Here is a 109,490-nt window from a genome sequence, read left to right as displayed (position 1 = left end):
TGCAGCCAGGGCGTTCCTGCCAGCCTTCCTAAATTGTAATTTTTTTTCAAAAATGGTGAGTTGCAGCTGCAAACCACAGTCCTGAGCTCAAGGCTGAGCTGACTCAAATAGAGCCCACCTCCTGCTCCCAGCCCTTCCTTTGTGAGAACTGCCACAGACGTGAGCGTTCATTCGGTGGAGCTGCAAGTTGAAGCTGGCCCCCAGAGCCCAGCCAGTGCGGTTCTGGGGGTGTGGGAGCTAAAGCTACAGAAAAGCAACGATGAGAACAGGGGTCGAGGGGCCGATGAGCCAAGACTCAACAGCTATTAGGCCTTTTCCACACAAGCAACAAACCCCGTAAGGTGTGAGGTGGTCGTGCTGTAAAAAAGTCATTGCTCAGTAGAAGTACACAACAGAGCAATGGAGCAGAGCAAGGTTCAAAACAAAAACCCCGCCAAACAAACCCCAATCTACCACACATTTTAGATAATCGATTGTACTCGCTACTACTGAACGCTGAATCCTGAACGCAGACGTTGCGAAGGGATGCAGGCAGACCCACGGGTAACAGACACAGACCTGGCTGTAACCAGGAACACCAGGTAACACTTTGCCACAGGCACGGGGGAAATTACAGCGTCAGTAGGACACACACACACTATACTTTAACAATTATTACTGATCACTGTCAAACAGGCAAGAAAGACCTCAGGCCGAGCCTGCTAGGGTGGTTCAAGATTTAAATGTTACACAACAAACTGAAGAAAATAAAACACAGCCCAAGAGGAAAGGCTGTACCATTGTAATTAAAATCACCTCAGTTGTTCCTTTTCTGACTTCGATAACTGCAATTTGGTTTTGTTCCACCCCAATTAACATTATAAGAAAACTAGTTACGGGTCGTGCCGTTTAATTCCCATCACTGTCTCTTCCATAGCTATTTTGTTGAACCACTTAGCACTTATTTTTGAGGCCTGCTGTGAACAGCTACAGGGAGATTAATTCCTCTGTGAGGAATTAATTCCTCATTCCCTTTCACAGCCTTCACGCTTCTCCCCTTTTCCCCTTTGCTTGTCGTGAGTTTTGTGGGAACACACTGGAGCACAATCCAATTCCGCTTTTACTTACAAGCTCAAAGATGCTGACAAGGCTTAGCTGGCTGATGTATTCCGAGTCAGCAGCCAGATGAACCATAATCCCAGCCTCCCTCTCTCACCCACCCTTATTCTGGAAGTCTGTTTTATATTAATACTTGTATTAATACTTTAATCCCCAGAAAGCAAAACACAGTATTTTAGTTCCTATCTGTGCAGCACTACAGGGTTCATTTGTCTAGTCCACTTACAAGCACTTTTACTCTTCCTTTTTTCCCTGGTTTTTTAAACTTACCGTTCTTTTTCACCCTGTATTTGCCGAACAGTGAGAAGACGCATCCTAGTCAACTGCAAGGCACCCACCTTTTGGCCCCCCCGAGGGCTGGGGTCTGTTCCTTTGAAATGAGAACATGAGAGGCGGCAAAGGAAACTGTAAAACAAGTAGCTGTGGATTAGACTGGTTTTGATTGCACTGATGAAAGAGTTCAAAAACTTTATTGACCTATAACCTGATTAGAATATGCCAGATGAGAACCAAATATTGTACAGAAAGTTGTACAGAATTTTTTTTACATAGAAAACTTTACATATCTGTACCATATACATTTTGCCCATCTGAAAAAAATTTCTACATCCATTGTAATACAGAATGCTTGACAATCTTGTCTTTTAACCATCAGAGCACAATTCACAGTATGAATAAGTTTCCAATAAATTTAACCATCCCCAAACCATGCCAGATTTGTTACTTGAATATATTCCACATTAAATTCTGTACATAAGAGTGAAATCTACATCAAACAAAAAACATCTGACAGCAGACACAACCTAGACTTGTTTGCAGTGATTCAAGTTCCAGTCCTTGAAGGATCATCATTTCAATGGCTCATTATATTTAAAAGCCCTAAAACAAGTATATTACAGGTAGTTATGTCAGTTGTGATATTTCTACCTCTGTTCTTGACAAAAGTCAGCAACACTAACTTCTGGGCTACAACAAAACCAAAAAAAAAAAAAAAAAGGAAAAAAAAAAAAGGAAAAAAATCACAACCCCGAAAAATAAAACCCAAACTTCTAGTGCATTTGGTAAACAATGAAGTTGTTACGGGTTTTCAGCAAATCAATAATACAGAAATAAAACAAATCAGGAAGAACTGTATAGTGTTAAAGAGTTTATATTACAGACCTGCATCTCTGTACATTTTTCACAGAAGGATGATTACCAATGTCTCAGACAGCCTGAGTGTGCAAAAATCTTAGAATAAGAATATCAGACATAGTTGCTAAATATCTTTTACCATGAACAATAATCTCCATTTTCTTTTCACTATAAACATTTTATCCTTCAAAATACAGCTCTCCTGAGTTGTACTTCTTGCAGAAGCTCAAACCTTTACATATATAGTTCTTTGGGTACTTTTTACTTTCACACCCGCCATAAACATCTGTTGCTATACTGCTGTCTAGGACAGTAAAGGATATTGCAGCCCATGCTGACCAGAGGACTGTGCTAAAAACTGGCTCTGTGCTCAGCATGAGCCAGGTAGAGAAACCGATAGAGATAATCCATCAGGAAATAAAGGGACTGGAGTGTTGCAAGCCTTAATTACAGTTGTAAGCATCTGTACCGTTAACCCTTGGATACACATTGCCATACAAAGAAATCATTTTTATGGATATCCAGACAGAATGGCTCAGCTACCTGGTCCTTTGATTTAGCTGAGGAATATAAACTTTTAAACGGAGCAATACTCAGTCACTATCTGCTACTGCTTGCTTATTCCAGACTCTTGCTCTGGTGGTTGGGATATTTGAAAAACAACACCAATCCGCAGGAAAAACCTTCGTAGAACAGCTCGAAGTTCAGGAATAAGGTCAAACTGCATAATTTCACACAACAGCGGATAGTAGAACGAGGCGTGAGCCTTGAACTGAGGAGAAAACAGAAGAAATTGTTCTATTATGCATCAATACAGCTCAGAAAGGGTGTTCCAAGTGAAGAATTATAAATACTCTCCCAAGTCAAGGTGAGAAACCAACCCATGAAGTGACAAGTAGAAACATCTTTATAACTGAAGCTAGCCAGTGCTAGAACAAGGCTCAGACAGCTTGTACTCTGACAGATGCTCACTGGCTACACACAGCTCCTTGCTAATGCTTATTCTGCAAGAGGAAGAGGTTTTCTTATCAGTCAAGTTTTTTTGTTGTACTTGGCCTCTTTCACTTGGTATTTCAGCCAAGTTTTGTTACAGGGAGATCTAAATATGGATTTATTTACTGCAGAATTGCTTTGGAGAAGGTCAAGGTGCTATACACGCAGGACTGGAAACAGAAACAGGAGTTGTTTCTTTGAATAAAATATCAGCCACTAATCCCCTACCTCAGCAGGAGAGGGGTAAGAGCAACTTAACACATACTTGTAAAGGATTTCAGTATCTTTTACATTTTCTCAGACACGTTTTATTTTATCACTCACTGCACCCTCACTGTGCATTACTACTGTCGGTATTTCGATGCACATTCCCTCAACAAAGCGTGTCTACAGAGCAGCAGGAGCTTTTAAAGTCAAATGTGTAACTGTGACGAACCGGTCTGGAACTACTTCTTACCTGTAAACGTCATCTTAAATAACATTCCAAACAGTTACTTACCCTTTCATCACTTATCTTCAGGACTTTAGTCAAAAATAAGAGTAACAGATTAGTCCAGGCTTCCCGATGACTTTCTGATGTAAGAGTGAGGAAATAACTCAGAGCCTCACTGCAGACACTGAAGAGGAAAGACACAAAAACTAGTAACTAACTAGTAACTAACATTTTATTTTGAGCTCTGCTGCAGAGAAAGACCTTCGGCTTTGCAACTATACCACTGCAGAGTCCTGGTGTAGAACAGCATCGCCTTATGAAAGCTACTGCAAGCCTCATTAGCAGTAGAAAGCAGTAATCTTGTTCAACTCAAAACCAGTGTCCCAGGACTTCACTATTCAATATATTGACAAAACATGATCGTGCTGTTCGTACACATATTTAAAATGTATCAAGTGCTCTTTGAGAGGTACTAAAACGCATACGACAAAATGATATGTAGACTATAAAAAGTAATCTCATGCTGATGCAACCAGGTAGTTTGCAGTTCTGCTCCCTGGTCTGTAAACCTTAAAACACTGTTAAACACTGTTAAAAAACTGTTACTGCCCTGGTTTTAAGCCCTCTATTATTCCAACACTTGCTTAAACAACTTTGTAACCTAAAAACTTTCAGGTGAACCTTGGTATTCACAGTAATGAATAACCAAAAAGCCAAAAGCTTCTGTATGCCCACAGGCTTCTTAAGCCCAGCGCTCATTTCTGCAGATGAGAACAAGCACCAGCTCCCTAAAATATCTGCAAGAAAAAAGCAGGGTTGCTAGTTGCTTTTCTTTTTAAGAAGGAGCTGGAACAAGCCCCCACCTACCCACATGCTACCAAAAAAGGTGACAAAAACCTTTGTTCTCTTCTGCAAAACGTGTAATGAGTACAAAAAGCAGACGCAGTATTAGTAGCTGGAGGCAGAGTGCTCTACACACAACATAAAACCTCTTAATGGGAGCTGTGACTACCACCATACTGTGTTGGCTCTAGAAGTTTACTGCAAACAGAGGTGGTCTATCCTTTTAAATAAAAACAAACATTCTTTCACGTCAGAAATAACATCAACGGGTTCAGCCACATGGACCTTACTTTAGTAGCCTCTGCTGGACTTCCTCCCATGCACTGGTACGGCTTTCATCCATGTACATACGGAACAGAATGCGCAATCCACAGGCAAGACTACTAGTCTCCTGTTTCAGAAGATTAGGCTTTGATTTGCCTTTGAAACCTAGAGAAATTCCAAGCATCCATTCAGATTTGTGTTTCATCTGACATTTTTCCTTACAGTTCCCCACTTCTCCTTCCAAACATCTTCTGCATATAGACAGAAGAACCACCTTATGTAATTAACTTCTCACAGCATTTAGTACAATGGAGTCCTGCTAAAAATTAACCCACGTATATACGCCACAACTGTGTTTGGCACCTATTTTTATAGATGCTTCCAAGTAAAGTAGATGTGAAACCTGGGTGTATGATAAAAGTGCATTCTAACCACCCGAACAATGGACCATTTTGCCTCAGGTGTATATCTGTAGTGCTTTATTGTTTGTTTTTGATAAAAATGTCTACAATATTATTGTTTCCAAGGCTGTTACTGTATAATTAAACTCAGTTTTGCTAGTGACGAGCCATACTAGCCAAAAGCATACCCGTAAATACGAATACTACCTCAGCCAAGCTGAAGTGGTTCTGTGTATGCATACATCAATGCACCAACCAGCCTGCTGCATCTTCACAGTATGCAGTGACCGTTAAAAATATTAATACAGCCAACTTTGGTGCAAGGAACAGATTAAACACAACGCTATTGAGAGTCCGTTTTTCATCTGTTTTTTTTTCAGAAAATGACATATTTTTCACTTATACTCTGGTAGGTAAAACAAACCCCGCTAACAAGTCTTCAGGTTTTGTGCCTGCAGCCTCCAAGCACGGGACTTGCACCCACAGCCAGGGATCAGCTTGGCAGCTGTAACCCAGTGAAACCTTAAATGTGAGGACATGAAAAAGATATTTGCACCTGCACAGATGAGGTCTCCTCCCCTTAGGGATTCTAGGGTATAAAGTTAAAGCCTGACACTCAATTTTACATTCAACATCGAAGTACGTTTCACCTATTTTTGGGTTAATTCAAAGCACGCTGACACATTCTTGCAAAATATTTCTCCAAGGTGACTGACTCACCCGCTTTCCAGAGGGCAGTTCTTTGTTCATTGTTGGAATTAAATGCTTTAGCAAATCTGTGAGATTCCAGCAGACAATCCAGAAGTTTAAAAAGCTGCTGTGATGTTAGAAAACGATACATTCCTTGATCTTGTGTATCCACATGCACATCGAAGTCTACTGCATCTCTCTGTTTTAAAAAAAACAGGAAAAGATTGCAAGTAAAAATTCACAATTGTCTTCAGCAAGCTCCAGTCATAACTCAATCCTACCCTGTTTTCATCTTTACTCGTACCGAAACTTAAAAATGTATTAACAGTTGTGTTCACATCCCAGTTACATAAATCCCTTTGAACAACACATGTTTTAATCTCCACGGTGTGCTGCCCCAGCACAGCAAATGCAATTTAATGCAAGATATAAGCTGTTAAATCCAATAGGGCTGAAAAAAATCAGAAAAAAAGATACCTATCAGTTCTACTTACTTGTGCTGCTGCTAGATTCTCTGCATCCTCTTTTTTGCTAGTTGCTGGGAAGAACACAATATTGTCGATAGTCTGAATGAGTTCCAGTTGTACAACACATTTGATCAAAAGAGCAGCAAATAACTTCTGTTCTGGAAATTCTTTAAAGAGAAGAACAAGAAAATTGCTTGTTAATAAAGAACTGCAACACCTGTCTCTTTTTTGAGCTATTCTGGGGGTAAGCTGAAGAACAGCTTAACTTCAAGCACGTTCATAAATCAAGTCTGGAATCCACCCATCTGAATTACTCTTCTAAAACCAGGACTGATACCAGGTCTACTATTACCACCAGACATGAGCATTTTAAGCACCAACACATAACTTTCCCCAAGTACCTTAAGGATTTGATATGTTCTCTTCAAATCAGCCTAAATACACTTCCCCCCCCCGCCCCGCTATTGCTTCAGTTGCATTCTGCACAGAAAGAACCTTGCTCTTAAGAAAAAAAAAATATTACTTATTTACATAGCATTATAAGGTGAGTACTATTCTTAGTATTTTACTTTGGCTAAAAAGCCTGCAAGTTAGCAGCTGAATTCTAGATTTTTAAAGCACAGGTGAAAGATGTGGACCCACAAGAGACCAACAGAATTCTGTCATACTGCATGAAGACAAAACTTTAACCAGTATAGTTCTCCTCACATCACGTTTCTGAAGTTATAGCTGGGGCTATAACTAAAGGTATCAGACATCTGCTGAATACTACTCTTAATATATATCAAATGCCAAATCACTACTAAACACGTACTTGCTGTTGGCCTGGTTTTGCTTATTTCTTCACCTACTGTGGGCCCTATGCTGGGTTGATATGGACGTCCATCTGAAGATCTAGGCTGAACAGAATCATGAATATCCACTGACTTCTGTGATATTGTATCCTGAAAAAAAGGCAAAAAAAAAAATTACAGGTAATTTCTGCAAGCTAATTGTTGATAGTATTGTGCTCTTTATACCTTAAGACATTTACTGTTTCAACACTACACTTTTTCATTCATTTTGGTCATATTTGATACCAGCATTCACAAAAGATGTGCTAAGAAGATGCCCTACTAAGAAAGCACTGAAAAATCAACAAGCAACAAATACTTAATTACACAGCAAAGTCAACGACTAGTACTTTGCACACAGGTGTTTTTGTATGCCATCCAAGCATTTAGTATGTCAGCCAACAGTCAGTTTGACTTTTACCAGTTCAAGCGTATGAGGTTTGCTGCAAGGTTTCAGTACTGGGAAATGCAGTATCTACCCCTGATTTACAACAAAAACCTCTAACAGCTTCTGTAAGAACTTGCATTCTTTTTATAATGGGTGAAAATGCTAACACACAGTTCCTAAAAGACAAGTCCAAACAGTATGAGGTATCATCAAGCCTTAATCTTTACTTGCATTTACCCCCTTGAATGTTCTGAATTATAAGCTCCTACTAACATGTCTGTAGGTGCTATAGGAATTTATCAGAGTAAAACGAAGGAGAATATATGCATATCAAGGAAAATGCTTTCATTTTAAATCCTCTCGCCAGAGCTGCTTCAGCAGACTTCTGCAATGTGTTCTGATTCCCCATGTTACATTGTTTTATCTTGTGAGCTAGAACTCAATGACTTTGGAAGATGAATTGTTGGGTTTTTGTTTTATTTTTTAATAAATATCTTCCTTCTTGATCAGTTGAATGTAAAGTATTAAAATCAATGATAATACCTATTGTTTTCATTTCAGAAAGCACTCATTGAAAGAGGGCATATGTAGTGATTACTGTCCCTTTCAATAGCCCAGCACTTCTATTGGCATATATATTCCAGAAGTGCCACTGGAGACAACACATTAATTCCCTACATTGCGTGGCTAGCAAGATTTAAGTCTGCACATACACTTCCTATAAAGAACATATCAACTTCTCATACCAGTAAATAAACAACGTCTTCATCTCTAATAAATATATTTTTAATAGCTATTATGTCTATAGATAGTAGAATGCTTCATTATAATTTAACTACCTGAAGAAAAGTTAGATGGAAATACTTAAAGCCTGCAAAAATTTTATCCTACCAAAAGAAAGGATCCAAAATATATTTCCTTTAACATTTATTATACAAGTTCTGTTCATTTTGAAGTTGTAAAGTGTCTTTTTACACTGAAGTAAAAGAAGATTTTAAAAAACATTAATGTTGAACTATTTCAAAGAGAAAAGAGCTTTCAATTTATTAATGACTAAGACATTTAATATATCGGCCATTTGTGCATGTTATTATATTCAACATAAATGGATCAAAAACGTAGCCAACACTGTTAGATCAAACGCTTTATACACCAAACCACTACAAATGAGTCGATATAGAAAACACATTGTCACATGGATATAAAACACCTGTATAATGAGAACTGGCCACCGAAAACATCTACACTCTGTTGCAAGCAAATTATGTTTAACACCCCATAAAGCTAAATGGAGGGAGTCAGTCTCTCGTAGCAGAACTCATTTGAGACCATACCCATGAACAATTTTTATATGACAGTCCTTCCACCTCCAGCATTTTCTCATCATGTCAATGTATCAAAGACAATATTGAGCAAAATGAAACAAACCCCACAAAACCAGGAAACAACTCAAACGTTAAATACAGTATTACAGAGACATACTAGGCACAGGACATTACTTCTATCATACCATCATACGCAGAGAACGACCTACAGGCAACTCCCAGAAGCCAACTTCACTGCAAACAAATATATATTTCTCTTTCTCAATTAATTCCTTGCTATTTTTAAACATTAAATAGCACTTTAGCTGGAAAAAACTTTTTCAAGTAAATCAAAACTGAAAAATGGGTTTAAACAAAGTACACTTTTTACTTATTCTACATCACAACATATTTGTACCAAACTTTTGCAAGCTTTTAAAATAGTTTTTATTTCAGCAGCTTACCAGTTTTTCTTTTGTATCAGAGGGAGATCCAGAGCCAAACTCCCCACTGGTTGGTCGCCAAGTCAGCAGCCTTGAAAACACAAAACCAGTACCAAATTTAGGAAGTCTGAAATACAGATCAGAACCAATATCCTAAGAAGTCAACTTCAGTATGGTGGGGTGTTTGTTTTAATTTAATGGAAGCCAAACCCCAAAAAAGAGTTGGATATAGATACTTCCATAAATTAATAAACTCATTTCAATTTTAAGTATACATTTTCTTCTTTCACACATATTGAAAATTGTGGGTTTTGTACTTCCAACGTTTCTACCAATTGACTTGAATGGACGACTGGATTATGTGGAGGTGGCCTAATTTTTCTCAGAAATAACGGATTTTGCCTTGCTCTCTCGCACTGCCTTAAGCTTTACCTGGAGTCAGGAATGAATCTACCCCAGGACAAATCAGCATGAACGTCTGGAGATGTTTTGCATTCTCTGTTTGGGCTGTGCTTCAGCTTTGTGGTTCTACTTCCACTTAGGATTCATTGCTGTTATGAAGTAGTAAGTCACTGACAAGACTTCTGATCTCTTCCCTGCTGTTTTCCTATAGCATGTTGCTGTCCTGAGGATCTTTGCCTTGAGCACTAAAAAATTTCTACATTAGTTGTAACTTGTTGCGGCTGTCTGTGTCTGCCAAGATATGGGGAAAATGGGATTAAATAACCTAAGTGGCCCCATCATCTCTTGTTCTATCAACTCTATTGCTACAAAGTAAGATTAAAGTTTTTGTTGTTGCTAAGATCTCAAACTATGTATCCTCAATCTCTGTGAGGCAAGGCTTGATGGACATCTGTGCCTATGCTAAATGAGATCTTTCTCATTGTGTTAAGGATTCTAAATTAACATATCACTGCTCTTCATATAACTAAGATGACAAACTGTAGACAAGAAAATACAAAAATCTGGAGGCATGCAATGAGACAGCAAATAAAGTAAAGCAGAGAACTGAACTGATTCTTGAAAGCTACCAGAACACAAACTATGAATTATTTCTGCATTAGAGTTGTTAAATACAGTGTAATTGATTTTGGGCTACGAAGTCTTCCATCTGCCCAAGGATGTAATGGAAGAATGAGCCATTATGAGCCAAGAGAGGCCAGATTATTGTAATTTGTCTAAGGAACCAATTCTAACTCCTGAATTTCCTGAGGACAAGAGGCCATTCACCCTGGCTTCCTCAGTGCCAGCAAGCCAAACCTTGCTCTCATAAGGCTTTGGAAAATGTCTATTTAAAAAGATTTATAAACAGAATGGAAAAAAAATAATCAAACAAACTATTAAAATGAGCTAATGAAGTATGGGCTGGATGAGCAAACAGTGAGGTGGACTGAAAGCTGGCTGAACAACCAAGCCAGGAGGGTGGTGACCAGGGGCATAAAGTCTAGTTGGAGGCCAGTAACGAGCAGTGTACCCCAGGGATCAGTACTGGTCCATTTCTGTTCAACATCTTCATTAATGATCTGGATGACGGGACAGAGTGGACCCTCAGCAAGTTTGCAGATAACAAGAAAGTGGGAGGAGTGGCTGATACACCAGAGGGTCATGCTACCACCCAGAGGAACCTCAACAGACTGGAGAAATGGGCCGACAGGACCCCAAAGAGGTTCAACAAGTGGAAGTGCAAAGCCCTTCCCCCTGGGGAGGAACAACCCCAGGCACCAGTATGCTGTGGGCCACCCAGCTGGAAAGCTGCTTGGCAGAGAAGGCCCTGGGGGTGCTGGTGGACATCAGGTTGGACATGAGTCAGTAACGTGCCCTTGCTTGCAAAGAAAGCAAATGGTATCCTGGGCTGCATTAGGAGAACTGCCAGCAGGTAGAGGGAGGTGATCCTGCCCTCCCTGCTGAGCACTGCATCCAGTCCTGGGATCCCCAGTATGAGAGAGAGACATGGACATGTTGGAGAGAGTCCAGCAAAAGGCCACGAAGATGATGAAGGCACTGCACTGGAGCATCTCTCCTATGAGAAGAGGCCAAGAGAGCTGGGACTGTTCAGCCTGGAGAAGAGAAGGGTCAGGGGGATCTCATCAATGTATATAAATCCTGGATGGGAGGGTGCAAAGAGGAGAGAGCCAGGCTCTTTCCAGTGGTGCCCAGTGTTGCACCAGTGGCAACGCACAGAGAATGAAAGACAGAAAGTTCCCTCTGAACATCAGAAATCACTTTTTCACTGGGGGTGACCAAGCACTGGCACAGGTTGCCCAAGGAGGCTGTGGAGCTTCCCTCCTTGGAGATATTCAAAAGCCAAGACATGGTCCTGGGGAAACATGGCTCTGAGTGGCCACGCTTGAGCAGCGGGGTTGAAACAGACCACTTCCAGGGCCCCTTCCAACCTCGCCCATTCTGTGTGATCCTGTGTTAGTAACTTCAGCTATCAAAACCTCAATGATTTTGTGGAAGCTTGAGTACACAGTTTTGGTTTTTTTAGTAAGTAATCTCTGCTGAAGTTAGTAGCCGAGTAAATATTCTAGTACTAAGTTTTCCAAACAAGGAAATACTATGATCACCTCTTTTTGCAAAAAGGTAACTTGCCAAGAACCAGCAGAGGCTAGTACTGCAACTAAGAACTCCTGCAGCCAATGCTGCCAGTCTTAAATTGAAGAAGTTAGTTACACAATACCTGGAAGACATTTCGTATGAATGTTAAAAAAGGACAGATGCAATCCTATGTGATCAGATTAATCTCTGCCAGAAGACACTTTACACTCCAGAGATTCTATTTCGTCATTTAGCAATAAAGCACTTGCCCATAACACTTTCATCTATACCACTGTGTGATTGGTCTGCCTTCATTTCAACATTAACTTCCAATGTTACTTCCAGGCATGGGAAAACAAAGGTAAAAGGAGCATTTGCCGCCTTCTCCAGGTACTGGGGCACCCTCCACAACAAGCTGGGTATAAAAACAGTGTTGCCAAAAAAAAAAAAAAAAAAAAAAAAAAAAAAAAAAGGGCTGGGAGGGCAGGAAAAGCTCCACCACCAAAATAAGACAACTAGAGGGACTAAGAAATATAAATATGTAGTATATATAAATATATATATATAAATATATATATATAAATATGCCAGCCAAACCAGAAGTCACAGAAAAAGAACCAGATCCCATAAAAAGAGAGAAGTATCTTTCTAGGACTCAAAGAGAAGGAAAAAAACTCGGAGTACAAAATCTCCATTAAAAATACGAATGAATACCTGTATATTTTTATGATTTTTTCTTACCCATCTAAAAAGCTTCACCTTTAGTCAAATATGGTCAAAGTGAAAAGACTGTTTTCAGCAGTTTTGTGTCACCCAACAATTGTTTGGAAAAGAGCAGGCATACCTTCACCATGGGAAAGGAGACTGATTACCTATGCTCAAGGTACTCGTGTAAAATCCAAGTAACATTTACTTTACTCTGCAAAAGTTGGAAACCTCCAAGAAATGTAGAAAAGAATAATATAATTAAAGTTCTCAAAGAAGGCACAGAAAGGTAAAAAAACAGATGAGAAGGAACAGAAATCTATGGAGTCTGATACCCTCCTCAGAAAAACAACTCATTTGAAAAGCCAATGTGCCATAAACATCAAAGGGAATAATGCACATATTTGAAATCAGATATAGCTAAAGGCAACAAGAATAATCTGAATGTGTCTAAATATTAAGATATTCAAAATGTTGCTCTAGAAGGGTTGCTAAATATTCAACCTAAGTTTTGATCATAATGTGGAAACCAAAGCAAATGTTCTGCTAGTGAATATCACTTCAAAGTCTTTCCAAGTATAAGAGATAGTAAGTTAGGGCTAATTCAGTTGGACTTTTACATCCATAAATTTGGTTTATAATTTTATTTTTGGCAGTTACTGAAATGTGAAAAAAAAAAAAATCTTGCTAGCGCCCAGATGTTTCAGCTTTATTTTAGTATTATATTCTGGATGCAATTAATTCTTACCTACTCACATACAAAAGTAGGTGAGATAGTGACAGATGGATTAACTTATCTTTTAAGCATGAATGAAGCTCTCTTACAGTGCTACCTGATACATAACTAAAATTAAGGAAAGACTGATGTGCAGAAGGTTCCATTTTGCTTCGGTTTTCTTCAGGCCTGAACTAGGCGATACATAGAAGCAAAGAGTATGAACTAGTTGACAGACATAGGACAAGTAATAATACAACAGTTCAACATTAAGACTATTAGATTTGAAAACAAGCAGTGTTTCACCTCAGCGTTCATAGGGTATGGGATAAAAACTCATCTTTGGTATAATGTTGGATGTGATTTCTTGTTATTCTGCTCTATGACATGTACGTGTATCAAACTACTCGGGAACAGTACAGCCTTGTTGCAAGGAATTTCACATAGAGTTGTAACACAAAGGGAAAGACAGTTACCAAATATACACGATAATTTTCATAAAAAGATTAGGATCCATAAAAACATATGATGGAAGCTAAACATCAACCACAGAGACTTAAATCTGTAAGACTGTTACTCTGTTTTAGTATTATCTGGAAAAAGCTTCTTCACATGTAATTACAAGTTGCAAAGTCTGCCTATCAATAGCATTCTTCTATTACAAAAAGAAAATGACCAAAAAAATCAGATACTACTTCTCAGAAACCCCAACATTTTAAAGCTGAATCAGCTTACCGGTTTTGGATTGGTTTTTTTTGTTGTTGTTGTTGTTTTTTGGGTTTTTTCTTATCTCCCATATAGTATTTCTAGTTTGTAACAGCTTATCATTTACAACACAAAAGTAGTGTATCTATCACTTAATTTATCAGTATGCTCCAAGAAAGTCTGCTTCTATTTAGTCCACACAGCTTTTTGTTCACCCCACTTATTAGATATCGAACAGTTAGAAATCAGTAAGTCAACTTAACTACATTATTTTACAAAGTATAAATATTAACAGTCATCTTACGCATGAGGGATTGTAGTTTTGAAAATATCCAGCATGCAAGTACAAGTTTTATCCCAGATTTCTAGGGTAAACTTTTCACCATTTAGGATGACAACATTCTCCAAACAGTTTGTACCAGATCGTGCCAGTTGTTCATTGTCTGGAAAAGACAAACAGTGCATTTGTTTATTCACATTCAGCACAGTAAAATGTTAACATTGTTTAACATAACTTGGTACAGTCCTACCTTGCTGCACACACCAGTACAGCTGTGCAAATATATCATCCAAAAGAACATCACTAAGTACTTCTAAATACTGCGTAAATACATCACATATTGCATAAAGTGCATGGTTGCAAGTAGTTGTCATCCATTCAGCTTTCTAGGAGGAGAAAACAAAAAATGATAACTTTGAGGTAAAACTTTTAGGATACACATCTTTGCAAGCAGGCAGATATATGTATTTACTCAATTTGAAATGCTTTATAGTGACATACAATTCCTTTCTATATCTCAAAACCCCCACAACTTGGAGCCCCAACTTAAGCTTTGCTAACTGGCAGGTTTAAAAACCTACAGAAACAGACAAACAACTGTTCTCAGAGACAAGATTACAGGACTGACAAGCACTTACCATCATGAGATACTGAGTTTGACATTAAACATAGTGTCTAACCCTAGCTCAATAGTTTAACACCAAACTAAGTTTGCCGTGTTTCCTCTACATATTTTCCAAGGGATAAAAACTTAAGAGAGTAAGATGCCCTTCTACAAATACTCACACAGAGCCTCCCAAATAGCTGACAGTTGCAATCGAACTTCTAATATTAGTAATTTACACAGTTTACATTAGTAAGCTCACTTCTGTTTCACCTCCTTGTAAGGACAGTACCTGGTGCTGGTTTGGCAGGTCAAAACCTGTTTGGCTAGTCAAAAGGCTGCAGCGAAAGCACAGTGCTGTTCTGGGGATTTGTTTGTCTGTTTGTTGGTCATCAAAAAGTTTTGAACTAGTAGAACTTATTTCTTCTAACTGTGACTTCACTGCTGATCACAAGCCTCATTCCACTGAGCGTGCTGCCATGAAGTCATGTGTGTCTCAGATTCCAGACATCACATGTAAAAGCTGCAGTTCTTCTTACAAACTCTAGATAAGTTGCATTTTATGCTTTCTTCTGTTGTTCATAGTGTAAACTACTAGGCCTTTTACATACATGGTTTATGAAAAATGATAGAAGTGACAACACCTCCAACAGAATGCTAATAAAATGAGCAAAAAAGGTCAAAGTTTTGATGTTTGCCTTACATCACTTGATAAGCTATATTACTAATCAAGTTTTCCACTGCAAATATAGATCTCTGGTAAATTATCTTCCCCCACTTTTTTCACCTCAGTCTGCTGTTCTGGCAGTTTCATGTTGTCAAATATCCTGAAGACAATCCGAAACAAATCTTGCCACCAGTGTTTCTCGTAAGTATGGCCGTATGTCTTCATTATTTCAAACATTACTGTTAAGCCCCTGAAATGAAGAACGAACAACATATATTAAGAGTTACAAAAAGACATGTACTAGGTCAAACTGCAACAGCAGTAACAAACTCAAATATTGTCAAGAACATTATACATTGATCACTAGTACACAAAAATTAAGTAGAAAAACAGCTTATTTAAAAAGCACTTAGAAGCCACAGGGTATAGCCTGAAAATACTTTTGAGAACTGTGGTAATGTCAAATTAAAACAACTTCTTCACAAAGGACCACAGAAATAAAGGAACAAGTATTTCCAGGTATGAAGTAAAAAGATCTAGAAGCAAGTATTAATCTTTATTAGCTATAAAGGGAGTCCAGATGCACACTAAAATGGAATATGCAATGGGGGCATCTTTCATGAAATTAAACATCATACATTTATATTTACTAATGAATACAGAGGATCAATATTGCCACTGGAAGAATAAAGATTTGAATATTCATCCCATGTAATACTTTATTTAAAAAGAAAGGGAGGGATTTAATGCATATTGACCATTTAGAGTTGACCTTCCATGTTAAAATAATGCTTGCTTGCTATATGTTAGGAAGATCAGAAGTTAACTTCTGCATCTTACTGTGCTCTATACAGAAAATGCCTCCATTGCATCTGATTTTAAGTTCAGCTGAGCTGTTTTAAATAGTTTACAGGTTCTATAATAAATGTGAAACAGTCACTGTTAATTTTAATTTATTTAAGCCTTAACTTATTTTCAAATGAACTATTTAAATAGTTCTTGTCATTTCATGGCTGTAAATCCTAAACAGGCATTATTAGAATATTCAACTTTGAAGAAATGCAATACTTATCTATTTAATATAATGCAATTACAACCATGTAACTTCATTATTTATTGTAATGGAAGATATAAATTTCCTATGTAAAGAATGCAGATGTGATTTCTACATTCCAGCATCTATTAAAAAGGTGTTTTGAAAAGTCTGGTGTTCCCACAGTGGTATCACCCAAATTAAATATGTAAGTCATTTTATGACAGTTACATTTACTAAGAAGAGTCATTTCTATTTTAAAAGTATAAAGTAAGCCTTTTAAAATTTGAATTACAAATACTGATTGTTACCTGGTTCTTACATCTAATTTGCATCTATTGATGATACAGGACAACTCAAACAGAATAGGGAACCATCCTCGCACCCACACTCTGTCTTCGGGAGCTACATTCATATCATCACTCGTGTATTCCTTGAACGCCTTTAGAAGAAAACAGAAGGTTATACAGAGTCATTTGGACTGTACATAACAATCTCTGCTATGCTAGTATCACACCCTGATGCTTCAGGAGAGCTGGCAATCAAGATAATACTGAGCAGGTGAAGTGTTTTTCAAAGTAATTCTTAGTAGATCATGAAAAATAAACTAGAAAAACAAACTAAAAGAATAAATGAGATGATACATTCAAGCATCAGGTTTTGCTTGCAGTTCAGTGTGAGTCTTTTACTCTCTTTTTACAGAGACAGCACCGAAAGTGAGGATCTACCATAACATTTTGAGGATATCAAGCATTTTTGCTTACGCCGTTACCCTCAGTGGACAGCAGATCCTGAGATAGGCTGATGATTTCCAGCAGCTCTTAGGAAAGCTAGCCACCAGCTGAACTGCGTGGATGGGGATGGGTGGGTGGGGGAATAAAATTAAAAAGTAAAATAAAATAAACGAACTGCTGGCATTTTCAAAGCTCGTGGAATTTTATACTCCTATTGCTTCTGAATAAAGTACACGTCTCATTAATCTCTGAAACCTGAAGGGAAACAAATAAGGTTAGCACAATCTTGTTTTCCTTCTAAAAGCACTATTGATTAAAGCACTTATAATTTAGTTAATACAGACTATACCTGAGGTCTATCAGATACGTATTTTGCACAGTGGCGAATGAGGCGGATCGCTTCCATACTAGTATCTGGAAATGCTGCATTGCAGGCAAATTCAGACAAGCACTTTACTGCATCCTGGAAAGAATCTATAGTTGCTGGGAAGTGTTTTTCAAACACAATTGCTGGGAGAAAAGTGTGGACAAAAGAAAAGAAGTGTCATGCTTTAAAATCTATTAATTGTAATATAAACTGACTGTAATAGAATTCATGAGAGACTGGTTCATTGACTGGTGCTGTCAAATGCTTGAGTAGTAATAAAAAAACAAATGCTCAACAATAACAAAAAAATCACCTCACCTAAAGGGCATCTATTTCGACAGTAGTAAGTGTCTAAAACAAGCTGTGGTAGCATCTAGTCTGTAGGGGGGAAATGTTAACAGTTCGGCAAAAAGAGAGCAATACCCTTACTGCTTAGCATTAGTCTGTATGGTCAGAGCTTAAGAGGGCTACACAAAGCGTGGAGTTACATCTGCAAAAGGACTTCCCTCAGCAATAGGGTCTTATTGCCCCGATTTTAAACAGCCACACTTTCGAGGTGAAAAACATTCTTCATCAATGCTGAAACAGTTTTAGGAACTTGCAGAGGCTGAGACAGAATAAAGAGATCCCTTGTGGCGCTTAAAGCATGAGGATCTAGATTAGAATGGGAAGAGAAAAAAAATAAATGCTAGTGCCACCTAGCTCAGCACTTTCTCCTGAACAGGGCTGTAGACAAGCACAATCCAGAAACAAGGAAAAAGGCAGGCAAACAACAAAATGGTAAAATGGCTACACATTTTTTTTCTGGGGGAAAAAATATAAAATTATTAAATGAAAACGTACACATAAAAGTAAAATTAGCTAAGGCTTGACTTGTTTTACTATGGAAAGCTACAGATAAATTTTTTTAAAGGCACAAAGGAAGACAGATTAACTATCATCTTACTGAATTATTTTCCTAAGTATTTCCCCAGAGGATGGGTTGAAAAGTGTAAGATACTGGTTCTAAAGCATGAAGTGGGCTTTACTATGCAGGCTGTAAAGCCAACAGATAAATCAGTCTCTGAAGTCACATACACTTTCATGACACCTGAATGTCATCAGTACTCACTGACAATGTGTCCTGTAGTCTGGAATGCAAGTTCCACTATACTTTCATCCTGATCTGAGGCTGCCAGATGAAACACTGAAAAAATGTTTTTCCAGCCAGAACGAATGTTAGCAGCCTGGGAGTTTACCATCTGTGCGATACACCGTACAACCATGTCTCGAATAGTAGGAGACCTAAATTAAGATAACAAACAATAATTGTTCAAACTAAATTACATGATCAATTAGAATAGCGTAATTCTTCAGCAACTGGTTGTATAAAAGCGATTTGAAACATAAATTGCAAAAGTTGGTGCTTATGATCCCAGGCGATTAATTTCATTGTATGTTATTACCTGTTTCTCTTCATGATATGTTCAAATGGTCTTAGGAAGTCCTTCTGGAATCGGAAATTAGCAAGTTCTCCTTTTTCCAAGAACTTCATTGATAATTGCCTTAATGAGTCCACTGCAAAAATAGCTACATCTTCATTGGGATTGCAGCCAACCTGATAATGTAGAATAGGAATGCATAGTAAGCTTGCATCAGAATTCTTATGGATTCACACCAAGCTGCCTCTACATTTGGTAACTGAGAACTAAGCAGTACTAGGAAATTAACAAACTTAAGTAGTAGACGATTCCGCGAACCACATTGTTAATGCAATTCAATAATCCCTAACCAATTTCAGCTATATTCTACATTATATATCCTAGCATTTAAAACTTTCTAAAAATAAGTAAGCTGTCTAAAAAGACTTCAAGAAGCTGTATTAAAAACACATGTCAGACATTCACCTTATACATAGTCAATTTAGACTTGAACAGAAACCAACCTTCTAGCCCAAGCTTCATAACACACCCCCAAAAATTAGAACACATAACTAAAGGCTGCCAGTTCTAGACCCAGAGCACGATAAATAACTTAATATATACTTCTCCTTTTACATTGATTATATTGTGTACCTCTATCTTCTTACAGGCCTTTCCAGCTTTACAATTTTTGCTGTATTTTAAGCTACTTATACAGAAAGACAGAAAAAACAGCATAATTCAGACAAGCACATGCTTTTCTAACAAAGCTCTAAATAAAATTTATTTGTATTGGTAATTCAAGGAGTATGCAGTATAAACATTAATGGGGATACCTTATTAAAATGATCTCCAATAACTTCCCAGATTCTAGACCACTGTAGCCTTATCCGGCCCATGTTATAGTAAGAAATCTCTACTATCTTCTGCAGACTAAACATTCGAGGGTGGGTAGCAGACAGCAGTTCATCCATAGATACGGCACATAGCCAGCGAACGAAATCCACTATGAAATGCACACAGATTTTAATGCAATATTTTTCCAAGTTTTAAGGCAAAGCTTCTTTGTAGTTTACAGGGGGTGGGTGGGGTGGGGTGGACAAAACGTACCAATAGCGTTTCCATCCAACCTTGTAGATCCCGTAAATATTCTGTAAAGTGCAGTTTAAGACATTGTTACAATTTCTTAATTTACTAAATATGTATTCAAGTTTTTTTAAAAAAGTATATAGCCATCTCCTGACTACTTTGATTTATTTAAAAAAAATTAGTAACTGTGGAAAAATACTGAGCTTTGAAAATCAGAAATATTTCAATTATTTCTAATATTTTTAAATAACTCCCATAAGCATGCATGGAGACTGGGAGGTAAGCATTGTTTCTAATACTATCTGCTCTTGACAGTGACTGATAAATAACGTCACTAGTTTATAAACTATTCAGCCCTGCTCCAAACACAGAAGTCAAACTTCTCCGAAGTGCATAATTCCTATCTGCCATGACAAACAGATACTGGAAACACTCCATTATGAAGTGGAGAAAAATACTGCAAATCTAAAGAGCTATTTATTATGCATTTGACATTAAGCCTCTAGTTCACTTGATGTAATTTTACTGCAAGGCAACTTTCATGGAGCTGAGATCAATGTTGCTGCCTATACTCAGTCACAGAAATGCTTGTAAGCCTTCAGAATGATACCCCTTTGTGATTGTCAATTTTGACAAATCATGTTTTCTGATTTCTTATATGCTGAGAGAGCAAGATGCATTAACACTGCAGTCTGATCAGTACTTTATGGTCTAAACAGGGAATGTTTATGATATGCATCATGCCTGATCAAATCCAGTTATGATAAACATGATGCACAGAAAGGAAGACTGGAATAGCAATTTTGGTAACATAAGACAACATCTATATAACCTAGAGGAAAGCAGAGAGTCAGTAATTACATTTAGGAGAAAAAAGGGTCTGTCAATAACATTCCCTGTACTAAGGCAGAATGAGATTTGCTATATGTTAACATATTTAGCAAATCAAGATTCACCAGACAGTACAGCAGTCTTCATTCTGCAACCCTCCTGTAATAATTTTGCATCAATAAAAAGGCTTCTTGCTTAATCTTTGTTCTCTTCCTTCTTGCAAAAATACTTCTCCATAAGAAAGGAAAACACTCACAAAACGAAAAGGTCTTTAATATGGTACTATTTATGCAGGTTTTTTCAAATAGGGGTAAATTAATAATAATGTCCTGTTATTAGCAGAGAGTATTCAACTATCGCTCAAAAAGCTTGAGATGGCAACAGCAAATTTAATACAATACCTGTCTACAGCAACGACAACGCTTTGGGAGCTAGTTTCACCAATGGATTCCTGAATACTTGCTATCTGCTTCCAATCCACGTTTCCACCAACTATAGTGAACAAAATTTGAAAAACAGGTAAGAAAACACAGAAAGGGCTAGGAAGAAAGAGGAAGAGAAGTCATGCCACTACCAGTATAATGAAATACATTTTTTCACAAATATATTGATCCCCCAAAAAAGAGAAGTACATTATTAATTTCCCTTGCATGAGCTGGGCATCTCAGTGACCAACTGCATGTTGTTCTAAGTCCTAATTCTCTAGATTCTCTATCCACGTATAAACTATATCAGTCTCAAAAAATTGTCCACTATTCTTAACAACGCTACAAATAGACAGAAGTGCAAAAAATTCAAAAGCACAAGAACCACCTTTTCCTCTCCATCTTTCAATGGATCTTTGGTAATTCTGCTACTGAAAATACACAAGAGATGATGGAGAATACTGGACAGAGCAGAACCTTTCACACTTTGTTAGCAGCAAGTAAGTAAATCCAGCGTGATAGGTTTTCTTTGTAACCATTCACAGAGGAAAACTTCATCTTAAAGCTACATCTCAAGTACACCAAAATTATCACCTAAAAATAGTGAGAAAATTCTTTAAATAAACCCCCAGTATTTATTTTAGTGGACAGAAACCCACAACTGGGAAAGCTAATGTTAAGAAAATACTAACTTCACAGCAGGCAAATTTCTGAATTTTCTAGCAATCTCTAAGCTCCCGTCAACCCCCCATCAAAAAAACAGAGCAGGAATCTTGCAACCACTCTTGGTAATTCTACCTACCATGTATTTAGGTGTTTGGGTTTGTGGGGGGTTTTTTTGGTGTTTTTTTTTTTTTTTCTTTTTTTTTTTTTTCCTCCTTAGGCAGCCTATCAGAAAGATAGGGGAGAACAGAAGACTGAAAAAATGCTAGCGGTTCTGTCCTCAGAGCTCTGCCAAAATGAAAAGTTCTCATGTTTAAGACTGCCTCCCGAAAGTCTGCCTCTGAGTCTTGCAGTGTTCTACGCTTGGGGGCGGCTGGAGATGACTGTCTGTCAAATCTAGATAAACTGACCCATCTGAAGTATTTTTAAGGGCATTTATGTACAAACCTTCCTGTATATACATGCGTACATACGTAAATTTATACTAGTATTTCAGCAACTTATAATACTGTTAGGTTTGGTCAAGACTTCTCTTGTAAGCACACAAGCTGCCAGTATCAAATTAGCTTGAATCTTGGTAATGCTTCAGCTGAGAAAAATACCAGATGAGCAGCTGTGTGAAGTGAATTTGAAGGGCTATTTCCAAGAAGTCTGGTAACCCTAGCCAACTCTGCCACTTTACATAAGAAATCTTTATTATCATAGGATTTATAATTAATACCGGAAAACCTAAACAGACAGCAGATTTCTATTCTAACAGTTACAAGACCCTTTACAATGAAATGTTAAGAATTGCCTATGTTATTCTGCTTTATGAAAAACTGATTCCTCAGATTCCCATTGTCTAAAGAGAATTTCTGGTTACCTAAGAAGTACACTATGGCTATGCCACAGCAACAGGTTTTGTCTTCCAAGTTTGTGAATAGGAACTACAGCAGAAGAAAGCTGAACTTCACAGTTCAAATGTAGATACCTGAAGAGTACACAGTAAATGAGCAAAGGGGTTTGGGGGGTTGGGTTTGTTGATTATTTGTTTTGTTTTGTTTTTTTTTTTTAATAACCCACACTTTAACTTCAGTAAGAAAAGTGAATGCTGCAGCTTATGCATGTCTGATTTTGCAAGCAGATTTGAAAGATGGAGGTTCTGTGTCACCAGACTGCAACTTCACTTACTCTAATTAAGCAATTGTTTTCTTTCAAAATATGTGCCTGTATATATGGACATATGTGCTGTGGGTTCTTCACAGGAATTTAGGTTAATGGGAAGTATAAGGAAATTGAAGTATTTGCAACACAGGATTTGTGGAGAACAGTGAAAAACCTAAAACAATTGCAAAAAAGACTATGTTCTAACATCCCTTAAGTGTATGAAAACCAAATTCCTTTTAGTTAGGCATTTCCCTGTAAGACTGGAGGGGTATTATTTGAGGGGGGTGGGGGGGTTAATAAAAAAATAGGTTAAGTTTCCATATGTGCACTGTAACAAGCATTTCAGAAAACAACATGTTATGCATTTGGGCATACACTATTTTCCTTGGAAGTGTAGTTGACAGAGGGGAAAAAAGTCTTTACGAGTTGGATCTATACCAACAACTAGCAAGTATGATTTAGAGACACCTGACTACAGTTTACATTCTTGAGCTATTAGGACTTAAAATTTTTAAAGGCCAGTCACTTAAGCATAAAGAAACTGCCAGCACTTGGAGACAGCCCAGCTGGATAGGTCACTGGGGAACACTAAACTGGAGGATGCATATTAGAAGGGCAGGAAGAAGCTCAGTATACGAGATGTTGGCAGATGCATTAATTTCCAGGCATAAGCCTCACTGTAAGTAACATAAATCTTGCTTCAGCAGCTCTTGGCAAGGTGGGGGGAGTAGAGTACATAGAGGCAGGCCAGAGGAGAGCACTATGGAAAGAAAAGGACTGACCGCAGAGTAAGAAAAACCTGTCTGAGGAGAACACAAAGCCAGACAATTAGGACAAGCTGAAGGCTGAGATCAGGGAAACTAGTAAAATAATCATTACTCCTCAAAAAAAAAAAAAAAAAAAAAAAAAAAGGGGGGGAAGAAAGAAAATTTACATGAAAAATTGAGGGAAACCAGCTTTTGCTGGACTGTGGGTGTAATGGTTCAAAAGGCTGGAGACACTGAGCATTATACTAAAATTGAAACTTCCTAACAGTCAAATGGAGTTACATATCCTTCCTTGACACTTCCATAGTTCCCCAACACCCTAAACCAGTAAGTCTTTAGCTGCGTTGCTATTAAAAAAACCCAAATTAACCAGTACCTTTTTAAAGATGATTTAAGGAAAGACCAGTATACTTCTTTAGGAGGATAGGAAACATCATCTCATTTATGAAGTATTTTTTTTTAACTTGGCCTGAGAGCCAAAAGCTACTTATTCAGTATCAAAGTACCCAACGGAGGAGGAAACAATTTCACAATTTAAGTCAGACTAATCTCCCACTTGGTTTGAATACTGTGTGTTTCTCACAAAATTTCGTAACAGGGTGATTAACCTACACATGCTAACTTGCCAGTTTGGTAAAATACTTGGTGCACTAACGTCGCAATATTACTAAATCTGGTCATACCATCAGCAATCCATTCTTATTTGGTCAGCTGTATGTTAATAGAAATGAGTAATGCATCACTCACATTTCCCTCTCCCCTATCCTATCAATAATACTTAACAGAGCAAAACAAATATCCAGAAATAGGAATAGGTTTATCCAAGTTAGTTTTACAAGGACTACTTCATGGTCTCGTCTCTGAACCTCATAGTCAACCATAATGAAAACAAAGGACAAACTTTACTATCTGTCTGAACAAAGCCAGTTAAAGTAAATCCTTCATGTCTGCATTACTTACCCAGTCCCAGCCCCACAAATTCATCGGGTGCCTGATCTTTTGTTCCAGTAAGAGAACCTTCCCTGCCACGCACTGTCCCTGAGATGTAGCGAGGTTTTACTCCAGTTCCTATTAACTGTGCCAGTTCAAGTTGACTGATGCATTTCAGAATCTGTTTCAGAGCATAAAGACGTTGTTTATCAACAAAAAGCAGTTTAAAATACTAAAAAACAACTAAACAGAAACCTAAAGGCAGAGCTTTAGACACACCCCCTGCCCCGAACAACCAAGGTCAGGCAACTATTTCTGCTCTTCTGACTAAAATTAGTATTAATTTAAATACTATTGGATTAATATCTCACAATTTTATTTCTCACTTGGACATGTTTTGCTACTTTATTGGCTATACAATGTGTAATTCTACACAATGTATGTACAAACGTATATATGCAGCACTTATCTAAAAAGCACTGTATTTATGCATAAACAAGCACACTACTCTGTTTAAAATCAGTACACGCGCTTTCTTACAGTTCAAATACAAAAGACTCTTGTACCTCATGCCAGGAATTTCCTAAATAGTTTCCATCTGTATGAGCCACCGTGATGAGAGTTTTGATTGTGTCAATATTCTTCTGCTTCATTTCAGTAATCCCAGAACTCACTGTAAGTAATGTAAATCTTGCTAATGCTTGGACATAGGCATCTCTTTCAAGCTACAAATGGGAGAAAAAAACCAAACCAAACAAACCTCTTGTAAGCGTTTTCTCAGTTTCTTGCTTAGTACAATCTGTGTGGTTTCAGCAAATATACTGTTTACCTTTCTCTTCCTAGAACTTAATTTCCAAAGCATTCTACATAATGAAAATATCTCATGTTCTTCTGCAGTAAGCTGTGGAATAAAATCAGGCTCCCACTCTTCAGGAACGTGAAGCGTAATGTCTGACAGCATAGAACATATAGGTGGTTGTTAGGTTTTTGGGTTTGGTCTTTTTGGATTGGGGGAGGCTTTTTTTGGGAAACAGGATGCTGTTTAAGAAATAGGATTCTTTAACTAAGCTTTTAATATTCTTGTAACGGACCTACTCTGGAAATGCTGCCCTATTAGCAGACCCTCTCAAACTGCAGGGTTTTTTTTGGTCACAGAATCTAGATAATGTACTTAAACAGCATGGGTTTTTTAATTTCACAAACCAGCTCAAATTGTATTATCTAATCTACTCCATCTGAAGCACCTCAGAAGCTTGTGAGATGAGACTGTCATGGGTGGCTGAACAGCAAGTGATCTATAGTCTAGGCAGGTAAAATCTCACAAAAAAAATGTTCTGCAGGTATGTACCAGATTTTTATGTACAGTGCATCTATAAACACCAAAGGAAACTCCTCAGATCTTATGTAATTTGAGGTACTAATTACAACAGTAAAAAGAGGATTACAGCTGAGCTCACAAGTGCATTTTACTCTCCTGTTATATACGACATGAAGGCCATAAAGCCAAATGGTTGTATGTCAGAGAAACAAATGACAAGTATGAAATATATTTAACTGTTTGGATGTTTAAGACTGTTTTCAAATAAATAAAAAAACCCCACCAACTCTTTGAGCATTTAATAAAACCAAATACAAAATATTTCAGAAAAAAGTCCTGCGAAGAATGTCTGTTTCATTGAGAAAACATGAACCCCACAACAGCGGGCAATGACAGAAGGGATGGATTCTCACAGAGCCACATAGCATGGCTGCCATGTTCAAATCCAACTACTACTACAGGGTACACCAGCAAAGGCACAGCACATGATCGATAAGCACAGAAAAATGGAATTTTCATGGAAAGAATACTAAGCAAATAAGCTTTAGAGTCCACCAACTGTGTTATCTTCCGTAAAAGGAAAATGTTTTCAGTCCTACCTTCCATCTCTGTAACGTACAGATATTCCCTCTCTGCCCCTTTTTCTAAGCCATTGAAGTATGAGAAAAACAACTAAACAATGTGTCCATCAACTAGAAAGTAAAACCAGATGATATAACAAATCAAGTAAGTCCTTTTGATGGGTATCTTGTCCCAGATGCTTGAAGACAAAAGCCAGACTCTGTGACAGTCTAAGATTAAAAACATAATTAAAACCAGACTCTTTAATTGACATTTTAGAGGTGAACATGCATAGCTTAAACTATATGTGTGCTTTGGGAATTTTCTTTAAACTAAATGCCTTCAGCTCCCTCCATTATCTTTTAAGGTCTATAAACTAATGTTAGAGACCAATTTTAGCTTTGCATGTTTATTCAATGAAATAAGCACAAGAGGAAAAACCTGCTTCCAACAGAAAAGATCCGTAAGTCAGCCCAAGTACAGATTTACCAGTGTCCTTCAAACCACCTGAGCTATCTGTGTCTGAACACAGACAACACTGCCATCTAATCAGGACCCTGTGCAATGGAATCATCCTCCAACATACCGACATCACCAACAAACCAGTATTGTTTTTAATGATGACAACAAACAGAATTCCCAAGAAGGAATATTGCTTACGCTGAAAATACAAATTTTTAAATTTCAGCAAATAAGAAGTGTTGTTTGTCCCAAGTCAGTTGAAGGGTAGGACTGATTCTAGTACATTTTTGGAGCATGGGTATCTTAGAGCAAACACATCCTTACCCTCCCCACCCAAGGCAGGCCACTGCAGCACTGGGAGCTAACCTCTGCAGCTGCTGAAAGTGGTATTTGTACCAGCTCTGCTTTTGCAGCTTAGAAACAAAAATAACAGGAATGTGAATTTCATTGAACAGCTGCAGGCTCCAGGGAAGGTTTTGTTAATGAAATTTTAAAGTCTGTTTGGTTGGGGGCACAGGGAGAAAATGAAGTGGAAAGACAGAGAAAGGAAACCTTACATGATCTCAAACGCACTTTTTGAAGCAGCTGTATCAGAGATTCCAACGTGTCTTTCCACGTTAGTGATAAAAAGTTACCTAATTTTCTGAATACAAATGCAAGGAGAGAGGGAACCACAGCATTCACTGTCATATCATAGTTCAACAGTTTTTACTTAAAGTTAGTCTTACAAGGTTTTGGGGTTTTTTGAGTGGTTTTTTTTTTTTTTTGGGGGGGGGGGGGGCACGTGTGTTTGGTTTTTTTTTTTTAATTTTCAATGTACACATGAAGTAATGCAATGTCAAACAGGAATATTGCTTGTCCCTCTCTTCAGCTATCCCTACAATGGACTTATGGCAGATGATGTATTAACTAATAGTTTACAATAACATAATTGTACATTCACTACCAATGATTTTAAAATGGAAAAAAAGGGGCGGGGGGGGGGGGAGGTGCAGTGTGCAAAAATGTGCCCAAGTTTAATCAGAATTACCCTCTGGAGCCAGAGAGTCTGGAATTCTTGGCATTGTGCTTAATGCAAGATACATTCATGCATTACATCAGAAATTACTTCTCCAGTGCCCTAACTGTTAAAAAGGTATCCAATTATAGAAGTCTCAGATTATTTGAATTTTCTGAAGTTGAGAGCAGTATTTCAAACACAGTTCACAGAGATACTACTTCACTTATGAAATAGGATAGAAAGACTCATTTTATGAAACATCAAAACAAAGCCAAACAGCTTTGTAACAAAGCTACAGAGAAAGTACTTTGACATAAAAGTAGTCAGCCCATGGGGAAACAAAAATTCAGTACACAGGCATGGCAGCACTTATCCAAAACACCAGGAAAAATAAAGGTCACTAAAACACTTCCAATCAAATATCAGATGAAGTAGTAATCGCAGAAGGAGGCAGCCTCTAGGTATTGCAGTGCATAGCTTCAGCAACAAGGACTCCTAGCACCCCACTAACATTTTGCTGGTACATAAATCAAAGTATTGTCTCAATATTAGAATTTTTACCTGAATGTTGAAAATGCAAGCAATCCGGATTGCACATCGTATACCCTCCAAACAAAGAGAGGCAACTTCTGTGTCATCACAGTCCTGTAGACCCACACTGAATGCAGCTAGAAAAGGGGTCCATGCCAACTGCAATGTATGCAAAATAAGTTACATTAGCAACTCTTACTACTTGAAGGGAATGTTATAGCTTCAACACCTTGCTAAAGTGTGAATTCTGCCCTTAACTCACATCATTAACCTTGAAGTTGCCTTTTGCCAAAAAGGAAATGGAACAGCACAGACATCAGACACAGAACCCAAGAGAAGCATGGTTAGAAGAGACATGTGATCTAGAATAGGATAGAAGTAATACAGACTGACACTCCCCTTAGAAGCATTCCCCCTCACCCTCAGCAGCCAACACAGACAACAATCTTTAGATAGCTGGAAATAAAAAACAAACCCCAAAACTATGTCTTAGATGTCTACTGGAGTTCTGGTATTCTCGGGATAACCTGTATCTTCTCACAGTGAGAAATAAAGATATAGTCAATAGTTATTGCAAGAACTGACACAGTGTAGAATAGATTCCTTTTTAACGAGAAGTATGTACTTAAATAAGACAAGTTTGTCCTGGTAACACCAGAAGAAAAAAAAAAAGCCTAAAATAAATAGGGCAGCAAACTGTTCATTCCACTAAAATTACAGCAAGACAACCACAATAAGAGACAAAACATGACTCTTTCCTTGATATCTCTGCTTGTAATTTTGTTGCCCTCAGCCCTCCATCTTTTTGTATCTAAGCCCCTGTTGACATTTCTTATTCTTCTGCCTTTAGATGAGAATGAGAGTGTAATACAGTCAACTAAAAGTTACTGCAGGAGATTCCACATGGTCTTGTCCTTGCGGTCAAGGCTCCCTCTCCTACGGGCAGAAAAAAGCAAGCCAAAGATGCAGAGGAACCTCCCAAACTACAAGTGGTATGGAGAGAAAACATCAGGGTTCCCGGAATGCTTTTAGAAATAATTATACCTGAAGTCACCCCAGATGAAATACATAATCATGGGCACAGCAGGGAGCAACAGATTTCACATTTGATTTCATAATAAAATGATGCCCCACAGAGCTTTGGTGCAACACCAAAAAGCACTATCTCAGAAACACATTTAACATTTGGACACACCAAATGATTACTCTGGGACAGTATTAAAGACATCAGATGAATTCCTAGATTTAGGGCTTAATTTCCTCTTGCACGACATTTAAAGATCCCTTTCAACCCAAACTATTCTATGATTCCATGTTCCAGAAGTGTATTTGGAGGTTTTTCCCCCCCCTTTTTTAGTTTTTCACACCTATTAAAGTCAAAACTAATCTTAAAAATTCCAAAACTTAAATACTTTAAGAACGATCTCAAGATAACTCTTATCTAGGTTATAACTAGATTTACAGTTATTTGTAACAGACTCTTGTCATTAAAAGTGAAAATTAAGCCTCTGGAATAGACAATCAATTTTGCTGTGCCTAGGTGTGTCCATAAAGTGAATTTTTGTTCTGTTTTAATAATCTAGCAAATCTATCTGTAAATAAAGTTATAATCACCAATTTTATGCTGGCATCAATGGGTGAAAGAGATACCCAGAAATGTATAAAATGTTGCTGAAATAAAAATCGAGGTCTAAATAAGAAAAGGTGAAGTTAAATATTTAAATTCCACAGTTCTCACTGTTTTGAGAAGACAGCTCTCTGTTCAATGTATTACACTGTCCTCAGTACTTTCAATTAGTTTATGAACATCCTCAGGTAAGGAGACTTCTAATGCTTTGCACCTTCACAAAAGGCATTTAGGTTGTTAATTTAGCCTGATGCTTCATATTTTGCTCCTTTGAAAATGGATTTTGCAAATGTACTTTTCAGATACCAAAGCCTAGGAATGTTATAGAGTATAAGGCTGGTATCTTAAGGAAGGAGTCTCAGAATTTTACAGATGCCTGTATACAAATCATTTCAGCCTTAAAGAAGTCAAGAGAGAGATTATGTATAGTACAGCTCTGTCAAGTGATACCCTGAATCTTAAACAAGGGCTTCATTTAGTGTTATTCTGCACAAGCAGAGTACTATGCTGCTTTTATTAATATGGAAATAAAGAACTCGGAACTGCTTGCCTCATGGACAGCAATCATACAGCTAGATCCTCACTGTGCCCAGGTGGCCAGGAAGGCCAACAGCCCCCTGGCTTGTGTCAGAAACCGTGTGGCCAGCAGGACCAGGGCAGTGACCGTCCCCCTGCACTGGGCACTGGTGAGGCCGCCCCTCGAATGCCGTGTTCAGGTTTGGGCCCCTCACTGCAGGAGGGACACTGAGGGGCTGGAGCGTGTCCAGAGACGGGCAGCGAAGCTGGTGGAGGGGCTGGAGCACAAGGCTTATGAGGAGCAGCTGGGGGAACTGGGGCTGTTTAGCCTGGAGAAAAGGAGGCTCAGGGGAGACCTTAGCGCTCGTTACAACTACCCAAAAGGAGGTTGTAAGTGAGGTGGGTGTTGTTCTCTTCTCTCAAGTAACAAGAGACAGAACAAGAAGAAATGGCCTCAAGTTGCACCAGGGGAGGTTTAGACTGCATGTCAGGAAAAAGCACCAAAAAGGTGATTCACCAAAAGGGTTGTCAGGCATTGGAACAGGCTGCCCAGGGAAGTGGTTGAGTCACCTGGAGTCCCTGGAGGTATTTAAAAAACGTGTAGATGTGGTGCCTAGGGACATGGCTAATGGACTGGGTAGCATTACGTTAACAGCTGGACTTGATGATCTTACAGATCTTTTCCAACATAAAGTATTCTGATTCTATGAATCTATCTTCAGTTAGAAACCCACGTAAGATAGAAATATTCTAAATCCTGACCCTTCTTTCTTGTGACTGTTCTTATTCTCCTCTCAGTGGAGATAACCCCCTAGCTTTTAAAGTAATCAGCAAAGAGCTAAACATGTTCTTATGCTCTGTAGTCTTGTAACAAAATCTGCCCCCCAAATGCTTCCTCAAAGTTCAAAAATTCTTCGTAATTGATGTGGTATGGAAAAGGCATTTGCCATGCAGATAGCTTTGCACTTATGCAATAGTGTAGACAGGTGTTTAGAATAATGGTATAATACAGGCCCAGCTACCTCCCCCAAAGCTAGATGACTGCCGTAGCTTTTCTAAAATATTAATTTGTAGCCGCCAACATTAGACAGAAGTTTGTTCCGATAACTGCTTCCCCAAAATGGAATGAAGTAATCTCCCTCAGAAGCAGTAGGAGCAACTCAAAACAATAATCTGGGATTAGTCATTTCTCACTATAAATCTGGAATTTTTTACTACACCTCTATACCTGAAATAAAAATCCTGTAATTTAGAGTTTTTAACTACTCTCTATACTTTTGTCTCCTCAACATATTCCTTGTAACTCCTCCATTATATTCCTTGTAACTCCTCCATTATATCAAGATGCTGCTTCTATCAGCATAGAAACTTCTTGAATTCCAGGGTACATGAAAGTGCAGTGTAAGGCTCAAAACCCCTTATTTCCTGTAGCAAGTAAAATAACTTACTAAACAATCAAAACATAGCAGATGTAAAACTTCAGTATTTTCAAGAAATCCTGTCAGTCAGTATTTTGTATTAAGAAACTATGTGATATTCCAGGTAAGCATCTAAACATGTGTCTCACCTTAAACATGGGTCTCACATGCTCCAGGTGTGTTGCACTAGTAAAAGGTGCCTGAACATGGCTCACTGCCTCCATAAGAGCTTTAGCTGTTTTAGCCATTTGTTCCATTTCCAAATTATACAGAAGTCTTCTCTGCTTCTCACTGGCAACACCTGTAAACACATTTTTATTCCTCTCATTTGTGCATCTTTAGCAGTGGTGCTTTCAGGAACATAACATTTTAAAACTTTTCATTAAGTGCCATACTTGGATGCATTCTTTGCATTATCTTTACTTTCTGAAATTACTACATCAGCAAGATATTTCTTTTCAATATAGATAAAATTTAAGGCAAACTTATGTATAAAACGTAACCAAATTTTAAACCTTTACAACATTTTAAGATTTGCACAACAAACATTTCTCCTCCATCACCTCAACTGACAGCATATCACATCCACTAAGCAAAATTCAAAGCAAACAGAAGTTTTGTAGCAATCCATCAGCACACAAAATAACAATAAAAATAAGTGAACAACCTTTTTCTGTGGAACAACTACCTTAAACACCTTTTCATTTCAGTAATGTTACCTCCATCTCACGAAGAAAGTGATATCCAAGTAGACTGTAATAATCAGCTTCTTTGTAAAGTTCTAATACAACATTATACTAATTGAACAAATATCGAAAGTAAGAGGGATTCTTTTCTCCAGATGCTCCTGTAAGCAGTCTGTTCATAAGGCTAACCTAGGACTTAAAAGTATTCAAATTTGACTATATTGAGAAAAAGTCAAATCTCCCTATGTTCTCTGTAGAAAAGCTAGAATGAATAACATCTGAATCTTCACGTTACACAACACACAAAGAAGTTTTTCTGGTATTTGAGAGAGGAAAAGATAATTAAAAAGTGCATAAATTAGGGCCCTACAAACCAAATAATGCAAAATTTTTGCAGATGACAGACTGGGCAAGAAAACACAACGGTTACCTTAGAAGGCACAACTACTGTGTTTGTTCTACACTATGCCCATCAGCACTGCTGTCAGTTCATAAAGCCCTCAACCGCGTTTCCCTATGTTGCTGTGAACAGCAAAATCTGTCTTCTCCATGGTCAATGCACCGAGTACCAGCAATTCAGATGCAGAAGTGAAAATAAGCAGTTGCATTTAGCACAGATTTGAAGGTAGCATCGCACATTTATATAAAAAAGGATATTAAATTAGAAGTTAGGACTCATTTTGAGTGAAGTAAGCAGTGCTTGCTTCATTAATCTCATTTTAAAATAGCTTCGTGAAACCGAAGAGCCAATACTTGGAAGAAAGTTAACATTGCAATTACTTACTCTGTTTACTGGATTTTGTGGGTATTGTTAATTCTTTTGTTTCTTTCATTGAAATCTTCTTTCCAGCTATTTCATTATAGATAGCAGACAAATACTCCTCAGGGAGATCTTTACTGTCATTGATACCTCTATTCATTTTAATATACTGTTCTTTTGTCATTTTATTCTTAACCTGAAACCCAGAAAGCAGCTATTAATATCAATAAATGAGGCAAGTTCACAGAGTTACAATGCTGCCTATAAAGCAGACAGACAGATGAAGTTACCATCAAGGACAAACCTGCTTATTCAGAAGACATTTTTAAGTATCAAACACATGGAGGAGTACACTGTCAAAACTACAAAATAATGCAAGGCCATGTGGGCATTACAACACTCAAACATTCAGTAGGATCCGCAGATCAATTAGTCATACATTAAAAAAATAAAAATGTGGTTTATCTTGTCATACAGACCAAGCTATCTACTTTAAACACAATCCCATAATCTCATAAGAGTTCAACACTCTTTCCAGATTTTGCTTAAATACACGACGATGGCTAATAACTGCAACTTTGAATACTATACATTGCAGAATTGAGCTGTATTTATCAAAATAAAACTGCATTACTTTTACAAACGGACTGAAATCAGGAGCAGATTTGTGTTAAAATCAACGGTTAAGTAATTACACAAGTTCTGGCTTTGACTATAGGTTAGATCACTACTTTGAGTGCCATAATACGAAAGCAAATCGACACAATTCCTATTCAACACAGAGTAGCAAAGTTGACACCTTACAGAAAGGTCTAACGAAAACAACTTACAAATCTCACTACCCATGAAACACAACACTGTTACTTAAAAGATACACAAACTTAAGGTACCATATTTCTTGCACTCATACTGGTGTTAAATTGAACATCAAGCTTTTAAGACGAAATTGTCACAAAGCCTGCAAGTTAGATGTCTATGGATTAGGCAAGTATGTTTCTAGCAACATACCTGTGGACTGTGAAGATCTGTTGTCAACATGATAATTGAGTAAGCTAAAACATATGCAGTATCTGCACTTGCAAAAAGAGTTTGCCTGAAAGGGGAAAGTAGAAAAAGAACAGCAAATTTAACATATTAAGAGTTTTTACTTATTATTCAGCTTTCCAAAGTTCTGACGACAAAGTACGCCTTACCCTTGGTTACATTCTAAATATCTAGCAGCAAATTTCTCCATTAGGCGATCAATTTTTTGAGCCTCTCCTGGAAGACGAAATCCCTCTAGAAACATGCGCAGAGCTGAAACAAAATCCTTTCCTGAAAAGTCGTGTTGGTCTACATATGCATACATGACTTCTTTGTTAAATTTATCATTGTCTCCCAGGAACTCCCCAACCTGAGTCTAAAATAAGAAAAGACAAACTAGTGCATTTACACTGGCAAAAAAATAGTAACTAAGAACCACAGAGTCACACTGCCCATAGGTCTCACAAAAAGAGGCCTGTATTCAGTTAACTAAGACATATTCCTGCTTCTACTCTGCTATCTAAAGCAAAGTATTTTGGCCATATATTCCATCATAATAGTCTTACATGCTCATAAATATCTGCCTACTTTCCTCCTCTGGTTTTACTCATTGACCATTTTTTTTGTTATCAGAAGAATTCCACATGTGCACAAGACAAAGTTGATATTAGCAGTGATTGATTGTTCTCTGCTGTAATGATTTTTCTAGTTAGGAAACTTACTGCAGGAATGAAAAGCTTACTGAACTCAACTTTATTCCCACTAGAGTACAGGTCTCAGATACAAGCGATGCTCATATGTAACTAGCTGGTACTCAAAAACATCCAAGCTGATCACTGTCAATGCAATACAGTACAGTGAAAAATACTGTGCATTCAGATAAAGATGCCTGTATATGTGAACTCAAGTTAAGAATTTGTTTTGATGGCTGAGTCCAAGTTCTAATACTGAAATTTGTAACTTCAGTCACGGGTGCATGCACGGGCATATACAAGCCTTTCCTTCGAAAGTAAATGGGGTGGCTACTAAGCATAATGGTGCAGGCTGCTGTTTCAGAAAGTGAAGTTTTTCATGACAATACCAACATGAGATATTTCCACCCACCTCAGCCATATGTTACAGGACCCTTCCAAGTCCAGCAACAGCTGCTAGCAGTAAATAAGATCAGAGAACTAATCTAGATTAAATAACTTTCCTTTGAGAGGCAGCAAAAAAATGCTTTTCATGTTGTAGCACCAGGTTATTTTTTAGCAGTCTCTGAAGGACAGTTACTTCTGGGAGTCCTTTACTGGACTAAAGTACATACAGTTTGGTAAGATGCTTCTAGCTATACCAGCGATTAAGTACAAGCTCTGAGTCAGCTCAAGGAGGTCAGTCTTTTCCTTTACACTTTGCTGAACTGTAGGATGCATATAGTACTGGGTATAGCTCTAATGCATACTCCAAATTCCTTGAACTTATACATTTCAGAAGAGAAAGAAGTTTTCTTTTCTTCATTGTACAATAACGTTATACACTTTAAAACACTATCATGTGATTTACAATTACTACAAAAACATTAGCATGAGCAAATACAACCATCAGGAAAACAGTTTTCTTACTGAATCTAATCTTTCCTCTTGATGCAAGAACTGAGCAATATCTTCAGGGGTAGTGCCAAGCATTCCTTGTTCTTGAAGGTATTGAATCCCCCTCTTTGGTTTCTTATTGAATCTGTACAATTAAGATCAGGATAGAATGAGAGTTAACCCTTTTCCCCATGCATAAAGTCTTACCAGCTTAGGTACAAAGATTCAGTAATTTTGGATGAGGTACTGAAAATCTACATATTAGATGTTTTTCCTTTATCAAACTGTGCATTAGACAGGAATGAGCTGTTCCCTTCTATGATTATTCCCTTCATCATTGGATGATTTAATGTTTTTTTTTTCCTCTGTAAACAGCCACCTCTTCCTCTTTGCTACGTAACTGCCAGTGTGGCAGCTCCCAGTAAACAGAGTTAAACACTATCATTTACTCTGGCACTCATGAAGAAAAAAAAATATTCCACAGAAATAGCAAAGTCTTGGCTCAGAAAGGAACAATTATGCTCTATTGCATTTTGTTTTAATCTGTATGAAATAATCAAGAAATCCGTGAGTTGCCTGTAAGAATGGAAATGTGCAAGACAAGAAACCAGGTTACTGAAAGAAACTACAGGACTAAGGCATGTTTGTTCACAGTCTGAGAATTATACTACAGAAAACTTCCATTTTGCATAAAGTGACCTCACTGAGGAGGAGGTAAGGTGACAAAGCTGAAATCGCACAGAAGATTCATGTCAGACTGCACTGAGAAAATATACCATCCTTCAGTTATAATTATGACAAGTTAATCAGAAGGAAGCATCAGCTTAAGTATATAGGCACTTTCATTAGTAATGTACACACTAAAATGGGTCGTATTCAACTGATCACATGAATTCAATGTTCTTTTTACCCAAATATAAAAATCTTATTTTTAGACAAGCAGGTCTGGAGAAAAAAGAACAAACATTCAGAGTACTCATCTTCTAGCTGTGAGGAATTAGGTTAACACAAAACACTGTTGACAGGCTCCAAAGGGGACACCATTCAGCACTCTTTCATCAGAGGAAGTGCTGTTACATCCAGAGTTTTTTTCCTAACACAAGATGAGTATCTATGAGGAGAAGGAAGAAAAACCCAGGAATCTTCATAGCTCCAAAAGAATCCACCCTCCCATGGGTGATAAAAGGGCACTCACAAGTCAATTCCTTGTTCTATTATTTCCTTTTGTTGCTTTAGGACCTCAAACTGCTCTGGGTTGTCAGTGCCAGACATCTGTGTGCTGTAACTGCCAATTCCTGATGAAGCAGTAGAATCCAAGGAATTTAAGCTTCCATATCTGTTAATTGTCTCTGGGTGTTTGGTTTCATTGCTGTCCTGCTCTGTGGGTTTTTCTTGGCCTATAAATTGGAAAGGGTTACATATACATACAAAATACATACAGTGAAAAGAAACTATAATCACAGGTTATTCTCAAATTCTCTATGAAGACTTCTAAAATTTAGTAAGGTAATCATCAATGTCTATGAATTTTACATAAATATTTTGCTTTTGTTTTAGTTGGGAAAACAATAAAAAAAGAAATCACTACAACATATCAATTGGTGATTCTTTCAGTCCATCACATTTCTGAAATTTAAGTCTTCAATTACAACTATCACTTGTAAGCACTTGGAAAAAAATATATGACACCTTAGAAACCCAGTTACAGATCTTTCCTTTTATTTTCAAGTCCAATGTTGCTTTTGACCTGAAGCGACTCACACTATTCTAAGTTTTTTGAAACAGAGTGTCTAAAAGCTTTTATGATCAGACACGCCAAGGAAGTGGTACTCTAGGTGCACAGCCAGCCATGCTAACCACCTCTGAAAAGGTTACTTCTTCATCTGCAACTTGAAGCACTTAATTCTCAAAGTTCTGGTATAACCTTAATACTTTTCATCTCAGGTCAGACAGAAACAAGTAATGATTTAGTTACTTCACTGCTTACAACACTGAAAGTTCTACAGCTATGTATTAATGAATGAAAAAAATACTCTCCATCCAGCTTGCTTCAGCAATAATTTAATCAATATGAAGTTAGATTTAATTATGGCAGCTTCAAAGTAAGTTTTGTGATCCTTTTAAAACTAGAAATACACAAAATAACAGGATTTAGTAATTTTCAGTGTAGTAGCTTTCTAGGAGTTCATACAATTAAGGTAAGTTGTTCAAATGGCACCAATCCAGACTTAGGAATATTTTTACCAACGAAAACAAAAAAGTTTATTCTCTCTCCTTTTTTTAATGCAAGGGGTTTTACCAATCTGGACACGAACAGTATCAAAATACTAGAAAAATGCACAAAACTCCTGCAGTGGCTCTTTACTAAAGCCAGAAGAAACATGTCTCGTGTCTTACCAAGTGTTGTCTGTGAATTGGGATTTACATATTGATCTTTACTCCACTCCACCATGCACTTCAAGATCGATACTAAGCATTCCAATCCTTTTTTTCTCAAACTTAATTCCTAGAAAAGATTTCAAAAGCAATACATGAGTGGAATGGACAGGTTAAGACTAAACTATCATGCCAAGAAACACGAAGCTTCATGAAGTTTGGTGGAATTTTTACCTGAACATTGGACATGCCAAGTTCCTGGCTACCCCTTCCTTGAGCAATCTTTGATAGGTCATTAACCAGCCTTTCAAATATATTTGCTGCATTTAAATCACAATCGTAGTTCACATAGATGTCCACTACGCTCTGAGCATCTATAAACAAAGTGACGTTGTCAAATTTGGAACAAAAACTAGATCATTTGATGAAAGACAAGTACAGTTTTGTTCTTTAGCATAAAAATGTAAAAACTAGAAGCAAATGGTCCTTAATACCTGCACATATCCTTGTCAGCGTTTGTATAACCATCCATTTATGATCAAACGAGCTAGTAGAAGTTTCCAAGATATACAGGAAAATTTCTTTGAAGAAAACCTAACAAAATTCCAAGAAGAGGGAGAAAAAAAAATAAAAATCTAGTCACTCACTTTGACAGTCAATATTCTGACATAGTTCTGAAAGCAGCACTTTAGAGGTACAGGAGATTATAAAAAAAGGCGGGGAAGGGGGCGGGAAAGAAAGGAGGAAATACAACTTCTGCTTGATACATTCAAATTAGGATTTGAATAATTACTTCTGTCCAGCTGAAAAATTTGCTTTATATTCTGATCATTCAAAACCAGAAGAACCGGGAATGATGTGAAGTCCTTCAGGATAATTTAGCCTAACAAGAAGTCTAAGCTGCTCTTACAAGTTCACTTGGGATTTTGAAAGGGGAAATACTACCTCACTCACCACAAAAGATTTTCTCTGTGAGATGATGATATTATGGCGCAAACAAACAGCCACTTACACCAATTTAAAGTATCAGACCTTCATTTGAAGAAAAAAGTCTTGACATAAAAGAATAACTGCATGGTATGAGATTACTGAAATTAGTTACTGGTTAGGCACAGCACAAAAAAATGCAGCAGGTCCATTAATAGGAAAGTTACTCTTCCCTAAAAGAGGTACTAGTTTTCCCTGAAATCACTTCAGTACAGATGCTTTTGTTTGGAACATGGGCTATTTTATTCCCTCTGAATTAGTTTCTCGCCAGATCCATTAGTAGTATAGGCTTACTATTTCAGCTAAGCATGCTTAGGAGCTACAACAGGCTTTTTCTCACTTCTTTCCTAAGTAGCAGCAACTGCATATGAACTCAAAAATGTGAACTGCTACATGGCATTACATCACTGTTCTGCACTTCTGAGTGCTCACACCTTCATAGCCAGTAGTGTCTACCAAACCCACTTTTTTTTTTTTTCTAGAACACTGCCAATAGGCTCAAGCCATCAAGCTCCTCTTCTCTGACAGCAACATGCAAATATCCAAATATATAACTACCCTTGTTTTAAGTATTATACATTCCCTTATAACACTGATTTTTTTTTCAGAATTTTTTATGCTATTAGCCAGGCAGAGATAAGCACAAGGCTAATTTTGCTTTAAGTCACATGTTCAGGGAAAACCCATAACTTTGATGGTAAACTACTTCCTGAAGCAAAATGCGCAAACAAAATTTCCATTTTATTAGCCTCTTTTTCTCTAAAAATGCACACCAGCAAAATCCCAGTTACTAGTCTTAATAAGGAAAGGATCCCTATGAAACCTAAGGAGTTCAACACATAACAGATGAAAGACTTTCAAGCGCTTAAATATACTCAAGAGTACTAGAATGATTTTAGCCACAACTTTATGTAATCTGAACAGAGGAAGACATAAAATTTTAATAAAGATCATGCTATGAGCAATCCTTAGTCACATATTTACTGTTTTCTGATTTCTTACTGAAAGACAGTAATTTTATATATCCTCTGGAATCAGGAAAGTAATTTTTTTCTCGTAGGGAATTTTAAAAAGTCACTGATGGAGCAGAAAAAAAAGTTTCAAGTATAAAAATTAAACCCAAATCTAAGCTAAAAGAGAAATCAGCTGGAAGGTCTGCATACTACGAAGACACTTTAGATCTCTATGCTTCTGAGATAGAGCTGGCTTCTTGCTTCCAGTGTCAACCTTGGACAAGCATACCTTGGAATGAACAGCTTCTCAAAACCATACTGATCATGTAAATTTCAGATATTTAAAAGTGCTATCTATCACTGTTACTCAGTGCAATTCATATCAAAGTTGAGACTTCATTCCCAGCATAACAGAAAAGTAAACCAGAAAAGAGCTAATTGCTTAGCTTGGTCAACTGAAAACAAGAGGTTTAAGATAGCTTATTCAAAGTTATTAAAGGGTGGTTATATGTATAAATAAAGTATAGCTAAATGATACCTCAAATCTCCTGATATCTAGGACTTGCTGCAAATATATTCATTGACCCATTTAGAAATACAGTTACAATACAATTAAGGTATAATTCAAACTATTTTAATTATCAGACAGCAGTGTTAGCTGAATATTTAAGTCAAAGGACCAAGGCAGGCTTACTTTCAACAGAATTTGAAACTATTATTTTAAAATATGCCAAAAGTTTCTTTTACACAGATGAAGAATGCGCCTCAATCCCAAAATATATAGATTTTGCATATTATAAATCAGAGCATATGGCTCTCCTTACAGCTCTAAGACAGAAACTGAATGTGAAGTTATCTGCCTGTCTACCCACATCTTCTGAATAACCTTTAGGATCAGTAGCTGAATGAGGAGGAAATCTTAGCTCACAACCAGGAAAAAGAATAAGTTTCTAGAAATTGCTGACCCTGTACTTTTTAATAGATGGATAGTTTGGCAGCATCAAGCTTTTGGCTTTCACACTGGTTAGGAGGAAATGCAGCCCTGCTATGTTGTAATGGTCCTAATTTAGCATATTCTAGAAGCTGCTACAATAGTGTACAGTATCCTATATCCAATTTTCCTCAGATACGGCTTCATTTTCTGTTTGGACTTTAGGAAAAGATGGTAGTGATGGAAGCTCATCAAACTTCTGTCAGGGAAGTCGGATTGCAAAGCATTTACCACCTACACACTGACTTGTAAGCTCTGCAAACTCACAGCAAGTCAAACACTTTCTGGGAAGCAGGCTGTGTAACTGAAGAGCAGCTGAGCCCAGTCTGATGTGCTGAACACTGCACGTGCACTACAGCTTGTTGAGCGCAGTTTGCCTTGGAAGTCTTCAAAATGCATCATATTTTCAAGGCATGTTCAATCAGTCATCAAATCTGTATTTTTATCCAAGCTACGCTCAAGAAAATATTGGAAATCCTATTGCTTCTTCCCCAAAAAGCCTGCAAAATAACCTGGTAAGTGATCAGAACACAATATCCTTCTGACTTGGTACTGCCAAAATAAGGTTCCTCCTCCAAAGCTGCCAAACACTACCAACTTACACAACAGCCATAGATGAAGAAATCCCCAAATTCAAGGTCCTTATAACAGCAACACTATCAACATTTCTCAATGCCTTTTCACGTACTTAACCTCCACACTTACAGGACAATCTTTAGGCTTCAGTATTCACATCAACACCCAAAACATAAAATTACCAAAATGAACAGCAGGAATACACTGTGCACACTACTACTTTATTCACCGTGGAATTAAGATCTGTAACACATGGGACACACGAAGGTATCCATGTGGTTCAAATGGGCACAATTGTTCCAAGAAACTACTTGTACCCTATGGCACAAGAATAAGAAGTCAAGAACAAATCCTGTACATACATCTTGCTTTCCCCTGTAACAGAAAATACCAATCCAGTGAGAAAAATGTGCAATGTTTTTGCAGGACTCTGATAACTCAAAGAATTGCTAAAAATATGGACTTCTCCCTACTTACAGCCCAAGGAACTAAATCATGTGTACACCTTTTGAGACTAAGCAAATGAGATTATCTTGTTCGGGACATGTATTGATATAGGCCCTGATATACTAAGAGAAGTGGCTACAATAATCAAATGGTTGGGATTTCCCTAGAGAAAGAAATCTGTTCAAGTGACCTCAAAGAGAATCCACAGTGCATTTCAAGTCATTAATTTTTATTCTTAAGATCCTTTACAAATCATGTATTACATAGTCTTTTTCTAAGTGTACTCACTTTCTTAATTTGTACTACGCAGTGGAAAGCTAAAACTTCCTAATTACATTATTAAATACTGGCTGACTGAGCTTATCCACAAACCCACTCATTTCTGAGCTTCAGCATCATTCTGTGATAATACCATGCCACAGCCAACTGAAACCTCTTAAATAAAGGAAACTAACTCATATAGTAATAGTAGTGAGTGTGGGCATAGTAAGTTATGATAGTAAAAATTCACCTCAATCACAAAGTAATTCAAAGCATGTTTTGTGCTATAAAATGTCTTAGTAAGTAGGCCATTTCATCACTTAGTAATAGACATTAACATAAACTAGGTACTTCATTTCATGTTCTAGTTAAGATATGATGGATTTTTTTAAACATTCCTATAAAAGTTTTTGTGTCACTTTCCACTTCATCAAACTTAACGCTACCACCAAGTGTCACATTACTTCTGATATTACAGTGCAAATCTTATTTAATTTCCAAGTATTCCAAAGGAAATGCTGATACTTTATTTGAAGATGATTTCAAGGGAATTGTTGCAAGGAAGTCCATTGCCACTGGGTGAAAAAGAGTTTCTGTGCATGGGAAGATCTGGCAGGTCTCACACAAAAGCTGACATTCAGAAAGGAAAACAAATTTATCTAAACAAGACCAAGCTACACTTAAATATCAACAAATGTTGACACACCCCACCCCTTAAATTTGAAATTCATGTAACGTACCTCAATCTGCATCTTTAGATGGGTCTTAAAATTTGAGAGAAGGGTAAGAAATATGGAAAGTGAAAGTTCAAAAACTTCTGGAACTGATGAGACTCCATTTTTTGACAACGCAACACAAAGGTACTGCTTAATAGCATTAATAAACATCTCATTTGTCCTGAAGACAGGTCCTGCATTTTGCAGAATGGACAGAAGCAACTGCAAGGAAAGAATCTTTGATCGCAGTTCGTGAGATCTAGAATAAAACAACACAGTATATCAGCAGTGTAAATCATAAAAAAAATGAAACATTCTCTTGAAAAGTCAATACACACCACAATGATTTTATATGTGGAATGTTTGGGAAAAACTCAAATTTGACACAACCTGGTGTAGAACGAGTCATAAAAACACGTTGATCATCTTTGCTAAAGTGGTCACACTTCAGCCAAGAAAACGGGCAAGAATAAAGTTGTCCAGTTATGGTTTCTCTCCATTACTATTGAGCCACTCTTTTGCAGTACAGCATCACAGAACAGCAGCAACACTAGGCAATGCTGCTTACCTTAGCCAGATGATGAAGGGAGCATTCTTTCCTTTTGATGGATTTTTGGAAGATCCCACCTAACACATCCAGCCCATCTACAGAACCCTGACTACCAAAAGGCTGAAATAATTCTTCCTCCTCCGCCATTACCACCAGCATGGAAAGAGAGCTGAAGGACCATAAAGACAATAGCTGTACTGCCTGACCTATTTAATCCCAAAACTGAAATCTCTTTTCTCAAATACAGTATTTTATATTGTTTATCAATTGTTGGCCCCATCCCACTCCAGGAGCAGCTAAGATACATAACATGCCTATTTTAAGCAGGGCAATAGCAAAGTCAGGCAACTGCAGTGTTGTCAAGTGCTCCACAGTAACATCACACTTCTTACAGACTGAAGTAAGCTAGAATTCATGTCAGAACAGTGCTACTAATTATGCTTTAAAAAACAAAAAAAACCCCATACCCCAGCCAATCCCCTTCCCAACCATACACAGAAAAAAAAGTGTAAAGGAAATCTACATCTATGAAAATATAATGCAATTTAAATAGCATTCTGAGTGAAAGCATTCTTTCCTCAGACTCCTGATGTCCCTTCCCACTTTTGATCATCATGAAAAAGACTACAGCTATTCTGAAGAGCATGTACAGACACAAATGGCTTCCCCAGCAAGACAGTCCACATCTTCCATTGAACAACCTCCTACTGACAGAGGACAGTTATGAAACATAAGAAACAATGACAGGAAATTTTTCATACAGTACAACCCAGACATGGTAAGGAGCGCTTCAAGTCAACATGTGACACACAGTAGTTAGATATATGCTGCATACAAGCAACAATACAAGCTTAATAAAAAAACCCCAACTAATTCTGATCTAGCCAAAAACAAAAATGCAAATTAATAACAAGTATGTTGCAAATAAACTCAATGATTTCTGCAAGCTGGCAAACAAAGTGGGATGAGGGGGAGAATCAATCTGCAAACATTTCAAACTCATAGAACATAATCCCAAGGTTATACTTTTGGTCTGAAGATACTTTTAAGAAGCAAAACCTAGCCAAACTGAGTGAGGAACTTGTTCCTCCCATTCCTCCTAATGGGCTACAGGTCAAACTAAATGCCCCAAAACAGTTTTCTGTAAGAGTTCTTCAAGAAAATGCCTGGCTTTAAGCACTGCACAGCGACATGGAACCTAATGTAACAATCTCCTTTGATGCAAAAAGACTCATTTTTGCATCACGTATCAAGTGTACAGACAGCACATGATCAAACCATATTTTGCTATGAAATGTAACAATATAAATATGAAGACAATTTCAATCATAAATGATTAAATACTGCCTACTTCCAGAAAGTGTCAGCTCATAACTGAAGTCCTAACTTGCTGGTGTCACAAATTCTGTATGATGTGTGAAGCACACTTAATTTAACACAAGTTTAAGGACTAAAATCTACTAAGTGAACCTTCCAGACAATTATCCACCATCATATTTTAGTACTGGGAAAAAGGAGACAAAAACATAAGCAGGCTGCCAGGAAGCATAACACTGTTCTCAATTCCCAGCTTTGTGATTTTAAGCTAAAGCTCCAAATCCAGTTACCTAAAATTAAAAAATATTTTCACTCAAGACTTCATAGCCAATTTCACCTGAAAGATGATTTTTAAAGAGGCAGATAAGACTTTTTTTAAAAGCTGTAGATATCTTACACCTCCTCTTTCAATTACAGCATGCTTGTAATAGTTCAAAAATCCATCAATGCCTCAGAACCACCAATAAATTCTAGGCACTTCTCCAAACACAGGATGTCTTTGAATACCTTTGCAGCTAATTCTTGTTGCCCTAAATGCCATTTCCTCCAATTTGTTCCATATGAAGAACTTAATCAGTTTTAATTCAAGGATGCCATGGATTCAGATGAGATGCTCCAGGTGTCTCAATAGCTACTGCTGCTCTTCCAGAAGGAGTTAATCCATTAAAGCCTTTAATAAATGGACAGTCTTAGTTTCAGAGAACTGCCTAAAGCCACAGGATTTTAATGGCATTTACTGGAAGACGAATTCTCAAAAACAGTGAGGAAAAACCTCATCCCTCAGTCTTCATTCTTGAATGTCCTGACTTCCCCGTGGTGCATCACTGGATAACAGTTTGAACATGGTTCTAGACTAACACTTCAAAACCTTTCTACTACATCATAATTATTTTCAACTTATTAAATCCATGACACACAGTGATAAAAATAAACTGTCTTAAAGTTAACCTGTTTTAAGTGTTAGACCTTGGAACAGTAAAGCTGATTTTATCTTGATGAATACTGGACCTTTGATTGTTATCAGAAGTCATACTACAGTTTTAATATCTTAGGAAAAAAAATGCATTCCTCTTGAAAATTACTACGAATAGTTCCTAATGTGCAAAAAAGATGCATATAAATTCTATCCAAGATTCAGCAAAGCAAAGTTCATTGCCAACACTTACAACTAATCCTGGTACCCATCTATAGAGGAGAGTTTTTGTTATTGTTTACAACAAACAATTCTCTAAGCCAAATTGAAAACACAGTATCTTCAGTTAGGGGACAAGATTTCCAAACCAGCCAAATAAAGACTGTTTTCAAAACATTTGTGTTTTGATTAAGGAGGCTGGCAAAACGTCCAACCTGAGCAAAAGAATGAAACACTGTATCATGAATTTATCATAACCAGTACCAGCTCAAAGTGAGGAGCTTTTATTAAGATGAAGTAGTGTTGGGTATGTGTACCAGATACCCAGTATACAAGAGATGTAAGAAATCATGGGCAAAACCAGCAATGATTATGAACCTAGGTATTACTTAAAAGCAGAGCAACATTAGCCAAGACCAAAAATACCTGAAGACCTTCTTTACAAACTCTTCTGAAAAACAACAACTAGGAGGAACATGATGCACTTACAGGAAGCACAGATGCTGTTAAGAAACTTTTAAACAGGCAGATGGGTAGCAGAGGTTGTTTTCATTTAACATACAAAAGATGCATTAAAACATAAAAGTACCTTTTCAAAGTTTCCAGGCTTTTTTAACCATAACCATTATTTTCTCAATAACTGTGGACATGCAGAATATCTAAATATTTTTTTTTCCATAAATAAAAGATCCATTATGAGAACTCTTAATTCTACTTACTTTGGATCTGGCGGTCCATCTGACAGGGGCTTCATGGAGAGTTTACACAGTGACCTGAATACAAGGAAGGCATCCTTTTGTAAAATGTGGGAAAACTTAGCACCAGGGGTAGGTCCTGAAGAATTTCCAGATTCCTAAAGAAGTTAACATATTTCAGTATTCCATTTTGCATTAGCAGGGTGTGTAGGGAAATCCCCACCTCCTAGCAACAAGAAGTTAACATATTATACAAATACAACCAATTCACTACAGCTTTACGGTCTCAAGACTAAAACAAAACAAAATATTCTGCAGTCCAATTAAAATGAACAAACTGCATAATAAAAATTGCCTTCTCGCTAAAAAGTCAAAATTAATTAAAGACTGTCATGAAATTAGGTAGGTCATGTTTAAGTAGGGTAACTTGCAGTGAATTGCCTTCAGACATTTTCAGCAGGTAATGAGTTTAAAAATAAAATTTGACATTTTAATAGAATGCAAGTAGTTCCATATCTGTGGCAAGATAAGTTTGGTAAAACTTCTATGGTACAATAATCACCTCCTATTATTAAGTTCTTGCAATTCTGTATTGTTGTTCCTTATATAAGCAACATGTTTAATGTCAATCTTCTGTTTGGCATATGTCACCTGTACCTTTTTTAGCTTAAAATTCTGTTATTCCCAAATCTAATTACTCTGTACACTTTGACAGCAGATACTCTCTGTCAGCTGATAGTGCATACATGCTGGTATCTGATACAAGAGAGGGAGTATGTTTTCACATCTTTTGTTAATGAAAATCAAATCCTCTCAGATGTGAACCTTTCAATCGGAAATAATTTCAGTAAAGTGATGCTATAGGCTCAAAATCTTTATTTACTATTTGAAAAGAGCACACTGAAATTACAGAAGTCTGTCTATAATTTGATATATTCTTCATTATGTATAACGAACACTAGAATTACAGTTTCTCAGGAACTTCAAAAGACGGGAAACTGAGTTCTCTAATCTTGGAACAGTGTATTCTGTGGGGCAGCTAAAATACGCTAGGATAAAAAAAGGCATCATGTGCAAAATGTACCAACAAAATTTAAATTTAAATAGTGCATTAAAATAGAATAATGCTCAGAATGTGACTTAATACTTTAAATTCATCGAAGTAACTTATTTTATGGAATTACATTAAGCACTCTTCACACAAGTGCTGGGCAACACTTAAAACATACTACTTCTTTCAGTATTTCCTAATTTATAATTGCCTGTACCTGAGTGTCGTTGGAAGAGACAGATAATCTGTCATCAGGTAAAGATGGTGTATAAGCAACAGAAATTGGAGTCCCTGGAATTCCATTTGCCTGAATGTTTTCACTGTCACTGCCATCCTCTAACGTTACAATTGTGCCATCACCACCTGCATTTTCAGCAGTCCCTTCCACATCTACCAGAAAAGATGTAAAAATTAAAAACATGTGTTGCATAAGATTGCAAGTTAAGATGAGCTTTTAAATCTAATGTTTAAATACTAAAACAATCATAAGCAAAGTATCATAAGGAGGAGCTTAAGGCAGAATTTACATGGCATTATATAACTAAAAGAATTCCAAATACTCTTAATTCCCACTAATGAGAACTACAGTAAAAAAATTACGTATATCATTACATTGCCAGGTTCACCATACCACCAAGTTTCTAAGAAGTATTTTGAGGGGAAAAAGTTAGACTTGATATACACTTTCCACCAAACTGAAAAATGTAGTGCTAACACTGCTACTACAGAGACAGGCCCATTGGTGAAGAGTTTACGTGGAAACAAAACAGGAAAAAAAGGAACAAGTATTTGTATTTTAAAAAGAACATTACTCTCCAATAGAGAGTGTAAATTCATCTATGAAATGTTGCCCGTTTTACTGTTAAATAACGCACAGCTAAGGTGAGACAACTCAGTTTTTTTCAGCATGTGTTACTTAAATAATGACATATTTTAGTTAAATATTCAGAAGTGTTAAAATAATTCTTAATATCAAGATTCAGACTGCAGTCACTATTGACTAGACAGATACTAATATAATACCTCCAACTACTATGTTCACCATTTCCTGCACAATACTTTCTACAATTTCTTGCGCCTTCTCTTCACACTCATTGCTTTCACCATCAAATGTTCCTCCATCAGCTTTAGAAAGATCTTTAAAAAGAAAAACAAACCCAAACAAATATTAATGAGAAAGTCGGAAATTAAGGAGATATTCTACTTGCATTTAATATTTAAAAATTAAATTACAAATCTATTAATAGGAGAGTATACATTAAAAAAAGCTGTGTTTGGATGTTCTGAAAACAGTACTTGCAGAATATAAGCAATCCAGTGTTTAACCTGTAAATGGCAATTAATCCACAGGCCTATGCCAACAAAAGACATCAATTTTGTATTTTATGTACATTAAACACTGAAAGCTTACAGGTTTTGAGATGTTATTCTCAAAAACATTCACAATATTATGTAATCTTTATTACAGTGACTACAAGACAGTGTAGAACTAAACGATACTTGTGATAAAGTTTAACAGTGGTAACAAGGACAACAGGCATTTTTTGTCTAATTTTGCATTAGTCAACTATTTGAAAATATATGTCTGACTCCAGGTTTGGGAGAGGGAAAACAAGACAATCCTCAAGCCTTTCTTTTTACAGACCTCTTCCCTCCCTCTATGTAACAGAAATACACACTGATTACTTTCTGCTGCTGTGGCTTGGTCAGCTTCTGTCTGTTCATTTTCAGCACTAGAAATATCAGATCCATTTTCTGCCTCGATATCTTCTTGAAGGTTCTTATCCATATCATTTGTGCTGTGGTCAAGCTCTCTCTCATGTTCTTTGGACAGCTGATCAGTCTGTGTTGGAATGTGTCTCAACTGAGGTGACTCAGGCTCATGATGGCTTACTGGAGACTGTTGTAGATGGTGTTGCTGTCTGTGTCTTTCCTTTTCCATCTGTTTGGCTTCCTGAAGCTACAAAAACATTGCAATCATACAAGTATTTCACTATCAAAACAAAACAATGAGCTATATACATACTGTATATGTTATTTTACAAGCATGAAATCTCTACTGTCTCTGAAGGCATGGTGTGAACAAAAAACTGTAACTGTTCAAGAAAATGTATCCTTTCTATTATCATAAATAATTTTACTATCATGGGATAAACCTTTGCAAGAGGGCTGCTTCCCAGCTATGCATATTGCACTTACCCATACCTTCATTGTGGAAGAGGGATGACTAAAACTACATAGTGTAGGACTAAGAGTTGTCTGCCTGCCCTATAATGAAGTTCAGCCTATAGATGCAAAAATGTACAAAGACTGCATGGAGAAGAATCAAGGTAGATTTTTTTTTTTCTTATTAGAAAGCTCTCACAAAGAGAAATACACTAGTCCTCTGCTATCCTACAAGCACGTGGGATTAAGGTAAAGACTAAAAAAAGAAAAAGGAAAGCAACTAAACATCCAGGGAAAAAGAAACAAAACCAGGAGTTAAAACTGAGAAGAGCTTCACTTCCAAAACACTACAGAAGACAGATCCTCAGGAAGAAATCATAATACTTCAAACTGTAAGCCAAAGACTATTTTAGCTTTGTCGTTCCTTGATCTGGGATCCCCGGAAAGGGAAGAATTTCTGTAACTTGTCTAATGGGTTCAGACAACAGTCATTAAAGTCAAACCAAGGCAGCATGTCTTTGAGGCAATGCTCTATGGACTGGCTTTCTGTCCATGCAGAGCCTAGTTGTTACCAAAAGTTTTGTAACTTTTTATATTGTCATTTTGGCTACTATGACCTCAGCCCTCTGCTCTTCCACTTAAAGCTTTCAATGCTGCAACTTTTGGGGTGCTATAGATCCCTGAGTAGATACTACCTTTCAAATTACAACTCAAATACTTTCTTCTAGCATTTGTTAGCTATCATATCAAAATAACTTGGCCCGAGTGTGCAAAACAAGCAGAAATACTTACCAACTTGCATGAAGACTGAACTTACAGTCTGGCAAAAATGAAGACTTCCATTGCAGAATAATAATAGCAAACCTCTTTATATTAAGTTGCTTAAAAAGACAGTAACTACACAGATTTCTCAAAGCACTCGGGTACTGCATAGCTTTTGCCATATTTCTCATAAATAAAATGCCTCATAAGACTTCAACTGTGATGGTCATATGTGCCAACATGCAGCTGCTTCTAAGAGGAAAGTAAGAAAGTACTACATATTCTTAGGGAAAACTTACAATTTATAATAATACAGCAGAATTACTTCTAGAAGATTCTAGGAATTAAAACAGTTTAAAATTTGGACATCTGCTTGTTTGTTTGTGTTTTGGTTGGTTTTGGTTTGTTGTTTTTTTTTAAAAAAATAGGAATTAGGACAATTACTTTGCCTTATTGATCTTTATCATCAGCAGTAGAAGGCACAGGTCATAGGCTGAGGTCCCCACTGAGAACTCACAATAGCCATTTCAGTGACATATAAGTATCTGTTAGTGACTGCTACACATTAAAACATTAAAAAATGTAAATGGCTACATGACTGAAAAGTTCATTTTGTTTAGCATTTTTGGTGTTTTTTTAAAAATTTTTTTTGTTTTAATCATGGATTACTTCTTCAGTGTTTATCATCACAACATTGGAGCATGCCACTAACACTCAGGTACTCCATGTGCACTCTTATGCAGGTAGTGTGGCATCTCCTGACAGCCTGCCAATAGAAACTGAAGTTGAACACGTCCATTAAATACAGAGGACCACTATAAGAAGTTTAAATCCTATACACTGCTCCCACCGCCCAAAAACACATTTCACACCTATTTCAGAGTGCAAAACACAAAAAGAACAATGTAACAGATTTTTTTTTCCCCCAAAAAATACCTAAGTTAGAAAGCCAAAAATTCTAATAATGACAAAACAAATATCTCAAGCTGGTGTGCTTTTAAGAGCTAGTTTATATATAAAGATACTGAGATACTTACTGCTTGATTTTCCATACGTGCAAAAATGACATTCAGCATTTGCGTTAGGGTGGCTTTGGCTGTGGTTTGATTTATAAGATTTTTGCTTGCTAGATAGATATTGTAACATGTTCTGACAGCCTGTAGCACTGTTCCTTCGTGGATTTCTATGTGTTGAGATGTTACTGCAGTGAGCAAAGCCTAAATAAAACACACACGTTATATATATTTTCCAGTCAAAACTTTTATTGTCTAACAGTTAGCAAATGAATAAAAAGCAAAATTGGTTTAACTTTAAAATATAATCAAGTACATAACTTGAACTGCAGTTTAATTAATTTTTCCCATGTAGTCTTGTAGCCATATCAGAATATCATACTTAACAGTTACGTTAAAATGAGAGTGGTTTTAATCAATGTATGTTGGAAATACATGTTTCATAGCATATAACAGCAAGAATTAACCAATGGAGTTATCAGACAGGTAGTTAATAAAAAGTCATCCCAGAATTTTCTAGATTCAAAATATGAACAACCTGTTAAAATCTGGAAAGCAATCCAAATGGTACAAAACTTTTTTACAAATAAATGTAAATGTGAAGACAAAGACTGAGTATGAGATTTGGCACTTGTAAGTGGGACAACTATCCTTTCTGAACACCCTCTTTGGGTAGATGCTAGAATATCATGCTGCCCACCCTGTAGAAATTCACTTCTTTCTTTCCACATGAGCTGGTATACGCTTCTCTTTTTTTTTTTTTTTTTACAGAAAATTATGCAAATAAGCCTCTAAAAGATCAGGTAATAGAAATAAGGAAACATTAACTTTACATGGAGTAGAGACAGGCTGGATTAAAGAGCAGAAATAGAGGCAGATACAATTGAGGACAGGGTGTGAAGGCATTGTTGCAGGTGCGTGTTTTTGGGTGGAAGGAAAGGGGAAGAGCTTGGTCCACAACAGAACAAACATGTTTCTATGGATCATGCCCCATCCCTGAAAACATTCAGGGTCATGTTGGACAGGGCTCTGAGCAACCTGATCTAGTTGAAGATGTCCCTGCTCATTGCAGGGGGTTAGACTAGATGACCTATTTAAGGGTCCCTTCCAAACCAAACCATTTTACGATTCCATTCTATGTTCTGTGCATCATAAGTCTGCCACCAAAACTTATTTATACCTTTTTATTTATTCATACATTCCTAACTGTGTGTATATATAGAGAGTTATATACACGTAAATCTATTACATTTATACATTCACCGCCTGTCCCTTTCCCTCTCCCCTTAATACAGACCACCTACACTGGCCTACACGTGCAATTCTGTGTGCAATTCACTTTTCTTTCATTAAGTGTTGTACTGTTCCATGTCTACCTTACTGCTATGAATTCCTGGGGGTGGGGGCGGGGTAAGGTGACTTCCAGATACTGAGTTAAAACACGCTGAACCCCATTAGAGTTGCACATCTCTTCTGATCAGGTAACATATCTACATTCCCTACACCACAGTACCCTCACACTCCAAAACTTAGCCCCAAAGCTACTCATATCAATCACAGCTCTGCTGACTTCTCCAACTCTTTCCTACATGTTTCAGGAGCAAACATGATCACCCTGAAGGTAGGTAACTCCCAGCAATTAGATTCTGCACTCTCTTACCTGGCTGGAAAGGCTGCACACCTGTACATATTTTAGTATTCTACTTTTTCAAGTTTTGTGCATTACAAAATCCTGGAAGGCCAAAACAGAAAGCTCCCTTAATCTTTCACTAATAATTCTGTAATTAAATTCAGAATTAAACCTTGAAGAACTTTGTCTATTCTAGCTTAAAAAAAAAATAAATCATAATTCTTTAAAAACCCGCCAAAGAAGTGGAGCCCAGACACAAACAGTTAGTTATTTTTTCCAAAGCACTACTGTTTGGGACTAGTAAGTATTGAGATTTAGTTAAAATTTCTTTCATTGAATTCCAAAAGATAACACACACACACACACACACACAGAGTAAAATATGTCAGTTTAAGAACTACCTACGGTTTCTCACTTGGAAGATAAGGTCTCCTGCTGCCTAGCAGTTAGGATACTAACAAAAAGTTGCAGCAGGGCAGAGGGATCATATTCTTTGTCTCCATCTCTTTTGTTCTAGCTATGTCATTCATAAAGTTATTCCTCTATGTCAGTCTGTCTCCTTGTTATATTTGGATGATTAATAATTTGATATTTGAAACTCCAATTTTAATTTCAATCTCAGTTCAGTGAAGTCTTACATGTTTTTTCCGTCTACTTTTAACAATAGGAGACAATGCCTGCTAGTAGAAAAAGGTGATAAGGCTACGGAGGGATTATATGCTCTTTCGTCTTAATTGGCTTAACAGCCTGAATTTCCTAAGTTTCTTTAGCATCCTTCAGTTACGACTAGTAGAGCTTGGTTCTTTTCATACCACCACAGTTTGTGGAGGTGAAGAAATGTTTACACACACACACAGAGACATACCTCCTTAACATATTAATCCAATCCACTGAATAACTAAGTCTTCTATGCAGACTGAGAAATCAGTCTTCCCAGCAGGGCACCTCCTTGCAGGTATTTAACTACTAAAGAGTTCAACGTGGCTACAGAGGTCCTGACAGTCACTTTTTGGGTTTTTTTCCTGCTCAGGCACTAGACAACAAACCCTAATGACTACTATACATGTTTGTAAACTGATAGGAATTTTAACTTTGATCTTTTTAATATCTTTCATACTCCTTCCAATCTAGAGCCATCCTCAGGCTATTAGTCATGCTTCATGTCTCAAAGCTATTTCTCTTCCTCTACTATCACAACCTAGCAGAAATATGAGAATGAACACGAGACAGGAAGTATTTTACAATTAGTTTCTGACAACATCCTTCCCTCTTGGCAGCTTCCATTTAGGGCTCAATTTGACAACATGCCCTAAACATCACCTCATTCTGTATCATAAAAGAGTGCATCATTAGCACAACTGGTGTGACAACTAACCCTGAGAAACCACAGGTTACAATCAGGAGCGGCAGTCCTGCTCCCCTGAAATCCTTGTCAAATTAGATGTTGGAAAACTAATCCTTTCCTTTCTCACTTGATCAGTTTTCATCAGATTACTTCCCAACCTGACTCTGTGGCCAAACAACTACTAGGTCCAATGCAAGGAGGGAGCGAGAAGAGACAGATGAGAAGAGAATCACCTCAGCAACAGTCCCCAGTTAATCGGCATTACACAAAATCTCAAACTGCTACATAGTGATGCGTGTCCTTGAGAGGTGGAACAACAAAAGCTCTGCCTTCCTCCCAGCCATACACCCTTACTGCTTACTTTGCAACAGATCTGGGGCATGAAGCCACTTGCGCTATTTTAACAGCAACACATTAATACAATTAAAAACAGAACAAAAAATTCCCACAGTCCCACAGGTGCTTTTTTGGAGTTTGATTTCTTTTTTGCTTGTTTGGCGTTTTGCTTTTTTTGTTATCTGTTTGTTTCAAAAGTAATTTTAGTTGATTCAGAGTATTAAATGCATGCCAGGACAAGGGGTGGTGTAGGACAATGTCTGGGAGCAAAGCCTGGATAGAAAAAATGCCTCTGCAGAGGTCAAAACAGCAAGCTCTGCTGACTGTGGAGTCACAGCATTAGGTTGCTCTTTTCTACCATAGTAAAGATTTGCTGCTCAAGGCTTTTTGCAGCTGAGTTCCCATTCCTCCTGGTCACACTTATCTCATCCATTTTCATCCAACATGTCAGTGTGAGCCAAGGAGAGATGATGTTAAAAAATAAATAAAAATAAAAAGTCTACTTTACTGTAGTCCTCCCCTTTGCTGTTCTTTAGGCACAGAAGGAAACCTTTGTAAAAACATCATTAGCACTACCTCATTATACTTCAGGTCCTTCCACAAAAGCTTTCTTTGTCACAAAGCCTGCAAAAATACCAACAGCCATCAAACTTTCCTTCTCTGGAAACTACTGGCAATCATCCTGACTGTGAGATTGTTTCCTTAGGCTCTCCTAGTCCTTCACAACTATTGTTCTGTATTGGAGAAAGACCCTATTATTCTGTGCCTCTACTTAGTTACTATAAATAAAGCTCATTCATTTTTTATACCATCAGGTGGGTTTGGGAACAGGATCATTTCTTAAGTTATAGATTATCGTATCTTTGTATGACATCCATAGTATTTTTTCTTTTAGCCTGAAACGTGTTTGCCTATTTACTGAATTTCCTATTATGTAAAATAAGCATATCGGAACAGTACAGGAAGTATCACAATTTGTGAGGCAAAACAACTAAATTAAAATTGAATTCTCTACTAAAAATATCCAGCATCTCTCTGTACGTGTAAACTTTTCATTCCTCTCACTCTGGATATTCTGCAGGAACAGAACGGATACAGTGAAAGAAAGTAACTACAACCAGCAGAACAATTTATGAATGCACAAGAGACAGATGCACCTAAGTACAGAATTGACAGGAAGCCTAGTTTTCAACTCAAGAGTCGTTCTTTTCTTCCTCTCAGCCAACCCTGATGATCGTATCTCTGGAAAATTTATGACACAGTGCAGCCACCATCTGATGAGCATGGGCTTACTTTGGGTAACATAATTCAATTGTCTGGAACTCTCAAGTATTTGAGACAGCACATAAAACACAGTGGCCCTAACCCCTCTCTCTAGTGTATTAGCTACTGGGACTCCACAAATCTGTTTTCTTTGAGAAAGGCTATAGGCTTATTTTTAATAATAAATTTTTTTGAAAGTAAATTTAAAGTCTGAACATTAACTTATCACAAAATAACGTGTTACCACGGACTGACTTTTGCAAAAAACACAGGAAACTTAAGTCCTTAAACCACAAAGCAGCAAATACATCAAATAACCTTCACAGATAAATCATTTTTCAATGAGTGACACCAAAATCATATAGAATGCAGTAATACAGTTCTCCAAGCACCATTTTCTTTGTGAGCAAGTGATAAGATTATCTCCTGCTTTTTACCATTCCCAAATTATTCAGTCATTTATGTTATACATTTACCATGGCTTCAAAAGACCTACATTTACCTAACTTACCAGCTTTGAAGCCCTATGGAAATACACTGTAAGGGTCTGAAGAATAGAAAAATAACAGTGTTTGCTTCCAGCATGCTTTCACAGTCAAGACAGTGAATTAAATCAACAGTATCATATCTTAGATCCTACACCAGCTTTCAGTAATAATAGGTCATTAACACTTAGCATTTGATTAAAACTGTGTTTTTTCTACTTAACATTAATTTTATGAAAAAATTAATCCATATTCACAAGCACACAAGCATGGGGTCAGTTACCAGCCCTGAAACATACCGAAGGATTATGACTTTGGAGATTGCAGAAAGAACAGAACTATGGTCCAGCTTCTCTATGGAAGACAATATAAAGAATATAAATTCTGTAAGAACATGAAGTTTTATTCAGTTTTATCCCTTGAAAGTTCAGTGTTCAAAATGAACTAGAATCTAACATGGAGTTAAACTGATACATATTTTGCAAAACAGAGTTATTTCATGTCCAACTCGGAAAATGTAATCCTTCTCTGAAAAACAGTATCGCAAACTGTCAGGACAGAATTTTCAGGTTAATGGTAACCAGTCCTAGCCATTAACTTAAGCCTCAAAAATACAAAGATTCAGAAATAAAACCTCCTGCATTATTTTGATTCTCAAATTGTTCCATAATACACAGCTCCTTTCCATCTCAGTGGGAGGAATTAAGCTTTCTATGGTCTTTTTATGGAAAAAAAGATAACCACACTACCACATGATATTGTAGATGATTAAGTTAATCTACTGAAACAACAGGATATGGAACTGAAGAAGTTTTTTCTAAGGGTCCTCTCAACTTGGAATCTGTTTTTATACAAGTTCTGTTAAAATTCTTTCAAACTTATCATCATTCTCCTTATTCCTCAGAATTACTTAGCTTTTACAGTCTTCCCATTCTGTAATTCAGCAATGAGCTGTCCTCTATTTTTAGTTAGTGTCAAAAGGCAACTTGTGCAAGCAATGTTTGATACAAATTTCCTTCCTCCATGGACACCAGTCATACTAACAGTGTGACTAGTTGTAAAAAGTCACATACACGAGTTGACCTTATGAACAGTCTACTGCACATGGAAGAGTCAGAAAGCGGTCGCTAAAATAACATTCAACTTTTCAGACTATAGCTATCAATTACACACAAAAATTTTTCTTTGCCAAACATGAGCCAGTTAAGCTGCAAAAGTATCTAGATAGTAACAACTACTTACTATAGAGCAGACCAAGGAAAGTAAACACAGGTGAGGATAAACAGTTGATCTCATATCCCATCCTTCTTCCTCATCCCTATTCTTTCTTTATAGTTTAAAAAAAAATAATCTAATTTTTGTCATAACTGTAGTTCTTCGGAAACAAAAGGGTGAACTTCAACTAAAACTTCTGCAGGTGTCAACAGGAAGTTTGCACACACACACCACAAATGCCACAGCAGCCCTAGCAGAGCAAGCCTGAAGGTAAAAAGGTTCTATCAAAAGAGGCTGTTTGGAACAGAATAAACAATTATCAATGGCAGCAGTAGCCTAATTACTTGCTTTTTTTTCCGCCCCAGCAATCCTCACCACAACTAGTGAACAAGAATTTGCATGGCGTCCCATCAAAATGACACCAAATCAAACCAAACTACAACAGGAAGGAAGGAAAAGCCCTATTTCCCAGTCTGGTTCATCACAGTCTACAGATGAAGAATGAGGGGATTACAGAGATGAGAACACGCAAGCAGAAATAGAGGCAGAGAAGTTAAACTGGACGCCAACTGTCAGAACTACCACCAGACACACCTCTAAGCTTACACACCTAAAATAGAGACAAAATTACATCCCTCAGTCTCAGCAAGATTATTTCCTTGGTTGTCAGCAGAAGGGTATTTTCAGATCGCCTAAGCGGCTCCAGTTGAGAACCCGCTTAAGATGACTCCACCACTGAAAAGCCATCTAGTAACTAACAGACAGCACTGTGTGTGAACTCTCACCCAACAGCAGCTTCCAGATCTTAGACTGAGGGCAGCACACTATGTAAAGGCCATACATTCCATGCAGAACCAAGATAGACACCTTCCTCCCTGCAAGGTTAAGTGATCAAGGTTCTCAGTTTTTACTGTGATGCTGGTGATGCAGCTGCCCTGCAGGAGCACTGCTCATGTTGTGAATAATAGCCTGGGAGTGCCAGATGGAAAGGTGGAGACCCAGGTCCCATGCCTTCTACCTCCCTGATGGAATTACAACTCTTCAGAGTGCATACTAACCAGGACCACAGAAGAGTCTGAGAAGACACATGATCCATCCTTCAATTCATACTGGAGTAGTGGGGTCCACACTCAGCCCAGATGTGAAGAGTTATGAGGCCTAAGAGAATACAACTGACTTCACAGTTTCATTATTTCCCCAAAGGAAATCAGAAGTTCTGGTCTTTGCTAAAGTTATTTCTAATTCTGATGCTTTTTATAGCATCCAATGTAGTGGACGAATATGGAGTCAGAGCCAAAACAGCACTCTCCACTTTCCCAGGCATTCTAACATGGCAATTAGCTAAATCTAAACAGTCAAAACATTAAGGCACTAAATTAACTTAAAGCATGTTACAATTGTTGAAGAATTTACTTTCTCAACCATCTTCTTGGACAGAAGAAATACCAGCTCACAGATAACCCCCTTCAGGTGGGAGGAAAGCATTTGGAGAGAAAGTATTACAGTGAGAGGAAGACAGAATGGTTTAAGCCACTGTAAGTTTTAATCAACAAAAACATCCATTTGCAAGATGAAAAATGTCTAATGCTTGGGTAAAACAACACAACAGATCTAGACAACAGCAGCATAAACCAACATTTGTAACAACTATCTGCTGGAGAATTGGAGGGTCAAGAAAGAGGAATATTTGAGCTATGAAAAGGGGTAGGAGAACAAACTACATTGTTTGCAGCAGAACAAGTAAATGTAATCTGCAAGGAAAGTCAACACCTCAGTATACACATACAAAAGAATACAAGGTAACAAACGTTCCACTCCTAACTAACTTTGATTGTATTCTTCACTACTGCTCATCATCACAACCATTCAAAGACTACTGTTACAGGAGTAGGGTACGGTATTTCCATTAGATGGCTAACTTCTATTACGTGGCATAACAACTTCCCATAATGAACACCCATAAATTAATGTGTGCAATCAGGAAACAGCTGAGGTTTCCCAAAAACACTTAACTTGTGCAAACTCCACATGCAGCGTTTATACAAGCCATGGAAAGAAACCCTAGACCTCCTTCAAGCAGAAGTCTATGACAGCAGCACAAAGCTACCACAGTAACGCTTGACTGCAAGGTCTAATTGCATTTCATAAAACAATTCCAAAATGGATTTCAAAATCTGCTGCTTAATTACCATCTTCTCCACAGGGAATGCAGGATTATTCAATAGTAATTCCTCACAATTAGAGAGCTCCACAGATCTGCTGTGAATAAAATTTCACGCAGTGGTCTGCACACAAGTCTTCAGGTCACAACCATGAATTCACCCAAAACACAATGGGAGAGAGTAGGGAAGGGAGTGTAAGAGAGGGTGTTTCCATCTCAAACAAACATTATCAAGAAAATATTTTAATGTTATCATTACATTTACAAACGAAACACTTCTGCTTTTGAACTCTGAGGCCATAAATGTCTTCCTGCTGTCACCACTATAAATACTTAAAGTATTAATTGTATTACCTTTATTATTTGTAGCTGAACCCCTTCGTCTGTTTGAGGGCCTTGAAAACAGCCACATATTGTCTCAATAATTCTATCAATTAGTTTTTTGCCTGGAGCTGTACTGTCTGGAGCATTCCCCGTCAAGTGCCCATATGCTATAAGTTTCTGGAGAAAAGAAAAAAAACTCATATAAATAAGAGCTTAAAAAATAAGTCAACTTTTCATTATAATAAACAAATTAACTTGATAGCTCTAACTTGCACAGAACAATTAGAGAACAGTACATTTTACCCCAAGTCTCATAAAACAAAGATTTTTTTAAAAAACGTCCTCCAGATTTACTAAATTTTCACTCAGCAACTGCAATACAGTTTGTCAGCAAGCTCAACTTTAAACCTTTCTTCATCAGTTAACAATGTTTTAAACCAAACAGGATTCTAAAAACTAACTCACATTACACAAGTCTTCATAATGTAGTCAGCACACAAATGTTTTTAATACCAGATAAACCAGCTGCAAATGCTTTCTATTTAAGCTACTAGCTAGTCTTCCATTTTTAAGTGTTCTATTATCCCTTTCTCCTTCTAGGTCCTTCAATACTTTGAAATGGAATTTATTACAAGATCAACAAAATCCTCTTCCAAACACTTCAGGCACGAGAGTATTTGTAAATCTCCATGGCCCATCTACTTAATACACAAGAGTAGCAAGGCATCATAGTGTAACAGCATGTGTTAAAGAGCATTAAAAGAATTTGATATTGCTACACCTGCTGTTCAACACTTAAACACAAAGAAATAGGTAGTTGTACATATTAATATCATGAAACTGATGCAAACATGTAACTGTGGTAATACATGTATACACAAATAAACACACATATGCACTACATAATAAATAAGATACATTCACCTTTTCAGAGAAACATATTTGATTTGGTTGTGTGTGCAGTAAAGTAAAATAACAGAAAAACAATTACATCGTTACTTACATACAACAGTACTTGCCCTCCAACCGATCAAGAGAATTTTATAGTTGACAGTTAAAGCTCATCTTCATACAGACCTGTAAACAATCCAGAGACGTACTGACAATCCTGGGGCACTTCGACTGGCATGCCAATTCAAATGGTAGGAAGTATTTGTCCGCTTCAATGAAGCTTGTCTTTGACTTCACAGGTGGAAGAGTGCTTGAACCAGGCTTTGCTTCTCCATGAGGGGGACTAAACGGAATGATTGTATTAGAATGCTGGAAGTGATCATACTAATAGTTTTCACCCCCACAATGTTTATGAATGAAATAAAATATCAAGAAAATTAACATTAAGGAACAGTAACTTCTATGAAGTTAACACAACACTAATATAGTCATTACTCCTAACAGCTTTTGTACTTCATCTGTCTCCTTTAGATCAGGCAAATTGACCCATTTGCAAAATAAGTGGGTGTTCAGTGGTCCCTGCTGGTTTGAAGGCATAAAGACTTGTTTCCTCTGAAAACAGGGAAAAACTCCCCTTAGCTGGTGAAGGCAGAGGGGAAGAAGGGAAATCTATTCAGTATCATTCCCACATTACATGATAACTCTGAGAAGGCTAGTCTGTTACTACTAGAACAGATAAAAATACAACTTGCCAAAAATGTTAACAACCCTGGAAGTTAAGACTACTCAACCACTCCATTATGATACAAGTTTGGTTCAATACTTTAGAGACAGTAGATCTATTTTGGAGATTAAATCATATCTGAACTTAAATCCTGGACATACTCAGGGGGGAAAAAACCTAACACCCCCCACCCCCCAAAAAAACCCAACTTCACTCTATCTGTGCTTCAGATGACACCACAGAATTTAAGAGTTTAGTGGTTACCACTGTATCTCACTTGGGCCATGCAACTGTACAAAATTTGAGAAAAATATTAGCTGTGCAGTCTTATTGCTTACAGTCAGCTAATACAATTAAGAATGAGTAGTTTTTCACTGATTTGTGTGCATCAATGCAATCTGCCTTTGACTCAGAGTAAGATGCTTGGATTTTTCATTTCAAAGAATAGCTCATCAGCTTTATATAAAGCATTCCTGATCTTTTTCATGCACACATGTATCTTTACATAAAAGGTAAACTAAACTGTCTTACACAGACTTGAGAGGTGGTAGTAACAAAGCATAACTTCATATTCTGTGATGAAGGATTTACAAAATTCTTGCAGTAATTCAAACAGATCTTTACATGTAAACAACTAATTTCAAATCCAGGCGCTATGCATTTGTTGTAAATTAAATCAGACACTTCAAGAAATGCACATTAGAAAACATTTATTTATCACATTGCTCAAATAAAAAAATGAACTGCTAGGAGTTTATTATAAATCCAAAGAATTAATACAGTCCCATGCACCATGGAGAGCACCTTAAACTAACAAATATAATAAAATTATTAATTTCAGCTTTTCAAGGAGTAAGATGGATTGTCCTTGAGAAGATGTTCAGTACCATATTCAAACAGCTCTCCTTGTTTAGGCTGCTTTAAAAAGTCACCTAAATTCTAAGCCTTAATAGCAAATAAATAGTGTTCAGATTTTACTTGTTACTAAATAATTTCTCTTTTTAAGATTTAAGGATTTATCCCTACATATTTTTTTCCTGAAGAAGAGCAGAGGTTCGTTCTTCTGTTGGATGCACAACTTTAATGATTGACACTACTGTTTTACTGGAAATAGAGCTCTTTTGGCCAAAACCCAAATCAGCTAAGTTGTAGAGGAAGTACATGATTCTTCTACATTCTTAAATCTCTCTGAAACTTCTATAAAAACTTTTCTCTGAGGAATGAAAGGGTGGTACCTCTTGCTCGTGTCCTATGACAAGACTGTTCTTCACCTAGTGATTACGTTTATTGAAACCATTTAAAATTAGGTTAAAAGAGCACTCCAGAAATAAACCCAGAATTTTTCAGAAACAAGGAGCAGACCATGATGAGATTCTGAAAATGAAAAATCCATGCCACAGCAAGCTACTGCAGAAGCCTGAAGCTTCTCTTTATTGAAAACTATAGAAAAAAGCCCAAAATAATAAATACGGAAGATGATGTTCCATTTGCCTCTGCAAAGATAACTCAATAATCTCATCATCTTGCTCATGATAGAAGGGAAGGGAATACCAGAGAGGGGGGAGAAGAGAAACCCAAAATGTCTTTTTTTCTCAATGTTTGCAGAGAAATTACTTCAATTAGGTTTTTTTTCCAGCAGACTGTGAAATCACAAACTGTCTCCAACAAATCTTTATTCCACCAAGAGATCTACCAAGCATGAGAATTATGAAATATTCTGACATTCACATTATCATCCATAGAAACATTCTAAGGTATGTATTAATGTATTTTAAAACTTATTTTGGCAGCATTTGCTGCATAAAAGTTACATAAATCAGCCTGTCCTTTTCTATTCCATTCCCCTCTGCCCCACTACCAAACACTAGTTCTGTTTAAAAACCAAACAAACAACAAAACAAAAGAAGCAGTTTTCCATGCAAAATTTCTGGGAAGTGTAAATGATCTATTTTTCAATGTATTCCAGGTTAACTGTGAGATCAATCAGTTTCCTTGAACAGGAACTGGAAAAATTTAAAGAACTATCATTAGAAGTCCCTTGCTAGGATATTCAAATTTCAGTTACAAAAATAAGAAGCTGAAAAGAATTTGATAAACTAAGATGCTTCTCTATTCTAAGGCCTAGAAAAATGGTATTTTCTATTGTATCTTAAAAGTTTGACTCTACAGTAAGAGCAGAGTAAATCCATTCAGTTTTCAAGTCCTGCAATGCCTTCATAGCAGCAAAAGGCTACTGTCAAAATAAAGACAGCACTGAAGAAAAGAAATCAAAATCCCTTTAGAAAATGTACATAGGCAGGTAAGACATATACATTATACCCCTCCCAAAATTATAACTTCAGATACTAAAAGGATAGAATTTAAGCATCCGAAGTTCAGTAATGGCTGAACTATACATACTTGTGCACATCACTGTAATTCAGCACTCTCAACAGTTTTAGCATGGTATTTAACTACAGGATCAGATATTCTCCTTAGTGCCCAGAACAAATATTCCTCACTGAATATTTAATGTTAAGCATTTTTTCTCTTACCATGCTTCACAATGTGTCTTCTGCTTTATTTACACCACTCTAAGTAAAACCTATTATAAAACTATATTATTACTTACTGTCCAAGACCATCTGGTGGTGCTTGGTGCAATGTTTTCTGAACAGTACAAAAATACTAAATTTATTGTTACAACTTCACTGTGAGCTGATGGTATTGACTTTATTTTGCTAGTGGAAGATTAAGCACAGTGACTCTGTCAGATGCATCCACTAATTTTTATGTGCCAAATCTGATAGGCTGCAAAACTAAATTTTTCAACATATTCGATATTAAATTGTCTTTCACATTTTCTGAAAAAAAGTTCCCACTGGCTTTCTTTCCAGCTAGAAGTCCTAATGTTTTCCAACCCCAAACCTGTTGATTTCAACTCAAATACCAGAAGACAAAGTAGAAATCATTAGGGGCCAATTTTGACAACTATAGTTTAAATGATTTACCTAAACCAGAATTTCAGTGATAGGGCAGAACACCGGTCCCCAAGCAGCACTCATCTGCTTAAGCTGCAAGAACACTTTCATTATCAGTTTCACCCACTGATCGGATTATTTCAACAAGTGGTATAAACAGTCTTCACCACACAGCCCTCATGCATGGTTAGTAACGTACACTGAATGAGGAAGAAGATCCTGTGGAAATGTAATTAAACTCTAATAATGGATTCCACAGTTTAACAATACTTAAAAATTTACTTGTTGATCAGGGAAGAGTGCTGAATATCGACTTTGGCTTCTACCTTCACTGGTAGAGGAACTGCCTCCAGAAATCTACATCTATTCCTTAACAAGGTCCTTTCCAGACACTATCTCTCCCAATTACACTTGTCTTCTCTACCCATTCCTTCTTCCTCCCCGCAACCTCCTCCCCTCGCTCACTCACAGGTCAAGTCTTTTTTATTTACATTCCAGGCTCTTCCTCCTTGTCTGAAGCCACTTCAAGAACCCTTTAAACTCAGTCCCCTCCACCAATACTTTCACATTCCTGTGGCACCCAAAGACCTTATCTAACCTCGATCCCCACCCTCCTACTCTCCCTGGCCAGGCAGATCAGCCTGCTCCCTCTACGCTATCTTCTTGCCTCTACTCCCAGGCCCTGTGTCTTGCACTACAACAGCCAGTCACAGAAGCAGCACTTTTAGCATGTTTCTAGATACCACCAACCTTACAAAATATATTGAAAATGCTTTTCAGACAGAGCCTGTACTCCCAGCGCAGAGTAAGTATGGTATATATTTTAAGAAGTTAAAAGTACTATCATTCAATATGATGAACTATCACATACCTTTGCTTTTCTGTTTCAGCCTTTATTTCCTCTGTAAAATGAAACAAAGGCATAGTTATGAAAATTATATCATAACCACAAATATAAAATTAAATAACTGAAAAAAACTGGAAAGCAAAATTATTCAGGCAAACATTTGAACACAGGATTAGCTTAAAACAGAAAACACACCTTTATAAGCAGTTTCATAAGAGCTTCTACTCTTTACCTGCATTGGTTGCAAACTGTATCAAAATTACTTTACAAATCTATACTCAAAACGTAATACTTTAATTTGCATACAGTCATGCCAGCTAAACACCACATCCCTAGAATATTTCTGCCAAGATACTGGCAAGCTCTTTTCACAGCCCATGTATATAAAAATAATGAGAAACAAATCACATTATTAAACCTATTAATCTATCCATAAAGGATATACTTCTTGTTAGATGTGGATTATGCAGAAAAAGAACAAAGAAACCATCATTGCTGATTCTTATATGAAATCTTGATGACTAATTACCATCTTTGGTTTTAAATAGTGTTAGACACCACAGTAATGACTAGAGGGGAGGAAAAAGAAGTCTGTAGCACCTCTATTTCATACTGTTTTAAAATACATTAAAACAGGACTAATAGTTTAATGCTGTTGACAAGGCACTAAGTAATTATTCACAATACATTTTAAATTACTAACACTAATTTTAGAAAACAACTTCAATCTCAAGAGTACTTTTTTCTGCATTGTCTAGTTATTTTGTACACTTAAATCATAGCAATTCCAGAAAGACTAGGATTACCAATGCTGTAGGAATACGTTCTTGAAATAAAGTGTACAAGATCAAGTATGAACATGTATATATGTTTTAAGAAATCCAAGGGAATCTGTTCTAATGCCAAGTCCTGCTCAAGCATGCAGAAATCACAATCAACTAAAACCAGCACTTTATTTTTATTTTTGTGTATAAGCTTTAAACTAGTGGAATGAATTTATTCTGACGAGAATTTAGCATTTCTAACTCTAAGCTCCCATGCAGCAAAAGCACACTTTGCCTGTTTCTTCACTCTCATTTACCATTTCACACAGCCATACTGATTCACTTACATAATATAGGTTCCTGAATTTGGTATTTTATTAGATATCAGTAGTATCAAATGTTTACTAACAGACTTGCTCAATACCAGGAAAAGTTCATATAAGGAGTTCACGTCAACCTAAAATCTAAGTTTTATTTCCAATACGACTGATGCTCCTGTTCAGCTCCAGTAAAACCCGGAGGTTAGCAGGTCAGTGGTTCATTTGAGAAATAGCCAGTTCAGAATTGGTTCAAATCTGTTACCCAGGACTAGACAAAACATGGAAATAATTCCATATTCCAAATATTCATTATTCCTCAGTAAGTAACAATAATAACAACAAGTCTTATAGTCAGCAAAGTTTCAGGAAAGTATGCTTTCCTACCATGTTATGATGCTTGATCCATTTACTTCCGTGAAGACAAATTCCTGACCGACAGAAAGGAGAAGAAACTCTCTTCCTCCCTTCCAGGATCTTCACCCCTTTCATTACTTCACCTCCCACCTTAGAATTCACACCCAGGAACTCTCCTCCATGAGATGCTCTGAAGTCTGTCCAACAAACATTAACAACCAACAGGTACAACTGCCAAATGGCTTCAGAGTTCAAAGTTTCCACCAAAAGTGACAAACCAGAGCAGATTCTTGCCCAATACCCAACTATTTTGAAATAAAGTCTGAAACACAGTAGACTACAGAAATTAAGGGAATCATTATGCTCTGCTTGGATCGTAATCCCGTTAATAATGGCAATGAAATACTAACAAATTTCGCCTGTAAAATTACACGAGGTGTTAGTGTCATTAAAAAGGTGGGGGTAGACACCCACACAAAAGTAGAAATCATGTCTTACTGAATTTGCATTAGTTTGAGTGACTAAATCTCCTTTAAATCCTCTGTATTTATACATTAGGTTCTTGTTTAAAATGATTAGCACACAAACTCAGAAACCATTTAGTAACAAAATTTGAATGTAAGTCATGCTAACAAACATTTCTACTATTTTATATTTAAATTATAAATCAAGATTATAACTCATTTATGGCATTTCCTACAAAGAAAGATGTTATTTCAATCAAAGATTAAGCAATGTCAACTTGTTATAACAAAAATTTCAGTTTACAATTTTATCAGATTTTAGTAACTTGAAACAAACACAATAGTTTATTTAACAGTTTTACTTAAGATCACTTAGGTACAAGAGTCAACTACTCTACTGACAACACAGATTTGTGCATTTCCAAATTATTTTATACTTTGGCTAAGGGGGGGAGGGCAAAACCCAACAAACAGATCTAGAAAAAGAATGATTTCAGACTGTTGCTATAGATAAAACAAAAGAATGCAAAGCTCCACTTTGCATCCAAATCTGGTTGCCCTTCTTGGTCTGCACCATGCTACTAACATGCACGTGCACACACCCCCACACACACCAAGGCCTCTTGCCCCTAAGGAAGGTGCAAATTAGAGTGGAGCTTCTTCCTTGTTCAGAATAGAAACAGTTGTGAGTACTGAATTAGTGTGAAAATTGCTTACGGAAGTAAAAATAAGGCAGATCTCAGTTTCGCACCCCCTCCATTTCCCCATGAAGAGTATTTTTCCAGTAAAGGACAGCACACATCCTAAGTGCAAATATTCTTCCAGCACTACTTAAAGTAGGTGTGACAGTAGGTGGGTGCTCAGACACCCTAGTCCACTTTACAGGTTCCAAAACAGTGGCTAAACTCTATGCTTATGCACATTTATTGAGCTGAAAGCACTGCATGAACAAAGAGTCCCTGGCAAACAGACAGACATAACATTCAGGAGAAGAAATATCTGAAACTGGTTCCGCTCTGCACAAACTCATTTTTTATTCCTGAACTAAAAGAATGTATCAAACCCAGCTAGCTGTCATCTTGATGCTACATCAGATTACTCCACATTTATTCTCTGCTTTGTAAGCTATAACAGTACTTGCAAAGATTACCAAAATAAAAAAAATCCAGAGCTGCCCAGAGCCCTCATTGTGCTGCTGATATGCTAACAAATCATCACTATTTTTTCTTAAAATACTACAAGAGATTGTCCTCAGAATAGGTCACAACTCCTATCAGAAAATAGAAATCTTTGTAATTGAAGAAGTATGCTACAAGGAAAAAGCTTGTGCAAGTGTCAATCTAGTTAAATGTTACTACCACTTTGAGCAGCACTGCACTGTCCATTAATGTGAAAGTATGGATTTTATAACCTTTGCTAAATAAAAGGTTTTTACAGTAGCCAACATAAATAATTTTGGAAGGCTAAAACATTTTAAATGGCAAATAAGCACATGATACAATATGATTACTATGAATGAGGTAGTCAGCAGAGTTAAACTTTACTTTTACCCTTGAAACAGAGAAAAACTAATTTCCTTCACCATCTGATTGCTCCCTCTGCTCTCCACACCAAAACACAAGTTAATCACAGTATAATTTCACGGTCACGTAACAACCACATATCACAGTAATCATAAAAAAATTCAAGCACCTTTATCAGCACAAAAATAGATTATAATAAAGGTAACTAACAAGTCTCATGCTAGATAAATAATCTGTTAAAAGACAAATGAACCAGAACACTGACTGATACATTCTTTTAAATGAGAAAAAGTAATCCCTGCAAATAGCTAGAAAAGGGAGATGAAGCCTGAAAACATAGGATGCTTCCTTGTTTTACTCTTCCTCTCTCCAAAACACACAACCAAAACCAAAAGGAGAAGATCCAAGAGCTGGAAAAGGTTATTACCCCACCATCACCAGTCATTTTGCAAAGGAAGAATAAGAGTGAATGCAAGATGCTGGAACAGGGGAAGAAGACTGTAGAAAAGGACTACAACTTCCAGCGTCTTCCACTGTATTATCTGTGATGTAAACACAGAATTACTACAAAAAATAGTTCAGATTATTCTATGGCCCTGAAAGGATGATGTTTCCTAAAAATTGAACTAATTGGCATACATTTAGTACTCTTAAATAAAGTGCAACAAAATAAATCCCTCCTGAACTCTCACATTCACACACAGCTCCAGAACATGACCTCTTTATAGAGCTCTGTCACAGAATTAATGGAAACGTATGTGGCTTTTGCACACAGAAGATAGAGCTAATCAGAGATGCGTTATTTTGCAGTTTTACAATTGTATGCATCAACTGTTTCACAAAGCAGGTAAAATGAGTCATGTACATTAGTTTCAATATAAATTTCTATTTCATCTACACTTGTATAGATCATCATCATTTCAAAGAAGTCTCTGAAAAGGTCCAAGACCTTTGTTATACAGGTGTACTGGTTTTGGCTGGGATAGAGTTAATTTTCTTCACGGTAACTTGTATGGTGCTCTGTTTTAGATTTGTGCTCAAAACAGCAGTGATAACACAGGGATGTTTCAGCTGTTGCTGAACAGTGCTCACGCAGCATCAAGGCCTTTTCTGCTTCTCACAATGCCATGCAGTGAACAGGCTGGGGGTATAAAACAACCTGTGAGGGGACACAGCTGGGACAGCTATCAAAGGCATATCCCATGTCATATCATATGGCTGCATGAGGCTCAGCTGCCAGCCAGAGGTAAACCACCACAACAGGTATCCATAACTCCATTCTCACCTCTCTAATTCACTATTTCAGCATGTCATTGAAAAATTTTTCCTCACGCTCTTCAGACTGCTCAGTTTCTAGTACAAAAAAACCAAACTAGTTTCCAGTTTTCTTCTTCTCTCTTTAACATCTTATAACCAGCTAATCCCATTTGCAACTGTAAAATTAGCAAAGCTGTCTGTAATGACCAGTGGGTAACACCTACTCAGAAAGTCAAAAGTGGACAAGTAGGTCAAGCAGGTGCTGTGGACAATGACCAGTCTGTAATACTGATCAAACTCCAACTTAGAGCTAATTAACTGTTTACCCCACTAATCCAATTCAAAGGATGATTTAAACCTTAACTACACTGAAGGGTATCTCTAATTCCCATTTGAATTATTCCCTTGGTTCCTATGCCAGCATCCCCCTACATCTGAAACAGATCCTCTCCTTCAGATTATCTTTAGGTAATATTTCCTTGTGCTTGCTAGCTAAATATGCTGTAGTATCACGTGAAGTATAAATGTTCTACAGTTATACTTTGGCACAAGTCAAGGACAACATTCTCATCAAGTAAGGGATAACTAAATGGTTACCTTCTGGAATGGTACACATAGTGAAGTTCTTTGGTATCAACTCAACATCAAGTTATACGTTAGATTACAGGGAAAAGAACTCTCATGGAACTTGCTGCTGGGAAAAGGACAAACTATTTACCATAAAATGGAAAAATACAAGTTCATTACACGTATGATACCAGGAAAAACCCACGCACTTAAAAGCATTTAATACATATCTCTCATTATGTTTCCATCCTTGCACCAGGATTGTATTAAAAAACAAGAGTACATTACATTCCCATAAGACTCTATTCTGAACAACTGATGTTGCCTGCCAGAGCAGCTCACGCGTAAGTCTCATTTGTACAAGGATCTGCACATCTAAAGATTAATACTCAGTGTAAATATCAGAATTAAAGTTTATTTATCTAACTGAAAGTAGATCTACTGGAAAACACTCTGCATTTTCACTGGAAAAAAAAATCTCACAAAAACTGCATCCAAAATATATATGCCTATTCCCCTGCTCACTGAGGGAGAGGCAGAAGCAGCTACTCTTCTACTTAGTACTGAAAAAGAAAATTGGATTGTCCAACTCTTCTGAATACCAAAAATGTAGGCAGATGACTAAAAAATCATTACTATATTGCAACTTAAAAAAAAAGGGGGGGGGGTTATTAAATATATAATGAATTCAAAATAGCAAGCAGTAGCATTTTAAAGAACTGTAACCATCCTGGGTAATCAGAAAGTAGAACCAGTCAAAGCAGCACAGGCTGCAATACTCCAAGGAAAACAAATATGGAGCTCACATTACTTATACCATAGAAGACTTCTATGACAAGGAAGCAATCTGAATTCAATTCTTTTAAGTCAAAGCAGGTGGATGAGATCCAAGGAACATGCAGTGAAGAGGAACTCAAATTATACCAGTATCTATATTTTTTTACAAAAGTAAAATCCTGTTAGAACATTAAAGGCTTTGCTTGAATTGACTTGGCTTTCTTCCCGCCCTCTAAGTATTCTAGTGACTGTCTCCAGTATGATACAAAATATTGTGGCAACCAAGGGATTAAAAAACCCCCAGATTTTTCATCATTAACAATACTCAAACTGTCCTTCTCCTTGTCAAGGTATATGGAAACCCTGAAAGACAGAGCAGTCTAAAGGTGCTTGTCAATTTAAAATGGTAAGATAAAGTTAGCTGTACTGTAAGTAATAAAAATCCAGAAATTCAATATTTATTTGAAAAGAACTTAAAACTATATTACCAACTATGTAATATTATTATTACAAACATGGTGACAGTTTAATTAAAAAATTTACCAAGTCTGAATTCACAGTAGTAAAGCCATATAAACACAATGGGAATAACAAACGTCCCCAAATCAATCTCTCCCTCAAAGAGATAAAATTCCAAGCAGATCATGTTAAGTACGTTTTCCATCAAAAGGGGTTATTAGAATATATTTCTAAATAAATATCCAAAACTTGATTCTTTTCTTGATAGCTGCTATCCATCAGCTTCAAGCAGTGTTAAAAAGTCTTGCCTATCGAGCTAAAGCATGGAAGTATTAACATCTGAAAGCCAGTAACAGACTTCATGAAAAAACTAAAATAATTAGGTCCAAGGAGTTCAAACAATCGAACTGGAGAAACACATCGCCATTTTCAACTCAAGGTCCATTGCATTCAGACAATGACGATCCAAAGACCATCTCTGCAAGCAATTTCTGCCAAGTCAGTACATCTACTTAAAACCAGCAAGTTTATGTAAAAATACACGCTGCAAATTTGGCACTTGCTCTTAACTAAACATTCCTAACATCTAAACCCCTTACAGGTCTTCTGAAAAGCTGAGGATCTGCTAAGAGACAGTGTCAAGCAGACACGCTGCACAGAAATTTTCTCCATGCTTCCAGCTGACTGCTCTTGGTCTCACAGAGCCTCTGCCTCACTACTTCTAAACTCTGAACTACTCCCGTTTCGATACGTTTTCTTGGGCTGAAGATGTACGGAGAAGAGTAACTAGCACACTCAGATTATGGTATTTCCTTTTCCCATTTCTTTATTAACTGTAGCAACATAATTAATTCCAGTAAACTTTAATACATCTATCTTCAATGTTAATCTGTATCAATGTATGTAAATAGCAAACAGACAAAAAATGAAAGCTTTGTAAGAAGACTCACTGGGATCTCAAACCACAATAGAAAAATTAAACAGTTTAGTACAATACTATAATTCCTCTAGATAATCAAATCAGGTTGACTTGCCTAAAACCTGTAATAGTGTATACAAATCCGTTGATTCTATGATTGTAGGAAGATAGTACTGAAACGATCAGTATTTTAGGTAGCCTGCAGAAGAAACCACTCACTATGAAAGCTGAAATTGCTCCTTAAATGGAATTCACAAGATGCATATCATAGCACTATATCTTCCTGTAAATCCTATGAACAGCCTTCTCCATCATACCTTCTAGGATGCACAGAGATCTCGCCACCCTTCCCTCAAATCCTCCTGCAGAGTGACTGTAAGATGGATAAAAAAATCCTATTTGTGGGAGTCCAAGAAGAGGCTGATAGCAGCACTGGGCCTTTAGGGGTGAAGTTTTTGTTCTTTGTTTTAATCCAGTAAGCTAACCTAAGGATAAACAGGATTGAAAGAAATACAGATGCTAGCAGATGTAACATCAAAGTGTGAATTTCACCTCTGTACATGTTCCCCATTGTAGAATACCGTGAATGTTTCCTTCCCCTCAAAATTCCTGAGCCCAGACTTCAGCATATACCCTCAGTTATAGTTTATTTACATATCTGTTCTTATGACTGCTGTTATTTGCTGGGGTCAACTAACCTTTCATTCTCCTTAGTTTCCTTCATCTGCAAGATTACAGCTCACACAGCTATGGCACATGGATAGAAAAGAGCAAAGCTCCATGCAGATTTAAGAAAGTCACTGCTGTGGTCTTCACACAGCATTTATGTAATAGTAAATAATTCTTGTACAGACAAACATAACAACCTTAAAACTATATTTGAACACTTCCACTTGCTTCCTACCCTAATGTATTATACTGCTGCAACTTCATGTTTACAGGTACTGAAAGGGTAACTAAGGAAGCACAGATTAATCACGCTATGTAAGATACAGCATTCCAAACAATGGCCAGTTACATTTTCAGTCTGACAACTCTTGATGAAATTCCGTGTAGATTCCCGTTGTGCTTTATAAAATGCTGAAACCCTCTCAACTGAAATATTAAGTCATATCTCATTAGGTTAAAAAAACACACAGTAAACCTTTGAAGCATGCAGAGAAATATTTATGTGTACACACACACACACAAAGTAAAAACCCAAAAGCCATCAACACAAACTTTGTACGGGTGAGGGTGCTTCAACTTTAGATGACACTAATCCTCTGAAGTGAGTGCTAATACAACAAATGAACATTTTAAGTTGTTAATTCCCATGCCAAAATTTCTGGTATGTTGAAGGCTTGCAGCAAAACCTATTGAAGTATTTCCCTGCTTTTGTATCTGTAATACAAAAGACAGTATGTCTGATGGCCCTTATTGAGCTTTTTAACTGTGAAACAGCCTTCTTACTTACTCTAATTCTCTTTTTAGACAGTTAGTCACACAGCTACAGCTTCTCCCCGCCCATGCTCATGATATAATATCATTCAGGAATATGCAGCTCTGGTGTAAATCCAGAAACTTGAATGCACAACCTGACTCCGCTCAGCCAACCTGACTACCCAAATTCAGCTCATTAGGTATGATATTTTCAAACAGACAATCACTGGCAAATATACTCAAAAAAAGAAACTACTCTAGTGGCCTCATTCTGCTTAAAATTAATTCAGAATCATTCAATCCAATAGGGTTTTATGACTAGATTTTCTGTAATAATCTTTCTACTTGCTAAATCAAGTAGAGACTACTGACAAGTTGCTTCACTGACTACTTGGGAAGAGGAGAGGTGACACACATAAAGGTCATGCATTGCCAAAGATAACTGAACCGTAGTCATTATTGGTAGCATTTATATTATAACATATGGCTGAAAAGCTAATTTTTTGCAGCAGTAAATCCCTGTTTCCCCTCAATATTGCATGGGTCTCCATCCTTTATTGAATCTACAGCAAACTCCCAGAGGTATCCAAACTTGTGTCTTCGTCCCTTCAAGAAATTTCTTCATACTTAGAACAGAATCAAAGAAAGGAAACAGACTTTTTATTTACATCTTTAAACAGGTTATAAGAAGAGGATAGGCACGTGCCTTTATTTTAATCAAGTAGGGCACACCTTTCAAATACCTTGTTCCAGCCTTTTGATACCTCCTCCCACTACCCCATATATCATCTTCACACTCAGAACTCGTGGGACAAGTTGCTGAAAAGGCACATTAACATACAAGCAATTTGGTTGCTTAATAAATACATAGCCACCTAGCCAGATTATAGAAAGGACCCTGCCTAGTGCTACAGTTTTCCAATATGCTTAAATCCAATCCATTTGAGGGTGACCATCAAAAAAGTTGGCTCCTCCTATTCCATGTGTCTGCTTGTGCTTATCTGCACACTCCTTACACAAACACTGCCAAGGAACAAAGTTTAAATAATTTGATAATTTTAGTTTTCTTTGGGTCAGTGAGCTATTTCAACTCACTCTAAAGCTGCATGATCACAAGCTGCCACACCTCATGTGTGTCACAAGTTTCAGCAAGGAAGAGCTGGAACTGAATTGCCCATTGCAGAGGATGCCCACAGATGCAGTGGAATAAACATACTGCAAAACCATATTAAGTTTACTCATTATGTTTCATCAGCCTTAGTACTTTGCAAGGACAATAAAATAATGTTTCTTTATCAGATGGGGGGGGGGGAGCCTGCAGCTGCATATTCCTCTTCATATTCACAATGTCTACAGTGTTTTCTGACCCTTCTTTCTCATGTCCTATGTTAAAATTCTTGTGAGTTGTGTAAAATCCTGATTCTAAAGGCCACAATCCCAGCATATAAACACACTGGCAGCTATCCAAACAAAGAGGCAGGTAGCAAAACATTGTGAAAACAGCATAAACTTTACTCAAATATTTTTATTACTACTTTGTTTTGCTGCTTAAAGAAAGTAGGCAGCATATATATCCTCTGCAGACAGTTGAGTCGTCTACTACTCAGAACAAAGACTACTTAGCAAGAACTCAGAACGTTGTTAGATATGTTAGACGGCACAAACCTTTTTGCTACCTGACTGCATCACCTATCTACATTAGGTCAGTACAACTGTCTGCACACACCTACTACAACTTTGCAGAGGGACTTTAACAGTTATAAAGTAACAAAGTAACACTGGATTAAGAAACTAAATGTTGAAGTTTTTAACTTAATTTTTTTTGCATCAGTTCCTTCAGCTGGTTTCACCATGCGGCTAAGGGTAGGATGGGGAAGAAAACAAATCCTTTAGCCACTATTACTACTGCTGCTGGGGAAATATGGGGTGTTTTATAATTATAACAGACTGGAATGACGTAAAGAACAGAAAACTAAATTCAACATGGAAACATGAAAACATGTTGAGGGAGGTCATTTATTTCTTTACTGAAGAATATGAGAGGACAAAACAACCAAATTAAGACAATTCCCTTAGAAGAGTCTGATCAAAGGATATACAACAATTACTCAGGTCAGAACAACTGTAATTCACAGAAAAAGCAGTTTTACCAACTGAGTGCAATTGTATACAGCATACAGATCAGTATACAAAAAGGTTCCCACTGTCTCTCATGAAAAAACCCAACATGCTGGGCTAAGAAAAGCACTGTAAGTCTTTGAAGACAAAAAAAAGTAGCTTCTGCCTTGGTAATTATTTTTTTAAATATTCTTGCCAAGAATCATAACTGCCATCTAAGGAACACGTAACAAGGTAAAATAAAATAATTATTCATTAAAAATTCCATAAAATAGGAATTATAATCAAGCATAATCCTTTATAGAAGTAAGACTATATTTACATCCCCTCCACCACTGCAACCCAACACTGCAAAGCACTCTATGTATGTGAAGTTCTTGGAAGTACCTGTAACTCCACTAGAAAGAGTCCGGAAACTACTTATTGAACTAAGTTTCAAATTTGGCGGGGGGGGGGAAGGTAAGCCTTGAAGGATGACAAAACTTAATGATTTCTCTACAACAGTTCATGCAAAATAACCGACTTCCCCACCCCACCTCGTTTACCTAATTCAACTGATGGGATACATTAATTTCTCAGCATATTCAAAGAGAAAACAGAGTGAAAAATTAGGACAGATAGGGACTCTCAATAGGTTGTATTCTCTTCTCAATACATCCGGTCCTCCTCTCTATCAATTTGCTCAAATGTTCGCTAGTTCATTTGAGTGAAAATTTGCTTCCACCAGCATAATCGTAGCCTGTACTGCATGTAAGAGCAGGACTACACTCTCTGAGCATGGTGGGTTTACACTTCCTCAAAGCCACAACAAACCCAGTAACTCTGTTGCTCAAGATTGTGAAACATGTTTGCCTAGTTCTAGAGGTGATGAATCATCAACAACTCTTATTTGCCACAGCAGCTTAATATGTTGCCCTCTGAAATGCAAAGAAGTCAAAAGTAGCCTCAGTTCTGCTGAAACCTTTAAGAAATTAACTGGAATCTAGGTCTTTATATTTTTGCCTTTGAACACTGAATGTAAAATAGCTATTTTAGATTTATAGTATAAAGTAGAAATTTAAGACACACTCAAAAAAATTGTTTTTTTATATAAGAAGTGTGCACACATACACCCCCCATCTGCATATATAATGTGATTTTCACTCCCTAGATCTAATCTATAACTTGAAGAGGAAGTTTTAACTCAGCAGAACATAGGAAACACCACAAGCCTTTAACTAATAGTTTGAATCAGAAGACAGGTCATGACTGAAACTGCAGTCAGAATACTAATGTTTCCAGCTTCCACCACTGTTTCAGATAGCCTGATAAATTTTCATTAAAAGTGCTCCTATTTACTCAAACACAACATAGATTACTCTTTTTTTATTTTGGAAAAGTTAAAATAGAAACTCCTGAAGACAGGCAAATAAAAGAACTGATTAGGTATGATATTTCTGGTGAAAACTATCAGACATGAAAGAAGCATAGCATCATTCCTCACAAAGAAGGCAAGCCTGTGGTAATGCACATTGTGCCTTTTCAAGCCAAGTTGTCCTCCCCACCCCCCCACCCCCTTAACAGAGTAGGTTAGTTTCTCTCATTTTTAACATCAGAAACTCAAGCGCATCCCTCACATTCTGCTTGTAAAAGTGTGAGCTTATCCCAAAACGCAAAGATGACAGAAGCAGAAACAAATTTTGCAGACCTAAATTACAGTTGAAATAGGGAAAGCATTTTCAATCAAGTAATTTCCATCCATCTGAAAAAGCATTATCTGAAACTAAACATATCCAGAACAAAATCCTGTGACTGCTAACTCATCTGAAAGGAGACAAAGAGCTTCTCTCTGCAGATCATCTGTAAGTCTGACCTTTAAGTTCAAAGCAGGCAAACATAAGCAGCCCAACTTAAGAACCCAAAGACCTGATAGTAAGAAATTATCTCACCCCTCTGCAATATAATTGCTGGATTCTTCCACCATATCCATCCCTGTAAGAGTGAAATTTCTGCAATACCTGATATGCCGCTGCCTACTTAGTACCTTCGGTAGTACCTGAACAGTGAACAAGCCATCCATAGCAGAGTCTGCTCCACTGGAATTACACTACTGCTTGACAGGGCTCTCAACCTAATCTAAGGTCCTGCTTTCAACAGATGATCTCCATAGGTCCCATTCAATCTAGACTTCTCTAAGACTTGCCTCCATCCATTTCCAAAAGACTTCTGCTACAGAACATCTCTTCAGCATTCACATGCAGTTAAACTGTGATAAATAAAAGGCTCAGGAGAAACAAGTCTCTTAAGTATCTGAGTAACTCTCAAATTTTACTTAACATTTTTAATGATTCAGATTTACAACTGAAAAAGCCTCCCAAACATTCACTAGAACCCCCATTTAGAAACACAAAGTGTTGCTTTCCAGGTAGGACTCTGATATATATGATGTTTCTACCTGCATATTTTCACCCATGCTATCTGCTGGACCTCTTCTAAGCACAATTTGTCAACGCAATCAACAGTGGAGGAAGCTGTGCAGCAGACCAGCCAGGAGGTGTGCTTCAGGACTCGCCCAAGTATTCTCAATGACAGCAGAGAGCTGATCAATATAATCAGTGGAATACAGGAGATACAATACATAGGAAGGTCCCTAACCTTAGGCATCTTACTCTTTTAACTGAGTCCTGTTTCAAGAGTCTGTGCTCTCATGACAGAATCAACAACCTAGTAACAGAGGAACAAGCGACAGGTAACATGAATTTAAGTCACAAAGCTGGTTTATCGGTTTTCCCTCAGCACCAATACTATCATATAATAACAGTATTACAGTTGTAAATATAAATAAAGCACTGTATTTACATGAATTGTGACAGAAACTCAAATAAAGAAAAATGACTATATTTTCACTTATGTACTTGGGTTACTTATGAATCAAATTTTTAAGGCCTAGCCAAATATAAATTGGAAAATCAAGCTGCAGCATATTTTGCAGCAGTTGAGCTCTCCTTATGTTACACAAGCATTCCGTTCTTCCTACTTGAGATACAACACAGCTTTTTACACCTACATGTAAAGTTTAATTACAGAATTAGTGTTTCTTCAGCTTATGATGCCATTCCCAAAACACCACTATTTTCATCATTATGACATCAGACAGGGATTTGCATGCAGTAGGTCTAGTCTATTCAGTTAAGAAAACAAATTTCTTTTTCATTTGTAGTTAAACATGTGATTTAATACATAAATAAAAAGATAATTTAGCATAAACATTTTTGAACTTGTGCACTACCCAGCTCAAATGCTATTTCACCACAGACTGCAGATGTAATCAAACTAAATTTCAAACAACACGAAGGCAACTAATCAAGCTTGACAGATGTTTCATGAAATATGTAAGCAGAGCAGTATCCAAAGATGCAAACAAATACCAAGCATCCCTATTCCAGATTTTTAAATAAAGTTTGTCTAAACTTTGAAAACTGGGGAACAAACCCCAAAATCAAACCTAAAACCATCAGACTGTATTGGACAAAAAGAATGACACATTTTTCTTAAACCCTCGATATCTAGTCTGTATTTTGCTTCCATGAGTGGCCAACAGCATACACTTAATTAAATCCAGATTATAAAAACAGGGCAAGAATGCTGCAATAGCCTTCTCCTAACAGCATCCACCCGCCTGTGGTTTACTTTTTAAACCATTTAAACTTTTGGAATCAATGTAATTACAAGCTGCAGGTAAGAATATTTTTTTTCCTTTACTTAAAATAAGCTGGGTTCTTTACAGGATCTCCAGATCTGCATTACAAGAAATTACAATCAACTACTCTCTCTTCATATCTATGCCACTTGTGACCTTACAAACTTCCTTTACATCCACCCTCATTTTTCTTCCCCTCCAGGATGCAAGAGGCATAGTCTGCTTGATCTCTTCTGGAAGACACTCCATACTTTCAATCATCATTGTTGACTTCCAATGCATCATTTCCAAGTCCATCATCTCTTCGGGAGGCAGCAGAGAGCAGAAGTACACAAGGAATACAAGAAGTACACATGGTATCTTTATAAAGTGCTGTAACAGCTTCATTTTTTTCTCTATTGTTTTCATGTTTGTCTTTTTGACAAAGGAATCAATATTTTGATGGAATCATTCACAGTAACTCAAATTCTTCCCCCTACCCCAACAGATAAAAGTCTTAGAGCCCATGTTTGTGCATACACAATTTAGACCAGTTTCCTCCTCCACCCGTATGGATTAATTTGCATTTATCAACACTCAGCTGCTGCCATTTTATCAACAAGTGGGCCAGCACAGCACAAATGCTAGCTTTAACAGGTTGTTTTCACTCTTTTAAGTATTTTATTTTGTCAGCTTTGTCACCTCACCATTCACCCCAGAACACCATGAACCTCTACAGAACTGAAATACTTCTCAGTTGGGAAAGCAGAACATGTTCTCCTTGACAGCTCCACAGCTTCAGGAACCTTGGGGGAACAACCTGGTTGAGGTTCACTGTAAAACTGGATTACCTTATGCATATCTACACACTCCCCGACTCTGCCTTACATATTCGCAATGGTAAGTTTCCCCTCTGCAAAATTTGTACTGATTCTTTCTCACCACAGCACACATTCATTCTGTTCTCTACCAGCTTTATTCTTTGCTACAGTTCAGACCTACCAGGCTCAAGTTCTCAAGATTTCTTCATCCCTTATAATCTTGTCACTTTTTTTGTTGGTGGTTTGTTTTGGTTTGGGTTTTTTTTTTTAAATACAAACAAAAAGACCAATGCTACTTACATTTAGTACTTCCCATTCTTTTGTGAGCAATCAATGAAATGTTAATATTACATGCTCCATTAAACAGTTCAGCAATTTTGGATTAGAGGCCCTTCAAAAACTCCTAATCCTAATGAGTTAGCAGGAACTTTGGTTTAAACTTCTTATTGGGAATTTTTTTCCTGACTCATTCCTTGTAGTTCCACTGTAAGAAATGTCCTCAGTTTCCCTATAAAGCAAGGCAAATAATGTATTTTGGTGTCCTTCAATATCTTTATATTCCCCACATGCTTCTGGGATACCATTATTATTTACAAGCCATACAGATAGAGGTGTGTTTTCTTCTTTGCTATTTGTTCATACTGACTTTATCCACACACTTTTCATAAGCTTTTACCGATAGGTGGAATACACTTATTCTGTTAACTAAACTTGTGACAAAGAATGACCATGTTAGCCCCAAGCATTCCGCTCCCTTCAAAGTGTCCTCAATCCTGTATTGCTCTTTTTGTAATAAAAGAATAGATGCTTTAGTAAGTCTTTTTCATGACTACTTATTAAGCTGAATTTGAGCATTTAATGATGAGAATACTCACTAACTCTGAACAGCTCTCCTGCTGCTACATCTTAAACCAATTCCTATGTAGTGCTCAAGAAGGAGTCAAGAGCTGCTCAATACATCTTAATTGAATGTTACCTGTCAAAGCAGTTGATACATCTACCTAACATGACTAAGCTTCCTGTAAAGTACAGCAAATTAAACATTCATACCTACATAATTAATGCTATTAAATTAAGACTTTTCCACAGATTATCTGTCCTTATTCCTGACCTGTTAAGACAGCATCCTCACTTCAAAACCTGCTGGCCATTTTTAAAGACTTCTGGCATTCATATATACACAAGTATACATTTGTTTTTGACATAGTTACCTACTGATGAAACTTTCTTGAAACTTCTCTTTTATTTTCTGCTATGTATTACTTGCTCATTTGCTCGGCTGGTGACAACCAAAGAACAAAATAAATGTTTTATTAATGCTCTGTATTTATTCTGGCAAGGACAGGCTGCTGCTGCAGAACAAGACCGTTACTATGTTTCTCAGCCTTGTTTCTGGATCATTTGGCAGCATGAACAAAAGCTACGCATGCACTTCCCACACAGCCCACCTATTCAGTAATACTGTGTCATGTAACACAATCCTTCAAACATTATTTTTTATTGTAAGTTGTTTTTTTTTTTCAGGAGTAAGTACACACACATAGCAATGATGATGCATCCTTATTCCACACTTTTTAAAGTATAGCCAGCTACTACGAACTGCTACTATATACACTGAAGTCACTCAAGTTTCATAGTTTACTCAAGGTAAGAAAAGCAACTACACCTCTGCTTTTTATGTGTGTATCGCAACCATTTAAAACAGACCCATGGAATAAAATACATCTTTTATTCTAAGCCAGGCATGTGAGCAGATTCATCTTAAAGCGTTTATTTTGACTGCTAGAACCTATCCAGAGTTAAAACTGATCAAACTATTTATGTAATAACCCTTCCCACATCCTGCAAAAAGGGAACCTTCATGCTTTTTGATTATCATCCTGATGACAGGGCAATCATTTCCTATAAAAAATGTCAATGTCTCTAAGAAGGTTCCATATACCTCTTCGTCAAGCAATCAGTTATCATGAATTATCAAAGACTAGACATGATCAAGAACAGTAAGATCTTGTACGGTGTGAAGTTCTAAGAACAGATAGAATCAAATTAAAAGACCCCTTTGTAATATGGGAAAATTACATTTTATTATTAACTTCCGTCTTCCAGCCTTGCTGTAGATATCCAACTGCAATTATTTTTTATCCTGTTATTAAAGCCCCAATTTCTTCATTAGATTCTGATGTAGGAAGCAGCTCATTCCAAGCTGTTTGAACGAACAACACAAGAGGCAAGAACTTGAGTATTACAGTATTCTGAAAGCTCCAGTATGGCCACCTTCAGTACAGCACTTATGCATTAGATTTTTTAATACAATGAAACCTTTTTCTTCTCCTATCTTTTATTTACATTAAAAAAACCCAACAACCTTTGGAAAGTTCAAACTTCTTAAAATAAGACAACTACTCATATGACAACTACTCTTTCTTTTTGCAGATGCTGATCAAAAAGCCAGTGGAAGACTACTTAAAAAGGTCAACATTACACAATACTGCTAACTTCACCCATATTGCACACTATGCCACAAGGAAGTACTTTTACTATTGCCTACCAAAGCTGGGAAGGACAAGAAAATTAAGGTATTCTGTTCAGTATCTACTGGATCCATAGTTCATAATAAACTATTATGAAAAAGTGTACTGCCATTGACTACACGATTTTTTTATACATATATGTATATAAAAAACTTTTTATTTAACAGTAATTACACTTTTAATGCACTGAGATTGTGCCCCTCCTACTTGTTCTTTAAGAGCATTTTAGGACACGTGATTAAATAAAATCTACAACAGTCAGTCAAAGAACTTTCAAAATCACCTCCCCTGTTATAAAAGGATACTTCATCTATTTGTTGTTCTCAAAATAATGAGATTTCTTCATATTTCAGAAGCCAGCACATAACTCTGTAGCTATTTCTAGGCAATCTATTTGTGATCAAATGCAAACATCTACCCCCAGGTAGTGCCCATCAGGCATCTATTAGATTACATCTGATCTGTGCTATTCAAGGCTTTATTATTATTATTAAGTCACTGGTGTATATATATATTGGGGTGGGTGGGAGGGATGTATATAACTATTTTGGCCATTTCTACCTCTGTGGAGGTAGAAATCTTTTACATAAATTAGGTTTGAATCATCAGTGTATGACTGCCATAGGTACAAGCTGTATATGAAAACAGACCTCTGAAATTACACATATTAAGTTTTAGAAATACTGGCAATAAATAGTAAAATAATCTGTAACTTTGTTTTAAAGAGTCCTCAAAATTATACTTTATTGTTCTTTTAAAAATAAATTTTAAACCCTTCCTCTCCTTGTGAGAGTATTTCATCCTGACCCAGCCCTCCTTGTAGTCCAGTTTCAGACAGCAGCTTTTGGCAGGGGGGAAGGGGGATTTTTTGGTTCAGAGTGGGTGGTGCAGGATGTTATTAAAGTGAACTCCTACACAGAAGCATACAAGAAAAATCACCCAAAGGGTAGAGGTAAGAAATATCCTGGTGCAATACCACCTGTCTCAAGTTCATCACTAAAAGGCCTGGAGAGCAGCCAAGCAACCAGCAGCTTCTGCTTTCCTGGGAAAAGGAGTCAATCAAGGAAAGAATGGTCCAAGTGCTGCTTTCCCTTTAATGTAAGAGACAGTGTTAATATCTGAACACAGAATTTTTAGAGTTTTACAATAAAACCTAAGACTCAGGGATGGAGGTCAAACTTAGCTCCTCTTCCCTCTGCATCTAAGACACAAACCTGAAGCTCCTTCAAATATCACTGATCATCACAGTCTATTTTCCCCACAGTGTTAGATACAATTTTAAAGAAGAAAACTATTTCTCTTTAAGGCAAAATTTCTAAGCATTCAAGATCTATTTACATGCATAATTATGCATACATAATCACACAAAATAAAGTATCATGTCTTAAATCACAAGTGGAAAACACCTAAGTGTCTCATTTCACTTCAGGTGAGGAAAATTTTAATCTTACTTCTCAGGCACTTAGGTAGTCTTTATCCAGATTTCAAACTTCGATGTAAATGCAGCTGTCCTATTCTAGCAACTTTACTTACAGCAGTTATAAAGCTCTGTTTCCATTTCAGGATAATGAAAACGGAAGTTAATTTATTCCTATCCACTTTCCCATACACTGCACAAGATCCAGTATAGCATTCTTGCAGACGTCACAGGCCATTAGCCAAACGAAGCGAGCAGAGTTAAGACTCTGCATTTTCCAGCTTTCCTGAGTTTCCTGTGATTTTATGCCAGCTGATGCCCTCTCAGTCCACAGAACAGTACAACCCAGACCTTTATAACACTGTTATAAACTGCAAGGTTGCTTGCCAGGTGTGCACAGGTGTGTTATTTTACACACAACAGAACCACACCTTTGCAAAACACATCTTCATTTGAGAAGGCCTTCCCAGTAGTTTATGCTTATTACTTACATTAAAAGTACACTGTTTTGTGCAAGTATATCTGTGTTAATCTGCAGCACAGTTTTAAAATTACAATATGATGGGAAGCTACCAAAGAAATAAAACCAGTGCCACACTATTTGTATTTAATTTACAGATTTGAAACATTGTAAGTGTACTTCATACTATTCAACTGGACAGCTGAGCCCTGTAGTATAAAATACTAATATCTTTAGCAAACCACATTTTTATCTCAATCTCTCAGTGTCTTCTCCCCAGTTTCTCGCAAACTGCAAAACTGCACAACTGCACTTTGCAACATTGAAGCACATTGGTTATTCAAACATTCCTGACACCTGCAATGCAAACTGACACTCAAACGTTCAACATTTACATCAAGTAAAAATACAAAGCCGTAAAACACCCCTGCATCCAGCACTGACTAAAATCTTGACATGAAATATTTACAAACCTAATTATACTTTTATTTCTAAATGAAAAGAAGGATTAACATTTCAAAACCTGTTAGGATTATTAGAACACGAAGTGCTAAAGACAGTGAATACAGAATTTGTATTATTAATGGATCCTCTTTTTCACACCTATCTCCCTCTATGTTGAAGATCAGACAGGAAAGAGGGCTTCAATAAACCCATTTATCTCAAGGGTGTGCATTTTCAATTAACTTAAAAAAATCTTAATTGTTTTTCTCACCAAGAAATACATGAAACAAAAAAAAACTGGAAAGCACTGGAGAGCAAACTTCACTAATCTGAACAAAAACAAGTATTAAATAGCATAACATCAATGACCATGTAATCTCATACCACATTAGCATACACGATAGAGCAACAGAAATGGAGGGGAACATGGATAGCAGAACAGAAGTAAAACATTCTGAACTGAAAAGAACAGTTAAAAAAAAAAAGCCTACAGCAATCACGCCCTAGATGCCTTAATAAAAGACTCACTTGGTTTTGGTAACATTTAGTAAGCTGTTAAGAGTATGTATACATTTCTAAAGTAAAAAGCTGGGATACAAGACAAAAAAAAATCATGCAAGTGTGACAAAACAGCTAGTTAGATAATACAATTAGAATTAAACCTGTTTAGCAGAAAAAATAAATAATACTAGAACAAAGAACAAGAACAGCGTACCTGCAAAACACAGAATCTGAGCCAGTGAAACAGGTAGTCGTGCGAGTTTATCAAAGTAGACAGGGTCTACTGTCCACTACTTTGGTGAAGTGTAAATCTGTTTTTCAGGGTTGCTTTGTCTTTTTATTTTAAAATCTACCTGAGATGCTACTGAAAAATTGTTCTTTGTTCAAGCTCAAAAAAAAAAAAAATCACAGCATGAAAGAACAAAAAAAAGTTAAAACAACTGCGCAGAAAGATACTTTGGGGATCTAACCAAATGTTGCAAGCAAATGCATTATGTAATGCATTACTGCTTTGGGATCCTTCACCAGCACATGTACATTTGACCAAAGTTTAGAGAAAGTAGCCCCTTCAGAGAATATACACCATCAGAATGCAGCAACGATCACTCAGTTCAGGAAGTTTTGGTGATTTATCATTCCTAAAGTGCGCAGGTGAGTAAGATGGAAGAAGTGAAATTCCCTCTCAAAATGAAAGCACTATTTGTGATTTTTGGGTTTCACACAAACTTCCACAACACACTAAGTACACAGGCTTCTTGGTATAATGTTTAAAAGTATAATCATAGTTTCACTTACAATTCCCATAAAATCAAGTGTGATTTTTTCATTAAAGAGAAAGGAGTTTCCAAAACATAATCATCCTTTTTGCAGTTTAAGAGGAAGCATCCAGTGTTATTGCCTTTTACAGACTCCTGAAAAGCACAGCCAGATGTAAAGACATCTCTGAAAACAATTTTTGCTTGTATTAAACCACATTTTTGGAAAAGAATGAGTGATTTGCAACATCAGAGAATAAAACCAGCCCACAGGTTTTCCTACCTGTGTTTTAAACAGAAGCAACAGACTTAATTTTGATTCTTGCACAATTTTTATTCTCTAATTCATATGGCTCTTCAAGCATGTCTCACCAATAATAAAACCCATGCACTGCTGAAACCAGGGGTAACACTACTCTAAAAGTTGTATCAGGTACAGAGTTAGTATAAGCCCTACATTCACTATCCAAGCTTCAAAGCTGCTCTTAACTACAGCATCATACCAAGAGCTCAGACTCCTCAAGACTTCAAGTTGTTTTAAGAGCTCTTGCTTCCAACTAAAACCTGATCACCTGCTAATACATTCACACTGAAAACAAAAATGTAAAACTTCAAATTAAAATCAACAAACAAAATCAAACCCAGAAACCACTGAAGAAACAAACCCAAGCAAAATTTCCAACACCAAGAAGAATGCCTAAAAGCTAAGACCATGGATACAGTAGAAAAAAGCAAAGCAGCAACATGAAAAATGGGGGGGCTAGCTAGCCCCAAAATCTGTCAATATTCATCAATTCAAATGTAATTTTATCTAGCCTCTTCCTACCAGTTTGGCAGTTTTTACTCCTCATCGTGTAAAATCAACATCTGAAGAGCACAGGGGTTACAGAAGACTAAAATGTAGGGGAAATGCCTTATAATCTATCCCCAAAACTTAAACTTGGTAGAGGGCTTGCTTTTTTTTTTAAACCTTTCCCAAACCCTCACTGACTGGCATTTTTGTTCTCACTCACATCATGTATCAGCTACTACACTACCCTGCCTATGATTAACATCAGGCCCCATACACCAATAATTTCCTAGGTCATCCTATTCATCCTTTTAACAATGTTGGCACAGCAGCAGATGTCTTCCAGTCCTTTAGAATTTTCATCATGTCCTAAGACTGATTAGAAATCAATAACAGAACTCTGCCATGTATTTAATAATCTTGGGACTTGACCGGCCTATTCTTAGCAGCAATTATACATTTATACTCAAAATGGGAAGTATCACATAACAAGCATCATCTACCTTATCCCTCAAAACAGGTATTTTTATTTAGCACACCCCTACATTTCATTAAGATATCTATAAAATATATAGGAGGTCTTTTTTTGGGGGGGTTGAGGGCTTGTTTTTTTTCTTAAAATTAAGTTCTGACACTAGGTGTTTTTCAAAGAAACAAAACACACCAGCTAACATTTGTTCAATTGTCCTTGTATGATATTCTTTTTCTATAAAATCCCACACAGAAATATTTTATGTTTTCCCTGGTTTTTTGAGACTTTTTGTACTTAGGTGATTTTTCTTAAAGGTTTGGTTTTGGTTTGCCTAACAGTAACTTCTGGCTTATTTTACTATTTACTCATGGGGAAGGGACATGGTAGTAAGAGCCAACTATGCACAGATCACTTCTTGGTCTGTATCTATCTGACTAGTACAGCTAAATCACATATTTTTGGCTTTCAGACACACACACATGAGTTCTGCCTCCTCTACCAGACAAAAAATATCAAGCTTCTTACCCAATTCTGTCTATTTCCTTGATACCTCCCTCCTTCCTCAAAACCTGCAGAGTGGTGTTTCCCAAGTCACTTCAGCCTCTGAGGCTCCACTGACAGTAGCTGTCTTTCCCAGATGAAAATATTTTCTCTGAGCAAACCACCAATTTACACATCACACAGGAAAGCTCTCTGGCTTGATTCACAAAAACACGAAACTCCCTTCCACCTGCCTATTCAAGTCTACCACTGGCTGTTGCAGAATTGGGTAAAAGTCATGCACAAGTTTGCTGGTCCTGCTTCCCCCAACTCCTAGGGCAGCATTTGTTTACTTTGAAGTACTGAACTAATCAGCAACTTGATAAAAATATCAACACCAATGAAAAAGCCAAAACTGACAGACAGGTGCCCCCAAAAGAAGATCAAGCTTCCTCATCTAGCTCTGCGAGTCCATGATTTCAGCTAGGAGTTTCACCAAGAACAGGGAAAAAGAGACTGACTAACACACCACTGGCTGATGCTTCCCTCCCTGTAAACACCCATGTAACAATCCTCCCTGACAACTAAACAAGTTAGCATATTGAACAATATATTATCAAAATACTAGCTCAATACCAATTATACTCTGAAGGACTCCCAAAAGGTCTGGAATGTACATCCAACCTCAAAAGCCAAGCTAATTTTTTTCCGAATTCTATATGAAGAAAACACACAAGAACAGATACTGTTGTCATCCTGAAAAGAATGGACACAAGAACCAAGAGAAGAGAGGAAAAGATTACAGGAATAATATATGGAAAGACAGTACAGAAAAAAAGGTCAACTAGAACAAAACCATTAAAGATATTTCATTCTAAGGAATAGATGCACTCTGGTCACAAGGCAACAACTTTTCATTTTAAGCTTCAACATTCCAGTTCGTGCTCTAAAATATGCAGCAGAACAGATGTATTTAAAAGCTGCCCTTTGTCACAAAGACGTGCTGAATTCTTTCAAGATAAGATTTTAAGAGCTACTGAAAATCAATGTTAAAATTTTCAAAACATCAAAGGTTTTAACTGAGGATGTATTTCAGGACTAAGTCAACATTCCACCTAAAAAAAAATACCATTTTTTTCCTTCCAAGACAAAAAGCAGTATTTGATACTCATTCTCCATTAACATTTTTCCAACCCAAATACAATCTTGTTTTTTACAGAATTTTTTTTATGTGCACCCTGCCAACCATCCCCTTCTTCAAGGGAGATTAAAGCTTGTCAGCATTGCCATTCTACACAGCCAAGAACTAATTATATTTAAAATATTAAAAATTCCCACTATACACAACTTCTCTTAAATTAGCCCCATAAATTAGACATAAACAGCACTTTACACCTGAAATTAAGAAGGTAACCTGGAAAACAGTTTATGAAGCCAACCAAACCTTACTGTTACCAAGCCAAGTTTTAGATCTTTGCAGAAATAGATGAGATCTTAACCACACTGAAGCTCTGCTAGTTAAAAGCCCAAGCTTAGCAAGCCAAGCAAGAGGGAAGGGGCAGCTGCAACTTTTAGGGACTTTTTAAAGAAAAATATACATCTTGGTTTGTACTTGCAAAAAATCTCTATTTATTCTGCTTGCTTACTTCAAAAGAAGTGTTTCAGAAGAACAATTACAACCAGAAAGTAAATTCTGTATGGACATGGTGACTTGTATATTGTGAAAATAAATACCTCTAGCACATGCAGACAACAGATGATGATACAATACCAGTGTCTTTGTATTCAACATAGAAAAGACCCCAAAAACTCTGGGCTTTGGCTTCTAAAAAGGGACAACTAATTTCGATGAAAGATGGAAGGCAGTCTACTGAGAACATATTTATCCAAAATATAAACAGAAATTTCACTCGTTCAACACCTCCAGTAAAATTAATTCCAGAGGAGCAACAACAGTCTTCAAAATGCATTTTCAACTGTTCATGCTAGCATGCATTTCTGTATTGACTGTTAACCTATCTTTGGTAATAGAACGTGGTTATCTATATATGCAAAGGACATGAGAAAATGAAACTAGGAAGGGTGAAATGAGAAATAGAAAAATTTATGCAGGCAGGACTTTCCCAGGCCATTTACAAATCTGGTAGGTAAGGACACAGATAAATCCTCCCACCTCTGGGGTGAACTCTACTCTGAATGTTACCTGTTTTCAGAAAAACTAAGATTCAGTGCTTAATTATATCCTGCTGCTTCATCATCCTACACGTACATTTAACAGCAGCACAAACTTGAATGGAGCTGTTACTTTCACACCACACAAAACCTACATCATCCAGCAGGATCTTTATGTGACAGGCAATCCAAGGAGCACTGAAGAAACTTTTAAAACTAGTTTTCAGTCCTCTTCAGTTGGTATTTCCAGAATTCCAAGTAGCACATGCACACTTTTCCTTAAAGTACGTACTAGGTACATATTCATATCATTTTACATTATCTGCAGTTTAGAGTTTTACAGAATGGTTGCTTGACTCCTGATGTGCAGCTAAACTAGCAGCCTTTATAAAAAGCAGAGAATTCTGGTTTGTTCAGCTTGGTCCCTCTATAAACCACCTTTCCAGGCAGACAAATCCACATCCCAGATTCTGACACAATGCACTAATAGTTTGGGTTTTTTTGTCTATTAAAAACTACATCCAGTTGAGTATTTTTTTCCCCCAAGGCCTTTTATGAACTTATGTTTACTGCAAAGTATCCTAGACTGTAATATGTCTGAAAACCAATACAGAAACAGCAGTGCAGGGAACTGACTGGGAAGGGAACCTCTAAACCTAATCCTGCTGTCAGCTTGCTGCCTGATACTCTCTGCAAGCAGACCATTTTAAAGATAAAGTCATTCCTTACACAGACTTAAGAGCAGCTGCTATACGAGTAAAGAATATGAAGTTCCAAATTAGCTGTATTTCATTAGGTGACTAAAGAAAGGTTACATTTTTTGCATACAGAGAATGTCTTTCAGAAAGGACAATGTTACATGAAAAAAATACATTAAACTTTGAGTAAACTATTCTTTATTAATCCAGACACAACCTGGTGAATCATTAGATACAGGATAGAGGGATCAGGCTTAATTTCATCCCTGTTAAACACACAAAAAAACCCACCTATGATTCAGGTTGTAGTATTTAATTCATATTTTGATTTCGTATCTTCTAATAGCCCAGAAAAACAGTCATACTAGAAGGACCTCATCTTAACACCTGTTCAGAGGTCAGATTGCCACAGTAACATATACCAGGAACACTGCAGGGTTTTTCTCCCTCAGAATTCATAAATCAAAAATAGATTAAGTATAATTCTAATGGAATGCAACAGGAAAGGTATATAGGAAAATATATAGGAATTAAAACTGACAAAGGGATGTTCTTAAAGATTTTTAAAACAGTGCTTGTCAACCTCAATCTAAAAACCAGAGTTTTAATTTGTTTGCCTACTCTACAGGAATACCATACTTCTGGTAATTGCTTGCTTGTTTCTGAAATACTACAATAGCAGCTCATCTTATAAAAAACAATATAAACCAACATAAATACTGGATTTAGGGAAAAAAAAGTTTAAAAAATGAAACAGAGCATGGATTAGTAACAAATACTAGTTAAGAGTATCTGATACATTAATAATAAGCAACATTTTACTACAGCCATGCAATTAGAAAAAGATCCTAACAGCAGAGTTTTGTATTACATCAGATAATTTCAGTGAAGACTAATCAATTAAATATTCAGACTGAAAAAAGTGATCTTGATTTGAGGATGTATAATTACTGCCTTGACTTTTAAAAGCTACCTTTCATTTAACAACCATTTTTTAATATCCGATATAAATTTCAAGTTAGACTTTGCCAGAGTTAATTCCAAATTGAACTTAACTCAGTTATTATTTTACTGATGTTTTATAATTAATGTTGTTGCTCTCTAAAATAGATCAGTTTCTCAGGAATGAGACATCTGTACTCCTTGCTTAAGGTGGCAAAGAAGGATCCAGTTGAAGAGTGCTCTCCAACAGATGTACAGCTAGATGGTGAGAGCACATGTGCATCCTATTTCCAATTCTGCTATGTAAATTCGAGCTCACGCAAAGCCAGTTGCCCCCCCATGTAAAGTCAGGAACATATTTACTCTTCTCTGAAAAGCTTTTTATAGTTAGACATCAGCACTACTCTATTCAAGAGTTATATACTGCCAATCTTTAACTATGAGTCTATCACACACAAAACCAGACAATGAACCATACTACATTTACAATCACCCAACTACATTTCGTTGTGCCACAACCTAAAGTTTTATTTCAGTAACATTCTATGGTAATGAACATCATATCTGATACTTCATTAAGTCCTCCTATATGCATTAGCTAATACACCCCCCCCGTATTTCTTCTTGTTTCACTGGCTTTTATACCCATACACCGTATCGTTTTCCTACTTAACCCCCTATCACACAACCAGATCCACAGGAGACAGTTTCCATGAAGCTGTAGCACAGAAATCACTGAGATGTGTGCTTGGGGGTCTCCTTGCACAAATCAGTTTACAAGGTAAAAGACGCAGACTATACAATCTAGAGGACTTGCTTTATAATCTGTGTAACACAATGGAGCCACGCTTGCAGGGATCTCTGTGATGCTTTAGGACAGACCAAGCTACTGAAATGAAGTACAGCAGAAACACAAGATTAATACCAGTGTCTAATTCTATGGATGTTATACAGGCTGGATATAAATTCAGTATAGTAATAAGAAAACATTTCTCTTGTTTTATTTCTGACTTGAATACACAGTCTGAAGTCAACGGAAAGGCCAAAGGGTTATCTGTTTAATTCCATCTACCTAAATCATAAGATTATCATTAATAATTCTAGTGATGACAAATCTAAGAAAAATATCTTTTGAATCAATTTGAGTTACTAAGAAATAAATAGTTGAAATACTGTCATTTCTCCCTCTCCATTTGTCAGGGTCTTTCACAGACAAAGAAAACAAGAGAAGAACTGTGTGGGGTTTTTAATTGGAAGTATTATAATAGATTAATAGAATGACAAAAAGAAAGCTTGAAATTACTTATGTTCATTTTTTAAACAAGCACGTTTCTGTTTAACATTATCTCCTCAAACAAGTCCGTTTAAACTGACATTATTACTGTGCAAAATCAAGATAATTATGTCCAAAACCAGAAACTGACAAGAATGGGAGAGACATAATCCATTTATGTATTATTTAAATAAAGCAGGTCTTTCTCCGAAGCCTTTCTGTAAATACATCACTGTTTTACCTCACAGGTTCAAACCCTGCCTGTGCTCATCATGCCAGAATTTTAAAGCACGAGTTTTCCTTTTATGTTGCCTGTTATTGAACGTGTTACGTATGCTTTGTCCTATCCAGTCCTGGTACTTCCCTCACGCTTCTAGACAAGGTGGTGTTGACACAGCTGCTCTACAAACCTAAGACCCCTCTTAAGCCCGGAGCAGGCAAACACTCCCATGTCCTCCGTGGCTGCACCAGCTCTGCCCCCTTCCCCACCAGCTGTTTCTCCACCAGTAACAACACGGCTAAGACTCTCCCTCGCACGTCTCCCGGACCACCCTCTCCCTCTCCAGCCCTCCTCCCTAGAGGCCTGCGTCCCGACTCCGAAGGGCCACCAGCTCCAGACAGCTGGTGTCATTGTCTCTCGCTCCCCACCACCCCCGCTTCCTCCCCCGTCCCTCCTCCCTCGCCGCTGCCTGTCACCTGCTCCCTCCCCGCCGGCCGTCTGCTTCCAGGTCAGCTCAGCTCGGCGCCTCCGTCTCTCTGCCTATTCATCCTGCGAGCGGGGAGGAGGAGGAGGAGGAGGAGGCGGAGGAGAGGCCGCCGGGCGCCGCAGCGCCCTCCCCGCCGCTGTCAGCAAGGGGCAGCGCGCGGAGGGGCCGCTCCCGGCGAGGGGCGAAGCTGTCCCTCCGCCCAGGGGCACACACGCTACGACGACAGGCCTCGGCCTCGCTGCGCCACCCGCGCAGTTTCACACCACCAGATCCTCCGACTCGATCCCGAAGCCTGTGCCGCGGCTCGGCCGCAGCCCCACCTCCCCCAGCCCTGCTCCTCCGGGCAGCCCGCTCTGCCTCGTCTCCCCGGAGGCCCCGACGCGCCTCTTCGCCCTCCCGTTCCCCCGCAACACAAACACAGCGCAGGCCATGAGGGAAGGGGGCCCCGGGGCGCACCCCGACCCCCGGCTGCCCCGGCGCAGCCCCTGCCGGCCGCCCCTTGCCGCGCCTCACCTAGGGCCACCTCGCAGGCTTTGCGCAGCTGGGAGTGATGCGCCTTCTTCACCTCCTTGTCGGCCAGGATCTTCTCCAGGGCCCGGGTCAGGAACATGTTTTTCGTCTTCTTCCCTTCATACATGAGCACGATCGAGGCGGGAGAGGAGGAGGAGGAGGAGGGGTGGGGAGGGGAAGGGAGCGCGGGGCACCGGCCGCTCCCGCCGGGGCAGGGCTGCGAGGGGCCGGGGCGGGCGGTGAGGCCGCGGGGCCGGGCCGAGCCAGGCGCGGGGGAAGGGCTCCCTCAGAGGGAGGGCCGCGGCGGCCCGACGCCCGCTCGGCGGCTCCCCCTGAGGGGAGGCTGGGCTGGGCCCGGGCGGCGGCGACTGCCAACCCCCGCAGCTGAGGGAGGACGAAGCCTTCTCCTTCCTTCTCCTTCCCCTCCGCCCCCGCTGCGTGTGTGCGCGGACAGCGCCCGCGACGCGCTCAGTCCCCGAGCCGCCCCCGGGCCGCACCCGCCTCCATTAGCACCGGCAGCAGTAGCGGCGGCGGCGGCGGCAGCAGCGACGGTGGCGGCAGCAACAACCTGCCCTCGCCATGTTGGAAGGAAACGACGTCAGGGCCGCAACCGCACGGCTGCGGAGCGGGAGGAAGCGGCGACCGTGCCCCGGCCGGGCGGGCGCAGGGAGGCGGGCGGGCCGGCGGGCGGAGGGGGGGGCGCTCGCCTTCTGCCCGCCCCGCGGGCGCGCTACAGGTGGAGCAGACCCGCGGGAGGCAGCGGAGAGGGAGGTACGGAGGGGGCTGCTGCCACCTGGGAGTTGGCTGAGGCGGAGGAGGGGCAGGGCTTCCCTTCCGGGCCACCAGCGCCGGGAGGGGGAGGAAGGCTTCCCCCGGGAAGTGCCACCTGTCCCTGCGGGGGGGCTCCGTCGAGGGTAGGGCAAGAGGTTCCCCCGGAGAGAACCTGCCGTGGCTCCTCCGGCCGCGGCCTCCCCTGCCGAGAAGCCCCCGGGGCCTCGCCTCACTGGAGGAGCGAGCGGAGGGCAGCTCCGGCGCCGAGGGAGAAGGCGCCGCGTTCGGGTGCGGGACGTGACCGGCCTTCCCGCGCCCCTTCCCGGCGAGCCGTACCGCCCGGGGGCGCTCCCACCGACCCCCCGGCTTCGCCCGGCCCGGCGGCAGCGGCGCTTCGCTGGGGAGCGGCCGCTCGGGCCGGGTGGGCACCACCTGCGTGAGTGCACGGTGCCCTTGCGCTCGGGGGGCCTTGCCGCCTTCATCCTCTGCCTTTAAAGTACTGTCATCCCGTACATCCTCCCCATTGTACGTGCGCTAGGAGTAAAAAGCATAAAAATAAGTAAATAAGTTGCACCTTCATTTGTAACTCAACAGTGATTTTTGTGTTTTGTTATTTTATTAATTTTTTAACATTATTTATAAAACGTTTACTGTTTTTTTGCTTGTGTTCTTTGGCGGTTTTTCTCTCCCAGAGTGCTGAGGGGTCATTTTCTCATGCTTGGCTCAGGGTCGGCCTCCCCTCCCCGCCCCCCCCCCCCCCCCCCCCCCCCCCCCCCAAAAAAAAAGCTCTGGTTAGCTCTGGCTAACTGGTAAGCAGCAAAAACATCATAGGGCAAGTTTGTGTGCTCAGGCAGTACACCAGTATTTAAAAATAAAATATGGTACTAACTGAAGTCAGGTCTGTTTTAGAAATTTTTTAGCTGATACAAAAATACTAGTTAAAACTTAAATGTGGAAATGAAAGGGCTGAATTTAGATGTACCTTTCAGGTGGAGTGGGACAAGGCTGTAGCATCAGCATGAGACGGTTGTAGGACCTGGGGGCCGCCTCTGACCTCGGAGGCCAGAGCCAGCACACGGGGAGGAGGTTATCCCCAGCTAACTTTTCCTGTCCGCTCTTCCTTTGGTCCTTCCAAAATTAATCCTGATCCTTTCTTCATGGAGAATTTGAGAGAGCTTGCCCAGGCTGTCATGCCACCATGCTAAGGCCTTACAAGCAGCCCTGTGTTCTTGACTGAACGGTTTGTTTGATCACCTCTGTTTCTTTGCCTGCAGTGGAACAGTTGTAGCTGCCGTACAAGTACAGTGATCCCAGCTCCCTAATGAAGAGGCAGCTAATGCTGCCCAGTATGGCTTTAACAAGTTTCCCAAATTAAAAATTATTTATGCCAAAATTACTTGTTGCTTTATAGTTATCTACATTTGGACTTTGTAAGGAATACCCTGGCATGGGGAATTCCGCTAAAGCTATAGGTGAATGCCAGGCCTGATTGTTAGAGCAAAACACTGGGCTGAAATTACTTGATCTGCATCAGGGGCTTTTTCTAGTCACTGTCAGAACCTGCAGGCTATTTTATTACCCAACTGATAAACAATGTGGAAAATATTAAGAGGGCACACCTGATTTTAGCCTTATAACAGCTTTATGAGAGAGTCAGAAGTCACATCACCAAGCGCATTGATTCCTGAAAAAAACACACAAGGTTTTTTTTTATGACCATATTCAGATTGCATTGGTTTATTCAAAAGACCACATCTTTAGCAGTGCAATTACTAAGCATAATTTAATTATTTCTAGTAATTTATTTAGGGAAAAACCTTTTGCCTGTTGGTTAAATCTCAATTATTATTTTTTTATACACAGATGCAATTTCAGAAATTCTGATGTCAAAATGACTTTGGTCTTTCAAAGCTGCCTGCTAGTCACCATGGAAAGAGTAGGAATTTCCATGGAGTTCTTGCTGATAGTTTTGCACAAACCACCTGAGTCCAGATTTCCTTAGACAAGTCAGAGCTTGCAAGTGTTATTTAGCAAATGGAGTTTGCTATTGATTTTCACAGTCCATTTGGCAGAAATAAGACTTGCAATATCATGAAGCCAATAGTTACCTCTATGTAAAGAGCACTGCAGTTATCTGTTTTGTCCATATTAATGTCTATTTTCATATGCTGTACACAGGATGATTTTACATGTAAAATATGATTTAGTTGAACAAATAGAATTGCTGCTGAAACATTGAGCTACTGGAGGAAAAGATCTGTCAAAAAGACACTCAGTTCCATGTCTTTCATTCCTGCTCTAATACAAATAGATTAAACTGCTTGGTTTGGGTTGGGTTTTTTTTCCCTGTGGTTTGAATCTTCAGTTTCTATTTTCAGGTTCAAACAGCTGCTGCTCTGTTCCTTCAATTTATAGCTTGGCACAGCTGGTACTATATGTGCTAGTCACAAGGCAGCCCCTGCCTAAACTCTGCAACAATGTAGAGCCTATATGTTACTGGAGGACTGCTTCTGAAATTGCATGGAAAGATCTTACTGTAAATCATTTGTCCAGCAGGTTGACATCCAGTTTCCTTCCAGAAGCTGAGCCAGTGGAATGGATGGAAATCCCAGGGAAACTATGATATAAGCACTGGAGATGAAAAGACAGTCCAGTGCTCTCATTTAGAGCCAAGATATGAATGGTGGTCAGTTTGTGTGCTGGGTCCCAGTGCTTTGAATAGAGCCAGTTGTTAGGACAGCTTTATTTACTAAGGAAGCCATGTATTACAACAATGTTTGGTCAATTATCAAGAATTTTATGAACTTTGAGGAAGCATTTTGGAGGCAGATTTTGTTACAAGACTACAGAGCATAAGAACATGTTTAGCTCTTTGCTGATTACTTTAAAAGCTAGGGGGTTATCTCCACTGAGAGGAGAATAAGAACAGTCACAAGAAAGAAGGGTCAGGATTTAGAGTATTTCTATCTTACGTGGGTTTCTAACTGAAGATAGATTCATAGAATCAGAATACTTTATGTTGGAAAAGATCTGTAAGATCATCAAGTCCAGCTGTTAACGTAATGCTACCCAGTCCATTAGCCATGTCCCTAGGCACCACATCTACATGTTTTTTAAATACCTCCAGGGACTCCAGGTGACTCAACCACTTCCCTGGGCAGCCTGTTCCAATGCCTGACAACCCTTTTGGTGAATCACCTCTTTGGTGCTTTTTCCTGACATGCAGTCTAAACCTCCCCTGGTGCAACTTGAGGCCATTTCTTCTTGTCCTGTCTCTTGTTACTTGAGACAAGAGAACAACACCCACCTGCTACAACCTCCTTTCAGGTAGTATAGAGTGTGATTTATACTACTTTCAGGTAGTATAAAGAGCGCTAAGGTCACCCCTGAGCCTCCTTTTCTCCAGGCCAAACACCCCCAGTTCCCCCAGCCGCCCCTCATAAGCCTTGTGCTCCAGCCCCTCCACCAGCTTCGCTGCCCGTCTCTGGACACGCTCCAGCCCCTCAATGTCCCTCCTGCAGTGAGGGGCCCAAACCTGAACACGGCATTCGAGGGGCGGCCTCACCAGTGCCCAGTGCAGGGGGACGGTCACTGCCCTGGTCCTGCTGGCCACACGGTTTCTGACACAAGCCAGGGGGCTGTTGGCCTTCCTGGCCACCTGGGCACACTGCTGGCTCACGTTCAGCCGGCTGCCGACCAGCACCCCCCAGGTCCTTTTCCTCTGGGCAGCTTCCCAGCCGCTCTGCCCCAGCCTGTAGCGCTGCGTGGGGTTGGTGTGACCCAAGTGCAGGACCCGGCACTGAGCCTGGTTGAACCTCACACACTCGGCCTCGGCCCATCGGTCCAGCCTGTCCAGATCCCTCTGCAGAGCCTCCTGCCCTCAAGCAGATCAACACTCCCACCTAACTTGGTGTAGCCTTCAAACTTACTGACGGTGCACTCAAATCCCTTGTCCAGGTCGTTCATGAAGATTTTAAACAGAACTGGCCACAATACTGAGCCCTGGGGAACAGATGGTGCCATACAGCAGCAGTGCCCTGCAAAGAATTCCAGAATCCTAGAGTTAGATACAGTGATTCTAATGTCTGTATTGTTTTGGTTTCAGCATGCAGATTTCTGCTTTACTGGTAATTGGTGTCAGTCAATGGCTGACCCCAAGGACTGTAATCCTTGTAGCTGTAGAGTTCCCTGTTTGGTTGCTGGTGAAGTCCTGAAGTTGTGGAAAAGGGCTAATAATTGTTTTTTTCTGCTCAAACCGTTAAGTCTGCAGGCAATATGTATAAAATATTATAGTTGTGCTATCATACCTGAGAAATGTTTTCTGACAAACCTAAAAGAAATGTGTTGGTATGTATATGCTAAAGTGCAAAAGCATCACTGCTTCGTTGGAGACTTTACATTCAAACATAAAACATAAAAAGATAAAAAATGTATTTGAGAAACACCCCAAAAATTACTGTCTAGTACCTTTTTATTTACAAGTTAATTGGAGTATTCAAAAAGCCATTTATATTGTTTCATATATTTAAAATGTTTTCAGAGAGTTTGTAAGACACTTGTTTGGTAAAAAACTGTAGAGAACTTTCTGTGTGAGAGGGAACGATTAGCACCTGCTTCTGATGGGTTTATGTACAAAAATTGTGTGTAGGGCTTGTTTGAAAATGCTGAAAAGCTAGGACTTCTAAGTCTTTGCTTCTGATGGACAGGAAAAAGTGATGGTAAAAATACCGTTTCAGGCTTGGAACAAGCTGATGATCTTTGGCTGTACTGCCTCCCAAAGGGAACTCTTTCTCCTGCATGAGCTCTCATGCCCTTTCTTGCGTCGGCGCAGTTGTGCAACTGTGCAGTGTCAGTTCAGCTCAGTGGTCCAGCCAAAAATCAGCCTTACAAGAACGTTGGTTGTCAGTGGGATGAGTGAATTGATTGACTTACCTGCATATTTAGTAATTCTTACACAAGAAAGGGAGTAGGAAAAGGTGGTCAGTGGTGATGCAGAGGGCTGGTCTACTGCTCATGGTGGCACTGTCTTCTTATATCATCTTGATGAGCTTTGAAACAGCACAGTAGTAGACTGTGATCACTTTAAGCTAGAATAAGACAGAACTGCCACTAAAAGAAGCAATCCTTCTCCTTGCTCCTACCTATATGTTTCTTGCTTCCTTGGTCAGCATAAGCATTTGCATTGTCATATTGTGAATTATGTGCTGAATTATATTCAGAATTTAATTAGGTTGATATTAGCCTGTCAAGAAACAGGATTTTTAATCCAGATATGTTCCATATTCTGATCCATCAGGCAACTTCACAAATGTTTGTGATAAGAAAGGAGATAACACAAGGACAGGAACGAGAAAATGGGCAAGAAGGCAGGCTCGCGATTTTTGGCAACAGTACCATTTTATGCCAACTTAAAGTATTGTTTAATCTAATGCCTTTAATATACATTTTCTTCAGTGTTTCCATTGTGCAAGAGACCACTCAGACCTGTCTCTGTATGTGACCCCATATATAGGATGGATGGGTCAATAGATAGCACCAGTGTACTAGTGCCAATGTGTATGATCCTTCAGTTGTAGTGGCTCACTCGGCACCGTCTTTAGCAGCAGTACAGTACTTTGCATTAGCTCCTGTTCTGTTTTAATGTACCAGATGCAGATAATCAGCGCATGATGGATCAGGGTCCAGATGGATCTGGCAGATGGGAACCTTGAACAGGAGAGAAGCTGTGATTCTCTTCTGCAACTGCAGGCAGCTTGGTAGAGAAATTTCCAACTCTCTTACTGAATGCATAAGATTTAACAAGTCTGCTGGTGGTGCTTGGTCATTTAATACCGAGGTACAAAGGTGGCATTTCTCTCTGTCCTTTTGTGGAGTCCTAGGCCTGCCACTCGTGTAAAAGTAAGTGAAGCATCATTCAAAATATCCACTGTATCTGCTACGCAAAGGATTGCAATCTTTCCGTGAAACTGCAGGAGGTACACTCACTATAAATGTACTTCAATATTTTTAAAAGGGGTTTGTTTTGGGGCTTTTTTTTTCCCCCAGATAAATTCAGGAGCTGAAATTAAGAGGTCATAGTTTGTTCAAAGAGTGAATATTCTAAGAGGTTAAAACAGGCTGCAGTATAGCCACTGCTGCACTGAAAGAACAAAAAGCAAATGTTTATTAGCTCAGGGAATATTAATCAGTAGGTTCCCAGGTTGGTTCCAAACATTTATATAAAAGCGTACAACACCCTGGAGTGACCCGTAATGAAATAAACATTCATCACTACGAGGAGGCTCTTGCAAGGTGACAAATTTGTTCCTTAAAACTAAAAAGTACAGGCTCTTGCTGTGTTGAAATGCACTCTTGATACTACAGTTAAGCAAGGATACATACTCCTAGTAAAGCATGATATTTGTCACTTTGTGACAGCTGCAGAAAAAACGTCAGATAATAGTGAAGAAAAAATCCCACCTCTTGTGGTTGATGGAATAAAGTTTTCAATTGTGGCTGGAAACTGTGGAGGATATAAAACGTTCCTGGCTGTAGCATGCCTTTATGTGCTGGAAGTTATACCACTGCATCTGCTGGAATGACATCTCTTTCTGCTAGGACTTTTCCTGTGGAAATACATTTTCTTCTAACCTACATACAGGAGTTTTCAACTGCTTCTTTCTTCAGCATTTTGCTCCTGCTAATAGATGAATAATTCAGTTCCCATCTTCCGTGGCACTTCAGCATATCATTCCCTAATGTTGTGAATGGAGAAGGAATACAAGTATCCATCTTAAAGACAGAAGGAAAGATATTTAAAAAAAAATGGTTATATAGGTGGGTTTTTTCTAAAGTTTATTCAGTAGTTTGTCCAACTTGAGGACCTGATCATGAGTGTATCAGCCATAACTGCCTGAGAAGATGATTTTCTGAGATACCCTGCTGGAGAAAAGCTAGAGCATTTCTTTTAGGTAATATAGAAATGAATAGCACATCTTCACCATGAGCCAGGAACCTACTGTACAGTTACTGTTTTATGTGAGGCCATGCAAAAGCAAAGGGAAATCCAAGCCAGTACAGTGACATAATGGTACATATTTCTGTCTTTGAATACCAAGAATACAAAGTTCTGGCAATTTCCTGAGAGCCTTGCACTGCAAAAGATGAGATATGGAGGGTGTATGGCAAAGGTAGCAATAAGATCCACTGATTTATTGCTTCTCCTAGCCAACTCCAGCAGATGAAATTGTTAAGGAGCTACCACCGGATTTTAAGGAGAAAACTGTTGAAGGGGAGAGCAACAACATGATTGCCGTCTTTCTTGAGAGGTGCTGTCCCTACCATTACAGCTTTCCTAGATTACTCTGTGGGCCCAGTTAATTAGTTACCTCCCCAAACACTTGTAATAGGAAGGGCTACCATAGTGTATGGTTGTCCCTAATTCTTAATCTCCAGTTTCAATTTACAAAATGGGAATATTCTGACTTCTACCAATTAGAAAAGTAACAAATTTACTGAAAATGATGACTTTCCTACCTTTATATCCTAGCTTCAGGCTCCTGCAGGTCTTTGTAACTGATGCGACATGACCAGCGTAATGCATGCTGAGTTGTTTTAGAGATTAGGCATTAAATACCCTAGCTATGGGGAGCATGAAGCATTAGTTTTAACCTAATTTTTATATGCTGAATGACTCTCTTCCCCTTCATCTGAGGTGAATTCAGCATATCACTTTAGAACTTGTGCATTTTCAAAGGTTTATGCAGATCTCTTTCAATAAGCTGATATAACAAAGGAAGGGTTGAAAATGAAAATGAACTGAAAAACTGAATGGAACTCAGCTGGAGAAAAAATATCCCTTTAATCTCTGGGTAGGGTAAGTCAAATGAATAACAAGGATGGTTTCCAAGTATTTTAATAACTGTGTTGAAAAGCTTAGACAGAGAGGTAGTGTGAATTAAGGTAAGAAGCAATAAGACTGGAGCAGTAACCACTTTTAATTGCCATGAAGTGATCTTTAAAACGGCCTGATTGTTTCCTTCAGCAACTGCAGCCTGTTATTTTCTGTCAAAAATCCATAACTGATATTTCAGCATATACATTATAAACTCTGGGCTTTGTGGCAAGAATGAAGAATTTTGAATATGAATAACTAGAAAGAGAAAATTGAATGGGAGTTATGGATATTCTTGCGTAGAAGAAAGACATTAAAGAAGCACTGTAGTGATTCATTCTAGCATCCCACTTAACTCACTAAATATTTGCTAGATGTGTATTCACTCAAATATCTTTCCAAGACATTTTGAAATGCCCAAGACAGTTTTGCTTGGGCTTCCAAAATGTTTCTAGTTTCAAGCCAAGTGTCAGAGCTAACATGCAATCTGGATCATTAAAAACTGGGCTGACTGGTTCACAGCGCATACAGTGGATAGTTTCTCATGATATTTAAAGCTGCTGCTGTCTGGGTTCTGATCCAGGCACACCTGGAGTGTTTAGTTTTGATAGCTGAAAGTGTGTATTGTGTGCTGTATCTTGCTAAAAGCTTTATAGTTTTAGATGTCCTCATAAAAGCGTAGGGACAATGGCTATCAGAAAATGTTGCTGTGCCACTGGTGGGACTGTTGAAGTGCAGTTTATAATTGCTTGTAGCTGAGAAGGCCAATCAAACAAATATTGTTGGGCTGGTAAAAATCTGATTTATCATAGTCTGTGAGGCATGCAGCAGATAATTCTACAGGGCCAAGTCCCTCCAAATGCATAGAACCATTACTGATTTTTGTGAGTGCTTCCTTTCTCAGTTCCTGACAAATGTAATCTGAGGTAAGTTGTGCTTACCAGTACTGCAACCCTTGCTTAAACAAGGAGGGTTTGTGCCGGGCCCTTATAATAGATACATAATGATACAAGTCAACACTGATGATAGTTTTTATGGTGTTTCATATGTGCTTGGACCAAATTTATTTCCTTGGCTGGCACTGAGATTAGATACATTTTGCAATAAAAGCTTACCTACATGAATTTAATAGCCTATGACAGTGGAGCTTGGATGGACACCTCTGGATAGCCACAGGTGTCATCCTCAAAATGCTCACTTGACAAAGCACTTCTATTCATGAGTTTGTTATTGCTTAACTTGTCCTGGATTGAACTTTTGTCAGCATGTTCCTTCTCCTTTGCTCAACTTTTAGAACAGAAATAATATGTGAAAATGACATGAACACAGATGTAAGAAGGAAACAATATGGTATGGTTTCTCAAAATGGAGTGTGCTGGCAGTAAGCTCTCTCACATGGATGAGGTCAATCCAAATCTGGATACTTAGAAACCAGAACACTCAGCACAAAATTTCTGCCTTTTTTGGTGTAGTAGTATGTATGGCACCTGCAAGATAGCTTCTTTAATCTTAAGGCATAATACTCCATGTAGAAATATGTAAAGGAGGGTAGACAATTGAGCATCATTTAAAAATAGTAATTTGAGGCATTCATGTCACAAAATGTGAGACCCCACAACAATTTTCCCAAAGTTTGTGGAGGTTTAAATTCATGGTTTCACTTCTTTTCATTGTGGTGCTGGATCAAAAGTAGAAGATTAAAATCCAAATTGACTTTAAATTCGCAGTGTACTGTATAAAAATGAGCTTGTGTCCTTCCAAATAGGTGTGAGACCTCTATGGAAGCTGGCTGTGCTCTGTTTTAAAAGTTCCAGAGATAACAGCAATGTCTTATAAGCAAGCTTTGTTTGTCTATTTGTGCACATTTGGTAAATGAGGTCACTGTGTGAAATACGATATTAAAGCATTCTGGTGTATTTGCAAACCTAAATGCTGTTGCAATAATTGCAAACATTCATTTATTTCAAAAAATCACAGAAATCTGTAGTCAGAAATCTATGGATAAATTCTGAGGTTATTTTTACTATGTCATTTACTGGAAAGCATTTAGTTCACTCATACAATTCTAACACATTTTACCATGAAGATATGACTGCATTTTGGTTTTCTTGCTCATAAAAAGCTCAGAGCGGATTTTCTTTCTAATGAAGGTATTGGCTTTTATCAGAACAAGATTGGTTTCTGCAGTGGGAAGCTGAAGAGGCTATAGCTTACTTTGAATATTTACTAGTCTCAATTACTTACCACTTGCATCAAACGTGAAGCTCTTACATATTCTTATACAAATAAGAGAGCGTTCCCATTTTAAATTCAGGGAGCACTTTAAACTCAGTAGCCTTTAAATACCATATAATGCCTGCTAGAAGCAGGAAAAAGAGACGATTAGCAGAGGAGACTGACTGCTTAAAGGGGTGTCTCCTATGGATTCAGCAGGCAGCTGGCAGCCAGTCAGTTGCTGGGGTAAAATCCACAGGGTCTCACCAACCCTGGAATTTTCTATTTTCAGTGACAGATTTGGAACTGCCCTGTGATAGATTTTGAATGCTCTGCATTGCTTGATTATTCATGTACTGGTATGTTGTGTGTCTTTTTGGTATTTTCTGTATGCTGTATAGTAGCATTTGTTTAACTTGTAAACAATCTGTCCAGAAAAAAAAAAAGATGAAAAAGAATGCATCAAGCAGCTAACTCGAAGTTAGACAGCTAATTGTTGTTTATGGGGATCTTACATTTTTGGCTCCCTCTCCAACAAGCTACAAGGACAAGAAATGAAACATGAACATAACGTGACAAAAATAACTGTTGCGATTCAAAGAGACATGTGAATTCAGCCAGGGCTGGTAGGTAAGTATGGTTGATGTACTGGGAGTTAAAGAGATGTCTCATCCTAGGGTGGAATTTGTCTTAATTAACAGTGAAAAACTAGGTACCTAGTCTAAGCTGTCATCTGGACTCTTGCTATGCAAAAAGACTAACTTCTAATGAGTAACTCATGCAGTACCGATGGTACCGAGTCTAAGACAGATGTGACCTGTCATCCTTTACATCCTTTTTTTCCCCCTCTGCTGGCTACAGAGAGAACCAAATCAATTTAGTTTAGGTGGATAGCTTTCATATAGGTGAAGTCCGATGAGATAAATCCCACCTCCAGAGCAGAAGGACTGTGACATTCTCCTCCCAGACAGGTGAAAGCTGAGGCCTGCCACCCCAGGGGAGGAATACAGAAAAAACCAGAAGGTGGATGGCAGCTTCAGTAAGCCTCTAACTCTAACGCTTCCTTGTTCCTTCGTACCCTGCATTACTATCCCCCAGGAGGCGGTGCAAAGGCTGCCTGTTTTTTCCCCAAATATGTAAGAATGGGAGGATTTACTGGGATATGTCAGGAATCTCAAGAAACCCTTTTGTCTGTAGGATTATTGCCAGTTGCCAATATGCTGAATAATAGTGACTGGGCTGCTTAGATCTTTTTCATGGTGGTGTATGTAATTGTCACGAAACGCCTCAGGTGAAGCATGGGGAGATACGTAATTGAAGTGTGTGAACCTTGCTAAGTAATACTCTTTTGTGTAACAAAGAAATTTGCAGAGGTTAAAGATTATTATTTATTTATTGTTCCTTTTTTTGAAAGATATATACTAGGCAAACGGACTGGCTCTGGCTGTGGTAAAATAATTTCCTACACTGAATGGCAAGTAAAATGATACATATCCAACAGTTTTCCCTTTCATTGCAGCCTTGACTTCTGTACTCCAGTGAATCTGAGCATGAAGTGTGGTTTAAATAGATACACACTGTCAAGATTTAGTGAAGCCTAAGAAAGCCTTCCTTGAAACATTCCCATCTAAGTCTCATCTCCTGGGTTCCAGTGCTGCTTTGTGCTTGGAATTTATTGCATGTCTTTAATTTCATACTGTGTATTTGTGCTGCTGCAAATATCTTTTTCAGCTATCGGATCAATCTATTTTTGAAAAGCTGTGTGCTTATGAAATGTGTTGCAATGCAGAAGAATAGAGAAAAATCATCATTGCAGGGCATGGGTGTCTAATGAAAAGTGGAAGAAAAAGACACTTCCATCATGCAGCGGGGTCATCACTTTGACAAACTTAATGACAAGTGGGGCTCTCTGTAAAGGAAGCTAATCTTAAACCTCTTTAATTTTGGTCCCTAGTATCTTACAGCAGATATATGGCTCTTTTTACACTTCCACACATTCCCTTGTTGAAATATGGCCCAAATATAATGCAGATGACTTCTGCTACCTCGGTATGGAATCCACTGTCCTACTTCTTCACGCAGCAGCTACTAATCTGGTTGTGCTGTGTTAGGCTTTATCCACACATACAGCTGGAGAGGTGGAGACAGAATGCCAACTTGCATGGACTGGGAAACACTGAAATTGCCAGGGAAGGTAGTAAGCATTGCTAGATAGACACCTTTACCTTGTTGGTAATATCCACATGCGTTAAAATGTATGTCACAGGATTCCTGAATATTAATTAACATTGTGCCCATGGAGTACTCCAAAGGCTGGTAATTTTTTAAGAAAGAGAAGCTTGTCTGTGACACCATCAGATGAACAGAGAAGTGATTCTCTTGATTTCAGTGTCTGTTTGGTCTTCTCTGCTTGTTACTTTTAGAAAAAAACAGCAGTATCTGTTTACTTACTCAGGATGAAGATATTTTTATACTTCTCACAGAGTGTCATTCAATCTAAAATGATTACTCTCTGTTTGT

At 38.0% G+C, this 109,490-nt stretch overlaps 1 protein-coding gene across 2 annotated transcripts; it reads right to left on the bottom strand.

The window, feature by feature from the left end:
• Positions 1 to 1,549: 1,549 nt before the first annotated feature.
• Positions 1,550 to 96,702, bottom strand: ARFGEF1 (ADP ribosylation factor guanine nucleotide exchange factor 1). 2 transcript variants are annotated; one of them, XM_056331267.1, is made up of 39 exons: positions 96,116 to 96,702; positions 66,562 to 66,592; positions 62,193 to 62,349; positions 61,146 to 61,292; positions 52,381 to 52,560; positions 50,102 to 50,375; positions 49,439 to 49,552; positions 48,633 to 48,805; positions 47,389 to 47,522; positions 43,695 to 43,929; positions 39,234 to 39,333; positions 38,974 to 39,113; positions 38,761 to 38,869; positions 37,559 to 37,760; positions 36,397 to 36,508; positions 34,966 to 35,171; positions 34,781 to 34,865; positions 33,797 to 33,968; positions 32,476 to 32,627; positions 28,796 to 28,924; positions 25,460 to 25,618; positions 24,924 to 25,074; positions 21,361 to 21,451; positions 20,150 to 20,190; positions 19,876 to 20,045; positions 19,085 to 19,236; positions 18,751 to 18,923; positions 17,622 to 17,782; positions 16,850 to 16,980; positions 15,626 to 15,755; positions 14,485 to 14,620; positions 14,259 to 14,397; positions 9,313 to 9,382; positions 7,138 to 7,267; positions 6,351 to 6,490; positions 5,887 to 6,055; positions 4,792 to 4,930; positions 3,725 to 3,842; positions 1,550 to 3,004 (listed from the first exon to the last, which is right to left on the bottom strand). In XM_056331267.1, the coding sequence occupies exons 1-39, from the start codon at positions 96,237 to 96,239 to the stop codon at positions 2,840 to 2,842; spliced, it is 5,541 nt and encodes a 1,846-aa protein (XP_056187242.1). In that variant the 5' UTR covers positions 96,240 to 96,702; the 3' UTR covers positions 1,550 to 2,839. The 2 variants fall into 2 exon arrangements, with proteins under 2 accessions (XP_056187242.1, XP_056187243.1); XM_056331268.1 differs by lacking the exon at positions 96,116 to 96,702 and adding an exon at positions 95,592 to 95,610.
• Positions 96,703 to 109,490: the final 12,788 nt, after the last annotated feature.

The sequence above is a fragment of the Falco biarmicus genome, chromosome 3 (genome assembly GCF_023638135.1).
Source record: "Falco biarmicus isolate bFalBia1 chromosome 3, bFalBia1.pri, whole genome shotgun sequence".
Classification (NCBI taxonomy): domain Eukaryota; kingdom Metazoa; phylum Chordata; class Aves; order Falconiformes; family Falconidae; genus Falco; species Falco biarmicus.
This window is presented reverse-complemented; position numbering and strand designations above follow the sequence as displayed.

What these genes read in the sequence shown, in the direction of transcription:
- ARFGEF1 (XM_056331267.1), bottom strand. Translation starts at nt 96,239, where the DNA reads ATGTATGAAGGGAAGAAGACGAAAAACATGTTCCTGACCCGGGCCCTG. An exon ending in CCAAGCCACAGCAGCAGAAA is followed by an intron (nt 49,553 to 50,101) that starts GTAATCAGTGTG and finishes TTCTTTTTAAAG; the next exon opens with ATCTTTCTAAAGCTGATGGA. An exon ending in TCTCTTCCAACGACACTCAG is followed by an intron (nt 47,523 to 48,632) that starts GTACAGGCAATT and finishes TAACTTCTTTAG; the next exon opens with GAATCTGGAAATTCTTCAGG.